General features: G+C 39.7%; 1 protein-coding gene across 1 annotated transcript; it reads right to left on the bottom strand.

Annotated features, from left to right (window-relative positions):
- Positions 1-15,277: 15,277 nt before the first annotated feature.
- On the bottom strand, positions 15,278-77,007 carry LOC308263226 (cadherin-6; the record flags this gene model as incomplete). The annotated part of the gene is made up of 11 exons (XM_080696139.1): positions 15,278-15,768; positions 21,520-21,771; positions 21,914-22,031; positions 23,097-23,218; positions 27,152-27,288; positions 33,019-33,272; positions 36,081-36,268; positions 39,319-39,486; positions 41,478-41,597; positions 44,534-44,828; positions 76,780-77,007. 11 exons carry the CDS (start codon positions 77,005-77,007, stop codon positions 15,278-15,280), a joined length of 2,373 nt encoding a protein of 790 aa, XP_080552265.1.
- Between the last annotated feature and the right edge of the window lie 54,781 nt (positions 77,008-131,788).

Genomic DNA, 131,788 nt, shown 5'->3' with positions numbered 1-131,788 from the left:
GAGATAATAGCCATTTCTGTCCTGCTCAGTCCCATTTGAGACAGGAATCATCCCTTTGTCCAGCATATCCACACTGCATATCCTACTTGCCTGTTAGTCAGTACCATCTCAAATATCAGATCAACTGTCATACTGCAGGGGTTGTGTTTGAGTAATCCCTATTTTACTTAATAATGGCACCAAAGCATGAATGTTTATTACAATTTGTATTAGTCTGCTTTTCTTTGCTATGACAAAACACATGAGAAAATCCACGTAGAATTGGAAAGATTTATTTTGGCTAATGGTTTTAGAGGTTTCAGTTTAAAGTCAGATAGCTTTGGGACTGATGTTTTGCTTATAAAACATCATAGTGCTGGGAGTGTGTGATATGTGGCAGAGGAGGCTACTCTCCTCATCTCATGGGAGGGAGGGAGAGAGAGAGAGAAAGAGAGAGAGAGAGAGAGAGAGAGAGAGAGAGAGAGAGAGAGAGAGAGAGAGAGAGAGAGAAAGAGAGAGAGAGAGAAAGAGAGAGAGAGAGAGAGAGAGAGAGAGAGAGAGAGAGAGAGAGAGAGAGAGAGAGAATTTCCAGGGAAAGACATAGTTCCCATAGCATGCCTTCAAAGACCTACTCTCTAACTAGGTCCCACTTCCTATGGTTTCTACCACCTCCCCCAAGTCCCTTCAGCTATAAATCCATCAATGGATCAATACATTGATGAGGCTAGGGCCCTTATGATTTAACTCCTCCAAAGCCCCACCTCTGATCACTGTTGCATTTGGGACCAAGCCATCAACATATGAACCCTTGGGGATACTCCAGATCCAAACTATAAATGAGTTATATTTTTAAAAATTGCCCTGCATTATTAGTAATTATTGCCATTAATTTCTTACTGTGCCTAATTTATACATTAAGCCATATCATAGGTATGTATGTAGGTAAAACATAGCATATGTAGAGTTGGGGACTAGTCATGGTTTCAGGTACTCATGGGAGTTCTTGGAACATATCCTTCATAGGTGAGGAGGGGGCTACTATATTTGGAACACTGAGATCCCCCAGCCTCTATCCCCTGTAAAGGTCTCTGAATCGGCAGTCAGGATTATACCCCAAGGGACAAGACTGAAGGAGTCCTCTCAGTGAAAGCCTACTAACTCAAAACAAAAGATTTGTGAATGACAACAATCGGATGCTCCCCTGAGACCATCAGGTTTCCTTGGTCACGCTGTGGGGAGGCCAGTTGGCTGACACTTAGGGCTGCAGATTAGCTTTTTGGTGCTTCATTGTGAGCTCTGAAGAGACAGTGAAGGATCATGTCACATTTGAGGAGGACTTCTAATATGGAGGACCAAGACAAAACCAAAGGAAGAGAGAGAGAGAGAGAGAGAGAGAGAGAGAGAGAGAGAGAGAGAGAGAGAGGGGTAAACAGGAGGAAGCAGAAGAAATGTTTTTAAAATATTTATGACATCAAAGAGAATGAAAGTCAAAGAAAATAAATTGCTTTATGTGGCTGAGAGGAATTTAAGAATCACGTCAGGCCGGGCGTGGTGGCGCACGCTTGTAATCCCTGCGCTTGGGAGGCGGAGACAGGAGGATTGTGCAGGCTCGAAGCCAGCCTCGCTGGCTTAAGAGACCCTGTTTCCAAATAAAAAATTAAAAAAATAGGTCTGGGAGTGTAGCCCAGAAGTAGAAGGGCTTCCAGGAACCCCAGTACAACCAAAAAAAAAAAAAAAAAAAAGAATCATGTCAGGAAGTTTGTGGCTAAGTAATGACAGGTATATAGAAGATTAAGCAATGTTTTAAAAGAAGAGGCCATTATTACTTTTAGGAAAAAAATAACTTGAACAAGAAAGGAAGTGGAGTTACAGTATGTCAGGTTCAACTATGAACAATATCTACATGGAGATAATGTAAACTCAGGAGACAGAACTATCAAGTGTTCTGAAGCTATATTGGAAAGATGGAGGGAAGAGAAGGTGTGTGTGTGTGTGTGTGTGTGTGTGTGTGTGTGTGTGTGTGTTGGGAGTGTTGTAGTAAATCTAAATATTTACTCTCATAGTGGGAAGCCAATAGATAATATTTATAACTGTAGAATCTGGTCATGGTGGCACATGCCTATAAGCTGAGGCAGGAGGATTGAAGGTTTGAGACCAGCCTCAGTAACCTAGAAAGACCCTGTTCCAAAAATAAAAAAATAAGAATAAAAAAGCTAGGGGTGTAGCTCAGAGATAGAATACCCCTAGGTCCCAGCTACAGTACCAAAACAAACAAACAAACAAACAAATAAAACAAAAAGCAAAAACTGTAAACCCAAGAGATAACATTCAGTTGAATCATCTAAAATTGCTGATATTTACTACTTTTTAACCTACAAAATTGTCATTTATGCCACTTAGAAATAAGGAAGAATATACTAGAAGAACTGTCTGGAAGAGTTGAATGAGATGGCTTCTGCTAACAGGGAATGAAGGTGAATTGAGATGTTTTTGCTATAGCAAAACATCAAATAGCTTTGGACAGCTATTTGACATTTAAAGCTACATACATACTTATAGGTAAACATTTAAGAAAAATTGAAATTAATAAATGAACAAGTGGCTAACTCTCACATCACCTGTACCATGAAGCGTGGCTAAGAGCGGCAACTGATCTCCCTGTACTCACTTCTCCTTTAAGGACTTTTACCTTTTAAAAAATGACTATTCGGAAGAGCTTACTTTGAAAAGACAAAAATAGTCTATTCTAATAGCTCATTTAGGACTTTAATTGGAAATTTGGTTGTGTCTTCCTCCAATTAAACTAATTGAAGAGGAGCCCTGATTGGGCCCAGGGAGCGGGGGGCGCTCCCCTGGTGAGGCTGAGAATCTCCGCTGACTCAAACGGACAGGAACTGAAGCTGGAATCTGAACAGGAAGGCTGGCGGGCTGACTCTGGGGGGAATTTCAGTTATTTACTTATTGACTGATACATGCAGGGAAAATAGCCAGAAAAATTCTTAAAGAAAAAAAAGAGGCAGGGGAATGGGGAAGCTTCACCTGAGGGTCTAAGTAAACAAACGGTGTATGGAGTACTTCTGGTGTTTTAATTGGAAACTGGCAATCTTCTCAAGAGAGGTAGAGGCAGGGAGAAGTTGTAAGGTGTAACACCTTTAGAACGTATCTCCCTCCTCATACCCACCAGAAGCTTTCTTGTTAGTCGAATGAATCCACTCACAGTTCCCCCAACATGTGTTTGCCTTCATCACCTCAAGAGCTTTGATTCTGTCTCAAACACAGGTATGCAAGAGTCCATGGGAACATGCTCGAGATGCAGGGTCCCAAATCCCAGGCTCACTTTCTCTGTGCTGTCTTTGAACACTTCAGGCACAAGACAGTATCCAGCCTACAAAAGCCTAAATTAAAAAAAGAACACTCAAAACACAAAAGAGAAATTGCAAAGATAAAATTAATGAAGGTCTAATGGTGTGCATAATTGTGATGCAAACTGTAACCTCACTAATGTTGTTAAGGTAAAGCATGGACACATTTTGATATGATTAATACAGAATAGGTGCAGCCTCTATAGTTGCAATGCCAAAGCCCTGTGGAGCACATCAAATAGCCCTGAATTTTTTTCTGTAGTTGGACCATGGAATTTGCGTTTCGGAGAAGCAGCCCGGAGGTTTCACTGCAGGTTCTAGCACTCCTTGATGCCCCTCCCTAACTTTTTCCCACTCTATAGCCATCATTTGAATCTTTTCACTTTGCCAAATTCTTTTTAAAGTAGATTTATGTCTTTGCATTCAAAGGGCACCCGAATGTCTGGATTGAACATGGTTATTGCTTTTACTACAAACTATTTGTTAAATATATTTTCAATTGTGATTCAATGTTTGTAGCTGGATTTTTTTTTTTTTGAAGTACTGGGGATGGAACCCAGGGGTATTCTGCCTCCAAGCTATACCTCCATCTCTATTTTTTATTCTTTATTTTGAAACGGGATCTCACTGAGTTGCAAAGAGCCTCGCTAAGTAGCTGAGGCTGTCCACGAACAGTGATCTTCCTGTCTCAGCCTCCCAAATGCTGGGATTACAAATGTGTGCCACCATGTCTGGCTTGTAGCTGGATTTTTTTATATAAATGTATTAATATCGGAAAATACTTTATTGTGTTCTTCTTGATTCATCTTTTAAAGATTTTTTTTGGTACTGGGTGTTGAACCCAGGGGCATTCTACCTACAAGTAACACCCCCAAGCCTTTTTCATTTTGTCAAACCAGGTCTTGCTATGTTGCTGAGACTGGCTTCAAACCGATGATCCTCCTGTCTCAGTCTCCCAAAGTACTGGAATTATAGGCATGGATCACCATGCCTGGGTCTCTTCTTGATTTATAATAAAGAAAAACTATATTTTACACATAATGTAGGTGCTGAAGTATTCATCACAGAGAAGGTGTTAAAAAATCAATGAAGACTGGGTCAAATTCTAATATACTATTTAACATTTTTTTTTTTTTTGGTGGTACTTGGGTTCTTGGAAACCCTTCTACCTCTGGGCTACACTCCCAGACCTATTTTATATTTTTGTTTGGAAACGGGGTCTCTTAAACTAGCAAGGCTGGCTTTGAACCTGCGCGATCCTCCTGTCTCTGCCTCCCAAGTGCGGGGATTACAAAGGTGTGCCACCACTCCCAGCTATTTAACATATTTAATATATATTTTTTATGGTACTGGAGATGGAACCCAGGGGCATTCTACCTCCACGCTATAACTCAAAACTATTTTTTATTCTTTATTTTGAAACAGGGTTTCACTGAGTTGCAAAGGGCCCGAGTAGTAGTGGAGGCTATCTTCTAACAGTGATCCTCCTGTCTCAGCCTCCCAAATGCTGGGGCTACGAACATGTGCCACCATGCCCAGCTAACAAATTTAATATTATAAATGTATATTGCTTATTACGTCTAGAGTGGTTAAGTACAAGAAAACACTGTCGTAAATTACCATTAAATTGGAAACAGAGGTTCTGAGATAACTTTCAGCTCTTTCTGAATCTCCACCGAGGCCATAAGTCAGAAAAGACTCAGGTGTCTTTCTTAAGCTTTTGATCCTAACCTTTTGAGATGGAGAAATAATGACAATAATATAAAAATTCTGATCAATAAACTTCTGTCTCTTCAATTTGTGTCCAGTGGGAGGACAGACGGAGAGTTAACACAGAGAATTACCATATTTTTTTTCCTGAAATCCATCTACTCCTCCTAGCCCCTTAGCAGATTAGCTGTAAGCTTTGACTATGCCTCACCTTCCTCCTAACTCCAAACTTTGAGATTATTGAGCCGCTTATGATTCAGTTGCAATAACAGTGAAGGCTGTAGAAAGAAACCCTAAATGACCAAAGTCATTGAGTTTCTGCTGATCATATCATAGGGATCAGGGTTCAAGATAGAAATTTTGTATTAGAGAAAAATAAGGAAAATGTAGTTCTTCTAGTTTGTGGTTAAGAATTTGTATCTTCTACTCTGCCACACCCACAGCCACTGAGCCGAGCAACTGGGTTATCTGGAGATGTCTTGGAGACCATACTTCTGAAGTAGAGGAATGGATTCAGTGGGTCCTGATGGTTGAAGCAAATGTCCTTTCTTCTTTCACAACTGAGCTAGTCAGCTTGCATCACTGTGACAAAATACCTGTGATAATCAGCCTAATAAGGGAGAAGATCTGTTTTGGCTAATGGTTTCCATCCCCATGATTGCCTGGCCCTCCCTATTGCTCTGGGCCTGTGGTGAGGCAGTGCCTCCTACACATGACAGAGGGTCCTGTTCACCTCAAGGCAGCCCAGAAGCAGAGAGAGGAAGGGGTTGTGGTCCCAACATCCCCTTCAGAGGTACACCTCCAAAGGTCTAAACTCCTTCTACTAGTCCCTTCTACTAAGTGCTTCGCCACCTCCCAATAGCACCATGGGAAGGAAACAAGGCTTTCACACATGGCCTTTGAGGGACATTCAGGACTGAAACTCAGCCCAGCATAATGGTGCATGCCTGTAATCCCAGTACTTTGGAAGCTGCCACAGGAGGTTCCCAGGTTCAAGGCCAGCCACAGCAACTTAGGAAGACCCTCAGCAACTTGACTCAAACCTGTTTCAAGACAATAAAATGAATAAAGGGGACAGAGGTATAGTTCTGAGGTCGAATGCTTGTGGGTTCAATCCCCGGTACATCCTCAGTAAACACACACACACACACACACACACACACACACACACACACACACACTGAAACCGTAACAATATCTTGTTTATCCACAGAATCGGAATTATCTAAGGAGAGTGGGACATCCTAATTTTCTTCTCTCTCTCTCCTCTTATAAGGCATTGTTCCCTCACAGGGGGATCAATCTAATGTTCCAAGGATCAATATTGTCAAGATTATTCTTATGCAAACAATTAGAGTTTTTGCAGTGTTGGGTGAAATTTGACGTTTCTTGGGGATACTATTTTCTTAGCAACACTGTTCCCATACATAATAAGAATCAGTAATTGGGGTTAATAGGCAGGATTTTGCTATTTAGGCATTTTTCCCCCCTCACAGAGCCTTGGGGTTTATCTCATGAAAAAGGATGTTTTAAAAGCTGTTAGCCTTCATCAGAGTCGGCTATCATCTGATTTTGTATAAATGAAAGAAAATCCTTTTTCTCCCAATAAATATTCATTCAAATGATGGGATTGGACATTCATGAAAAGGGGAAGATGGGGGCTCAGGGGCAGGATTGCAGAGCCTACATTAAAGGAAGTGGGTTTAATTAGATTTCCCCAGATGAGGACCCACAGGCAAATGACCCTACTTTCTTGGTTTGTGAAATAGGAATGATACAGCCTATTGGACAGAGATTTTGTGAGGGTTATATTAAGTGTCTATATATTAGTTATTTTAAAGTGCTGTATAGGAGTAAGGCATTATTATCAGGCAGCTAAGCAAAGTTAAAAGCTTTAATATAACCTATTCTTTATGGACTATGCAAAGACATTTTTTTAAACGAATGTGCACAGAAGACATGCTCACCTTTAAAAGTTAAGTTTTTGAGACTAAATGGTTCAGGAGGCAATAAAGATGATCTAATATGTCAAGGGAGACGTTTTAAAAAAGAAATAAGTATATTATAGAGAGGAGTAGGAGATGATCTGTTTCTGTTAAAGAGGCATATCAATTTATAGCATATTTGGAAAAGCACTGGATTCGGGAATATGAACCCTAGAAGAGCTCTCTGTAAAATCAGGGTGGAATTCAGTGCAAAATGTGTAGTCAGGCAAATGATGGCTAATAATGGGACATTAGACCATGACAGCCTTCGATGGAAGGGTGTGTACAGAACAGGTTGTGTATCTGTCTTGTTTACTCCTGTATCCCCATCACATTAGCTGATACCTCAGGGTAGGTTCTCAAATGGTTTTTGTAGAACAAATATAAAAGTTTAGGAAAATTAAGGAGATGTTCCAACCAAGTCAAACTTAATATTCAGTTGTGCAAGCAAGGTGATTCTTCATGCTGGCTGGTTCAGATTTATGAAATAAAAGATGTGAGGTAACTATAACAGCAGGTTGCGCCTTTTAGCTTCTTTAATTATTATAAACTTTTGACAGTTCTGAGACATGTATGTCTTCCCACATGTTGGTGGTGAGGAGTCAGCAAAACTTAGAATGAAAGAAAATATGTTTTTGACTAGAAAACTTAATCTCTTAGGCATGGGACAGCTATTTGGGGTAGTCCCCTGAAGGATTCTAAAGTTACTCCTAGGAGACCCATGAAAGAGTGTGGAAATTGATTAACAATGTCTGCAGTGGGCCTTGAAGTTAGAGATGGCGGGCAAGCACCTTTTAAAAGGTTTTCAACTTGAGATCAAGACTGAATTTGGAAATGACTTCCTATTCTCTTCTAATAACACCTTGTGATTATTATGAGTGGTTGCTCATCATGGTGACTGAAGTGTGGGGGATTTGGGAAGGACATTGCAAGACTGACAAGATTTGAAGTCTCAGGCGGCAGAGATTCCTAGTGCTTTGCATATACATGTGTGCTGGTCTCATTTCCCAACCTCTTCCTGGTGATTCTGGGGCCATGCAAGTGAGCTCCCTCTTTCAGGGTTACTTTGGAAGAAATGCTCCCCCAGTGGCACCAGCAAAAGAGAGAGAAAAGGCTAAAACCACTCTGCACTGAACCAAACATGAGAAATGAGGTTTATAGAGAGTCTGGATTTTGTCTCATGTGGCTACCAGGGTTCTTTAGTCCAATATGTTTTCATCATTCTGAGAGGAAGTGGTTTTGTCACAGTAGGGAAAGGGCTTTCCCTACCTGAATGTCTGCCTGCATTCTGCTTCCTGAACTGGGTCCTTGAGACGTCACCTAGCACTTTCCTCCCGTGTTACCATTAGGTCAGGGGAACTTCCCAGCATCTTGCAGATTCTGCTGGTTCCAGGCGTCAGGGGTGCCTCAGTCCTGGGGCTGGTTCAGCATTGGGAGCCGGTGGGGCAGAGTGGGGAGGGACTTGGCTCTAGACCATATCCTTTAAAATGTTTATTTCTAACAGCATTATTCCTTTCTGTTGGCTCCTATTTCTGATCAATTTAACTTCAAACCAAATGGCAAAATAAAAGCAAAAACTAAACAATACAAGCAAGCTTCTACGGTTTTTATGCCTTCTGAGATGGCATGACTTTTCTAGGGCTCGTCCCCTTCGGGGACCTCAGCTGAGACCAGCTACATTGCTTAAACATTTATCTCCTTTCTCTTTCCTTGCTATTTTTTAAAATTTCATTTCTCCTGTTATCTCAGTGCTACTAATTCCTAAATCTCCCCATAACCACTACCTGGACAGAAACAATTTCTTCATAATAACACCTATCTCAGTACCCCTCTTATGACATCCTCAAAGCATCTTGTATTGTGTACACCAATTATGAGCTCATCTTTTTCTCCTGGACCACAGGGTTCCAGTCTGTCTTTCTGTCCAATATTCCACAGCTCATAGCTAATAAATACAGAACAAATGAATAAATAAATAAATGAAAACTTCCTTTGTGAAGCTATGAATTCTCCCTGTTACAATAATTATGAAATGGCCTCTGTGGAGACAGGAGGCCGCTTTAAAAAGAACAAGCATATAAAATATTATAGCTCCGAATGTGCTACAAACATTTTATTTACTCATAGTATCAAAATGCTGGAAAAAATTTTATTCTTATTTCCCTCTGATCTGGCTTTTGCTTTTGTTGAATCAGAGATCCATAGACAATTGTTTCTTTGGGAGTAAAATAAAGAATGGCATTCTGGGAGGGGCAAAAATATAGGACTGTCTTTTTCTTTTTTATCTAAAGCAATTACCACGAGGATAAACAGCTTTCTTCTTAATACAGCAATACCATAAATAACAGTAGAAATATTAATGTTTGAGCAGTATAAAGTATGTAAGGGTGGTACTGATGTTATATATTACTGGCTGGGAGAAACAGTTATTTACAAGTTAATTATTATATCACACATCAGGTTTAGTCAGCTATCTTAAAGATTAAAATAGCATATCCCAAAAGATAAGGTGTATCAGCATGCACATGAAAAAAAATCCGTGATGACAAATCATAGTTTGAGAGAATCGGAAAAAAAAAAAAAACAAGTTAGAAAAAAAACCAAGTTTATTAAGGAATATCATATAAATAACTTGTTACAAAAATTGATTTGCAAAAGGCATATTTACTCTGTGAGAAATCACTTTTTAAATTGCATTCTTTTCAAATTTATAGGTCTAAGAAAACAAAACAACAAAAGAGGCCATCTCAGGGAGTATGTAGTTGTTATTTGACTACAACGGAAGGCCCGGCCACATGGAGCTGAAAGGTCATTGCTTCAACCCCATTCTTCTAATACAGAAAACTTTCCCATGTCAACTGTGAAGTTGTGAAAGTCTCCCCTACCTAGGAGTGAGGATGGATGCCAGACAGGGGTCGTTTTTATCAGCTATCCTCATTGCCAGAGACATGAAGGATACCGGGAAAACAACAAGAATGGAATACTTTACCCCATAAATCTTTAAGGGTGGCCTCAGCCTCATCTTATATTTGGGAGTATTTTTAATTAAATGTATTCGATACCCAAAAGCTTTTATTTTCTTGGTTTCAAAATCACAAATCACAGTTAGGAGAATGCTAGATTTCCCTAGGTTGGCATTACTGAAGACGCACGTAGCATTTACGATGGGGCTATGCTGATGTAGCTCAAGCTCAAAGCCATGAAAGCAACCACAAACAAAACAGTGCACTGAGTCTGAAGTGTTCTTGTGTTTCTTCCAAGCAGATTTGTTTTCTATTTGCTACACAGCATCCCCCTGGATGCCTAGTAATCCTATACATTTGATTCTTTAATAAACACTAAACTAATAGATCATAGAAAACTAAAAGCTTATAGAAGGTGCCTCCAGATATATTTACATACATAGCAGAGCCTCACAAGAAAGACCAGGATCTCATTACAGTGGAATGCTTTTTCCACAACGCTGGGCCCATGCCTCATTTGTCAAATTAACCCCATTTCAGGAGAAATTTGAGTTTGTGGTTCATGGGTTTTTAAAAAATGGAATTAAGCAACTTGTAAAAGCTCCTCCGAAATTAATCTAATAACCCAGTGGCTCTTCGGCTAAGTGCCTCAGTCCTGTCTGAAATATAGTGGTTAATAGCCTTTGTTTCCATCTGAACTCCTCTCTACACTTTCATCTGCTGGCTCTGTCGGGCTCATGTTCCCCCCAAATTAAAAAGTGAAAATGCACCATAAATAAGGTATCACAAAATGAGGAGTAGATTAAAGATTGTCTCAGCGATGCTTAAATTAAATCGATGATGCAGAGACCATAAACTTTTGGCTTTAAAAATGAGCTATTTCTTTATTAACTTTTAGCACGTGTGCAAGTCAATGTATTTGCTTTCAAAGAGGGTATCACTTTCCACATTAAATATGGTCGGGGTCTGGTATTTTTAGTAGAGAATTATCCCTTTAGAAAATTATTCCATAAAGATGCCAAAGGCAGATTCAAAAATGCTGCGACTGTACTACTCATTAAACTTTGAAGAAGACCATACTGTAATTCTGTATTCTCCAGAAAAGAAAGCTGCTTGTCAGAGCTGAGGAAATAGTTCATCTTCCTGAAGATTCACCAACCAAGTGTTAATCTTTCTGTTCTTATAATCTGATAAGGAGGGTTGGGTTGTAGTGTTAATTTAAACACAGCCGACTGCTTGGATTTTGGAGTCCCCTGCCACAGTGTCACAATTCAAAAAAGATTTCATCTAGATAAAACATAAAAATTAAAATTACACTAAAATGATCCTTTTCAGAGGATGCCTTTCAAAATAGTAGGGATCATGACTTTTGAGAGTGTTCTTCCAAAGTAATTACATCCCTTCAAAAAGAGTGACTCGGATAAAGGGATTCATTTGGTGGTTCTGTTCCTGGGGAAAATGAACTTAGCTGATAAGGGTGAGTAGCTGATTTAAATGTTCAGTTTTGCACCCGGGAAGCAACTCTGTTCTCTCCTTTCAACTGTGTACTTTTCATGGTCCTCAAGCACACAGAATCTAAGAATGCCCAGTTGGTAATTGACACATCATTATCCCCAAGGAAATACCCACTCCGGGACAAAACATTGGATGTAAGATATCGTGCAGCAATTCAGGGCAGCAAAAATATATGTACTTAGAAGTAAAGTAGTAGAAGCATTGCAGAGTTAATTTTGGATCCACACAACTTGGTTTCTTCTAAGATACAGATTCAATTTTTAAGAACTACTAGCACAACTTTTAGGAACTAGAAATGAAAACTAAGCCACATATTTTTATACTGTGTTAAAATGGAATCACCGACTTTGTTCCATCTGAAAATGGGATAATTTTATAGTTGAACCTTCCTTTCTGCACTCAAACTGTAAAACCAGAAAAGTTTTGAAAGAAATATAGATGTACTCTCCCCAGATTCCCTCTCCTCTCCATTGCTCCTTTCCCATCTGATTTACTTACTTATTTGGGGACAAATATTTTCAAGATTTTCCATGGAAAGTGGGTTCAAAATGAAAGGTCTTCACTTTGAAATTTAAGTCAATGGTTTGATGATTTAAAAATTTTAAAGAACATCTTAGTGGCATAAAGAAACTTTTCCTCTTGACTAGGGGTAAGAGAGTCAGAAAGTCTCCAATGCTCTTGAAACAACCCTTTACATAAAAGCAATCTGCTTTTGTTTAATGAATTTTAGTTTTTCAGTGATTTAAAACAAATATTGAAGTTCTACTACCCACTTCTTTCCACTTTTCCCAATCTTCCTCATCACCAATATCTAAAATCAGTACACAGGAAATGCAAAAATTGAGCGGAAAACGATTTTCTCTAGTAATCTTTCATGTTGACCCAGAACGTAGAACTTAAGAGAAATTTGCACACGGAGTGGTGTTTGAGCTGATATTTTGGTGGGAAGAAAGTGAGACCAGGCAGGAAAATGACAGAAACGTAGTCCCAATCATTTGAAAACGATAGAAATGTAGTTCTAACCATTTGTTTGATGTAGGGAGTCTTATGGGTCAATGTCACTTTGGCTCGATATTTACAGGACCATAGTACTAAATATTCAGCTCTAGGCTCAAAGTATCTTATTTCCAACAGGTTTACTACACCATTAGTGGTAAGCAATTAAACACTTATTTCAATATTTAGTCATGTTAACCATTCTTGGCAGGTTGCACCATCTTCAGGGTGGGAAATAACACCTGGCCGATTACAGCTCAGATGTCCCACTGTGGAACTGCTGATTTTCACTTAAAAGGAGAAGGTCAAATTTACCCCAAAACATTGGGAATTGCTAGTGTCAACCCTCAGAACTTCCCATTAACCCCAAAAGTTCAACAGGACCATATATGATGATATCTTTCTTTTTACAGAACTGTCTTGGTTCAATTTGTTCCATGACATGAAACACAAGGCTAGAACACTCTTACATTTTACAGTAAATTGTGTGAATAAGGTGCTGTTCTATTGCTATAAATAACTAGTTCTTATTAATTTTACTATGCTATCTTTTTCAACACTTACCTGTGACTATAGTACACACAGATTCATCACAGTGAGGCCCTCCTGTACCATTCTATTTGCATTCCTCTGTGTGTATGTGTGTGTACAGTGGGTATGTGTAGTTAATGTGTTTATCTGTGTGTGTACAAAGAATTAGAAAAAGAAAACCCCCAAAGCCAGAAATAGCCCAAGCAAGAAATACTTGTTAGTATACGGGGCGGTTCATTACAAAATAGGAAACCATTCAGGAAACACAAAGAATAATATGATTCTAAAAAAATTTCAGTCTAACTCAAATTTCACATTTCTCTTGTTTTAAAGGTATCACTTTTACTTTCTGGATTAATATACCTATTTGAAACTTAACAATAGCGTGTTCCCAAACAGAAGATACGTGCCAATATGCCATTATCACCAAATGAAAATGACACAAAGATTATCTGTAGAAAAATAAAACTAATTGAAATAAATTCCTAAGACTAACAAGTGAAGTCAGCAGATTTTCAAGTATATATATGTTATATATATACACACAGAGCCTATTTTTAAAGTTTTCAAACAAGGATGTTATCATGACAGTACTTTAGAAATTTCTGATGACTGTATGATATAACATTCTAATGATCAAAGCCATTAGAAGCCATATGAGATAAATGATTTGAACCTGCCAGAAGGATTAGTTCAGTTCAGTTGGGTCCCCTGGATAATAACTGACTAGGATGCTAATTGCATAATTAGAGAAATAATAGATTGGATGGAATTTACATTACTTTTCTGTCATAGTTTGAGACCAGTACTTTATCATTAATTCAAAGACAAGGGATGGCAGGGTTGCCATGGAAGCAAAGTTAAAATCAACGGGAAGATAGGAAGGCTTTTGAAAGCCAGCTATCATTATAATTACAATCTTAAACACTCTTGTCCAAGTTTTTTCTTTGTAAGGATCTTCCAAACATGGGAGATGAAGGTTTTCATCACAATCTAAAGGTTGGTCACTGATATCTACCATGTTGTTATAATTATATAGCTGTTTTTGGATGTGAAGGGCAGGGTGTCAGGTTCGACTGTAGCTGGCTCTAACCTCTCCCTTGAGCCCCAAGAGTGGGATTTGCATTTAATTTAATCTATCTTTACTAAGTCAAGTTAATTATGTAAGAAGATACATTGTCTCCAAACAATAAGAATTATTGTACTTTACACTGCTACTTTCAGGTATAGTAGAATAATACTGACAACAGCTACAGACAAGGAGTTAACATTTGTCCCATAAAAATCCTTTCAGGAACTTTTAAACAATCATACTTATCATTAGCCTACTGATAGAAGAATTTCAAGTGGTCTGTGATATATTTGGTGGCCAAAGCTTTCAAACATGCTAGATGTTTCCTTTGTGAATGTAATTTGCGATTTTCTCTTTCTCTTTACATGGTGTAATGGCAAATTTCTGCATATCTCACATGTAACAAATTATGAGCTAGTGGCAAGGAATGAAGCCTTTATTATGTTTTTTTGGTCATTGTTAACTTTCACTGTTACCATTTAATTTACTTCTATTCCTTAAGAGAAAGGAGAACTTTAAAACATGGACGGATTTGCTATTTCAAATAGTAGTTGGTGCCAGAAAAGGTTCTGAAGGCACAAACAGGATGGGCTGAATGTCATTTTAAATTCGTGGTGACGGAAACACACACCCTTACCTACCCTTGTGTGGATCATTATCTCCTTGTGAGCTGACACACCAGGAAAGACTTCCCAGTTGTTCTTTCCTTATTATTACTTTTTGTTTGAAGCTAAAACTATATATATTTTTTATCATTAAAGCACAATCCCTTATCCCATCCGCATGTGAAATGTACAGCTAGAGCAGTCAGTTGACCTGGGGCATTGGAGTGTGTGTAGTAAAACACCAGGCCAGTGGTAATAACGAGCATGTTCCAAAGTTGCCCTAAGAGAACAAGTGAAATCCTGCTGCTCGTCCTCTCCTCCAGCACGTGCCTGTTGGGCTGACGTGGTTAACTGGATGCACGAAAAAATAAAAATTCGCCTCTTGGAAGCTCATAAAAGTGTACTAGAAAAAAGTCTCTAACTGAATCCACATGGACTGCAGCCATTGGCTTTTGGACGGGTAGAACAGAGAACCCTTCACGGGATAGTGGATAAATAGAAAGGAAGAACCACTCCGCATATTTCAGCGTTGTATCAGAAAATGAAAAAAGGCAACAGATTAGGAGTCTTTGTCACTGTCCGCCCCTCCGTACATATCAGCCAGTTTTTTGAAGCGCGGACCCCAGTCACTAAGGTAATCATAGTCTTGGTCTCCATCTGTGGTCACCGACTCCAGAGAGCTCAGGGAATCGGCCACCGAGCCGGTGCCTTCATAGGCATAGGTGGCCAAGGAGTCGTACGGTGGAGCAGTGGGGTCCGTGTCGTTTTCCTTTAACCTTTGGTTAATGAAATCTCTGACATCGGTGTTGTCACGAGCTGTTGGAGTCCGTCTGGGTAGAAAAAGGGCTTCAGGCACGATGTCTCTACGCAATTTGTTATCCTCTATGGCTTCAGGATTCCTCAGGGTGCCGATATCAAAGGCCTGGGTGTCCTCCTCTCCACCTCCTTCATCGTTGTAACTGACAATGTTATCTCTGATGTCCTCTTTGGAAATGATCAAAGGCTCTTTTTTCCGCTGCCTTCTCAGGGCTGCAAACAGCACCACTGTCACTGGAAGCAGAAAAACAAAACGGAGAGGGAAGGGAACGTTAAGGTGCAGCCCAATTAACGTCAGGAAGAAACACTGTGCTCCAGCTCCGAGTTCTAAAAGTTCTCTAGAAAATGCCGAGTCGGCGTTTCCTTCTTTAAGGATGCATTTGCCTCCATCCCTAATCAGATCAGAACCCACAAAAGAGTGAATGGTTTGAAGGAAGGTAATAATTTAAGTAGAGGATAAAACACCATCGTATTCGCCAGTCATTCCTCTTTGGCTTTGAAATCACAAACTAGCTTCAAGGTAAGAAAAAATAAAAGAGCAATAATATAAAAAGCTCGGCCACGGTGAAAGTACCATCGTAGGAGTGCAAATTATGTCAAACACCTAAAATGCTCTGAAACTGGTTATAAGGACGAGGCTGGCACCTTTGGGGATGTGTTGAAAGTTTTGCATAACTTCACATCCAAAATAACTTTTGCGCTATGCCTGCCTCTGTTTTATCCCCCCCCCCCCCCAGAAAGGTGTAAACTTAGTTTAAAACCCAAAGTAGAGACGTGAATGTTTGCACACCTTCCCTGCATACAAAGAAATATTACTGAAGGTAATACCTGGAGAGACCCAGATTCAGAAAGCCAGTTTGGACCTCAAGATCAGTCCAGCGGAATGGGGCAGAGAGTAATACACATTTTGTATTATTTCTATTTGAGTCAAATAAAAATCAACACATTAAAATGAGAATTATTTTATTTTTCAAAGGTTTCAGTTCCATCAGTTTGTTATTCAGAATGTTTGTTCTTTTGAGTTTTTTCCTTCTAACCCAAATTAGAGGTAAAGAAAGAATTGTGTTTAAATAGCTCCTGATCTTTCTTCACAGCTGGCTGGGTAGAACAAAGCTGGCTACCTGTAGAGAGACACATCTATCTACAAATGGACCTAGGGGTGGGAAATAAAAATATAGCAATAGCTTACAGAGAAAATGGCCATCCAGGGCGGAAAATGCATTATTAACCTAGGTTTGTCCAGAGGAGTTTATTACAGGAAGTACTCATAATGTCTCTTTGCCATCTCACCCGTGACGTGGCCTGATTTTTACAAGCCATGAAAATTGATTTTTGCAACAATGGCTTTTTAGTGGGTAACTACCTCTACCTATATAATAATGGATGCCCACACACTCGTGCACCTGTATGTTATAATTTCATACACTAATAGTAATAACAAGAACTGGTTACCTACTGAGACCTTTCATTGTGTCCGATACTGTGCTAAGCGCTTCACCTACTGAATCCTGTTCAATTATCATAATAGCCCTACGAAGTAAGCACCGTCGTTTTAACCCTATTTACATACGAGGAAGTTGAGGCTTAGAGATGGCGCATGTACAAGCCATTCAATTCAGGTCTTTCAGGCTCAGAAAGTCCGTGTTCTTAGCTGCCATGCTTGAAGTGTATTTGAAGTATTGTCTATTTCCAAAGGAAATGCAATTTGCCATTTGTAGGCATGTGGTAGTATAACTGAATATATACTCTGTGGCTGCCAGAGGGTGTCCTTCTGCCTCCTGTGTTACATCAGCCCAGGCTATCTGTTCATTCTTTCTTTTTAATTTTTTTTTTTTTTTTTTTGCGATACTGGGGATGGAACCCAGGGGCATTGTACCTCTGAGCTACACCCCAGTTCTATTTTTTAATCTTTTCTAATTTTGAAACAGGGCCTTACTAAGTAGCTGAGGCTGTCTGAGAACCACCATCCTCCGGTCTCAGCCTCCCAAATGCTGGGATTACAAGCATGGGTCACCACGCCCGGCTTGTTCATTCTTTCAGCAGTGTTTATATAGTGTCTATTACATGTCAAGTGCAGTTCTAGGTGCTATCGATGAAAAAAAAAGTAGATGGATTAAAAAAACCCATTAGTTTAAACTAACCATTAAAGTAAATTTAGTTAAAACTCATAAAACGGAAAGATCAGCAGATCCAGGCTAGCTAAAATGGTTTGACCTTGTTTTCTCATCTGTAAAAGAGGAAAGGGTGTCGGGAAGGGTGGATGGAGACATAAAACAGTAAGTAAACTTGATTGAAGGCAATGATTAGAAGGTGATAAGAGCCATGTACACAAAGAAAAGTAGCGCAGGACGAGGAGGAAGGGAGCTTCTCTGTGTGTGCCAGGGCTCACCCCTGGTTTTGGGGGGGGAGGTTGCATCATTTAAGGAAAGACATGAAGGCGCCATACACGGAATGATGAGGCACAAAAGGATGCGCTCCAGGAAAGGCCCAGAGGTGGGTGTGTGCCTGCAGGTTGGAGGGACAGCCAGGAGACTCAGTGGCTGGACCAAAAGAAACCGAGGAGAGAAGCAGGGAAGGGCTATGTCTAAAGGGGTCTGGGAGGCTTCTGTGCACCTTTTCCGTGTGAGTGGGGCTTGGGTAGATGTAGAGATGTGCAGGGCTGTGGGCTCAGGGATGCCCATGATCTACCTTTTATGTTGGTTTCCGGTGTGACCGATGACATGGATTTGCAAAACAAGGCTGGAAGGACAGACTTCGTGATTAATAGAAACCAGCCGACTTTCCTCCCAGAGAATTCAACTCTGATGTATGCACGTTCTTTCAGTTATTCAAGGTAAGAGAGCAAGTGTTTATCATTTTCTAATTCTTCTCCAGCTTCAGGTACCTAGATCTTTTTTAGTCCAATGCACGTCACAGCCTAAGTCTTTTATAGCTAAAACTGTCCATATCTTTTTCCTACGAGCCCAAAGCATAGCTGAATAGAATTCCTTGAGTATAATTGTCTCAAAGGGAGATCTTTCTGAAAACCAAATTTGTATAAACTGAAAGTGTGATTTCTAAGCATGTGGGGCAAAACACACTAAAAAAGTAATACAGCTCTGAGGTTCCCTTACCAGGAACCGAAATTCCTTTTCTCCTACCATTTTGGGTCCAGAAGACAGCAGTAAAATTTGAGGTGGGGGCACTTGGGCAAATTTTACTCAATCTCATCATAAAACTAGAAGATCAGAAGACCTAGGGTGACTTATATGTTTGACCTTTCTAAGCTCCTTTTTATTTTTTATCCATAAAAGAGAAGGGATAACACAGTGCCCAGTGTTGTCATTAGGAGAGAGAGCCAACAAATGTGAAAGTTTGGCAAATTCTAAAGCTCCACAGAGACATTAGGTGCAATTGTTTTTTTTTATGTTTTTATTGTTCTATTTTAGTAAAATATCAGATGTCATAATCCATGTTCTTTCTTGGGCAGTGCTGGGGTTGAACCCAGGGCTGCCTGCAGATGACCCAAGCACTCTACCACTGAGCTACACCCCGGCCCTGATCCACTTCCTTCACTGCAGATTTTCTCTTACATCAATGTGGTTTTCCTTCTCTGGCAAACTCTCTGGTTTGCCTCCACTTTCTTGAACTGTTCCATATTGGTTTGGGCTCTTGATAGCCCAGAAATTACCCCGCATCCCAGAGGGTTACAAGGAAAGCAGGGTGCAGCATGGGAGTACCCTGCCTTGAGCGGAGAGACCTGGGATTGAAAACTTGGTTCTACCCTTTGATGCACGTGTGGCTTGGCCATGTGACTTCATTTGCTGGATCCTTGTCTTCATATTTAAGATGCAGATGAGTATATGCCAGGCGCTTCAGAGGAGTAAGGGAGAAACACATACGTGCTGTTTCTTGCATAGCATCGAGCTTAAAGTGGGGGCACTTCGGCAGATCTGCGCCCATCCCCTCATAAAAAAAGATTTGTAGATCTCAGTTAACTTAAATGGCCTGATGTTTCTAAGACCATTTTCTTATCTGTAAAAGGAGAAGGAAGAACACGACGCCTGGCAGCGTTGTCAGAAATTAGTGAAGGCTGAGTCCCGTTTTTCTCCTTTCTTTATAAGGTATAGAATTCCCAAGAGACTAACACCAGATGTGGAAGGCACTGAGGCCAATTAGGGATAATGAGGAGACAGTGAACCCATCGGAGGAAGGACATGAAAGGGTAACAGAAAGTAAGTAGTTAAAAGGGAGACGGTGGAGAAAAAATAGTAGATTGATGATGAGAGCTAGGAAGAATCCCCTTTAGCAGATGAGAGCTGGCTCTCCTTCCACAGACCACAGAAAGAATCTGTGTACTATTACACGAGTACAGTCCTGCCAGCCCAGGACTTCCAGGGAAAAAAAAGATTCATGTCCTACACTTCCAGTTTTATAGACTCACACCATTAGAAACACTATCTTTGCTCACTGTCAGTTTTAAATCATCTTATCTTAGTACTTTGCCCATATTTAGTCTACAAAAGGAAAAACCATTCTGAAGTTGAGTTTCAATTCTTCTGTTGTAATTAGTTACTTGGATTTGGAATGGGAAGCTCCTGGGTGGAAATCCCACAGCATAGTTTTCTTAGAGAAATCTAAGCCCTCTGTTACTCTTCTTGAAGTATTTGTCTTCTTTTTTTTGGGGGGGGGTGGTCCTGGGGATGGAACCCAGGGGCCTTCTACATCCGGGATATACTCCCAGACCTATTTTATATTTTATTTGGAAACAGGGTCTCTTAAACCAGCTGAGGCTGGCTTCGAACCTGAGCGATCCTCCTGTCTCAGCCTCCCAAGTGTGGGGATTACAAGCGGGCGCCACCACGCCCGCCTCTTTGTCTTCATTTTTTTTTTTTTTTTTTTTTTTTTTGGTGGTACTGAGGATGGAACCCTTTTACCTCCGGGCTACCCTCCCAGACCTATTTTATATTTTTATTTGGAAACAGGGTCTCTTAAGCCAGTGAGGCTGGCTTTGAACTTGCACGATCTTCCTGTCTCCGCCTCCCAAGCGTGGAGATTACAATCGTGCGCCACCATGACCGACAATCTTTGTCTTCCTTTTCAAAGGAGAGTTTTTTGTCCCCTGTGTAATCTAGCTTAAATCAATTTCTTACCTTTTATTTTTCATTGTATAGGCAAATTAAAAAATTCTTGCTTTAGTTTTTAGAAGGGCTACATTACTAATCAATTTCTTTAGTTCACAGTCAAGGATTTGTTGAAAAACGTGAGCTCAACTTTATGGCTTAATGAGTTGATTGGGGGTAAAATCTCACTTGAGTCATGGTTAGACCTTGATTTTCATTTTTATTACTTCATTTTTTTGGAGTCCCAGATTTGTTTCATTAATCACATTAGTTATTTATTACTGAGAATCTGAAAACAATAAGCATTAGGTATGAGATAATCAGAGAGCCATGCCAACAAGGTGGTCATCTAAGTGGGTAGATCAAAATCAATTTTCCAGGATAAAGAAATATTCACACTTTTATTTTTCCTGTATGAGAGAGAAAATGTTATCACACTCCTCTTTCCATTTTCCCATTGATCTTAAACTTCACCTTTGTAGCCAGGGCCTTCGCCATCTACTTCGTGCTGGGTGACTGTCACTCTTTAAAATTTTTTTGCCAAGTTAAATATTTAACAACAAATGAAATGAAAAGGGCATCTTTACAGTGCCCTCAAATCCCCTTGGGATTCATTTCCAGTCCGACACACAAGCTACTTCTTAGGTGGAAGGATTCCCTCGGGTAACAATGACATGGCACGTTTCACAACTGTTCATTCTCCAAAGCCATTTTCAAACAAAAACGCGTTCATGTTTGAACAACACAGATTCTCAGCGTATAGCTCTACTCACCTAGATTGGGCTGTATGCCTTAATGGGGGAGACGGAAAAATCTAGAGTGTCACAGTAACAGTGTGTGCCCCTCACCAAGGGGAGATAGGATGCAGGGAGAAGCAGTTTACCTAGTAGGATCACGATGCACAGAAGGATGGCTACCAGAGCCCCCGTGCTCAGCCCCGTGGGGTGGATGAGGGCCTCCGCGTGGCAGGACTGCATGTTCCCATGGTGGTCACATGCACAGACCCGGACAGTCACTGTCCCAGTGCTGGTTTGGACTGGGTAGTCGTTGTCTGAAATGACCACAGGCAGGAGATAGGTGCTCATCTCGTGTCTATTATAGCCACTTTTCCGAGTTAAGATGCCCGCCGTGTTGTCTGGAACCAAAAAAGCAAAGTGGTGAATGTACTGGCCCAGCCGCGATGGGAAGAGACAGGATGGATGTTGATGCAGAGGTACACACGGCTCCCGAGACAGAGGCAGGCAGGTGATTAGAGAAGGCAGCTTGAGCTCTTTTACCTTTGTTATCTCGAATGCTAAAGTTTGAGCCACTGGCTGCTTCAGGGGCCAAAGAAAAGGAGAACTGGTGTCCGCTGTAAGGGTCGTCCTTGTCAACGGCACGGAGAGTCTGAATCAGCTGAAATAAAAAACCCCACAGAGCTGCTAAAAAGTTTTGCAATGGCAAATGTTAGGGTTTTGCAGTAAATTGTGTGATTTTACAATTTTTCATTTTAATTAAAAATAATAGCCTTTTACAACTTTCAGTGAATCTAGTCTATTCAAAGAAATGGCAGGTTAGAAGGCCAGAGAGCAAGGGCTCATTCTGGGTGTGTGCGGGTTCTGTGTATTGTAGGGTTTTTAGCAGCCACCCTGGTTTCTACCCACTCGCTGCCTGTATCACCCTCCTAGTTGTGACAATAAGAAATGTCTCCAGACATTGCCAGATAACCCCAGGAAACAAAATTATCCTGGCTGAGAAACACTGCCGTAGAGTGAGACAATGCTACAGAAAACCACATTAACCTTAGCAACATCACAACCTCCCAAAATGGAAGCACTCTTTGGAGGGCCTACTTAGTACTGCAGCCTTGGTATGCACATAAGCTACCGACTTACAACATCTAAAAGAAAATTAGTACATAAGGCACAGTAAAATCAACATTCCACTTTCCCATGTACTTTAACAATGCCCTTCCCTTTGATGAACTATAACATATTTTTTTATGTTCCTGGCAGAAAAGATCTATTTCTGGTGGCAACAAATGGGTAAAATAGTAAAATGTTCATGGATTTGTCTTGCTTGTACAGATGGGCAATGTAAATAAGTAAAAGTATGAATTATAGGCAATTGTAAAATATGTCCCAGTTGTTACTTTCAAATACATATGGTAATTAAACTATCTGTTCACCAATAAAGATTTTTCCCCAATAATGAGGTAACTAATCTATTATAATGAAAACATAAGACTGATTTGGAATCAGCATCAGTCTTGGAGACTGATGAACTTCCAGTTCTTAAAAACTTTGTTCTCTTATGCAAGTTTAAACATTTGCCTTGGTTCCTATTTATGGTATTAATCGTCTTAGCATTCACTTCATAGATAATTCAAAAGTAGCCCTTAGCTCTGTGTATCATCCAAATTATTAGGAGATCTAAATTATTCCAATTTTCAATTTGAATGTACTTTCTTAGGAAACTCACCTGATCTGCCTTTGCTTTTTCACAGACAAAGGTTTCATAGAACTCAGCAAATTCTGGGGCGTTGTCGTTGACGTCTAGAACTCTAATATATAGAGGAACTCGGCTGCTTTGTTTGGGGTTATCTGCCACATATCAAAAAGAAAGAAATAGGCATTTATATGTTGGTCACGATCCCCTTTAGACTACATTCACTTTTTCTTTCTCTTTTGTAGCATTGGGGTTTGAACTCAGGAGCATTCTACCTCTGGGCTACCTCTCCCAGGCCTGTTTTATTTTATATTTTGAAACAAGGTCTTACAATGTTGCTGAGGGTCCCACTAATTTGCTGAGGCTGGCCTGGAACCTGAGATCTTTCTGTCTCATCTTCCCAGGTACTGAGATTACAGGCCTGTGCCACTTGCGTGGCTCACTCACTCTTTCATTTCACAGGTCACATGAGCACTGCGGGACGTAAGGCACCAGTGTGGCCACAGGAAAAAAGAATGGAAGGATTGTGGTTCGCAGACAGCCTCAGCTACTTAGTGAGGCCCTTCACAACTCAATGGGACCCTGTTTCAAAAATAAAAAGACAAAAAAATAGGGATGGGGGTTCAAAAATAAAAAGACAAAAAAATAGGGATGGGGGTATAACTCAGAGGTACAATGCCCCTGGGTTCCATACCTGGTACTGCAAAATAAATAAATAAATAAATAAATAAGCAAATAAATAAATAAATAAAAGAAGCAAGAAGAATGGATAGTTGGGTTCTTCTGGAGTTGGATACACCTAAGTAGAAATTCCTAATCATGTTGATATGAGACATCAGCATAATAAACCCCAAGGGAACACAAAATAGGGAAAGACATTTTAGAGGCAGATTTTCAAGGAAGCAGGCACATTGGAAAAATATGGATAAAAGAAAGACACGGAGAAATGGATGATCGCCAAGAAATCAAAACGTTGTTGTTGGCCTTAGTTTTTTAGTTTGAGCACGAAGTGTGTGATGTTGGCTTATTTAACACTGGCACGCTTCTGCAGTAGACATGGTTATGCCTCCAACCCCACTTTATAGATGAGGAGACGGAGGTGCAGAGAAGTTAAGTAACTTATCTGTGTTCACAGAGATACACAAGGAATTAAGCCTGGGTTCAAATTTGGGACTGTTGACTCCAAAGCCCAGGTTGTTCATCCAGGATAATGATAGTGCAGGGTCCATATTTGAAGAATTGAGATTAACTATTTTGGTTAATTGGAAGAGAAATTCCACGTGCAATAATCAGGAGCTGGAATCTCTTACCTCAGCTCTTTTTGTCCATTTCACTCACATGTCTATCTGTTTGTTCACTTTACAAATACTAATTTAGTATAAATACTGATAGTAATATTAGAGCATCTATTACCACATTCATGATGGCCATTGTTTGGGGTGCTGGGACACACCGGGAATGTGACAAAGACGCTTCCTTGAGATTTATTCTAATATGGGGCTAGACAAACTGAATATGTGGACTGTATAATGCATAAGGATATAAACCATTATGGAGGAACAAAATGGATAAGGAATGGAGAGAGATGGAGGTGCTGCTTTGAGCGGGGTGACCAGGGATGGCTTCTCTCATGAGTCACCATTTGCCAAGCAACGTGTCTGGAGAGAAAGATTAAGCCATGAGAATAATTCTGGCTCCCTAGGTGGAGGAACCAGCACATATGAAAGCCTTGTAATGGAAGAGAACTGTTTTTGTTTGTATTCTTTTGATACTGGGAATTGAACCCAGGGACATTCTACCTCAGAGCTATACCACCAGCCATTTCAGTTTTTGTTTTGAAAATGGAGTCTTGCCAAGTTGCTGAGGCTGGTCTCAGCCTGTGTTTCTCCTGTTTCAGCCTACCAAGTACTGAGATCACAGGCATGTGGCACCACGCTTGGCTCTGAGCTGACTTTAAATGAGCTCTTATTTTAAATGACATAGAGCTAAGAGGTTTTGACAGTTAAGATTCTCAAGATCTCTTGAATCTAAAATTTCACTCATCATTCTTTCAAAGTTAGAGTGGCCGAATATGAGTTTTGAAAAAGGCCTTATCTTAGGTACTAATAATTTTAAATATGTCATAGAAAGATAAATTCTAAGAGCAGATTTTTAAGGCATAGAACTTAAAATACTTATTAAATGACTACTTCAGTAAAAATAAAATGTTAATATTATATTTTAAAATACAACAATATTTTAAAAGAAGGTCCTTTTTGATGGGAAATAATTTTGTAATTTTAAAGTTTCAAAGGGTATGCTATTCTTGGTATCCATATCGGTTCCTTGGCATAAATTCTGAAAATCAAATCCCCACCAAATAAATGTCTAACAGGGCGTCCTTATCAGTAACAAAAAACAGGGTTTTGTTTTGCCCATATTGGTTATTTATTATTCCACCCAACAGCATTCAGCTACTTCAAATCTCATGAGTTATGTTGACAAAATGTAACTGTGACAAACCGTTTGATATGGAATATTTCAAATGAGACAACCAACTGAGATAAAAGTGTTTAGAATTTTTAAAACTAAAAAGGAGGCCGGGCATGGTGGCACACGCTTGTAATCCCTGCGCTTGGGAGGCGGAGACAGGAGGATCGTGCAGGTTCGAAGCCAGCCGCGCTGGCTTAAGAGACCCTGTTTCCAAATAAAATTATAAAAAAAATAGGTCTGGGAGTGTAGCCCGGAGGTACAAGGGCTTCCAGGAATCCCAGTACCACCAAAATAAGTAAATAAATAAATAAATAAATAAATAAATACTAAAAATGAGCTGTAACTTAGAAGGCTGTTTAAAATTTTTAAATGTTTATTATATTGTTTTAAATATTATACTCTGTCCACACATTGTGTTTACGAGTCACATTAATTTTTACTTAGCAAAATCATTTTATTTAAAGCTTTCTTTTGGCCCTATTTTCCCCTTGCCTTACACTTCATGGGAAGTACCATAAATTCACTCTAGCCATTGTGTATGTATTACTTGGTGGTTTTATTTTACTTACTTTGAAATACTGTGGAAAGTGATCATTTAATTAATTTATTTTTCTCTTGCTTCTATAAGAATTTTGAAATAGAAATCCCATAGAAAGCTAGAGAATAAATATCCAGGAGATAGAGATAGATTTCCTTTCTTCCCTCTGTCCCTCCTTCCCTTCCTTCCTGCTATAACACAGCTCCGTTTGTGTGTGTGTGTGTGTGTGTGTGTGTGTGTGTGTGTGTGTGTATGTGTGTATGTGCGTGTGTGTATGTGTATGCATATGTGTGTATGTGTGTATGTGTGTGTGTATATGTGTGTGTATGTGTGTATGTGTGTATATGTGCGTGTGTGTGTGTGTGTGTGTGTGTGTGTATGTATGTATGTATGTATTACTGGGTATTGAACCCAGGGGCATTCTGCCTCTGAGCTATACCCCAATCCTATTTTATTTTTATTTTTTAAATAGGGTCTCATTAAGTTGAGGAAGTCCTTGCTAAGTTGCTGAGGATGGCCTTGAACCTTCGATCCTCCTGTCTCAGCCTCCCAAGCACTAGAATTATAGGTGTACATCACCATGCTCAGCTTAATTTTTTTTTTTTTTTTTGAAACAGGGTCTTGCTAAATTGCTGAGGCTGGCTGTAATCCTGTGAACCTCCTGTCTTGTAAGTACTGGTATTACAGGTGTGCACAACCAGGCCTGGCTTATCTAAGAGATTTCCAAACAATGCCTACATTTTAAAATATGTGACCTCTTGTTTTCTGCCCCCTTACCTAATATCTGAGAGTTTATTTTTCAACTTTTTCTATATCTATACTCTTCTAATTTATAAGCATTTTGGAATCAAATCCAATGAGTACCAATTGCATCTTATTTGACAGGAAACTTCTTACTTTATTGTTTCTATACTGCAGACCTTCCTCAATTGCCTCTCCCTTTATGAATGAATCGATGCACGTTACTGCGAGCAGTTCCAGGGCTCACTCCAGCAGGAGTGTCAACATGTGGTCCACAGCCCTGGATGGACACTTGCTCCATCAATTGGGGACAGCGGCGGTACTAGGTTGGACTTACTAATCTCTGTTGCTATCACTGTAATGTTATGCCACAGTAGTGTTTCTCGGTCAAGAAGTTTCGATGTAAAGATGGAACCATTTCCCGAATCAATGTTGAAGATTCTGTCCATATCTGTGTGTCGGTCCACAGAATACCTGCAAATGTAGAATGAAATTTAGCTAAAGGCTTTTTCTGTATTTGCTATTCTCACATCATAAAACGATTCCCAGATCATCCATATTATTTTTTGACTTGTAGTACATCTTTAAATATCAAATATCTATAACTTAGCATTGATCAAAATATTTTGAGAAATTAGTTCTTTACAATTGAGGTAAGCTCACTAGACAGGTTATGGGATTTAAGAATCACTGCTACAGTTCCTTTTTAAAAATACATAATTTGAATCAAGTTTATATAGAAATAGTTACATTTTTTATTTTATTTTTTGTGGTATTGGGGGTGGAACCCAGGGACTTTGCTACCTCCGGGCTATACTCCCAGACCTATTTTTATACTTTATTTGGAAACAGAGTCTCACTAAGTTGCTGAGAGCCTCATTAAGTAGCTGAGGCTACATGAGTAATATGTGCATGTAATATGGCTTCGAACCTGTGCAATTCTCCTGTCTCAGCCTTCCAAGCTCTGGGATTACAAGCGTGCACAACCACGCCCAGCTTAGAAATGGTTATATATATATATATATAACCATGGATATATATATATATTATATATATATAATATATATATATATATATATTATATATATATATATATATATTTTTTTTTTTGGTGGTACTGGGGTTCCTGGAAGCCCTTCTTCCTCCGGGCTACACTCCCAGTCCTATTTTATATTTTTGAAACAGGGTCTCTTACGCCAGCACGGCTGGCTTCGAACCTGCGCGATCCTCCTGTCTCCGCCTCCCAAGCGCGGGGATTACAAGCGTGCCCACGCCCGGCTTAGAAATGGTTATATTTTTAACTCAAGTTTTTAGAACCTCAGAACTTTAATGGATATGTTCCGGTGCATATGTAGCATATTGGTTATTTTTCTATTATCCATTTCATTTTTAAAATTGTTTTGTTAAAAGGAGCAAAAGATGAATAATTTGGTCAAGATTAGCGAGGCAGGGGAGGGAGGTCAGAGATGAGACTGGGGAGGGCATTCAGAGTTCACACTGCAGAAGGATGGGTGGGCCACAGCGAGGAGTTGGAGTTTACTCTGAATGCAACATGAATCTACCAAAGGCTTCCAAGCAGTGCAGAGGGGAATGGTTGGACCCTGCTGTCACAAGCTGAAAGAAGAGGACTGAGAAATGGGTGGTAGGGAAGATTTTTTTAATGTTTTTTTTTTTGTTGCATTGTAGTCATACATCTTAATGGAGTACAATATGGTGGAGGCAAGCATGCACATATTACTCATGTAGCCCTTCCCGAATTCCCACCCCATTCCCTCCCCCTCCCTCCTTCTCATGTTTGGCTTAGTGATTGACTTTGATATGTTTGTGAATGTACATCATATATAGTAAGGGATTTCCCTCTTCCCCCTTCCCATCCCCTCAGTTAAGTAGGGAAGATCTTAAGTTCTGTTTTTGATACATTGAAGTTGAGTCTCTGAGGAAAGTCTAGGAGGCAATAATGCAGTCTGAAGGGCAAGATAAAGATCTGGACTGACATCGTGGATTTCTTATACAGCTGTTTAGGAAGAAACTTCCAGTGAAGGGTGAACAATTCTCAATACAGGATCCCTTATAGGACCAGTGGGAGAACAGAGACCCACAAGGACCAGATCAGGGTCTGGAACAGAGTGAGAATGTGGGAAAATTCAAGGAGAATTCATAGAAAGTAAAAGATGACCGAGAGTGATGTCTTCAAATCCCGAGGACAAAGTCTTCAACAATGAAATTAATGGAAGGCTAGTAGATTTTGAGAAATCTTATCTGTTTATAAATTTGTTAGAAGTATACATGTGTGCATGTATTTATATTACTAGTTTTCAGAACAGCCATGTAGAGGGGAGAAGTGTGTGCATGTGTATGTGTCAATGTGCAAGGGGGCTTTAAAGAGGAAACTCTGAAGAAAGTTGAAAGTTGGTATGTTAAGGCCCTTAGGAAACAAAAACTGCCCAGGTCAGCCGGATTCTCAAAACTTATGACAGGAGATTTAAAAATGTCATCTTAGTCGAAATACAATTAAGTGAATGACCTAATTAGTCAGAAACATGTAGGATTATTATGAATGTGCTGAGAAAAACTGTTACTAGTTTGCAATAGTATACTGTGTCCTAGATTCAATTTTAAGAAATCATTTTTGATTAAAATGTAAGTGGCGAGTTATAATAAACAATATATTTTATCTCAATAAAAGTAATTTTTTGTCATCTAGCTGTTGTCACATACAGTCATTGTAAGCCACTTAAATCTGATTTTAAAGAGAATTAATAAGATTTGCCATGGGTACATATATCAAGTTGGGTTGTAATTTTAGTTTCAGTGTATATAGACTAATATTTTTTATTATTAAGAGTTGAAACAGGTGAAAAAGTGATTGCTCTTTGCCATTTCTGTCATGAATCAACATTTATTAAGAATTTGGAAAACAGCATTGAACTTGATCACCTTTCTTCACTTTTAATTTGAGAATGATAAATATTTATAACACACAGTTAATTAGCAAAAAGGAAATCTTAATATTCATAGACTTTGTGAGACATTCAATAATTATCTATGAACATATTTTTTTTTCTCTGATGAAAAATGTCAAGCCTTAGAAGTGCTGCTGAGTGCCTTTATAAGCTGTTACGATTATATACAGCAGTAATCTTTTCTGTTCTTTGTCTCTTTGCCTCCTGCTATAGTTTTATATTTTACGAGTAATCATATCTTCCCATCAAGCCTTGAAATGAAGGATGAGCAGTTAGGAAGTTTTACTGAAGGCAGCTTGAAATTTGAAAGAGAGCTGGACGACTTAGGGAACACCAACCTTTGTATTACTTTTTCCCTAATTGGAAGATTAAAATAAAACTAATGGAAAACCTAAAATGCTTACACTGTTTGGGAAAGATGCTTGCACACAAAGCCTTATTTGCTTTTTGTTGTTTTCTTTTCCAAAGTAATTTCACTTTATACCAGGGATATTTACTATCCAGGAACATCAATTGCAAACGTCACTATAGGAAGCCCGGTAATCAATCCCCTTGGAACTGTAGCCCATCATCCTGGCAAGTAGCTGCTTTATTTCCCTCTACGACTCCATTGTATTGGTGACTAAATAATTTGTCCCCTAATATATCCTCAAGTCAGAAAGATCTGTGGGTTGGGAAGGAGATGTGTTTACATATGTATTTTTTATTGTAGGCACTTATAGTGACATGATTCTCTCATGAATATCAAAAGACGTTTTTGATCAAGTTACTGGGAAAAATGATTTTTTTGTAATTAAAGAATTAAATATGGTGTGACCGCATCATAATACAAGTGTTGGGGGAAGAATTATGTTAATTGTTTGTTCACCTAACATATTGCATTGCATCTCGCTGTTCAATATTTATGTCTAGTATAACCTAAAACTACGAATAGATGTGCTTTCATAATATAAGAATGAATTTTATCCTTTAAAAGGATCATTGGAACATGAAATTATATGGCAATGTATCTGTGTGTATTTCTAGCCTTAAATCTATATTTGTATATCAAATCCATATGTACCAAGGAAAGGCTGGCAGCAAAAAAAAAAAAAAAACAAAAAAACAAAAAAACTTTAAAATTAACTAACAGTCAACCCGGTCTGACAAGCTAACTACTTTCATAAAACATAAAATAATGCAGTGGATAAAATGGTATTTGGTATAAAAAGTAACATACACATAGAATTATGTAGGCTAAATTCCCAAAAGACATTAGCTCTTCAAATTAAAAACATGTTGATCTATCAAGAAGGTAAGCATAGCTCATATTTGTAAACTTCTAACATTAACACTTTTAAATTGGACTTGACACTGACTTGCTGAGATTTCTTTTTTTTTTTTCTGATGCAGTTAGAACAAACTCCAAGTGAGAGAGCAGTTGTGAAAGTACTTAAATTACTTTTGCCATGGCAGTCAGAGCCACCTGTCACTTTCCTTCCTAGTAATATTAAGTACTATTAAATACTATTAATACTATTAAGTACTATTAAGTACTTAGTAATATTGAGTGCAGATAGAGAAATACTTGATCCATGGAGCTCACAGTTGGCTACTCTGGGTTGATCGTAGTCCAATTCAAGGTGTCTTACAGGAATTCCAGTGGAATGGTAGAAATAGACAAGATTTCATTTGCCCAGTAATTTAAAATTACTCTCGCAAAACAAGCCAGGCATTTTGTGTTTTAGATGGAGGTGGTGGTGTCAGAAGGTTTTGCTGAGACAAAGTAAGCTCGATGGCTATAAAAAAGTTAGAAAATCACTGCCTTCTAGGCTCAAAAATTTTTTTTAATCTACAATAACATCCTTTTAAAAATGTCATTTTGAATTAGTAACTCTTCTATGCAAATCTTTCCAGTGACCTCTCACCTCAATCAGAATAAAATTAAGTTTTTACCATGGGCTGCAAAGCCTGGGAGAAGCCAGTGTGCTCACCGTGACCTGCCCACCCTCCCTGCCGGCTTTTGCCTGGCTTCTCCCTGCTCACTCACTCTCCTCTCGCTGCACAGGCCTCCTTGCTCCTCCTTCACCATGCCAACCTAGAGCTGCTCTCAACCTCGCTCTTGCCTCTACTGCTCCTGGGAATGGTCTTCCCAGGTATGTGGGTGTTCACTTCTCTAGTGCATTCAGAACTTTGCTGCACTGATTGCTTCAAGAAGGCCAAGCCTGACCAATGTAGTTAAAATGGTACCCCAGGTGGTCTTTGTCTCCATACTTTGCTTTATTTCACTGCTTCAAATTGATGTTCACGGGACACATTGCATATTTATCATTTGCTCTTTTTTGTCTATAAGCTCTCTGCAGCCAGGACTTGGTATAGCTCTCTGCTGTATTCCCTCATGCCTGGGACATGCCTGGCAGGTGGCAGGTGCCCTGATCAGAAAGTATTTGTGGATTCACTGGCAAGAGTACCTACAGTGTTTCAACTGACCTACCATGTATAAGGGGATTCACTTAGATGGGTATTCTGCATTAGCACTTTTCTCATTAGTCAACTCAGCTCCTGGCTGAAGGCTGCAAGTTGGTTGGCTTTCATAAGATTCCACAATACCCAAAGCATTAGTGGTCCCAAAGAGCAAAGAAGCTTTCTGGCAGCATGATTTACAACTCAGATTTCAGGAAAGTACTGAGAAAACAGAGCTTGCTTACACAGCATAAATTTGAATTCTGTTCTATTAATTTCCCCAGGATTTCACAGACATATAGTGTGAAACGGTCTTGTTTTTATTTACATCTGCAAAAGAAAAATTATGCATCCATATGGAGCATAATTCTGCTTCTAAGTGTTACATGATAGGTTTTTCCAGCATTTGAAATACAGGCTCCCAAGCCCAGTGCCTGGTTGGCTTGTTTCTCTATTCTACTCTTGACAAATCTTAAACCTTAGAAAAAATCTTAAGCCTTCCCCAAAGCCCCCAGACCATTCAGCTGTATTACCTCGTACGATCTCTATGCAAGCAGCATACTTCTTGCAGCTCATCTTACTGTTTTTTCTTTCTTTCAATTTTTGTGTATTTCAGGTTTATGCTGCTGCTAAAATAATGTTTATGCAGTGAGCGAGGAGAGGGAAAGGTGCTGTTTGGAGTAGTTTTCCAGGAAAGCACAACTGTCTAATTGGATAAAAAGGGATTCCTCTTTTTCTAACATGCAGGTGGATAAATTGACTGAGTCTTATGAAAGAGATGTCGCAGGAGTGTGCTTACTTGACGGGATTCCTGGCAGCATCTGGGTCTTGAGCTGTGACTGAGCCTATTGTTGTGTTTATTTGAGCATCTTCTCTTATTTGTAGGATGTAGGCCAGTTTGCTGAAGACAGGAGGCTCGTCGACGTCCTCCACCACGATTCTCACTGTGGCTGAATCTTTGAAGGGACCCAGGTAGAGAAACTGGGGCTCCACGTGGGGGTTGGAGGCTTCCACTTTGAGGGTGTATACTTTTTTCTTTTCAAAGTCCAAGAGCTGGCGGGGGGGGGGGGGGAGAAAGTGACATATTGAAAGCAGCCCAGCCAGGAAAAGCACAAACCATTTTCAGGGCAAATTTCTGATAAATGAATGTGATCATATTTTTTAGGGAAATCACTACGCATTAGTGTGATATTGGGCAGAGGCAGCAAATATAAGGTTTTTTTTCACCACATTCTAGACCACAAGGAGAGAAATTATAAAATCTACAAAGGATTTCAAATACCACACAACCTAGCTAAACTGTGGGGTAAAATCACACCCAGTGTTGCTGAAAAGTAGGTGCTGAAGCTGGGCACAGTGGTGCATTCCTGAAATCCCAGTACTTGGGAGGCCGAGACAGGAAGATTTCATATTCGGCCTCAGCAAATTAGCAAGACTCCCAGCAATTTAATGGGACCCTGTTTCAAAATAAAAAAATGTAAAGGGCTGGGGATGTAGCTCAGAGATAGAATGCCCCTGGGTTCAAACCCTACTACCACAAAAACAGTGGGCGCTGAGGTGTATCATACTGGGCAAGAAGAGAAAAGGGAGTTAGGAATCTGTGATAGCCTATCCTTCTTAAAAAAATATTCTTATATTTGAGTAAAGGGACAAGTTGATAATATGTAGTAGAATATCCAATGTTATATGTTCTCACATCTAGTTTCCATGGTACCTGCTGAGTGTTTAAAACTTGCCAATGGCTGAGCCCCACTCTGGTCTACTAAGCCAAAACACCTGGGGTGGACATGGTCCCCTAAACCTCTAAACACGTCCCAGACAATTCAAAAATGTAGCCAGAACTGAGAACCACATGTTGCCTTGTGATTCCCTCTTCCCCATTCAGATAAAACCTTTTTTTTACATGAGTTAATAAAATATTCCAAATGCTATCTTAATAAGGGCATTGGGCTAATTATTTACCAAAGAAGGGAATGCTCATTATTGTCAATGATCTTTAGGAAGAGTGTCTGCTTCTGGAGACACAGGAGACCCAAATGCTTATTGCTGACTTTTAGATGGTACTATGACAAGGCTCACTAGAAGCATAATTAATCAAGATGTTAGTGAATGTGATTTAGTTGGCTAGGCAAAATTTCAGTTCGAATCTGATAAGGCACCAAGAAAAATTAAAAAGGTTAATGCACACTAATGGGCTTCCTAATTACATTATGGTATAAAACATTGGTCTGAGTGTCACTTAAACATGTTTTATTGTGTTTCCAGATATTAGGACATGTTCTTAAGGGGAAAAGTTTTCTTGCTATTTGCATCCACTGTGCTTATATTTGCCAGCAAACATAACAGTGTGCTAAAAAAGGGAGAAGATATTTAGTACTATATATGATAAAAGTGAAATCATTAAAAATTAACCAAATTAACATTTTTGGCCTTGTAGCATACAGTTTATCAGTTTTTAACTTTTGTTATAATTTGGTATACTATACTGTGGTGCTAGACAATACTGGGGGTAAAATTGTGTATAAGTACATTGGTGAATAACAGAAATTCAGAACATAAAAGATTTGTCCAGGAAGTATCAGAAGTTACACATTCATTAAAGTAGTTAAAGAAATTGTAGTGTTGGGCATGGTGGCATACGCCTATAATCCCAGTAGGTGGGAGGCTGAAACAGGAAGATCACAGGTTTGAGGACAGCCTCTGCAAATTAATGAGGCCTTCGGTAACTTAGCAAGACCTTGTTTCAAAACAAAAATTAAAAAGGACTGGGTTACAACACAGTAGCTCAGAGGTAGAATGCCCCTGGATTCAACCTCCAGTACAAAAAAAAAGTTGCAGAAAACTTGTATTAATTAATTTGTGGTCTTTATATCTCCACTCTCTTTAATTCAGATAATCTTTTTTTTTTTTTTTTTTTTTCAGGTCTGGGGATGGAACACAGGGGCATTCTACCTCTGAGCTACATCCCTGGCCCTATTTTTTATTCTTTATTCTTAAACAGGGTGTCACTGAGTTGCAAAGGGCCTCACTAAGTAGCTGAGGCTGTCCATGAACTGCGATCTTCCTGTCTCAGCCTCCTGAATGCTGGGATTACAAGCGTGTGCCACCCCACCTGGCTTAATTCAGATAATCTTGGTCACTGTATGCGTTACTCTTTTCCTTCCCAGCATGTATCACAATTTGTAGTTACACATCCATTTATTCATTTGTTTGCCTCCTAATTTTTCTCCCCCTCTGGCCTGGAAGTTCCACAAGCGCTGAGACCATCTGTTGTAGGTGCTATTACCCCTCCAGCTCCCAGAACACTGCCTTGACCTATTTTCTTGTTTTTTTTTTTTAAATTGTTCATCATATTATTTATTTCACATACTTTTATCTATATCATTATTCATTTATATTTACTTAGAATATTCCTAATAAAATTTTATTGAAAGTGTGGGATTAAGTACTATAAAAATTATTTTGAACTCCCAAAAGCCAACCCAAGAGATCATAGAGAAATTAGAATTGGCATTTAAAAATAATTAGTAGTAAGCTGGGCATGGTGGTGCACGCTTGTAATCCCAGCCCTTGGGAGGCTGAGACAGGAGGATCGCACAGGTTCGGAGCCAGCCTCAGCTACTTAGTGAGGCTCTCGGCCACTTAGACCCTGTTTCCAAATAAAGTATAAAATAGGTCTGGGTGTATAGCCCGGAGGTAGAAAAGCCCCTGGGTTCCACCCTCAGTACCACAAAAACAAGAAACAAAAAAATTAGTAAAATAATAATCTAAAGAATTGTGTGAGATGTTAATTACCCCTGAAAGGAGAAACCAGAGAGGAGTAGTGTGTTCGTTTGTATGATGTTTGAGAAGCAGCGTTACCTTTTTGACAGTTATGATCCCTTCCTGGGTCTCCTGGTCGGTGATGACATCAAACATATCCTGTCCCTCGCCATCTGTGATGCTGTATTCAATTGCAGCATTTTCCCCCACATCAGCATCGCTGGCTCTAATCCTGCCAATCGGTGTACCCGGCGGGGAAGATTCAGGCGTTTTAAATTGATATGTACCTATTAAGCAGACAGATATGAGTCAAACACAGACTAAGAATACTCTATCATAATAAGCCATCCCTTCTTAACCCGGGAATACGTTCCAAGACCCTTAGTGGATGTCTGAAACTACAGATAGTACTGAACTCTAGATCCAGTAGACTATGTTTTTTTTCTACAGATACATACCAATGATAAAGCTTAATTTATATATTAGGCACAGTAAGAGATTAACAGTAATAATTAATAATAATAAGTAATAATTAGTAAAAGCTAGGGCACCTGTAACAATATACTATGGTAAAAGTTATTTGGAACTTATGAATCATTTATTAATTACTTCCAGAATATCCCACTTAATATTCTTTGGACTGTGGTCAATGGCGTGTAGGTGAAGCTGCAGAAAACAAGACCATAGGCGAGAAGAGACGGCTGTGACAACAAAACCTATTTTCTAACAGGCTTTTACGACATTACCGTGTTGGAGGCAGATTTGTGCTTTCTTTGCAATAATTAATGGTGTCCTATTCTCCATATATCTTCACTATCATGATTGCTAAGAATATCTCTTCTATTTCATGACTTGTCTCTTTGCAAATGGAGAGCACTTTTCTTGTCCTGTAAACAGGCTTCCAAGCTTAGGGTGTGATTGTGAGAATTATTTAGCTAAAAAAAGGGGCAGAAGGTTTTGAAGCTCCCTGTCAATGCACTCAAACAAAAAGAAGAAAGAACTTAGCTGGAACTGTGACTGGAAGCCAGTTACTAGATATTGTTCAAGAAAGTTCTCTCTTTTTAAAGAAAATTTTTCCTTTGGTACTGGGATTGATCCCAGGGATGCTCTACCTCTGAGATATACCCCCAGCCCTATTTTGTTTTTTATTTTGAAACAGAGTCTGGCTAAATTGTGGAAGGCCTTGCTCAGTTGCTGAGGCTGACCTTGAACCTGCTATCCTCCTGACTTAACCTTCCAAGCGATGAGATTACAGCAGTGCGTTGCCAAGCCCAGCTAAAAGAGTTCCTTCTGCTATGGCCAATACTACCTCAAGCTGAAACAAATTGCAGCCATTTGGAGAATATATCTAAGGAGCCATGCTTTTATCCCTATGTAGAGCTGGATCTAGTTACAGAGTTAGGACTAAAGGTAAGTACACTGAGTGATAAAGCTCTTAATTTTTTCTTTTGACTAACTCTTTTAAATTTTATTATATCTATACATAGATTTCTCCTATGCTTACGTTTCTATTACTAGTTCAAAACGTATATTTTGTGGATATTTTCCTTTTTTCTTCATTTTGCAAAATTAGTTTAAGAAACATCTGTTTCAGTTTAGATCTGTCAGGCCAGCATGTAATTAGAACTAAAAAATAAATAAATAAAAACAAAAATTTTTCTATTCTCATCCATTTACATTCTGCCAATCATTCATACAAATGATTTGAGAAAAACTGGACTGTGCCACCCACTAAAATTTAGGTCTTAATAATATGAATTCCCTAAGTATTGGGCTCATCCTTGGTAAGATGATAAAATGGGTCATTCCCCTTGTGTATTCCACTTCTCTCTTCAGGTTTTCCCTCCCTTTCTGTCTTCTCCCCTCCTTTGTTTTGTTTTGTGGCACTGGGAATGGAACCGAGGGGCACTTTACCTCCGAGCTATATTCCTAGCCCTATTTTTTATTCTTTATTTTGAAGCAGGGTCTCACTAAGTTGCAAAGGGCCTTGCTAAGTACCCGAGTCTGTCCGCAAACTGTGATCCTCCTGTCTCAGCCTCCCTATCTTGGGATTACAAGTGTGCGCCACCATGCCTAGCTCTATTTTTTATTCTTTAGTTTAAAACAAGGTTTCACTACATTGCAGAGGGCCTCACTAAATATCTGAGGTTGTCTTTGAACCTTGATTCTCCCATCTCAGCCTCCCAAATGCTGGGATTACAAGCCTGTGCCACCGCACCTGGCTATTTCCTCCTTTGCTTTGGCACATTGTCCAGTGATGAGTGATGGGCAGTGTGAGGAGAGAGGAGCATGGGTACATCTCCGTGGTACCATGATGCTGGTGAAGCCTAATGTATCCTTCCCAGATCCTAACATGATCCTCCATACGGATAAGGGGTTTTTCCAGCCTCTGTGGGGGAAAATTTAGGGCTCATAAAACTTTTCTTCTACCTCTTACCTCAGAAATGAGACAATTAGCTGTTCTGCTCTTACATTTTAGCTAACTCTGATTAAATACTTGAAAGCAAAAATAAAGAAAACGATTTTCTATCGATACATCTGAATCCGCATTCTAAAGGAAGTCCGTATATGTTGGCTATGTTTAAAAACTGCCTTGACAGAGTAAGTGGGTTTTCTACTTAGTGACTAAAAAAATTTTCTTAGGAAATCATGGTTAGAAAGGGATTTTGTTCCTGGAGAAAAATCGCATTAAAACCAGCTTCCACTTGGGTAGCGCCATGTGAACAAGTCTAGCATACCGCTTGACACAAGCTCAGTATTCGTGGGTGTTGTTTTTTTCTTTCTATCTAATCATGAGAGTTAATGATTTTATAGATGACTTCGGGTATCTCAATTAACCATAATGTAGAAAACTATTTATGATTACAAATGGATTAAGTACATAGTTACTTCCAGAGTTATATTTTTAGAAACAGGAAAATGATAAATCCTTTTCTCACAAAGCTTTGTGAGGATTTAAAAGAGATTACATGCCTGATTAAGTTCACAAAACACAAAGACAAGATTTTTTTCCCCCTAATAAATAGCAGCATGCTTGCATACAGATGTTCTACACAAGCAAATTTATGTCTCTGGTAGTCTTTTTAATATGGAAAAAGAAAACAGTGATCTGCTTTTACAACAGCCGTATCAGAACTCGCTCAGCTAATTACCAATGGCAGCACGTGAATGTTCACACTTCCTGTGCATAAGTGGTGTTGTCAACTCATTTTAATAAGAGTGCCAGTTCTTAGGAAGTCCACTACTTTTGACAATAATTACAATGGGAAAGAAATATATTTAAAGATAGAGTTTACAAAAGTGCACCGAAGAGACTTGTTCAATCAAATGTCCCTACTCTGGGGGAATCGAGGAGGATTGTCATTGACGTCAGTCAGGGTGATGTTCACCGTGGTCGTCCCAGATAATCCTCCCATCTGGCCGCCCATGTCCTTGGCTTGAATCACCACTTGGTACTGCTCTCTGTTTTCTCGATCCATGTTCAGCAAAGCTGTTTTGATGATACCTGTGCATGGGAAATTTAGGAGTGGAGAGGGATGCATTAAGAATGCTTTATGGAATCATTTATTTATGCAAACAAATGCAGACTGTCACCCACAATACGCAAGACACTGTGCAGATGCCACAGTGATATGAATGTGATTATATACGGCCTTTATACTGAAGGGTAGTACAACCACACAGGGAAGAGGGACATTTTTAAAAGCCTGCAATACAAGGAGAATAAATGGAAAATGAGCCATATCTTGCCACGGTATAGACTGTGAGTAGTATAAGCATCAAGTATCATGAGATGACACAGAAAAACATAAAGTGGCATGTGTGGTACAGGGTATGCTGTGGTAGCTGCTTGGTAAAAGACAGGTGTATTATAAGCAAATATCCTGGAACCCACTCTTGAGTTTCACATTAACGAATTGGCTAATTGCTCCTCAAATACATCCACCATGAAGAGTGTTTTGAGGTTTTCTAAACCACAGAATCATGCTGTTAAGAACACACAGCATCAGTCTCTCATACTGATCACCTCATATGACCCCAGAGAATTTAGGTTTTCATAGAGTGAACATTAGTTAAACTGGTCCCATCAATAACCAACATTGTAAAGTTAGGTTAAATTTATCTCTATTGTCAAATAATTATAAGATAATTAGTTGAAAGAACTTCTAAAAGTTTGCCTAATCTCTATATAGGGTTTATGCTTAAATTAACTTTCTTATAAAAATTATTGTAGAAGGCTTATAATCCTCTCCAGTTGCACATTCCTGTGCTTAAGAGCTAATGAAGCCGAAAATATCTTAAAAAAAAAAAAAAACTTTAACAAGAATACCTCAGGCAACAGGTCAATTTTATTTCTATAGTCTCGGATTTGTTTTTTGTTTTTTATTTTTTTGTCTTTGCTTCAAAGTACAGCTGCTTTCTGTTTTCCAAATAATAGCACTTCTCCCTTTAAATACAGGAGATCACCTTAACCTTTTGTCCTCTGTGTTGAACAGTTCTAATTTTCCATTCTCATTGTTTTTCCACTCAACATTTTCTTTCTCCTTGGGATTCTTTCCAAGTTCATCACACATTTTTAACACCTAGATTTTCAACCGAATGTAGTAACCTGGAAAGGTTCTGACTTCTACTAAAGATGGATGTGTGAAAGATGGATGAAAGAAAACCGATTTCTATTATGAGAGTAAATATACATGTTGAATTTAGTATTCAATACCAATGCTATTGTAGTAAAAGGCACATCATCATCAGACAACTTACTACTTTGCGGGGGAAAATACAGAAAAATGAGATGTTGGAAAGAGGATTCCATACAGCAACCCACTTTGATCAGGATGTATAAGGAGACTAGGAAATGATGTAAAAATACACAATGCAAAATCTCAGCAGCTTAACATTTTAGTTTTTGCTCATGTTCTGACAGGCAGGCAGGCAGGTCTGCCTATGTTGATGTTCAGCCATCCAGGCTGGAGACTCCGGCTCAACAATGGTTTGCATGATTCTGTTACAAGAGGAAGGGAATGTGGCAGATTGTGCACCAGCTGCTAAAGTTCTGCTTGGAAGTGACTCACGTCGCTGCCACATTTTATTTGCCAAAATCCATCACATGGATGTGGTCTAGCTTCGCAGCAGAGGAGGGGGATGCAACCTTACCACAGAAGTGGAAAAAGAAGAATCAGAATATCTGGAAACAGTCCTATCAGCTATTGGAAGGGGTTAGTCTTTTAGTTCTACCCCAAACTGGAAGAAAAATAGAGGACTGTATAATTCATGTGAACCTACCCTACATAAGCATGGTAGATGAAAGATTTATTGTCAGATTTCTTGATTAAAATCGGATGTTACGCTTAGAAATACACCATTAGTGTCTGGCAGATGAATACAAGAAAGTTCAATCATACTGATTGTTTTTTATTAAAAAAAAAAAGCTAGCTCAGCTGAGTGTGTCAATTAAAATTACAGATTGTAAAAGAGAAGACCAAAAGGAATGCTAACCTGTTTCTGATTCAACTGAAAAATAGGGCTGTCCCTGTAGAATACTGTAGACAACTTTAGCACTGTTTCCGTATGTTGGGTCATCAGCATCTGTTGCAGTGACTTGGACAACAAATGTGCCTGAAATGACAGAAACATACACTGAAAACAAGTAACAAAGTCAGGGTGTATTATGTTCCTACACACACACACACACACACACACACACACACACACACACACACACACACACCATGATCTTAGTTTTGTATGATGCTTTCATGGCAAAGAAGTGGAGAACTTCAATAGGATGCTAGGTTTAAAAAGCCTTGAATTCTTCTCTCCCAAGGGATATAATTGAAGTTAATAGCCACTGTAAAGATTAGATTCGAGAAGCCTGGGAATGATCATGACTTTGAGTGGAGCTGATTGCATCCCATCTCCAACAATGGGACTTGACTGGACTCCTGCTGTAGTGGGTCTTTCAAGGTATCCAGGATTGAACTGATCAGCATCCTGAACCACTTTGTCTACAGGAACTAGTTTAGGAGCTGTCTAATCAGGGGTCCTCTTGGGTTTGCTGGAAATTCTGTCTCTGATGCTCTTTCTTCTGGGTTGTAAGGTGCTGATGTGAAACCACAGAGGCAACAGGCCTTTGTGACCTTGGAGATGCCAGCCTGTGGGCAAAACCGGAAAGGATTGAAGACTATCAAGAAGCAACCAGAACCCGGATCACATCTGTCCAAAGCCCACTTGACTTTTGGACTGTAGTAATATGACTAATAACTATTTTTATTGTTTAAGCAACTTTGAGTTGGGTTTTCTATTCCTTGCCCTCCTAAATAATAAATTCATCTGATATTTCAAAAGGTTGAAGAAATTGAACCTTAACAAAGGTAGTTTAAATTAAAGAATTAGCAGAAAGGCAGAGCATAAATATCTGGAAGCTGTAATTCCAAAAGATGATAATAATTAAATATACAAAGAAATTGATTGCATTATAGATTGGCATTTCTATTTTAGAGCAAACAGACAATTAGTAACTTTCAAAGTATCCCTAACTGCTCTGGAATTCCATGTCCATTATAATGTCTATTCTTACATGTCCATTTCACTGGAGAGAAGATCCATAGATTTTATTTGATTCTCAGAGAACTCTGTGACTTCCAAGAAGGGTAAAATTCTGATTAATAACACTTTGTGGCTGGATTTTGGTATTCCTATTAGGCAAACAGTTATAATACTGCTTAAAATTCTCATATTCATGAAAAGGGCAGGAAAGTGACATTTGGGAATATTATAATTGTTAAATTGCTTTTGTAATATCTAGCCAATTTCACTTATTGAACCAATAGATTGGACAATGTTAGGATTGGATGCACTGGATGTATCATGCTGATGGTTGAGACCTGGCACCCACCCTTGTAACTTAGCAGGGGAGATAGCGAGAATGAGAGCATCATTATGATTTTAGAGGGAGAGCTAATACAACATTTGCATTCGTACAGAATTGATTGTTCATAAAATAAGATTATCTGTATGTTTTAAGTGCCTATTAGTTGCCAGATATTGTACTCTGGGCTCTGAACCTGTTTTCTTATTTAATCCTCATGATAACCCTTAGGAGTTGACATTTATTATTTATTTTTATAGATACAGAACTGGAGGATCAAACAAAAAAGGATCAGAGAAATCAAGTAATTTGCCCGAGGCTACACTGCTGGCTGTTAGGAATGATAGTTTCAAATTGAGGTCTGCTCAATTCCAGAGTTCATTTTTACCTCCCTGCTGTTGCTCCACTAACTTTACATAATTTCTTTAAGATGATTTTATATGCCATGATAGCTGCATGCTAATTTATAATAATAATGAGTATATAATGACCACATGGAGACTGGGGGAAAACAAAACCCTTTCTTCCCTTTCTCAGGATATGTTGCTGCCAGCCACCTCCAAATCTTTGTAACGACTGCTTATAATGGCTTCCAATGTGAGTGGCATCCCTGAGAGTTGTACAGTATATGAACTGCACATCTGGTTTCAGGTAAAAAGACAACCTTGCATTAATTATTCTCCCCTTTTCCATCTAGAGAAAACACACACACACACACACACACACACACACACACACACACACACGTTTTCATTTTTAAAGAATTTCAGTTGCCCTTTTTGCTTTAGTGGTAGCTTATGATTTTTCTAACAAACAGAGTGGCTTCTAGCAATGGGATGAGCTATTTCCTCAGGCCAAAAATTTAGATATTTTACAACCTATTTCAAGAATTGGATATTTTCCACATCATGTAATTTCAGCCCTTCTGAGGAGGACACAGTAAAAATTAGAATTTGTCGTTGTCTCCAGTGAATTATTTTCAAGAGTGACATGGGTAGGATTATTTCTTAATTTAAATCCTGTTTACCCTCTCCCAATTTAAGCAGATTAAATATACACAGATTAAACTTTAAATTGGTAGTGAAGTTGGGCATATAATATTAACTTACCCTATTTATGTCACAGAAGTCTATTTCTACCAAATGGTAAAAGATAGGCTCTTATCGACATATCACCTACATATTCTTTATGAGATTTTTAGAAAACATTTTCTTAGATTCCCCCACCCCCAAATGTACAGCTACTTAAAGCAACCATCACTATCATTTAGACCGAACTGTGAATCCAGTCTTTTGTTTTCCATTGGGGAGTTTTTTCCCTGAGGTGCAATGCTAATGTTGTCTAAGAGAAATAGAGAAGACTGTTGTCTGACAGCCCAAGAAACGAAGTGAGAGCTCAGGGTGAGAAAGTAGATGAGATGGTCTCTCCTTGTACCTCCTCCTGCCACTTATCCTTAGAAGAAATGCTGTTTTATTTTTTGAACAAAATCACCAGGTGAGACTAGAGTAATATTTTGTAACATAGGTGCACTTACCTAAAGAACATATATGGATTGTTTGGAAATGTAGTACTTTGGGAATTTAGCATCTAAATTCTTTCCACCCAGTCAACTGAGCTGAAAGGAGGCTTTGCTCAGCGGATGCACTAGAGACCCAGCTCTTAGTTGGAATCTCATCTCACTCACCGACGTCAGACATTTCGGGAACAGTGGCTGTGTACACCTCCTTGGTGAATATTGGCTCATTGTCGTTGATGTCATGGATCTTGATGATGAATTCAGACTCGGGCTCCACGGGTCTCCCAGTCCTTCTGTTGATAGCTTGGGCTCGCAGGATGTAAACAGGTTTTTCTTCCCTGTCCAGCCTTTTGGTGGCTTGAATGTCGCCTGTGTTTTCATTGATAATGAAGAGATCTCCTGCTCCATCTCCTGAAAGGATATATTTAAGTGATCCATCTCCTCTATCCTGGTCTGAATGTAACTAGTGTAGAAAAAAATTAAAAAAAGGAAAAGTCAAGCATGTGATCCTAAACTGTTTTTGTCTTTACAATGCATGCTACGTTAATTTTCATTCAGTCTTTTCTAAAAGGCATACAAGTGCCTATGTCCATTCCACCCGGAATGCTCTCAGTCTTCTCCAAGGCATACAGATGTTTTTCTTTTTACTATTTACATAACCTCATCATAGTAAATGGCATTCATTACGGAACATGATTCCTTATAATCATAGAATTTTCCAGAACTGAAACAGAGTTTGGGGGAAAATTAAGTCATCTTTCTTCTTATTTTGGATGCCTAGGGACATGTAGCCTGGCTGGAATGAAGCTATTTTCACTACAGCTTTCTGAGTCTACTAAGACACTCTTCCCCATCAGTATGCACACAAACATATGAAACAATATGATATGCTATTAAAAAAGGACTTTAGTGTTTGAATCAGAGAGACCTGGGTTCATTCTGCCTCTGGGTGATTTTTAGGGAAGTAGGTAATCTCCTTGGGTCTTTAGTGATAGAAACTATAATTCCATTTCTTGGGAATATATGATTTTTTTAATATAATTCCACTTAAAGCATTTGAAAGACATCTTATGTGCTGCCATGAACAAGACCTTAAAAACTATCATACTAGATAATTTACAAGGTCCCTGAGAATAGTAACACTTAGCCATCAGATTTAAGTGGAAAATAGGAAAGGGCCTTCTACTATACCAGCCAGCCTACTGTTGAGGTAGGCTGTCATGAGGTGGGGTTGCCTGCTCCAGAAGGTAATCAAACAGAGTCTCTGACCATACTCTGTCTGTGGAATGAGCAGGTTTAATTAATCGAATGCTGGAATATACCATGGAAGCCAAAGATGCTGATCCCAGCTGCCTAAGATGGTCCATGTTCTCTACCCCAGAGATCATTTCTCTGGCATTGAGTTCCTGTGGTTTCCTCAATTCTCTTTTTCTCACCCAGCAAAAGTTGAAGTCTTCAGATCCCCTGACACTCTTTGCACATTTTCAAAATATGCTTTTTGTTGAGGAGGATCATTTAAAGTCAGAGTCATGGGTCTTAGGCATACAGATGGGCTAACTGTAGTTGGAAGACTTTTAAGCTCTACCTTGTTTTAGCTTCATCTAAACAGAGGATCAATGCATGGCATAACAACCAGAGCAGCAGCAGTGGCCTGTAAACGGACTCTGTGTCCTCTTCTTTTTTTTTGGTACTGGGTATTGAACCCAGGGGCTCCACCTCTGAGCTACCCCTCCTCCTGTCCTACTGCCTCACCATTCTTATTTTTTATTTCGAAATAGGGTTTTTCTAAGTTTCTGAAGCTGGCCTCGAACCTGCAATCCTCCTGTCTCAGCCCCCAAGTACTGGTATTACAGGCACACATTATCACACCCAGACTTACTCTGTGTCCTCTTGATTAATACCATATGAGATGCTCAGAATAGTGTCCACAAACACAATGGAAAATGGGATCTCCAGGAACAAAAGGACTTAGAAAGTGATCTAACCAGCCTTCCTAAATGTATGTTCCACGGAGTACCACTTAACCCAAAATGAAGAGGGAAAGGGTCCTGTGGTCCAGGACATTTCGGGAATACTTCCGACTCTGCCTCTTTCTTGGAATCATCCATTATTAACATATTAAATAGCGGCTGTAAATGCCCACATTTTGAAACTGTACTGGCTTTGTTTCACCTAACTGTCCCTGATTTTGTATCAGACTCCTTTATGGATACGATACATCTCGAGATGCCCCATGAGTAGTTTTCCAAGAAAGATTCTTAGGGAAACATGAGCTTCTTAATCCATGAGCTACTTTAATCTGTGTAGAGTCAAGAAACCTGAGGTTCTGATTTATATAGACATATCCAAAATCATGCCCAACTCGTGTCGGAGTCAGAAGATTAAAATGTGAGGACAAGAAGAGGCCCTTTAGATTACTCAGTGCAACGTCCTCATTTTCGGAGCTTGAGAGACGGTGTCCAATGCTACATCGCTACAGCTAGTTAATCGCAGTTTGGAAAATGAGAATATTATTCATACAATTAGTAGCATTGAAAGCAATTTGGCAGAGATAATGGAAGATAAATGCGAAAGGGGAGGAAATTGCTTAGAAGAGAGACAAATGCAAGAAGAAGTGTAAAACAAGAGCACTTCGTGATTTGTTTAATGTGATATGCCAAGAGAACGTGGAAGTCATGATGGCACCCACAGAGCCACCGGGGAAAGTTTAGCTTGCCATTGTCACGTCCTAATGACTGCAGAGTGCTCTTAAAAAGCCATTTCATTAACTCATGAGTAAAGCAACCTACGTTGCTGCCCTTCAGATCCTGGCTCCAAGGCAGTCTCGGCCAGCCACCTGGTCCCACGCAGAGGGTGCCTTGCAAGGCCTAAATGTAGGTCAAATTCACCCTCTTTCCCTCACTGAGCGTAAGACCACAGCAGAGCCAATTAGCCTTCCCTAGCCGGGACCCTTATCAGTCAAGTGGGGACAATCGATCTGCATGACAAGGCTTTTGTGGAGATCTAATTAGTGGCCATATACCAAGACCATGCTAATTGCCCCGTAAACATGCAATAAAAGTGCGATATGTGTTTTATAAATTATAAAGCACCTTCTATATTAAAGATACAGTTACGATCATCAGCTGTTAGTCCATAACCGAAATGTTTGGCTCTTATTCTGACTTTGAGAACTTTGCTTTGCGGACTTTGGAAAATGTACTTTTGCAAACTCCCGGTATCTCTGAGGTCAAAATCCATTATGAAAAGCCAGTATTCTTCTACCTGGTGGCAACTTCTGTCTTTGCATGTGATTTATTGTATTCTGCATTCCACTAGATTATAGACTCTCCTTGGCCAGTTCTTTCATCATTTTCAATCCGTAATTGTCGCACACTTAGTAGGTGAATACCGCATCTGGTCCCAAGATTTATTCAGGTAAAAGTAATCAGAAACTTATTTTTAGCTGTCAGGAGAGACCATTTCAATGACTTATAGAACAAACACCCGAGACGATACAAAGGCGCAGAGGAGAGACCCAGAAAGGGTGCGCACCGGGATTGCACTGAAGATCACAATTCTGATTTATCAATATTTGAAAGCTAAGGGGGAAATGAATTTCCTCACTCAGGTGTTGTGTGATAATAAAACAATTTAACCTCCTCTTCTCCTTCTCCCTCAAAGTGCTTTATCTGGTCTGACCCAGGACACGCCAGGCTGCAGTAACCTCCACCGGCCTTGGTGTTTCCTCTTCTCCTTCCGCTGAACTTCCCTGGGGCCAGTTCTTTTCTCTAGTCTTGGGGAAAAGAGGAAGCAGAAGACAGCAGTGCCGGGTGACAGCGGAGGCGACAGGCAGACATTAGGGGTTTATTGAGCACTTAGATTTTAATTGGATTTTTGCTTTTGTGATGTCATTCATCACAGGCCACTGTAAAAGACAGAAGTTAAACAACAACAAATAAAAGGTTGTGGGCTGCCCGAGGCGTATTTTTACTAATTTCAGTTTAATGGGGCTGTTCTATTAAGTTTAATCATCTGGTTCACTTTTAACGATTCGCCATCAAGTAAAAATTATCCACTTCCCCAGAAAGTCGCAGCTCACCTGTGGCTTCCTACTGTATCTGTGCCAGTCTCCGCCAGAGGAGCTCTTGTTTCTGTTCTTCTGTTCAGTTTTTCTTTGCTTTTTAATTATAAACAAGCCAGGCGTGGTGGCGCACGCTTGTAATCCCAGTACTTGGGAGGCTGAGACAGGGGAATTGCACGGGTTCGAAGCCAGCCTCAGCTACTTAGTGAGGTTCTCAGCAACTTAGTGAGACCCTGTTTCCAAATAAAGTATAAAATAGGTCTGGGGGTATAGCCCGGAATTAGAAAACTCCTGGGTTACACAACCTAGTACCACACACACACACACACAAAAAAAAAAAAAATGAGGGGTTTGGGCAGATAAATACAAGAGTTTGTACTTGTTGGCCTGGCCCCATCGAGGTGTCACTAGGTAGCCACTGCATCTTTGTCTGCAGTGCTGCATGTGACAGGGACTTAGCAACCTTTCACCTGCTGCACACGCCAACTCCCAAGTGAATTTTGAATTAAATTCAAGGGTGTTACAGTAATTGTATAGGTTTTTAATGGTCTATGAAGCCAGCTAATGCTGCTCTATGACTCCTATTTCCCGTGTGTCACTGGGTCACTATCTGAGTCAGTGACCACATTGAGTCTCCAAAGATTATGCGTTGTTGAGACAGGACACAGCCTAAATGAAAGTTTACCCAGATGGCACACGTAGGTACCTGCAATAGCCAGAAAGGAGCTTAGCGGAGGATGTGTGTGATGTTAGGCTGAAATTAAACACTGAATCATGGCTCGTATGTTTACAGAGTATAGTGCAAACAGAATGTGGGCTTTTGAGAAGGTAATGGTTGTTATTTGAGATGACCTAGGACAATCAGAGGACAACTGTGGTAAAGAGAGGCTGTCTGTCTGGGACAGAGGAGAAGAAAAAGGAGTTAAAGAAGAAAGAGAATTTGGGTGTGGTGGCACACACCTGTAATCCTAGTACTTGGGAAGTTGAGACAAGAGGATTGAAGGGTGAAAGGAATTTAGCCTCAGCAACTAATGAGACCCTATTTCAAAGTAAAAAATAAAAGTAGGACTGAGTGTGTAGCTCAGAGGTAGAATATCTCTGTGTTCAATCCTCAGTACTTCAAAGACAGGAGAGAATGACAGAGAGAGAGAGAGAGAGAGAGAGAGAGAGAGAGAGAGAGAGAGAGGCTCTTTGTGCTAAGCAGGTTGAATTTTATTTGACCATTTTAAGTTAATCTTTTATTAGTGTATTAGAATTATACAGCATAGTGAGGTTCATAGTGATATATTCCTATATGCACACATTATAACTCGATCTGTTTCCCTCCATGAATACTATTTTAAGTTGGGGAATAAACCTGTGATCAGGTTATGCCAAATTAAAACTTAACTGAATTTGGTATGCATACAGATGTTTGTATGAATTCATACACCTCTACATATAATGCATTTATATATAATGCTAATAAGTATACTTAGTGATGTAAAGGCTAGAGAGGGCATGCTGGGTTGATTTTGTTAGGAAGAAAATATGTTATGTGCTTGAAATCCATGCCAGGGATTAGAAATTGATTTTGTTTTAGAGAGTATAGGATTCAGTAAACAAATATTTTTTAAATAAAATTTCATATTACATATTTTCCTATGTTGTATTTGAATGTTAATGATTTAGTATGAGCTAGCTAATTTATATCTGATGATTAGTCCACAAATGAAAGGGTTGAGGGCAGCATATTACTGTGGCAGGGCGCTAGCTATTCCCTAAACCATTTGTGTTACTATAACACAAAGTTCACAAACAGGTTGCTCTGACAATTAATAAAGTAATGTAAAGAAAATGCTTAATAGAGGGGCTGGGTCAGAGAAAACGTCCCACAAATTACCTTTATGTTCATAAACATGAAGTTTTCAGAAAGTAGATTCTGAGAGTGGACTCAGGTATGAATTTTCTGATTTCTAGAAATCATACAATTAATTAAATAATTTTATTCTTCATTCTACCCCCTAAAAGACAGTTTTTATAATAATGAACCTTGCCAGCTATTCCCTTTCTACCTGTCCCTTAAGTGTTAGTGTCCCTTAGGTTTGAATCCCAAACCCTTGCCTTTTATATTCACATTCAACACACCTTTCCGAAAGATCATCTACTTATTTTCATGTATTCAACTAATATCTATGTGCCTTCAATGCTCCAGTCTACATATAATGCCAGGGCATGCCATTTTCTTGAGATCCACAGTTAAGGATGTAGTTTCCTCCCAGACAATATCTTAGATTCTTTATACTCAGTGTATTCCAGTCGACCTCCTCACCTTCCCTATCAGAAATTACCCTCCTCTTGTGTGTCCTATCTCTGTAAGGGCCACCAGGGAGTCATCCTAAGTCATCCACTCTCTTCCCATTGCCACATTCATTAAGCCACCAATTTCTACCTCTTACAAATATCGTGTGTGTGTGTGTGTGTGTGTGTGTGTGTGTGTGTGTGGTATTGGGAATGAAACCCAGGGGTTTTCTATCTCCTTGCTACATTCCCAGACCTGTTTTTATATTTTATTTAGAAACAGAGTCTCACCAAAAGCCTCACTAAGTAGCGGAGGCTGGCTTTGAACCTGTGCGATCCTTCTTTCTTTCTCATTCTCCCAAGTACTGGGATGACAAGCATGTGCCACCATGCCCAGTTTCTTACGTGTATCTTGAGGTAGAATTATCAGGAATAATTTTGAATTCCACTAATTCTACCTCCTACATATGTCTTGACTCACCTTAATTTCTCCGTTTCCACTGATGCTAACCAGGTATGGGTCACCACCATTGCTCACCTGTCTCTTGGAAGGAGGCCTTCCAAACACATACACAGGCCTCCTTTCTGTTTTCCTCGGTTACTAGATCAACCTAACAGTAATACTTACTCTCAGCACTCTCTTTTAAGTAAATCCTTCTGTGTCTTCTCTTTGCTTTTAGGATAAAGCTCTTTCATGGAGTCTCCAAAGACCACCATGGTTTGGCTCCTCTTGAGCATTATCAGCCACCATGTTTCTTTTAACCCTCCTTGCCTAGCCACACTCTACTTCTTACAGTTTCTTGAAGCATTAGTTTCTTTTACATCTAGGTCCCCTTGCATGTGGTCCGCGTGGCATAAAGTCCTTTTAGCACCTTTACCTGGTTAATCTGACTAATATGCCAGGTCTGCTTAATCTTCATGTCCTCAAGAGAAGCCTTCCCTGTGCTGCTTGACTAAGTCAGATTCTCCTGTGCACTCTCAATTCATTTCTCACAGAGCCATCAGCACATTCTATTTTATTTTTTTTGGATGACTCATTTTACAGCTGCTTCCCTAGCTAGACCACAAGTTCAAAATGGAAGGCACCAAGCCTGTCTAGTTTACTTCTGTATTCTGAGCACCCAAGATATGGGCAGATTATAGAACCTCAATAATGAACCATAGCAGCAAATGAATGGATGAGTGTTGTAAAGATTAACTTGGATATCAATGGCCGGTGAAAGCTTCTGGAACATGGAAGACAATCAATAAAACTTGATGTCCTCCATCTCTCCTTTCTTGCTTGAATTTAGGGATAACCATGAATACCAAATAATTAAACTACGGAGAACATGGTAAGTAAAACTCTGGAGAACAGCGTGGAAGGAACTTGAAGATTGGATAAGATGAAATCAGGAAATTTGTGAGTTCTTTGATGGCTTAGGAAGACTCCTTGGAGGAGCTTAGATTACTGATGGGAGAAAAATGACTTTGCAACCAGATGAGCACATGGCATGGTTTCAAGACTCATTCCTGAGGTCGCTGAATAATTCAGCAATTACTATCAAACACTAGGTGCATGGTCTAATCTGAACAATCTGAGGGTGTAATTCAAACTATTGCCTGCCTCAGACCTGATAATTTTATTCAATAATCAATTAAACATCAGTAAAATAATAAAACAAGTATGTATGGGATTTATTGACAAAAATACTCCTAAGTACATTAGTTCATTGATCATTATAAATACATTGAGGGTTGGGTCAGAAGTCACCTGCTAATGGTCCAGTGACAAGGTTTTACTGAGCCCGATTTCAACTATCATTTGGTTGCAGAAACTAATAGAAGCACTCCATTTCACAGAAACACTGTTCCATTAGAAAATAATAATTTAACTGTCAACTAAGACCATTAAAAACATTTTTGGCCTTGAGAATTGTATACAGCAATGCATAAAAACATCTAATACCTGCCTTCTTTTTTATTTTTATTTTTATTTTTTACGATACTGGGGATGGAACACAGGGGTATTCTACCTTCAAGTTACATGCCCAGCTCTACTTATTATTCTTTATTTTGAAACAGAGTCTCACTGAGTGGCAAAGGGCCTCACTAAGTAGCTGAGGCTGTTCAAGAACTGCAATCCTCCTGTCTCAGCCTACCAAATGCTGGGATTACAAGTGTGTGCCACCATGCCTAGCTTAATACCTGTCTTTTATATTTTTATTTTTTGTACTTTTTTTTTTTGCAGTACCAGGGATGGAACCCAGGGGCATTCTACCTCCAAGCTACAGTTCAGCCCTGTTTTTTATTCTTTATTTTGAAACAGGGTCTTATTAAGTCGCAAAGGGCCTCGCTAAATAGCTCAGGCTGTGCTTGAACCATGATCCTCCTGCCTCAGCCTCCCAAATGCTGGGATTACAAACATGCACCACCATGCCTGGATATTTTTTATACTTTTATTGGTGCATCATAGTCTCACATAGCGAGAGTGACATCCATGCATCTTAGGCTTGGAAATATTGACTTATATATAAAAGATGCTGAATAAAAGCAGAAATCAGATACCTGAGTCCTGTTGTTAAGTATTAGTTAGGAACAGCAAGGTAAGTAAACTATGGAGAACAGCATGGAAGGAACTTGCAGATTGGATAAGATGAAATCAGGAAATTTGTGAGTTCTTTGATGGCTTAGGAAGACTCCTTGGAGGAGCTTAAATTACTGATGGGAGAAAAATGACTTTGCAACCGTATGAGCACATGGCATGATTTCAAGGCTCAGTGTGGGAGAAAATCAGGGAGGCCTTGAGTATGTGCCTGGGGTAATAAAAGCCATAAAGTCAGCAAAAATAGAAATGCTCCTTCCCTTGAGTTGCAGGGTCACATATTTCCTCACACCGCACTCAAATGTGCGAGGGAAGATGCTGCTTCTTTATTATTATATTTTTTATAGCTTATCCCGCAAGCCCTAGTCCCATTGAATATTAGGAACTCGATATAGGTTGAATATCGAGTCACAAATTTAGTGCAATACAATAAAGTCTGCCTGATTCAATAATACGGTTTCTTTAGATAACTCTTTCAGATAAAGCCCCAGTCTTTCTACTTTCCTTATCCTCCTGTGTGACACCTGAGCAGAAGGAGAGCATCCCATGTGGCTGATGTCTACGGGAAATTTGGAGACTTATATACCCAGGGGAAGTCCTTGTCTTACCCTCTGGCCCCTCAGTCTCTAGCTGATATATTTCATCCTTTGCTTTTCTCAGCGGCATCTGCAGTTTTGGAAGGTGGAATCATGACCTTGGCTCTGCAGGGCCCAAGGTCACTGACTCCATCCTGCCTCCCTCATCGGCATCACATACCCCTACCTGTAATCTGTGATCTGTGAGCTTACATTCAGTACTATGAACATTCATTAAAGACTCATGTGTACCAAAAAATGTTTTAAGTGTTGAGCTCCAAAGAGCTATCTAATTTGTTGTTTTTCAAGCCTATACACTACTGATGTTTGAGCTGGATCTGTTTGGGGGGAGCTGTCTTGCACATTATAGGATGTGTGGCAGCATCCCTGGTTCCTACCCACTAGGTACCAGTAGCACCTTCTCAACCAAAATGTCTCTATATGTTGCCATGCATTTTTGGGGGCCACAAAATTGAGAGTGCTTCTATCTATCTATCTATCTATCTGTCATCTACCATCATCTATCATCTACCTATCTATCCTTCCATTTTTCTTCTCAATGTAGACCAAATAATTTTCAAGTACACTTAAAGAATACCAAAAGGTATTTATTTGCAGAGATTCCACATAACCCACTCAATTCAATCTTTTCTTTTGTTAGATTTAATAACAACTGAAACAGACCTGGTGCGATGTGGAGGAGAAATTCTGAACAAAGTGCCAAAAGCAAAAGAATTTTACGTCTAAATGCAGGAGAGATTTATTAATTCCCTTGACATTTATCTTTTACACTCAATACCTTGAATTTAATGTCAAAAGTACCAGACTACTAAATGAACGGAACTTTATTACTACAATAGTTGTGGTAGGCAGAATAATGATTGCTCCCAAAGATGCCTGTGTCCTGTTTCCTAGAACCTGAGATTCTGTTAAGTTATGTGGCAAAGAACTTTGCGCACGTGGTTAAGATAAGGATGTTAAGTTGGAGACAGCATCCAGGTTATCCAGGTGAGGCCAAGGCAACCAATCACAGGGATCTTCATAGGGCAAAGACGTAGGGGAAGAGTTGGCACCACAAAGGAAATGTGATAATAAAAGCAGAGGTGGGGTGGGGAGAGTTTGGAGATGCTGTTCTGCTGTCTTTGAAGATGGACGAAGGGGCCACGGATCAAGGAATGCAGGTGCCTCTAGAAGCTGGAAAAGGCAAGGAAACAGATTTTCGCCTGGACCCTTGGGAAGCACACCTAGCAGACACTTTGATTTTAGTCCAATGAAGCACATTTCAGACTTCTGACTTCCAGCACTGAAAGGTGATAAATTTATATTGTGTTAAGCCACTAAATTTGTGGTAGCTTGTTACAGCAGCGGTAGAAAGCTAATTGAACGTATTGAAGTTCACTGGGCGCCAGGCACTGCAGGAATGCTTTCTGTGCCACACTACGTAGTCCTCACAAGGCCTCCAGGAGATTGCCTGTGCTTTCTTATTGTTTCAGATCAGGAAGCTGAGATTAGGGAGGTCACGTGATTGACTCAAAGTTAAGGGTGGGGCCAAGAATGCCCCAAGCCTGGCCTGACTCCAGAGTTTGTGCTGGTTCAGAGCATGTCGCCAGAGTGATCCTCCCCACAACGACTATGAACATTTCTGGATTCTTTGCATTTATTATATTAGACCCCAGGCTAAGTTATTTGTAAATTCATTGGCACAAATGATACAAACCGCAATAGATGTTATTGTTCATTTGGGATTTATCAATTAAACAAATGCCTTTTGGTTTATTAACTGCATGAAGTGATTTCCCAAAAAGGCCTTGTTTACTGCCTTCTGCTTGGCTTTTGAAGTCCAAGGTCCTTTTTGTCTTGGCAGACGATGACATTAGTCTCAGCTCCTGCTTAGTCTAACATTTTCATTTTCAAAAAGCCAGTGGTAAATCAAGCTAAGAGCCAGATTCTCTGTCAAAAACTGATTTATTAAAGCATTGTAACTCACCAGTTATAATCCTACTTTTTTTTGCCTTACAGTGTAATCTCTTCAGCCATTGCACACACGCATGCACATGCACACACGCAGTTGCACACACCCACTCGCACAAATGCCACTCCCCCACCCTCTCTTTCTCCTCTCTGACACATACGCCTTGAAGAAAAATATAAATAGATAAAATGTAGACATTTGAGTCATGATGATTCAAATTGAAGGCATTTTTTAAAAAATGTGTTTCTTAATAGCTAATGGATGTTTTCCAAAATGTGTTTTTCTTGAAAGGTAAAAATACATTTTGAATACTATATCCTTATATGTTGACTCTTACTTAGGACCTAAAAAGTCAAAGCTCTATCTTTGTGAAACAAGTAGTTTGCTGGAGGGAGGGACCGCTTCTTATTCAAATTCATAACTCTGAAGCATTCTGAATGTGCACAATAAATGATGATTAGATTGAATTCCATAACCCGCTCATATAGTCAAGGAAATAATGGTGAAACATTCTAGGGAAGAAGATTATGAGCTCATTTATGAGTTTTTTTCTTACTATGGAACCCGCTATAAGTTCTTTTTTTTTTTTTTTTTTTTTTTTTTTTTTTTCTTTTTTTTTTTTTTTAATTTTATTTTATTGGTGCACTGTAATCATACATCATAGTGGGATACAAACTTTTGTAGACATACATGCACACATCGCCCAGTCAGCCCCCACCCGATCCCCACCCCATTCTCTCCCCATCCCTCCCTCCCATGCTTGGCTTAGTGGTTGACATCTAGTATTATAGCAATTTATCCAAAATTAAAAATGATAATCTCACATAACAGTTTCATTTGTCTGATACCAAGCTTTTGATGACTTAAAGATAACATTTTAATATTTCTTTTTGCTTTCTTTCTTACCAGAGCATATTTTTTTTCTGTTTTTTTAGGTGAAACTATCATATATTTATTTTTCAGAAAAAAATCTATCCTGATATGGAATATGGACTCTAGATACCCAAAACAATCTCGAAGCAAAAACAAAGCTAGAAGATGTATATTTTCTGGTTTCAAACCATATAAAGCTACAATAATTAAAACAGTGTAGTACTGTTCTAAAGGCAGATATATAGACCATTGGAGTTAAATACAAGCCTAGAGCTAACTTCTTCCCTATATTGTCAAGTTATTTTTGACAAGGTTTCCACGAAGATTTGGTGGTGGAAATAATAATATTTTAACTAAATATTGTTGAAAAATAATAATTACATGAAAAAGAATAAAATTGGGCCCTTACCTAATCCCACATATAAGTATTAACTCAAACTAGATAAAAGACCTAAATATAAATCTTAAGACTATAAACTTTTAGGAGAAAATCTGGGTCATAAAACCTCACAACATTGAAATTAGCAGTGATTTCTTGGATATGATTTCAATGGCACAGGCAACAGAAGAATATACAAACTCCCTAAAAAATAAAAGAAAATATTGTATATCCAAAGACAATGTAAACAGAGTTAAAAGTTACTAATAGAATTGGATAAAATATTTCCAAATGCTATATCTGAAGGTATATTAATATTCCAACTAGAAATCCTAAAAATTAACAACAATAAAGGCAAACAATACAATTTAGAGATAGGTAAAAGACTAACTTAAATAATGAATCTCCACAGATAACCAATCTTAGTTGTCTGTTGGATGGAAACTCTTGTTTCTCTGGTTCTGGTGAGTGTTACCTATTTCTTCTTTGTAGTTAATCTCTTTGAGTATTTTCTCTAGCGCTGGTTTTGAAGACATAAATTCCTTCAGTTTCTGTTTGTCATGGAAGCTTCTTATTTCTCCATCTAATTTGATAGAAAGTTTTGCTGGATAGGAAATTTTTGGCTGGAAGTTGTTTTCTTTCAGAGTTTGGAATATGTTACTCCAAGCCCTTCTGGCTCTCATGACTTGGTTTGGGAAGTCTGGAGTGATTCTAATTGGTTTGCCTCTGAATGTCACTTGGCCCTTTGTTTTTGTTGCCTTTAAGATTCTCTGCTTGGCTTCCACATTGGTCATTTTGACAATTATATGGCGTGGGGATCCTCTTCTCGGATCCTGTCTAAAGGGAGTTCTATAAGTTTCCTGGATCTGTGTATCAACCTCTTGCTCTATATTTGGAAAATTTTCTGCTATTACTTCCTTGAAGAGATTGTTGATCCCTTTGGTATCACTTTCTTTTCCCTCCTCTATTCCAATTATTCTTAGGTTAGCTCTCTTAAGATGGGCCCATATTTCTTCAATGTCAGATTCCTGCTGTTGGATATCTTTTTCTAGATTAGAAACTATGCATTCATTTTTGGATTGCTCATCTTCTAAGAGCGAGATTCTGTTCTCCATGTGGTCTAATCGGTTGTTTGTGCTTTGAATTGAGGCCTTTACTTCATTAATTGCATCCTTTATCTCTTTTTGGCTCTCTCTGAGTTCTTTTCGAAGCACCTCTATTATTTCTACAGTTATTTTCCTGATTTGATCTTCTAGAAATCTCTGATTTTCTGTTTTATCAGGTTCTGATGTTGTGGGGTTGTGCACATTCATTACTTCAGTGTTATTCCTCTTTCCCATGATTTCGGAGGTTTGTGCCTTCTCTGGGTTCTTCCCTTGGGTCACTATGGCTTCACTTAAGGTGCTCTGGATCTCGAGTCTGTATTATCTCAGACCCTACTACTCCTTTACTGGGTTGTATCATAGAGTCTCCGACCCAGGGAGTCGATAGAGGCTGCTTTAAACTATGGGGGGTGCCAGGTTGCACGCTCTCCTATGGTGTGATATCTCTGCCACCACCACTCCCTCACTGGGTCAAGTCCCAGGAGGCACAATACTGGGATTTCTCCTCTGTGGCCCGCAATTTGACTCACTGTTCTTGAGTACGTAGATGTAGCTGTACTGGACTCGGTGAATTCACTGCTGCTGCCGCCGCCGGTGGCAATATGGCGCCTCTGCCACGCCCTCGGCCATGAGGCTGGCGTATTTTTTCTTCTCTGGTTTTGATTTTCACTCTGAATCCCTGCAGCGTGTGCTGAGCTCAGCCACTGGGAGCTTTAAATGCTGTCTGCGCTGAAAGATCCCGCCTGGCTGTTCCGCATCGGCTCACCTCGGCTTGCTGTAGCCGTCTGCTGAGTTCGCCGCTGCTGCCGGCGTCCTCGGGCGTGTGTGTCTCCTCTGTGGCCCTGCGCTCTGTTCTCAGTCCGCTTTCTCTCTGGAGCCTGGTGGTTTTTTTTGTTTTTCTGGTGATGGTGTTTTCTGGCTATGAAAGGCGCTCTTTTTGTGGTAATGGAGATTGGTTGTTAGCGGGACTCTTAAGCCCCGCTTTTCTCGGTCGCCATCTTCCCGGAAGTTTATAAGTTCTTAAATGATTTCAAAAGCGCCTTTATTTTTTCTTTAGGGGAACTAACTGAAATGATGAGGGAGGAGACATGGGTACCGTCCTGTGGTCATGCTGAGAAGTGCCCTCTCACAGTATTAGTACCAGGAACTCCAGTGCTGTTCTTATCCATCTCCGACTCCCAAGCATTTACCCTGAGTTTTATTTGTTTGCTATCTTCTTACTATTGTAATATGAAGAAAGATTGTTAGATTAAGCTCCATCAAAACCAGGTAGACTCCAGCTCAGCCTTGGTGTTCTGCCCGCTATAATCCTGTGTCCCCTGAACCCATCAGAGGAGGCTCTATTTCCTCTCATGCAAAAGGAACAAGGAATCGTATTTAACTAAAGGAGCAGTTATACGGATTGCTGGAGGAATGCTCAGGCATGGGAGAGCATTTGATAAACTCTAGAGCCCAGTAAGATGTGCAAAAATAGTATCATTGCTTTTTATCTTGCTACAATTTTTCTACAAGGAAACTCTGCTAAAAATAATCCAGGCTGGGTGTGTTGGCACACACCTGTTATCCCAATACTTGGGAGGCTAAAACAGGAGGATCACAGGTTCAAGACCAGCTTCAGCAACTTAAGGAGACTCTCTGCAACCTAGCAGAAACTGTTTCAAAACAAAAAGTAAAGAACCAGGGGTGTGTATCTCAGAGATAGAATGTCTTTGAATTCAATCTCCAGAACCACAGGAAAAAAAAAAATCCAGGCTGCTTTTCTCCTGTTGAGGATGATCTTTCTTATGTTTTCTGCGCTCTTCCCAGCCAGAGACTTCCCCTTCACGAGGTGTTACCTGCTGGTCTGCAATGCAGTAAACATCCTGACTGCCTCATTATCATGTTAGAACTCAAGGAAGCGATGTCTAGACTGCAGAAAAGAAGGTAGAGCTCAAGTACTGCCACTCGAGGGTGTCAAAGTCACTTAATTTTCTTGATTTGATTTTAAAACTCTTTTCCGTGAAGAGGCAGGTGGATAGGTAATCAAGATCACAGCTTTAATGCACGGCAAAAGCTCCCTTCTTTTTACATACTACTGTATTTGGGAGGATAGATAGAACATTCAAGGTAAAAATAGGATAAGAAAGTAGTGTTGTCTGATTCCTAAAGGGGAATTTAGCTTCCTGTAGGGTATTTATCCTCACTGTTCCCTGCCCCTCAAAGCCCCAGATTCCAAATCAACTAAGGAAGTAAGAAGAGCAGCTGTGTGTGTTATATAACAAAATAAAATAATCAAGCATGCTAAAGTTTTGAATAATTGCATTAAAATTTTTATTTGGTACTGGTGATTGGACCCAGGGGCATTCTACCTCCAAGTTACCTCCCAGCTCTATTTTATTTTTTATTTTGAAACAGGGTCTTACTAAGTTGCCGAGGTCTCAAAGTTGCTGAGCTGGCCTTAAATCTGCGATTCTTCTGTCTCAGTCTCCCAAGTATTGGGATTACAGGTGTGCAGCAGCCTGTCTGGCTGAATAACTGTATTTTAAAGCAGAATTTTCCTTGCAAGTTCTTGTTTATTTTTTCTCTTTTAAATTTTACTCGTAAGTAATACAAAGAGTTAAGATGAGATTATTTTCCAGAAATGATTCTTTTTCTTGTGAGAACTCTAAATATGTTGATTAGAAGATAAAGTTGATTAAAAAATAAAGAGGGAAATAGTCATTATATAGATTTATTTTTTGCCTCTATTATTGCATTTCTCTCTATAGCTGATTTTTTTGTGAGACACTGCAATCAACATTCTCAGGTCTAAATGATTATTTTTCTTGCTGAATATTTGAACTGTGCACAATGTAGCTTCTTAGTAATGTTAAGAAAAAGAAATTTTCTATTGGATTTTTATAATTTAGTTTCAAACTTTCTTCTCTGATGACCCTAAATATTGTCTGATTTTTATTTGCTCAAGTCCTAAAGGAAACTAATTTTATGGTATGGTATTATTATTTGTTATATATTTTCAATTTTATTTGTGTGTATAAATGTGTTGTCTTTAGTGTTTTCTTTTACAGTGAGGAAGGTTAAGTATTCCCTGATTGTATCATAAAATATTTATATCATTTTGATGCAAAATTTCCAGAGGTGTTTCCATGAAAGGACCTTCATAATAAACTTGATTTTTATGTTCACTATCTCATAAATACATCCGTGAGCTTTAAAGACTTTGGATTTTTAGCTATTAACTCAATTACACAACACACGATCAACGGTATGCATATCAAAGCATTATATCATAACTGGGAGGCATGGAGAAGTAACACTATAGTAATAATAGTTACTTACATTTTATATATTTTGGTGGTACTGGGGTTCCTGGAAGCCCTTCTATCTCCGGGTTACACTCCCAGACCTATCTTATATTTTATTTGGAAATGGGATCTCTTAAGCCAGAGAGGCTGGCTTTGAACCTGTGCGATCCTCCTGTCTCTGCCTCCCAAGCGCGGGGATTACAAGCGTGCGCCACCACGCCCGGCCTTAGATTTTATTTTATACTTGAAATTGGTAGGATCTTAAAAGTTCTTACCACACAAGCATATGGTAACTGTGTGAGGTGACTGATAGGTTACTCAGCTTAGATGTATCAAAACATCACACTGTGTACCTTAAGTGTGTATTGTTTATTTGTGAATTATACTTCCATAAAGCTGGGAAAAATTGGGAGGCAATTTTTAGATAACAAAGTGAATTTTTATCTTTCAGGGTCATCATAGCTTAATCCAAGCAATATTTGGCTGTCTCCAATATATAAAATCTGTGTTAGTCACTATCAAGGATATAAATATTGGTAAGACATATAGAGTTTTTCAATGTATACAAAAATATAAGTATTCAAGCCGGGTGTGGTGGTGCACGCTTGTAATCCCAGCATTCGGAAAGCTGAGACCGGAGGATCGCAGTTCGTGGACAGCCTCAGCTACTTAGTGAGACCCTGTTTCAAAATAAAGAATAAAAAATAGGGCAGGGGGTGTAGCTTGGAGATCGAATGCCCCTGGGTTCCATCCCCAGATCCTCCCTCCAAAACAAAAAACCCCCAAAGATATAAACATTCACAGGTTTAAATTCAATATTCAAGTAAGGCAGAAGGAGCATCCCTGTGACTGAATACAAAACACTATATTTAAGGTCAAAGTTCAACTTTAAATGAGGAATTAATTATTGTGTACTTAAGGTGAAAAATTCAGGATACCAAAATAATAAAATCAATGCTAATTTCTCCACAATAAAACTTTGGTTCAATAATGAGATAATGATATTAATTTTAACTTAACTATCATAACAAATCTAACTTAAAGCATCCTTAAAGCCCAAGGGCCAAGAGTCATTTTTTGAACAATTGGATGCCTTAACATTTATTGAGAAGTAGTAAGTCAATAACCAGACTGTAATGTTTCATGGCAATAGAAATAGCTGAAACCCTAAGTTGCAGTGTAAAGTGAAGACGTTTTGAAATGAAAAGATAAACAGCCCTACTAGGGAGAGGATCTATCCAAGCCACCAGAACCATCAGACAACATGAAGTGTAGTGAGCATGCCATTTTTGTTCTGGCTAAGAAAAGAGACACAACTGTACCTTTCCATTTGTACACTGCACTCAGAACTCAAAACTCCAGCTATTGTAGGACCCCAGTACCCCAGCCACCTCGGCATTCGGAACTTTCTGCCCCAGTGCCCCTGTTTGCAGGTACTGGGACTTGCCGTTACTAGGACTTTACCTCCCTGTGTTCCAGGAACTAGCTCCCCATCAACTGTTGTTAGAAGACAAAAGTAACAATTCAGGGACTTTCCACTCACCAGAATAACAGGACCTTGGTTACCACAAACTGTCATTAGAGCTAAAAAATGATATCTCTGGCCAAACCACCCAATCCTGAGACAGGTTAAAAATAAGAACCAATGATAATAAAACACCTAATGGTAACCGCGCCTCTGTAATTAAAGTGTATAAAAACTGCCCACATCTGTTGCTAAGGGTCGATTCCTCAACTTGAGAGGCGACCCCAGCGCTGGACATAATAAAACCTCTTGCAAATTGCATCGACTTCTGCCTGTGAGTGATTACTGGGAGGGTGCGTGCTTCCTGGGGGCCGACAGGTCCAACACTATCTGTGTATATTTCATGGTCTTAGCTTCCCGGCTACCATCTTCTGGTCAGAAGACTTGATTTCACAGGACAACTCTAGACACCAGTGTAATCATCCACATTTGCCTTCAGTTCTTTCTCCTCTTTGCTTTTCCCATTCTTGGAAGGCCCACTGCCTAGCAGGACATCTTCCCTACTTACATGGGACATCTTTTAAGTCCTTAGTAGTAAGGAGGATGTACCAGGCCCTCTTCTAACCCCCCTTATGTGTGTTATTTAATCATTACCCCAGTAATTTTGTTAATCCCCTTACATAATAGTTGAGATACAAAAAGGTTAAATGACTGGCCCAGTATTGGACAGGTAGTCAGCAATACAGTCAGGGCTCAAATATAGTCTATGTTACTAACTTACACTCTCCAGTGAATAATTGTTGAATGAACAAAATGCATTTTCTCTTTAAATCTGTGGAAAAACTGCCATAGACACGATAACTTCTCCAATTGCCTTTTAACTCCAATCTCTGTTCCCTCCAGTCATCACTAAATCCCACATCCAAAGTGATATTTCAAGCGTTTTTTGTTATGCCCCTTAAACTTCCCTCAAGTCCTCAGAAACACACACCCCCTCATCTAAAATATTTATTCATACATTTCACACATGTTCACATTTTAATCCTTTAAAATGCTTTCTTTTTTCCCTGTGCATATATATTCTCTGTGAAGTAAAAGTTGGAAGGAACTATAAATATTTTCCCTGTGGACAATTTCAGTATGTGGTTATTTTTCTTCTTATTCCAGGTCCATAATTTCAAATTTGATTCCTTACACTGGCCTTGGAAAATCTTTGTTACTTGTACTTATTTATCAGTAATGGCAATAAAAAATTTCTTTATTTTCTTATGGGGAATTCTGTATTTTCTTTTTGACCTCTTCTTCAATGCCAGATTGAATATGGGTTGGTGAAGGATACAGATACATTGGCCATTTGAAAACTGACAACATAAAGCCGGGTGTGGTGGTGCATGCTTGTAATCCCTGCGCTTGGGAGGCTGAGACAGGAGGATCGCACAGGTTTGAAGCCAGCCTCAGCTACTTAGTGAGGCTTTCAGCAACTTAGTGAGACCCTGTTTCCAAATAAAATATAAAAAAGGTCTGGTAGTATAGCCCGGAGGTAGAAAGCCTCTGGGTTCCACCCCCAGTACCACAAAAAAAAAAAAAAAAAGAAAACTGACAATATAAAATCCCATAGGAGGATGGAGTTTGCCACAGCAACCCACATCTACATAAAATGTCACCATCTTGAGATTCTAGTGGCATATGTACGTCTAAACATAATCTGCATTTGATGAAGGCTATCAAGAGATAAAACCTCACCAAAAGTCTGTTTTGTATTTTGCTTTTTGTTTTGGTAAAAGGTGTTTGGAGCATAAGAAAGGTCTCTTTTAATTCTGGCTAGAGAGGCAAGGATCGCCTAAAGTTCAATGTATAATTCTGGCTACAATATATCTTTGACTTTTCATATTAGTGGAAATGCAAAAACAAAAACAATGGTTTAAGAACTTATCAACAGTCGATTAGGAATATGTTAGGAATTTATTATTTGACTTTCCAAATAATAGTTATAATTATATAATAATTATAATTAGGAATTTGAGTTTGATAAGAAACATAAGCTAGGTCATTGGCATTGGTATATTCATATTTCCATGCAATGGGGAAGACCCTTACTATGGAAAAGATGAAAAACTTGGGCGCAAATCAAGTTTTTACATGGTTTATTAATAACAGCAACTAATAAATAAATGCCCACTAATACCTATAGGATAAATTCCAGGAGACTTGTTACAGTGAGCCCAGGGAGTCTCTATGACCTTCAGTGGTCTCTAGCGTGGTTTATCCTACGGTCATAAAACAGTTACATCAGAAGGAAAAGGGATCTGAATGCTTAACTCCCTTTTATTCTCCTTGATCCCTCCATTTTATTCAACAAATTGAATTCAAGCAGGAGGCTACAGGATTCCACCAGCAAAACTAAGTGGAAGTTGGAGGATTTGGAACTGGGTCTGTGTTTGGTTTTCTGTATTTCCCTGCGCACTCTGCAGCCTGGGCAGCCCCTAGGCTGATGACCGAGACCAGACACTCTGACTTCTCTGCTCTCCACCTGAGCTACCATGCATAGAGGGAGGTTTAAAAGTCAGAAAATTGCTGCTATACAGGACATTTTCTTAGCCTCAAATAGCAAATTGAGGCTTTTGTCATTAAGAATGCGAAGTCAGTTACTCCACAGTGGAAACAGAATGAGGATTACTGTCCGTCTGGGCAGCTGGGACCCTACTTCTTGAACCGTTTTGTTAAAAGTACATTCAGTGAGTGAGTAGGCACCCACTTTCTTTTAAATACACTAATCAGTTGAAATATAAAAATGTTAAATGGCTGAGCATTAAATTTAAATGATGAAGAAGAAAGATGTGCCCAAGGCAGTCGCCCTGATTCAGGGAGAGAAGATGATTGCAGGTCAGTGAACCAGAAAAGAAGTTTCCAGAAGGTTATAAAGGGAAAGAAAAGACTTTAAAAAAAATCACAATGACAAGGAGACAACTAATTGTATATCTAATTTTAAGATGCTCGCATAATGTAACCATTTTGAATATCATTGGTGTGTTCTGGAAGTTAAAATCAAGCAAAAGACAAAGGAATGTGTTTATTAAGAGGAACACAGTCATATTTGCATATTTCTTTAAAGGTAGTCTTTAAGAATGATTCTGTTTTGCTCTCCCTTTGGATTTCACACAGTAGGTTCTCAGTAGATAGTTTGGGTTTTGAGTAGGATGCAATTATTTAATGCTAAAGCATGTCCTGTGGTTTTTTCATTTGTGCTCAAAATAGCTCTATGAAGCAACAGATATACAGGAAAAAGGAAATAATAGAATAGTTTGTTGGTCAGGCAGTGGAGGGTCACTGCCAGATTCCCTGCAGTATGAGATCTTGGACTGAAATAGTTGACTTCTTTGAGCCTTGGTTTTCTCACGTGTAAAGCAAGTATATAAATAACACCCGTGCCTTAGGGTTGCTTGTAAGGCTCTGTCTTAGTCTGCTTTCTGTTGCTCTAATAGGATACCCGAGACTGGGTAACATAAAAGAGGTTTATTTGCCTTTCAGTTATGGAGTATGGCAAATCCAAGGGCATTGTGCCAGAGCATCTGCATGGCTTCTGGTGAGGGCCTCGTGCTGCTTCAAGCCAGAAAGTGGAAGGACAAGCAGGTGTGTGCAGATTAGAGAGGGAACCTAGGGGACTGGACCTTTTATAATACCTGCTTTTGCCATAATTAACCTACTTTAATGGGAATTACATTAATCCCTTTATGAGGGTGGAACCTGGTGACCCAAACACCTCATAAGGGCTCCACCACCTCTCTATACAATTACATTGGTGATTACATTTCAGCATGAGCACGGTGGGTACCGGCCTCCCCTGAACCACAGCAGGATCCGAGGAGGTGACGCGTCTGGAGCACTTAGTGCAGTGAAACCAAGTCCTGCTCAGCACATCTCAGCTACGAGGTTGTTTTAATTTGGCGCTGCTGTTTGAAGCATCAAGTGGCACTGGGATGTTCTGAACCGCCCACCAAATTAATGGCTGAGGTTTTACTTGTAAGCCCATGCTCTCGCCAGAAAAATTATAATATAGAAATAAAAGGAAGTGCTATTTTAACGACATTATCTTTTAAGTGATCTTCCAGAATGGATAAAATATTGCTTTATGTTTACTAAATTCAGACTGTGTAATTATAGGAACCAATAATTGCCCATCCCTAATTTTAAAGGTGTATACGGCTGACAACTTTTATTTTTATGGGCCGTTGAAACATTGCTGTCTAATTATCCCGAGAAGAGTAGCTTCCTTGAATTGGTGGGTATTAATTTTAAAGACTCAAGAGAAGGGCGTATTAGGAAGACCTATACATTAGAGTCTCAAATAGCACCTAAATGTTCATGATATTAAAAAGAAAAAACTTAGAAGAATACAGCCTATTAGATTTTGGAAAACCGCCCACACAAGAAACCATTGCCAATTTCCAGAAAGCTAAACCAGAAAATATCCATGAAAATATACTTTATCAAATTACATAAAACCAGATCTCCTAGTATGCTAAAATAAAAGCACCTCAACTACTTCTAACAGAGCATGCGTGATGTGTATGTTGTGTGGAGGAAGGAAGAACAACACGGAGGAGGATGGAGTGCCAGAGACTGCTGTGGGCTGTTTAGCAATAACCTGTGGATCTTTTCCCTGAAGTCAGGCCTAAATCTCAGACTTTAATATGTTTGTTTTTGTATTAATGAATGCCCACACCTTCAACATCTAATCATATCCATAGCTACCCGTGTTTTTCGTTTTGTGTGAAATATAACCTTATACCTATATACCAACTGTCATTAGGACATTGCTGGCTAGGTAGAGCCGGCTGGAGGGGCATGGGGACTTTTGAAGATGTGGAATTACAAAGCTTCCATTCTATTTTCTTCTATTAAGTGTACATAAGCCGGACATAACCCGACTGGATTTTGTTCACAATCGCGTACTTTTCCCTTTAGTCCTTGACAAATAAACATGCTCCTCTTGCTGTCTTTGGTATCTTCAGTGACACATGTATTCTCCTGGTAATGTGATTTCTAACTTTCTGACTCTTGGAGCCTCTTGCTTTCTCTCTTTTGACTTCTGCATCTCATTAGCTGGGAGGCCTTTGCTTTACCACAGTCCATTGTCCCTATGACTTACCCCAAGATAATCTGAACAATTAACTGGGAGGTCCTCCCTCTGTAGCCAACACCTGCTTTACTTTTTAAATTAAAAAAAACATTTTTTTTTTTGTGGCACTTGGGATTGAATGGAGAGTGTTCTACTTCCAAGCTAAATGGCCAGCCCTACTTTTTTTTTTTTTTATACAAGAGCTTGCTAAGTTGCTGAGGTTGGTCTCAAACCTGTGATCCTCCTGTCTCAGCCTTCCCTGCACTTGGTTACAGGCATGCACTACCATGCCCGGTCTGTTCCGTCTTTAAGATGGGGTTCAAGCATCACAGCATCCCCTAAAAAGTTCCAGTGAACCCAAAGCCCATTTTTCCTCTTCCCTTTTTATTTCCATAATACTCTGTGGATGCTCATTTTATCTCTGAACTTCTACATTTTGTTATTATGATTGGCAACAATATCCTCCTCGGATTGTGGTTCTTAATTTTGCAATATATTGGAATTATCAATACTTAATCAAAACCCCGCTAAATCAGAATCTCTGGGGAGATGAGACTCAGGGAAAATTTATTTATTTATTTATTTATTTATTTATTTATTTATTTATTTATTGTGATTCTGGGAATGGAACCCAGGGGTATTCTACCTCCGAGCTACACCCCCAGCCCTATTTTTTATTCTTTATTTTGAAACAGGGTCTCACTGAGTTGCAGAGGGCCTCACTGAATAGCTGAGGCTGTCCATGAACCATGATCCTCCTGTCTCAGCCTCCCAAATGCTGGGATTATAAGTGTGTGCCACCACACCCAGCTGCAAAGTATTTTTAAAAGCAGCATTTCTAGAATTTTAAGATATAAATAGTTTACCTGGGGATCTGGTAAAAACACTAATTCTGATTAAACAGGATCTGGGGTGGGGCCCAAGATAGTGTGTGTGTGTGTGTGTGTGTGTGTGTGTGTGTGTGTGTGCGCGCACGCGAGAGGGTGTTACTGGAGACTGAACCCAGGGGTGTTCTACCTCTGAGCAATATCCCTAGCCCTATTTTATTTTTTACTTTGAAATAGGGTCTTGCTAAATAGCTGAGGGCCTCATTAAGTTTCTGAGGCTGGCCTTGAACCTTGATCCTCTTGTCTCAGCCTCCCAAGTACTGAGATTACAGGCATGCACCACGAGCCTGGCAAGGATGTGCATTTCTAACAAGTCCTCAGGGATAACGTTCTGCTAAAGCAGCTCAAGTTGCTCCTGAATGGCTGTGCATTTTAGAAAAACAAATGCTATCTTCATCTGTATCTGTATTTATATTTCTATCCTCAGCCCACGAAATCTTCTCCGATGTGGGACTCCTTCTTCCTATCTGGTTACCTTTACCTGCCACAACCATGGTAGGTGAGCTGAAGTGTTGAGATTTTCTCCTAATCAGAATTTAGCCCGTCAAGAGTTCAGCTATAACTGGCCTTCCCCATTTCTCCTCTCAGTAAGCGCGATCTCCCCCACCTCTGCCTGTCCTTGATGTCTGCATCCACCTCGTTGACATCAAGCCCAGTGGAAGGCGGAGGAGCGCAGGGGAGCACGGAGGCGGGAGGCGGGGGTGGGGTGGGGAGGCTTCAATTTCTAAGTACCATCTTGCTAGTCACTTCATTCTTCCGCCAGCCCCTGCGTCTCCTGTGGCTCTTGTGACCTCAGTGATCCTCTCTTTCTTTCTCTGGTTTTTTACCTGGAAGTCTGTCCCATTCCCACAGGTCCACTGTTCCACCATAGTGGCTCTCCCTATGACTCACCCCGAGATAATCTGGACGAATCAACACAAATATAAGTAGCAATGTTTACGATGTGGAATGCTCTGCTTTGACTTTATGTACTATTTGCTCAACGGCATTACTTTTCCTCAGTTAACGCTTCTATCCTCCCGCCTACAGCTCCCAGCACTCTTCTTCGTTTTAGACAACTATATTAGGCTCTGAGTAATTTTAGTAGGGTTAATAGCACCATTAAAGAATTTTTTTTTTTTTTTAGCTTGGGATACCTTTGCATGACAACATAATTACACTCCCGTGGTTCCCAGAGTGTGCATGGAGGAAGCCTGGGATGCAGCAGAAAACACCCCTGGAAATACTTTAAAATTTCATGGGACACGTGACCAGGGTAGTTCCCCGTTTCTACAGCAGGTGGCGCTGTATTCCCTTTGTGATGGCACAAGGTTGATTTTTTTGTAGTGATTCAGAGGAAAGGTAGACATGGTGCGAGTCAGTGTAGACAAGGAAATGGAGTGGGGTGGAGGCATCAGATATGCCTGAAAATTTGTGCAGTGATCAATAGATGCACACATGCTGTTTGTAAGTAACTGGTTATTTGAGAGTGAAGTAAAGTATTATTTTTCTATCAATTTATAGGGATTATTTTTAAATGGTTATTAAGCTGTTAGAACAGAAGTACTTTTTAAGTTGTTTGAGCTTAATTATTTAATACATGGTACCATTAAGTATTTCTTTTAGCCCAAGGCCATTATGAAAAAGAGCTCTGTGAACTGAGAAAGTTTTAGAATTTTTGCTCTAATCTTTTATTTCCCTAAAAGTTTCTTGATGTGGTCGGATTAATCACATCAGGTATCTCTTTTATTCCAAGAAAATTAAAGGTGACCAACTTGTTGCCACAAATGAGGTACAAGCCCTTATTTCCTAAAATTTATTTTAATTTTTCTATTTTAAATTATGGTAAAAACAAGCTGGGCATAGTGGCACAAGCTTGTAATCCCAGTATTTGGGAGACTGAGACAGGAGGATGGAAGGTTCTCAACCAGCCTCAGCTACTTAGTGAGCCCCTTTGCCAATTTTGTGAGACCTTGTTTCAAAATAAACAATAAAAAATAGGGCTGGGGGTGTAGCTCGGAGATAGAATGCCCCTGGGTTCAATTCCCAGTACCGCAAAAAAAAAAAAAAAAAAAAAAAGTTATAGTAAAAACATTCTTTTAAAAATATGGGGGATTGAGACTTCCGGGAAAATGGCGACCGAGAAAAGCGGGGCTTAAGAGTCCCGCTAACAACCAATCTCCATTACCACAAAAAGAGCGCCTTTCATAGCCAGAAAACACCATCACCAGAAAAACAAAAAAAACCACCAGGCTCCAGAGAGAAAGCGGACTGAGAACAGAGCTCAGGGCCACAGAGGAGACACACGCGCCCGAGGACGCGGCAGCAGCGCCATACTGCCGGCGGCAGCGGCGAACTCAACGGACGGCTACAGCAAGCCAGGTGAGCCGATGCGGAACAGCCAGGCGGGATCTTTCGGCGCAGACAGCATTTAAAGCTCCCAGTGGCTGAGCTCAGCACACGCTGCAGGGATTCAGAGTGGAAATCAAAACCAGAGAAGAAAAAATACGCCAGCCTCATGGCCGAGGGCGTGGCAGAGGCGCCATATTGCCACCGGCGGCGGCAGCAGCAGTGATTTCACCGAGTCCAGTACAGCTACATCTGCGTACTCAAGAACAGTGAGTCAAATTGCGGGCCACAGAGGAGAAATCGCAGTATTGGGCCTCCTGGGACTTGACCCAGTGAGGGAGTGGTGGTGGCAGAGATATCACACCATAGGAGAACGTGCAACCTGGCACCCCCCATAGTTTAAAGCAGCCTCTATCGACTCCCTGGGTCGGAGACTCTGTGATACAACCCAGTAAAGGAGTAGTGGGGTCTGAGATAATACAGACTCGAGATCCAGAGCACCTTAAGTGAAGCCATAGTGACCCAAGGGAAGAACCCAGAGAAGGCACAAACCTCCGAAATCATGGGAAAGAGGAATAACAATGGAGTAATGAATGTGCACAACCCCACAACATCAGAACCTGATAAAACAGAAAATCAGAGATTTCTAGAAGATCAAATCAGGAAAATAACTGTAGAAATAATAGAGGTGCTTCGAAAAGAACTCAGAGAGAGTCAAAAAGAGATAAAGGATGCAATTAATGAAGTAAAGGCCTCAATTCAAAGCACAAACAACCGATTAGACCACATGGAGAACAGAATCTCGCTCTTAGAAGATGAGCAATCCAAAAATGAATGCATAGTTTCTAATCTAGAAAAAAATATCCAACAGCAGGAATCTGACATTGAAGAAATATGGGCCCATCTTAAGAGAGCTAACCTAAGAATAATTGGAATAGAGGAGGGAAAAGAAAGTGATACCAAAGGGATCAACAATCTCTTCAAGGAAGTAATAGCAGAAAATTTTCCAAATATAGAGCAAGAGGTTGATACACAGATCCAGGAAACTTATAGAACTCCTTTTAGACAGGATCGGAGAAGAGGATCCCCACGCCATATAATTGTCAAAATGACCAATGTGGAAGCCAAGCAGAGAATCTTAAAGGCAACAAAAACAAAGGGCCAACTGACATTCAGAGGCAAACCAATTAGAATCACTCCAGACTTCCCAAACCAAGTCATGAGAGCCAGAAGGGCTTGGAGTAACATATTCCAAACTCTGAAAGAAAACAACTTCCAGCCAAAAATTTCCTATCCAGCAAAACTTTCTATCAAATTAGATGGAGAAATAAGAAGCTTCCATGACAAACAGAAACTGAAGGAATTTATGTCTTCAAAACCAGCACTAGAGAAAATACTCAAAGAGATTAACTACAAAGAAGAAATAGGTAACACTCACCAGAACCAGAGAAACAAGAGTGTCCATCCAACAGACAACTAAGATTGGTTATCTGTGGAGATTCATTATTTATGTTAGTCTTTTACCTATCTCTAAGTTGTACTGTTTGCCTTTATTGTTGTTAATTTTTAGGATTTCTAGTTGGAATATTAATATACCTTCAGATATAGCATTTGGAAATATTTTATCCAATTCTATTAGTAACTTTTAACTCTGTTTACATTGTCTTTGGATATACAATATTTTCTTTTATTTTTTAGGGAGTTTGTATATTCTTCTGTTGCCTGTGCCATTGAAATCATATCCAAGAAATCACTGCCAATTTCAATGTTGTGAGGTTTTATGACCCAGATTTTCTCCTAAAAGTTTATAGTCTTAAGATTTATATTTAGGTCTTTTATCTATTTTGAGTTAATACTTGTATATGGGATTAGGTAAAGGTCCAATTTTATTCTTTTCCATGTAATTATTATTTTTCAACAATATTTAGTTAAAAGATTATTATTTCCACCACCAAATGTTCGTGGAAACCTTGTCAAAAATAACTTGACAATATAGGGAAGAATTTAGCTCTAGGCTTGTATTTAACTCCAATGGTCTATATATCTGCCTTTAGAACAGTACTACACTGTTTCAATTATTGTAGCTTTATATGGTTTGAAATCAGAAAATATATATCTGCTAGCTTTGTTCTTTTTCAAGATCGTTTTGGGTATCTAGAATTCATATTCCATATTAGGATAGATTTTTTTCTGAAAAATAAATATATAAATATATGATAGTTTCACCTAAAAAAACAAAAAAATATGCTCTAGTAAGAAAGAAAGCAAAAAGAAATATTGAAATGCTATCTTTAAATCATCAAACGCTTGGTATCAGACAAATGAAACTGTTATGTGAGATTATCATTTTTAATTTTGGATAAATTGCTATAATACTAGATGTCAACCACTAAGCCAAGCATGGGAAGGAGGGATGGGGAGAGAATGGGGTGGGGATCGGGTGGGGGCTGACTGGGCGATGTGTGCATGTATGTCTACAAAAGTTTGTATCCCACTATGATGTATGAATACAGTGCACCAATAAAATAAAATTAAAAAAAAAAAGAAATGAAAAAAAAAAGAAAAAAAAATATGGGGGATTGAGCCGGGCGTGGTGGCGCACGCTTGTAATCCCCGCGCTTGGGAGGCGAAGACAGGAGGATCGCGCTGGTTTGGAGCCAGCCTCGCTGGTTTAAGAGACCCTGTTTCCAAATAAAAATATAAAATAGGTCTGGGAGTGTAGCCCTGAGGTAGAAGGGCTTCCAGGAAGCCCAATACCACCAAAAAAAAAAGAAAAAAGAAAGAAAAAAATATGGGGGATTGAAATCATGGGTAGTTTACCTAACAACTCTATCCCCAGCCCCTTTTGGAAAATTTAAAGTTTTGAAACAGGGTGTCACAGCATTGTTGAGGCTCTTGCTAAATGCTGAGGCTGGTCTCCAATCTACCATCCTCTTGTCAGAGCCTCCCAAGTACCGGGGATTACAGGTATGCCCCACTGTGCCCGATACATTTGTCTATTGATATCACAAAACTTCAGAGATGGATTTGGGAAAAAATCTACATCGCCAGTTCAGGAACACCTTTTATACACACCTCACTTAGCAATGCTGACACCTATGACAACTTCAATTATTGCCCTTGACTTTTCCCCTCAGCGAATCCTTTCTCATGTGTTAGAACTTCAAGGAGGAGAGGAAGGGGCAATGGGGAAAGGCAGATGATGAGGAGGAAGGAGAATCTATCTAGATGCCAAGAACATATCCAAGTCCAGTGGGTCTGGTTGAAGCTGTGGTTGTGAAGAGATTTTGCCACTGTCCTTTCTATTTTTCACCCACTGAGCTTTGTTAATGAGCCCTTTTTACTTCTATGAAAATCAGTCTTGCACTCATGCATTGCACATAGATTTAACAGAGCACATTTAATGGACTATTTACCAACAAGAATAACTTCTTTATACACCTACTGTGTGTTAGGCACTAGTAACGGTCTCACTTAAACTACCCTGTAACTCTACTGGTAGGCCTTGGAGCATGCATTTTCTAGCTGAAGAAACTGAAGCCTGAAAGGTTAACAACCCTCCCTGCCAGGCATGGTGGCACAGGCCTGTAATCCCATACTTGGGAAGCTGAGGCAGGAGGATCACAGGTTCAAGGCCCATCTCAGCAACTTAGGGAGACTCTTAGCAACTTAGTGAGACCCTGTTTCAAAATAAAATATAAAATGGGGCTGGGGGTGTAGCTGGGAGGTAGAATGCCCCTGGGTTCAATCTCCAGTACCAAAAAGATCAAAACAACACCCCCCCACCCCCGTGCCCTGGGTCACGTAACTGGCCCTAGACAGCACAGCAATGCCTGTTTGGATCTGCTCGAGGCTCCAGCATGTGGCTTTTCCCCGTGGCAATTTTACCTCTCACAACTGTGATTGAAAACGGATTCTTAGGTGGTGTTATCCACTGGTGCTTCTAGTATCCTGACATATCTTGGACTTCATTCAAGAATCAGTGATATGACTGATAAAACGCGGCATTGCAATTTGAGATAAAAAGTAGAGAGGGAATAAAGCAGGGGAAGGGGTCAATCATTTTGACAAAGCACTTCTCAAAAATTTAATATTCTTTGCCAATAATGCTATTTGTGTTGTAAAAGGTGCTTCAAAGATTTTTTTTTAAAATAACCATCACCCTTTGAATGCAGCCCTATTCAAATTTCATACCAAATACTTGGCTTGATCCTTGGGAGATTTGTGGCGATGTCCGCCCCCTCCCCGAATACTCCCTATTGTACCTTATTCGACATTAATAATTCACTTCTCTGGAACACTGCCTGGCTACCTCAGCCTGAGCATGGTCGGCTTCCCTTCACTCATAATAGTAAATACTTAAAGAGAATATTTGCACACCGTTAATTCAGGGATATTTCATCATGGATTGAAGTGGGAGCATGCAGCCCCCGGAATCTGCTAAATTTATGTTATTTGCATGAGATCCTAATATAGGCATTTTCAAGTCATAGTTGGGAACGTAAACAAAGACATTTTGTTATCTTTTTTTTGTTTGTTTGACTGTTTCATTCTTGGTTTGTTTATGTAAGGGCTGCGAGGTGAAGGTTTTTCTTATCCGTTATCACCTTATGAAACGCAGAATTTAAACGTACAAACTCGTAGCCCAGAGCTTTTTTCCCCCAACTTTGCAGCATGCAGATATTCTGCACCAAGGAGTAGCTGCTGGTACAGTTTCCGTGACACTCCGATGACAGTGGGATCAGGCTCCTTCTCTGACTCAGCTGGGGAATCTGGAAAGGCCATAATAAGCCAGGCAGCCTCACTCTACTTTCTAGAGTCAATAAAACAGTCTGATGCTGTTTAGAAAGAGCACCTTTACATAACCACTTTTCTCTTTTGTCAAGCTTTCTACAATTAAATCATAGAATTTCAAATGCCTCCTTCTTGCCAATTATCTGAGAGAAGACCAGAGAGCAGCTACAGCCGCAGCAGCCACCAAATCTAACCCACAGTGCCAGGTTTCACGAACAAAAGGCTTCATTTGCTCAGAGAAGGGAGGGCGCCCTCAGTAGCAGAGTTACGAAATAGTTAATTTGAACCTGGCCAAAGGACTAGAGCTCAGAAAGTTTGCTTTCAGAATGAGAAAAAAGAACCTTCCTTTTTTTTTTTTAAACAGCATAATCGATCTATTCTTATTTTTAATGCATCCTACTTTATAGAATAGCTGGACCCCATTTTTCAAGCTAAAGTAAAAATTAAAGGATTTAGGATAATCCCATGCGGATGGTTGTAGGCGTTTCATTTTCCACCGCAGAATTTTTCTTTCTTTGTTACACTGCTTTTTGCCACAGTCTTCCCAAAAGTACTCAAGTGGAGAGAAAAAAAAAAAGTCTTACCAGATGAGCAACAATTTTTTTTTTTTTTACTATCCCAGGGACTACATTCTCCCCATCTATTTGTGAGAAGTAACTTCTTCAGGCTTTTAAACCAAGAATGGGAAAGCGCCCAAAGGAGTCCTACCTTGCCCACATACTGATAATCCGATCCCGTGTATTCTTCCAGGAGAAAAAATTGGTTCCACATCCAGCTCCTTTTCGAACGGTTCAGCTCATGCCTGCCGTTCCCAGAGAGCTCCAGGGCCCTCCTCTTGGCGGGGAAGCCACTAGTCCTCTTAGAGAGCGGCGTTGACAGAGTGGGGTAGGGCTGACCGACCCAGAAGAGCAGCAGGAAGTAGCGGTAAGTTCTCATGCTGGTGGCACCGCGGGGCCGGGCGAGTCCCCGCTCCTCGACGCGCCCCTTCACTGCGCCGGATCCACCCTCATTCCTCCTCTCTTCCTTGGCTCTCAGAGGATATCTGGAAAGAATAATAACATATCAAGCATTTTTAGAGACGCTTAAAATTCAGTGTTAGAGCAAATAGGCTGGAAAAAGAGGACAAAAAATTTGAATAGCAAAACAACAGATAAAAAGTTGGCTATCAATTTTGAAATGAGGAAAACGGTCTTTTAGATATATGCTAAGTGGAAGGCACGTGGCGGCGGCGGCAGGAAGCGGCTGTCTGCCTTCTCCTTTGCTCTCACTTAAAAATCCTATTTTAAGTAATAGCGTTGCTATAGGTCAACATGCCAGAATGGATTATTTCACTACTCTTTTACCTTGGAATATGTGGGCTGAGATCTGGTTAGAAGAAACGAGTTTGTGTTTCTGATTCTATTTGCATATTTATCCTCATGAACGAATCTAAGGCAAAGAATATCGCAGACAATTTAAATTCAATTGAAAGCGGATAATGTTGAAATTTTGCAAGGATGGGCTGAGCACCTGTGATGTGCCAGGCATGAGGCAAGGCGGAAGCTATTCTGCAGGCTCTTGGCTGCGGAGACGTGCTATGATGAACAGTCTGGGTCAAATAAGGTTGGAAAAGACCATACGCCTTCTTTTTAGAATACAGATTAGCATACTGAAGTTTCTGAAGCCATATATATAGTGTTGAACCTAGGGGCATTTTACCTCTGAGCTACAGCCCGAATTTTAAATTTTTATTTTGAAACAGGGTCTCATTAAATTGCTAGGTGTCTCTGTAAGTTGCTGAGGCTGGCCATGAACCTGTGATCCTCCTCTCTCAGTCCCCTAAAGTACTGGTATTACAGGCGTGCACCACCACGCCAGCTATAACCCTATATTTAATCCATCACTCTCCAAACTTAATCAGAAAACTCTTTCCTCATGAGACTTACTTATGCTATAGGGTGGCTCAGTTAACCTACGGAATTTAACAACCTATGGTATTTAATAGCCTGTAAGAATTAAAGTTGGGTGCGGTGGTGCCCGCTTGTAATCCCAGTCCTTGGAAGGCTGAGACAGGAGGATCACAGGTTCATGGCCAGCCCCAGCTACTTAGTGAGGCCCTTCATAACTTAGTAAGACACTGTTTCAAAATAAAGAATAAATAATAGGGCTGTAGGACTGGGGATGTAGCTTCAATCGCCAGTTTTGAAAAAAAAAATTAAACCATCCATTCTGTTCATATTTCTTTAGGAATTCTTAAGATTTTCATCACATGTATCAGAAGCCATTAAGCACAAATATTAAAATTGGCCCAACGGGCTCTATGTAATTTTCTCTGGCCCATTAAACATGTCTTGGAACCACAGCAAGGACCATGGGTGGCAAGATTTTCAGAGAAGTCAGATGTTATACATGTGGGCAATGAATTTACAACCTGCCATTTCAAAGCTTGGAGCCAGCCTGCTTGGCAAAGATGTTCTGCCTTGGTTTACCAGCTTATGCTTTAAGTAGGCTAGGCATGTAGCGCCTTCCTAAACTTTTCCACATTTCTTAAATTAAAGGAAAAACGCTAATGAACTACTTCCTTATCTTACTATTTGATTCAAGTTTATTTTCTAAAAAAAAACAAAAAACCCTAAGAACAATAAGAACTAGAAGGAGGTGATTTGTAATGAACACATAAAAGTAGTTGGAATGGTATGTTCACTCTCAACCACACAAGTAAAGAAACAGGTTTTCTTTATTCTTTCTCTAGATAAGAAAAGATTGGTTCACTTGATTCCTATTATCCGACCCATAAATGTATATGTAACCGTCCTTTAAAATTTTTTTTATACCCCCAGTAATGAGTAATTATAACCACCTAGCAAGTGGCTTAGTGAAGGCTTTCTGTTGGATGGTAAGTGCAATATTTCATGGTCTTCAGCATTTTAAAACCTTCATTCCATTATTATGCATCTTCTTGACAGCAGGCTGGGAAAGTTGAAAATTCCACAGGTGAGTAAATGAGGCCTGTGACAATTAGTGATGCTGGAAAGATGCCAGGCAACAGCACACTTGTCGTTACGTGGCCTTGGTACAGGTGTGGAATGACTGATCATCAATTAGGGGCGATGATTCTTCTCCCTCCTCGTGGGTGCTGGGTAGAGGGGACTGAGAGGGCATATGGAGAAAAGGCCTCAGCAGACATCGATTTGTTTTTAGAAGTAGAGATTACATGAAAGGGGGTTCAGGGAAAAAATTACATTTTTCTTAATTTCCCGCATTCTCTATTATTTGCAAAGACAAATCCTGGAGTGAAGAATGGCACATCGGCTGCCGAACCTTGTGTGCCCCGCAGTGCTGGCAGGAAAGAGGGATGCAGAGAATGGAGGTGTCAGCTGCTTAAAAGGCTGACTCCTAAAGGCCATTTGAAAGAAAAATCGATCCCTGTGGGTGTTGTATGCAAACTCCACAAGCTGTTGCCAGTTGAATATTAAATATTAGTTCTTTTTAATATCGCAGATACCAAAATGTCAAGCATTTCATTTTTAGCTTAGTTGGTAATGAGCTTTTAAAGTGATGCAAATTTAAGCAGTGTTTCTACGTATGCTATAACATCGAGTTTTGCTATAATCCAGTTCTTCTTGTATCAGTTTGACAGGGTGAGGCCTTGTTAAAACCTCAATATGCAAAACGGAATACTGTGATCCACTCATTTCTGATATTAGCTTTTTAAAAGGATAGATTTGCGTGTGCTATTCCATGACTTAAAAACAACCACGAAGCCGGGCGTGGTGGCGCACGCTTGTAATCCCAGCATTCGGGAGTCTGAGACAGGAGGATTGCTATTGGAGGAGGACAGCCTCAGCTACTTAGTGAGGTCCTTTGCAACTCAGTGAGACCCTTTTCCAAAATAAAGAATACAAAATAAAGCCGGGGGTGTCGCTCAGATGTAAAATGCCCCCGAGTTTCATCCCTAGTACCCCCCAAAAAAACCATTAAACTGTTGAACATATAACTTAGCAATCTCATTTAATGCTTCTTAGTAGGTAGGATTGCATGGTGGTTAAGCTCCATGGAGTCAGAGTGCCTGGGTTTAAATCTAAGCTCTTCAATTTAGTCTCTATGAAATTGGGAAAAAGCAATCTCACTCCACCTCAGTTTCTTCTGTAAATGATGATAATTGTAGTATCTACCTCACGGTGTTATAAGGATTTAGAAGGGATATTACCCACAAAGCACTCAGAACAGTGCCTGGTGCTTGGAAAAGTATTGGTACGTAGTGCTTATTATTTCATTATGATGACTATTATTATTTTTCTTATTGCAAGTAGAGACTCCATCTATAACACATTGCAAGAGTCTGCAGACCACAGCTGAGTTCTCTCTTAGGCCTAAATGCTTATTTATTGTTCAGAAAATATCTCCAAACAAGTCAAAATTCTTTTTGAATTAAAGAGTAGAAGCACTTGAAAATCAGAATAAATTCATTTGCTAATTGTTTTCCTTTGTGTGAACTTCAATCCAATGCTTAATGGTAGTAATACAGATACAGAAACAGAAAAGGCAGAGATACCCAGTTTCTGTCATCACGGCCTTCATGAAGGAGAAGAACATGGCAAAAAGGGGAATTCACTAGAGGACCAACCCGTTCATAGAATCTCTCATTTTCTCTTTCCATTTATTATGTTAGAATTTTAAAAAATCATCTTTATTCAGATGAAGAAAAATCAGAACTAGCTCAACTTAGTCATTTTGCATTTGTACAAATGCTGGTAATTAACATGCTGACCTGATTCGCCTGGTATATCAGATAAGAATTTAATATAACTCAATGAATGGTATATATATTTTAGATTTCACTTAATCTAAAACATGAAGTGAAAAGAAAATGAATATACTTTAAGCATAAGACTTTAAAATTTTGTGTTTTGTTTTGTACTGGGGATTGAACCCAAAAACTTTCTACCTCTGAGCTACAACCCTAGTCCTATTTATTTTTATTCTGAAACAGGGTCTTTCTAAGTTTCTGAGGGTTTTGCTAAGTTGCTGAGGCTGGCATTGAATTTACAGTCCTCCTGTCTCAGTTTTCCAAATACCTGGACTACAGGTGTGAACCACGATGCCCAGTTTAAGCATTTCTTTTAATGCGAGACCCCTCCCTTAAAAAAGTCCCCAAAAATCTCCAGACAAAAAATTAGGATTCAAGGTGCTGAATGGCACCATTTCGAGGAATGTGGGAAACTGTTGACTTCTGATTGGTCAAAATGTAGAAGGAATCCAGGCAAGCAGTAATCAGATGGGGTGGCTCATTGTAGATGCCTGAAAGTAAACTGGAGGGACAACCAAATGAACATGCATAGACACTGAATTTTAAAATAAGCTGGGCATGGTGGTGCATGCCTGTAATACCAGTACTTGGAGGCTGAAACAGGTGGATGGCAGGTTCAAGACCAGACTCAGCAACTTAGTGAGACCCAGCAAACTAGTGAAATTCTGTTTTAAAAAAAAATAAATAAAAAGGCCTAAGGCCATAATTAGAGGTAGAATGCCCCTGGGTTCACTCTCCAGTACATAAATAAATAAATAAATAAATAAATAAATAAATGGACATGGTAATTCAATTGGGGAAAAACCAGAAATTTAGATAGTGGGAAGGGGAAAAGCAAGGAAAGTGAATATACTATTTTGTTCTCCTCATTCCTCCTTTGCATTCTCTCTTGGCATTAAAAGCAAATCAGTTAGAAACATAAACAACTCTATAAAAACTCAAATTCAACTGCCGAATTACAGTCTAATAATAGACTAGCAAGTCTATGTCTCTACTGTTCATTTTCTTTTTTTGTTGAGATCTGTTTTTTTTTTTTTGCGGAGAGTTTCCTATTTATTATAGACAGTCACTTGTATGCTCTGAAATTTGATATGCAGATATGGTTGATCTAGAGAGATAGTTGGAATCTTGGCAGAAGCCTTATTTTAGAGATATGTAGAAGCTTATTAAGATGTTTATGGATAGCAGGGCAAGGCTCATATGACATTGTTATTGCATGCTTTGAAAATTCACTTGCCTGGCAGCCAGTGTGCATGTAGACTTACTCTCCAAGAGAGTACTTACTCAAGTCCGCGTTTTATTCAATGTATTTCATTTAGAAGGAGCTTGAACCTCATTAATCCAGCTTCTACCAATTTAGAATATGTGATAATTCAGGCAGAAGCCGGACTGATGTTTTTCTTTAATTAGCAAAACCTTTTCCCCTGGATTATTGGAAGTTAAGAGTATAAAAATATTTCACAGGATATATAGAATCAGAAGACAAACTACAATGTGTCTCTTCCAGTCCCCTAGAGTACTTTGAAATCACCTTTCGTTCACAAATAATTAATATGCTAATTGGAAAATTTCTCCATTGATTGAGTTGCTTCTCCAGTGACTTATGTTTGATAACAGTTTGGATGACTTGACTCTATTATCTGGTTTTGAGGTACTGATTCCATTACACTATTTACAGGCAAACAAATAAGTAAATATTAGACATATTTGAAAGCAATATAATTATGTTAAAGTTTTAGAATTCAGACTTGGCATACATTTGTTCTAGTGTTCTTGATTAATTCTAATGAGAGCAGTGTTAGTATAATGTTATCTAGGATTCCAAATTAAACTGAGGATACTTGTTCTTTGGTATGCAGAGCCTCAACTTTGGCATTGAAATCACAGTAAGCATTCAGTAAAGCTGTTATTAATATACTTCTACTGCTGTCCACAATCAAAGAGTGTTTTAAAATCTATTATGAAATTGTTTTTTCCAGTGAATGGTGGTGCTCGTAGAGACTATAGCATAGTGCTCTGCCTGACGCCGCCCACCTACCCACCCACTCACAGAAAACATTTCTATAAATACCGTGTGCACTTAAGTCATCCTGACCCATTGAATAATTTCCCTGTAGTCATCATAACTCATAGGCTAGAACTTTTTTTAGCATATGGATCATAAATCCCATGTTAACTTTTTGTACATTTTCTTGTGTTATATAACTAATGAAGTAGAAGATAGCTGGTTATTAATGACTGCTTACCATTTCTCCTGACCCTGTTACACTCAACCCTGAGCCTGAAGTTCTCTACTCACACTCTTCATGCAATGAAGATGAGGCTCATGTTCACTACATTAAAATCTAGCAAATTAAACAAACAGAAGAGTATATAGGGATTAGTTAAACCAAGTGAAGCCAAAGGGAAATACACCTTCTTACAAGGAAGTCTTTAAAAATATATATGTTATTGAATCTAAGAGTGGTATAGCCAATTAAATTCCCTCAAAACAATTTGCTGATTAACCAAGAACCTTTATTTTAAACTGTTCAACTTCTGCTTTATATAAGAATGTGTCTATAGGACATGGTGGCTCTTCTAGAAGCGGTGACATAAGGATAGAACCAGTTTTAAAATTTTGGTAGGGATTTCACATGAAGTCTTCATTTCTAAGCCTCCGTTTCATTTTTCTGTAAATGTCAAAGTCACTGTTGAGTAAAATTGGTTCCGTTTCGGGTGTGTAATGAACTCCACTGAAATGTGTCAAACAGCTTTGGCACCTCTCACCATGTAGCATTTCTCTTGTGCCAATGAATCATTATGGCAACAGCCATCAACTGATGCCTGATTTTTTTGTCAATGTTTATATTTGTGGATAATATGCCAATCTGTTTGCAAACGGATGCATTTCCAGATGAAGCCATTTCAACAGTATTACCCTCGTTCTAAAATCATATTCCACACATTAGATTAATGAAGATAAAATCAAATGTGTTACAGCACATAAAACAGGGTTTTATATGTAGTTGAGGCTCAACGACTATTTGGTTTGAAATGCTCACATAGGAAAAAACAAACAACTTTGAATCAGAGGGTAAAGACAAAGTTTTTTGTTCCACATGGAGGGAAAAGTCCAAACTATTTTGTCCTGAGAGGAAGTGTCAGAATGTGGTTAATACTGGACTCTAGATGCCACATATCTGGGTTAAACCATCAGACTTGCCCAACAGTAGCAGAACAAAGAGAGGGTTGATTTGCCTTGATTTCCTTACTTGTGGAATGGGATGAGATTACTAGTGCCCATTTCAAAGGATGGCTGTGAAGGTAAAGTTAATGAACTCATGTGAGGTCTTAGGTATCACATTAAGACTGCCACTTCAATTGTCGAAGAATGTCATAGCAGAGGATACGAGAAGGTCATCCTAAGACCTTATTTTGCCTCTTAGGCATGCTTTGTTTTGCCTTTTACAATTGAGAAACAGAAACTAGCTGCTAATTTTCAGACATCAGTAAATCCCCATTTCTGGATTAACTTGAAACCTCAGAAATTCTGGTGGCTCTAGACAGGGGTGCTGCCTCGATGCAGTGTGGGACGCTCAGCTTGCCCCATCTCCGCTGGTCCTCATTGTGCCCCCGGGCATTTACCATCTCACTTCCACTGAGATTTTCTTAGATGTGCTTGTATCTTTCTTTCTTTCTTTCTTTCTTTCTTTCTTTCTTTCTTTCTTTCTTTCTTTCTTTCTTTCTTTCTTTCTTTTTTTTTTTGCATCTTGCCTGACTCTTGAGGGCCTCTGAGCTTGTGAACTCTGTCTTTCCCCAAAAGATTTATTCATATGAACAGAGGAGGAGAGAAAGCATTTTATACTTTTAATTAGCTATTCACGGTATGAATTTTAAACATTTCTGCAGCAGACTGTATGTTTAGGTTGCAGAAATGTATGAAAGACTTGGTTTCACATTACTCTCTGCTTATATATTAGGTTTTCTGGCAGCTACATTAATTCATTTAGATACATAGCCATTTAGAACAATGAAGCCTAAGCAAGACTGGGAGATGTCAAATCCCACTGACCAATTAGCACAAATGATGCCAAAATTTCAATGAGTTTGCTTACCTTTAAAAAAATTTTTTTTAGTACTAGAGATAAAAGCCAGGGACATTCAACCTCCAAGCTATACCCCTGGTCCTTTTTATCTTTTATTTTAAAACAGGGTCTCTCTAGTTGCTGAGGCTGGCCTTGAACCCACCATCCTCCTGTCTCAGCTCCCTGTTTACTGGGATTACAAGTGTGTACCACCACGCCTGGCAGCTTGCTTATCTTTTAAGGCTCAGTGACAAGGCTGTCTGGGAGTGTTACCTGGAGGTATGGGTCAGCAGGAGACGAAGGAATCTTCGTGGATAAAGGGAATTCAAAACAGATTCAACCTTAAGAAACTGCAAATGGAGTCACAATGTTGAGTTTACCATGAAGTAGTTGTATAGTTGGCACATTACAGATGATTTTTAAAGGCTTGGTTTTGTATGTAGGGTTATGAGTTGTGGAGATGTTTTATTTGTATTTGCTGATACAAGTCAAAGTGTTTCATCAATTACTTGTGAAAAAGACTTTTATCACTCTGTAATAATACTGGCTAACCACTGCTGTGTTCTGTCCATGGACACATGCTAGACACCATGCTACACACTCAACAAAGGGGCTTCCATTAGGTTCTCACAACTGTCCCTTGAGGTAGATAATATTCTTTTCATTTCTTCACTTGGGAAACTGAGGCTTAGAGTGCTCATAGAACTTGTTCAAAGACACACAATATGTACATAATGAGCCTAGACCCCGAGGCATCCAGCTAGCATGACCTCACTCTGAACCATACACAGGAGTCCCAGGCCAGGCTGCTGCCCACAGATAGGTGCTTGATGTAGCTGTGACCTCAGAACTGAGTCTTTCTGAGTCTCCTAAAAATGACACCAGCATTGGCCCCCAAGGAGTAAAAATGGTGGTCACAGCGCTGATAAGCTAGAAAAGAACAGCAAATAATTGTTTTCTCTGAGCCAGTTAATGAGAGATATGCTCTACAAACAGGTCAATCTCACAGTGATGCTCTGACATGGAGACCATGTCTGTCTGTCTTTCTCTCTCTCTCTCTCTCTCTCTCTCTCTCTCTCTCTCTCTCTCTCTGTTTCTTTTTTGGTTCTGGAAGTTCAACCTAGAGGATCATTGAACTTCGGGGCATTCTACCTCTGAACTACACTCTCAGCCCTATTTGTATTTTGTATTTGAAAGAGGATTTTACTAAGTTGCAGAGGGCCTCAGTAAGTTGCAGGGGCCTCGTTAAGTTGCAACCCTGAGGCATTCTACCTCTGAGCTCTTTTTTATTTTTTATATTGAAACAGGGTCTTTCTAAGTTGCTGAAGCTGGCCTTGAAACTTTGATCCTCATGTCTCAGCCTCCCAAGTACTGGTGCCACCAGGCCCACCTGGGGACCATGTTCTTATCCTTTATTTAGGGAGGAGAAGTATAGGCTCAGAGGAACTGGAGACTTTTCCCAGTGCTATAGAGCTAGTGAGTGGCAGAAATTGGATGAAACCCAACAAATCTAGAGGCTCCTTCTCAACCATAACACCCACTATCTCATTTGTATTTTTGCTCTTAGAAACAGGTTTCATTTACTTTCAGACAAATTTTAAACAAATATATCATCAGGAAATCCCCAGCAAATTGAAAAGAGGAAACAAGATGTGCTGGAGTGTCCACATTAGTGGGAAAGAAAAACCAAAGGCTCAGAGAGAGTGGCTGCATCAGGTGCATGGAGGAATTAGAGACAGAATGGAGCGAGTCAAGAGCCGGCCTCGGGAGAGTGACCGAGGCCTGGTGCATAGGAAGGCCAGATGAACACTGGTGAATTAGGTGAATAAATGTGAGGGTAAATGTAAGTGTGGCTAAAATGCAGGACTTAATGATGATGCAACTAGTAACAGCAAGAATAAATCTGAGCACTTCACTGCACTTGAGCGAACACGGCACCCAATATATAGATATATGAAAAGTCCAAGCCGGGCGTGGTGGCGCATGCTTGTAATCCCCGCGCTTGGGAGGCAGAGACAGGAGGATCGCGCAGGTTCGAAGCCAGCCGCGCGCGCTGGCTTAGGAGACCCTGTTTCCAAAAATGAAAATGGAAAAATAGGTCTGGGAGTGTAGCCCGGAGGTAGAAGGGCTTCCAGGAACCCCAGTACCACACACACAAAAAAAAGTCCATGTTCTTTTAAATATTTGGCTTGAGAAGACATGGATGTGTAAAATAAATATTAAAAAATTACTGTCAAAATTGTTATAGTGGTACTTAGATGAGCTAGGTCTTTCTCTCTCTCTCTCTCTCTCTCTCTCTCTCTCTCTCTCTCTCTCTCATCACACAATCTTTTGTTTGCCAAATATTAAGTTAGGACTGATGTGCTAATAAGATGGGATAGAAAGCTGAGCATGGTGGTGAATGCTTGTAATCCCAGTACTTGGGAGGCTGAGATAGAAGGATCTACCAGCTGCTTAGGCCCTCCACAACGCAGTGAAAGGTTGTAGCTCTGAGGGAGAATGCCTCTGGGTTCAATCTCCAGTGTCACTCACACACACACGCACACACACACACACACACACACACACGGATGGGATAGAAGAAATAAAAAGTAGAAATGAAACATAAAGGAAAGAGAAATAAATAATTTTTATTTTTTTTGCAGGTCTGGGAATTGAACCCAGTGGCATTCGCCCTCCAAGCTACACCCCGTCCTATTTTTTAAATTCTTTATTTAGAAACAGGGTCTCACTAAGTTGCGGAGGGCCTCACTAAGTAGCTGAGGCTGTCTGCAAACCGCGATCCTCTGGCCTTAGCCTCCCGAATGCTGGGATAACAAGTGTGAACCAACACATCCGGCAAGAAATGAAATTTCAACTGAGAATTTTCGTATACTTTTCTAGGTCTATCACTCCCTAAGCCAGCCTCCCCCCCAGGTCTACCACTCCCCATTTCCCAGGAAATCTGTAAATCTTTTTAGTACACTTTAATCGGTGCATTATAGCTATCCATCTTGGTGAAGTTCAAAGAGATACAAACTCTTACGCATACCGCAATTGCTGTGTTTCCCGCCGGAGAAAATTTGTAAAGCTTGAGGTTAACCTCAGACTCACTCACTTATAATAATTACCTTGAGAATTGCTAATTAACCCTCCCAGTAAACAGTTTAAACAAGAGAGATGCTGTATCTTAAGAAACCTGTACTAGCAGACTTCCCAGTGTTTTGCGTACAGACAAGGTGGCGGGGACCACATCAAGGATCGGGAAGACGACTGGGCCGCCAGGAACCATCCTGTGATCACAGAGCTGACGTCATCCTTACATATGTCTCCATACCCGTCCTTCAGGTTTCCTTTAAAAGAAAAGCCAGGAACTCTCAAAATGTGCCTCTCGCTCTGGAGATGGCCTATATTTTCTCTTAAATGTGTATTCCTTGCTTTCCTCAATAAAATCAGCTCCTCTTTTGACATGTTGTTGGAATTCTTTTCTATCACACATGTCAAGGACCTTGTTGGTCCTGTGTCAAATTGCCTCGTCTATCCAAGAACTCCTCAGACCCTCTTCCAGAGATAGCTTTTCTCCTATGACACTAATACCCAGAGATAGAATAGCACCATGGACAGGACACACACAGCAGCCAGGTGACCTCTTTTATCCCATCGTCAGTGTCAGGGTCCCAGGTAGCAGCTACGGGATGCTGCCAAGTGGCTTGATACCACAGGCTTCCACTTCCTCATCTTTAAAGCAAGAGTAGTAAAGTTTCAGGGTCTTTGTGACAGTGCCTGATAAACAGCACCCCCTTTCTCTTTCAAACTTCCAAAGAAATTAAGAAGTAAAGGAATGTTAGAGGGAGACCAAAATATCACCGTTATTACTTAAAACAAAATGAAACAAAAACAAAAACAAAAACCAAGCCAGGTTAGAAAGGTATCCTTGTGTAAAAAACAAGTGAGCTTGCTAAGTAAACCACAGAATTAGGCAAGCCCCACGGAATTGGGGTTACACTTGAGGTTTCTTTTGTTTTTCTTTTTTTTTTTTTAAACAAATGTTAAAGTCATTTCTACTTCTTGAGTACAGGCTCTCATTCTCCAGCTCAAAACCAGAGGGAATGACTTCTTGCTCCCATCCCTGACCCGCTTACCACGGAAGGTCGAAGAAGGTGATCAGGGGGAATCTTTTAAAATCTCCACTAATTAAAAAAGATCATTAGAGACATCAATGGTCCTGAGAACCAGTAAGAACCCCTTATTATTTGCTGACAATCCTTGCATTTAAAGCTTTGCTGTTCAGAGTTGTTTACAACATCACTAAAAGGAAAAAAGATGAATAATTTAAAGATGGGGAATTTAAAGGTTCCCTAAAAATATCTTTCACATCAGGTCAATCGATGCATTACAACCCAAATGAATCCTTTTCCATCTTGCTTTACTTTTCCCATTACACACACACACACACACACACACACACGTAAGTGCAAAAAGTGATAATGATCTAGATATTTTTATATGCATCAGACATTTGCCTGTTAGCACCGAAAAGCTGCTATGGCTATTCTCACTCAAAAGGATAGCAGTTAGTTATTTACGGAATTGTAGGGGAGAAATAGTCAAACTCCGCTTGCTGTTTGGATATCTTTGTTCACTCAATGTGTTTTATGTAACACTTTATTTGCAGAAGATTCAAACCTTAAATCAGACACTTCTCAGAATAACTTGGTGTAATAACTTAGAAGAAATATGCTTTAATAAGTGATGTATAGCCACTTAATGGGGCACTGGAACATTGAAGGATTTCTTTCTTGAAACTAACTAAAGGGGCTTGCAAAAGTAGAGACACCTTAACTAATTCAGGCTAATGTTAACTGACCATCAAATTAAACTCACAGGAGACAGGAAGACAATGTGCTTGAATGGGACGTGGTATCAATTTTGATTGCCTTCATTTAAAAAACTTTAATTAGAACCTCTGTTTACTTGAGTCAAATTGCGCATAAAATATCACGCAAAACATTTTAAAAGAGAATTTTAATTATACCACTAAAGAAATGCCCTTGTTCAATGTTTACTAAACACTTGCCAGCACAAGTTAATTAATATGTGCTTAAATCAGGAAAAGAAGAAGAAGGGAAACAACAAAGAGAATCACAGTCGTCTTTTGTCAAGTTTTGCTGCAGTCGTCAGAGAAGTTCAATTTCTCATTTAACGACGGCGCTGTCACAGTGCACATATGTAATTACAAACAATGGGACACCAGAACATAATGGAGGCCAGTGGAGCGCTCTTTCCCACTGGAAGCTGTTGTTCCAAATAACTACTCATTGTAGCTCGCTGATCTGCAGCCGTCAAATCAAGTGCTTTTCAGTTTCCTTCATCTATTCATTTATAGTCCATGGTACAATATCAGAGTGTTCACATATTGCTTTTTTAATAGGCCAGTAATATAGCTTTTTAATTATTTAAAACCACAGAAAATATGTTTATTTCAGAGTCTTACTGGTGCGATGTAATCATACATCATACTGAGATTCGAAGTGATATGAACACGCATGCACACATCACCTGGTATATTTCCACACCACTACTGTCCCTTTCTACCTTCCCATACATGTTAGTGGGATTGGTAGTAAAACCTTCTCATATGGCCATAACCTTATTTTAACTGTTCCCTTCCTCAATCCTCATTTTCTTCCTCACCCATAAAATATTTTATAAAAAGAAAAAGAGTTTATGTGTAGGGAGAGAAAAATTTAATGACATTGAATCTTTGGTTCTAATTTTAATATGTCACCCACTTTTCAAGTTTATCCTTTTTGATTCCCTACTTTCCTCATCTACTAATGTAAACCACGATGACTTGTGTTAGTTGAGACTGATATTGGGAAATATTTAATGATCTACAAAAAAAAAGACAAAACAGAATGAAACGAATATTTTATTCTGTGATATGCCCTGTTAATTCAGTAACTTTAAGTCGGAAGAAAGTAATTGAAATCTTTTGGAGAAAAAAAATGTGAATGCTCTAAGTTGTCATTATCATTATAAAGAAAATTATTCCCCTGAACAGCATCATACAAATTTACCTTTTCTGTTTTTAAAGAGCAGACTATTTTTTTTAACATCGACTTGCTAAGACATCCTATAATCTTTTTTTCCTGAAATCTATTCCAAAATTAACAATTTAATTCTGCAAAACAAAACAAAATTCCCAAACCTTCATGTGCCCTGCTTTGGTTTGTTTCCACACTGTTGAATTTCATCACCAAATTTTCAGTCCTACAAGTCTGGCAGAACATGTGTGGGGGCAGAGGAAGGGGAGTTACATGGACGAAAGTCTACTCTAATTGGGATAGTTGTTACATTTTTCCTAAGACTCCATTGTTTTGTGAGAAAAATTAAGTATGGTACAGTGCTATAGACTAAATGTCTGTAAGCAAAATTCATAAACAAAACCAAATCCCCAGTGCAATGGTATTTGGAATCTAGGTCTCTGGTAGAGATCTCGTGAACAGGGATAGTGGTTTTATAAAGAAACTCCAGAGAAAGCCCTTCTCTACTTTTTCCCCATGAAAAGATAATTCACTGCAGACCAGGGAGCTAGCCCTTACCAGACAACACACCTTCCTGTGCTTTGGTCTTGGGAGTCCAGTCTGTAGAACTTGGAGATAAGAAAAAAATTCTGTGTTTATAAGCCACCTGTGTATGGTATTTTCATTATAGCAGCCCAAGCAAATCAAGGTATGCAGTATGTAAAACACTTAACACATTGCCACATAAGCAAGAAATAAATATCATCCCAAACAGCTTTTGATATTATTGCCTACCAAGAATTGTGTGAAAATAGCAAATACAGCAACCTACTGTCTTTGAGCCAGTTAATAACAGTAAAAAACATAAGCCAAAGTATCACAAAAGGCAGCCTCCATAAAAGGCAAAACAAAAAACTTCCTTCTCTTATGTGTCATTTTTCTTAAAAAATAAAAAACTTCATACCTTAAAAAAGGCATGATTTGGTATTTAAGCATGCCATTGGCTTGCTCTTATTAATTTAACCTGGCAGGGAAATAGAATTTCCTAATGTATTTTTTTCTTATAAAACTAGAACCTGAAGTGCCAGCATATTTGCACACCTACCAATTATGAAATGAGTTTCCTGAATATAAAAAACTAAGCCAAAATATAATTTAGCCCTATAAGCTACTATCAAACTCAGCTATAGTTCTACATGGAGTATCCAAGATTATTATTTGATTAGCAAGTGTTTAATAGACTCTAATGCAGCTGGGTTTTCCCCCCCATAACACAGTAAAAGTTTCTGTAAAATGAACATTTTTTTCCTGATTAAGAAAATATATGCACACATATCCACCACACATGGTTCACCTTAAAAGCGTCTTTGAAAGTCAAATGCTAGCCGGGCGTGGTGGTGCATGCTTGTAATCCCTGCGCTTGGGAGGCTGAGACAAAAGGATCAAAGCCAGCCTCAGCTATTTAGGGAGGCTCTCAGCCACGTATTGAGACCCTGTTTCCAAATAAAATATAAAATAGGTCTGGGAGTATAGCCCGGAGGTAGAAAGCCTCTGGGTTCTACCAAAAAAAAAAAAAAGTCAAATGCTTCTTACATTCTGAGTTTATAAGATGTCATGTCTCTGCCATTAATGTAGAATTTCTTTCATATGGTTGTAAAGAAAGATCAGGTATCCATGCTTATAACTACCTCATTTTCCTTAGCCACAGCAAAAAATTTCAATTAATTGAATCATAGCCAACCACAAATAATGCCAGAAGTGCAATACTTGGTGTTCCAGGTCATGGGCAACCATTAATTAAGATGCAACGGCTCAGCATTAAAGGCCTCTCATACAGGCTTTTGTCCCAGAATTTTTTTTTTTTTAATTTTGATGGATATGGACTAAAGTATCTAGAAAATACTGCCTCAGCTATTTGGAAATGAGAAAATTAGGTACAACCTTTATTTTGCTTGACCTGGAATTTTTTGATGAAGTTCTGAAGTGTCATTTTTAAAAGTGAAAAGATTACTTACTTCAGGATTTTTACTTCTATTTTTCTTTAAAAAACTTGACGTATAATTTACTTGCAATAAAGAGGGCTACTTCATGGATAAATAGGCTTTGATATGCAACGATGCTAGCAGTGTGAGAAGATACACATTCACGTCCTTTGTTCAGTAGATTGGATCATTAGTTTTTCTGTCGTTCTCTCACATTTCTCTTCGTTTCAGTGTTTGAGGGGAAAATCATATAAGAAAGCTACGCAGCGTTATGAATAAGCTCATGAAATCAATCCTTGGGTGGATAGATGGTGAAGGAAGCTTCTGTTCCCCTTCCCAAACTTCTCACTGAGCCCGGATGAAAGTTCCCCATCATGAACGCACAGAACAAGGAAGGATGGCATCCCCTATTTCCTCTCCAGCCACTTGCCTTTGGGTTTGCCTCTCAAACCTGCCAGAGGAGACAGAAGGACCCACGTGTCCTCCTCGGCTTCTTTTCCTCACCTTGGTTTGGTTCCTGTCTGTGCACGGTCCAGTCCCGGGAGGCGCCGGCTGCAGGGAGGAGGCGACACTTGCCCTGAAAATGCTTTTGTTCTTCAGGATCCAGTGATGGTGTCCATGGCCAGGGCCCCCTGGGGCCTCCAGGGACAATGTGGGGCCTGGAAATAATCGTTTAGGCCACGAAGAGAGGACAGAAGTTCAGCGCTGTGGTGGGACAGAGGCAAGATGCTCTCCTGGGTTTTCTTTTCTTTTTTCTTTTCTTTTCTTTTCTTTTCTTTTCTTTTCTTTTCTTTTCTTTTCTTTTCTTTTTTTTGTGTGGTATTGGAGGTGGAACCCAGAGGCTTTCTACTCCAGGCTCTACTCCCAGACCTATTTTATATTTGATTTGGAAACAGGATCTCACTAAGTTGCAGAGGGCCTCACTAAGTAGCTGAGGCTGTCCGTGAACCACGATCCTCAGGCTTCAGCCTCCCGCATGCTGGGATTACAAGCGTGCGCCACCACGCCTGGCTCTCCTGGGTTTTCTAAGGAGTTGCTGTAGCTTCTTGCCTTAGTTTGGTTCCTGAACACCTTGTGTTCTTTGTTCTTCCTCCTGTGTATCACACTGATTCTGTATCCAAAAGAAGGAGGTCAGGGTGAGTTGCACACCCCGAAAGCCTGTGCTTTGTAGCAGAGCCTGGCACGTTCTTCCCTTTCAGATGGAGGAGGGCCCCTCTCCATTTTCTCTTCTTGTGACTTTTCCTGGGCCTCTGTGGCTGGCAGCCTGGCATTCCTGCAGCGGCTGCTGCTCCAGGCGAGTCTGGGCATGTGCGGGCCGCAAGAAGGCCCCTTCTCTCGTTGTCCATTGAACCTTCCCACCTTGCAGCCCCTCTGGCCACCACTGCCAAGGTGCTCTGTGTTTTGATGGTCTGGCCCCTGCAACTGTTGCTTGGGATGACCTGGTGGAGGCTGAGTCGTGTGTTTTGAGGGCAGAACTGCTAGACCAGGATACATGATGTCCTTGCCTTCCCGTCATCATCATTGGTATGAGGGTAGGAAAGGAGCCTGAGCATGTGAAAGCCCCGCTCCTGGACTGCTACTATTGGTACATGATGCTAAGTGTCAGAGGGGCATGAGGGGCTCTCTTCTTGGCACAGCCTGAGGTGGCTGGAGCATCATGGCTCCTGGTTCTAGCTCATGCATCCCTCAGAGGGATCCCAATGACGGTGGCCACTGAAAGAACTGGAGGGAAGGAGGCCAAGGGAGCTGCTTGGTGCAGTGCACTGAGTACTTTGCTTGAGCTGCACAGGCACACGAGGACTCTGACTTGGTCCTTCTGCCAGGGAATTCATAGCTCTGCCTCTGGCCCAGGAACCGGGCTCTTCTTTTTGAAACCATATCTGAATTCTTGATTGTGGAAGATTTGTTTGGACAGTGCCTCCCTGGTAGCAATTACAGGGGACTGCTTCTTCTCAGAGGCTTAAATGAAGACAATGGTTTGTAATAAAATGATGAGGATCCACTTCCATCTGCCTTCGTGGGTAAATTTCCTGGAGTCCAAGGCTGGGGTGGTTCCTGCTGCTCGTGTTGCTGTTCTCCTGAGGAGCATCCCAACCTCGGTCAATGCTGCCGGAGGATCTCTGGTTTTGAAACCAAATCTGCGTCCTAACTTCCAGAATGCTGATTTCTTTGGCATTCTGGTTTTTCTTAAACAGCGCAGGGTCCATCTGGCTTAGGTTCACAACCCCCGCCCCCTTCATCAGGAGTCTTTGGGGGCTGAGTCACTCGATGCGCTGCTCAGGTTCCTAGCAGGAAGAACCACCTGGCTTCCACAGAAGGCTGGCTAAGAGGGGAGCTCTCAGGAGCACGGGGCTCTCAGGTCTGCCCATCTCCTAAATACCCCCCCCCCCCCAGATTAGCTCTTTTTAATTATTTAAGACCTTGAAGAACTCACGGGAAAAGCTGAGCTTTAGGTTGTGGTACAGATGCTACCAGGAGTTTTGTATCTCTCATAACATTTTTTTTCCAGATACCTTGATTCCAGGTGCCCTAGTTCTGACATCTGGAAACCTCTGGACTCTGTTCTGTCCACACACCCACTGCCATGGACGCCAGGTTACTGAGAAAACACAGCCCCTTCGTCCATGCACACTTTGTATGCGCTCTTCATCTTCTCCCCCAATTCTTTTTGTTTTTATCATTGAGTCAGTTGGATGATGCCAGTGGAGTCACACAAGAGTAAAAGTTATGCTGGTGGATCGTCCATGGGGTCAAGCCCCAGATGACAACACAAGGCACTGCCTTCTGAGCAGAGGATGGCCAATCTACGCATGTAGCAAAGCCGCATCAGCTGATAAAACCCAAAGGGCAGACAACTGGACATCCTCCTTTACCAGAAATTAACCTTTTGTTTTCAAATTTATTTATTTAAACCAACAAATAAAGTTATATGCATTTACAATGTATAACACTGTGTTCTGAAGTGCATGATAAATATATACATTGTGAAATGGTTAAGTCTAGCTAAATGGCATATAAATAACCTTACATAGTTACCATTTTTGTGTTGAAATGACTTTTTATTTTTAGCCGAATTCCACTTTCTAGTCTTTATTTAAGGAAACACTAATTCAATGGCTTCCCATTGAGAGGATGAGAGGATGAGAGAGAGAGAGAGAGAGAGAGAGAGAGAGAGAGAGAGAGAGAGAGCAAGATCTCTTAGAAATGGTTAAAACACCACTGTGGAGATCAGTATGGAGGTTCCTTAGAAGATTAGAAAAGCAACCACCATATGGCCCAGTTATATCACTCCTTGGTATCTTTCTAAAAGAACTAGAAGCAGACTACTTTAGCAATACATGCGCACCCATGTTTATAGCAGCACAGTCCACAATAGCCACGTTTGGAAGCAACCTAGATGCCGTGAATGGATAAAGAAAATGTGGTGCCTATACCCAATAGAGTTTAGCCATAAAGAAGAACAAAATTATGTCATCTGCAGAAAAATGCATGGAACTACAGAATTCAGGCTGAGTGAAATCAGCCAGACTCATGAAGTCAAGGGTTGAATATTTATTCTCATATGTGGAAGCTAGTGAAAGAAAGAGTCGGGGGAGGGAGGAATAAGGGAAAGCATTCTTATGAAAATGAGGAGAGAGACCAGTAGAGTAGGGGAGGGAGACTGGGGAGAGGAAAGGGAGGTGTGAGGAAGGAAACCAAGTGATGCTACGTGCATATATAAACATATAAGCATAAAATTCCACTATTATGCATAATTTTAATATACCAATAAAAATGAATGCAAAACTCGTTGAGGTCACTAAGCATAACATTTGTAAACTGTGATGTATCTCATTTAGACATTTCCCCCACATTATTGCCTTAGGGCCGAGAGCAATTATTTCCCAGAGACAGTCTTTCATAATATCTAGGCGTTTTGGCAATAGAGTATGCGTGCGTGTTATGTTTTGATTGGGGGAGAGTTCTGGAATGTAGATATTTCTTCATGTTGCTTTATGGTGGTTGAGTTCAAACAAGAATTCTGAGAAAGAGATCAGTCTGACTTGTTAGTCTCCAATTTATCATCCACCTATAGAAGACTTAATGATATGTTAACCTGGAGCCTCAAGAATAATTACCATCTAAAATAAGTCCTTAAAGTAGAGATGAAAAGAAACATATAAAGGGAAGGCTGTCATGAAATAGCAATTGCACAAGCAGGGCAACTTTCATCGTGTTGAGCAAGTACTTCACTATGGGATGCTTTTTTAAATTAAGGTGCCTAGTAAGTTGGTTGAAAATAAAATATGTATGATTAACCGGAAATACCTTGGCCCAGAATAGATGGAAATGAGAGGAAAGGGGACAGAGAGGTGTTTTTCCCCCCCAAAGTCATTACCAGCTTTAGTTCACAGAAAAGTTATTTCAAATGCTTGCTTTGAAATACTGCTTTGAGGTCTGCTTTTAATTTGAACAGTTAAATATCGTATTCATGCCAAAAAATCCTTTTTCTTGTTTTAATATCATTAGGAAGAAAGCTTTCTTGGCCAGAGTGAATAGTGTAATTGCTTAAAAGAAGAAATATATAACACACATATTTAATAAAAGCCTTTAAAACAATTTCCTTATGTTGGCTAGGCACCTTAGTTTATACGATAGGCTTTTAGTTTTTAAAACCAAATGACACTGAGTCATATGGAACAAATCTCTAGAATAAGATTTTAGCAAATAAATAACCTCTCATAGCTCTTTGTTTTTGAGTCTTTTCTGGTTGTGCCTGTTTGGGCTGTAGAGTAACTTTATAGGGGCTCTTTATTTTGCTAATACAATTAGAGTAAGCCACACTCTATATAAACCTGGAAAACTGCTAAGAACAAGATAGGGGTCAATATAAAATTTTGGTCACAAATCTGATAATGTAAGTGCTTTAAAATTTGCTGTCTTCTAATGCTTCCACCAATAGGAAAATATTTGTTTTCATTTAAAGCAAAATAAAAACTTCTCTAAATAGTGTGAAACTCCACTTTTTATAGCTCAACAGATTGCTTCCCACATGCGTGGCATTTCCTACTGCTTATAACTAAAAAGAAATGACTTTGGACTTAATCTGGTGGATGAGTGATTGTAGCTGCATTCGTCCCATGAGACACCAAGACACCTGCCACAGTATTCCTGGCTGTATTCTTGTCCAAGCAATCACCCTCAGTCAGTGTGAGGGGAGGAAACCTACCTGACCCTGGATAGAAGCAGGTGGCAACATCCCATTAAGAGAATGCCTTGTAGCCAGCGAGATACAGATTCAAATGTTTACTTGTGTGGCTTTAAACATGCTATTTAACTTTCGAAAGTTTTACCTGTTTCACTTGTACACAGAGAATGACCATATCTGAGCGCTATGGTTTTAACGTGGAGACACAATGCTGAAGTGTGTAAGAGGAGCAGATGCACAGTAGCTCAGACTAGGTCAAGGTTTGGTGAAATGATAGCTTTTGATCATTGGGGAATTTTGATTTTACAGTCATCAGTTCACTTAAACTTTTCTGCAAAGATGTCTTGGGTAAAGACACCTGGGAGGTCTAAGGGCAGAACCCGAAATGTGAAATTTAAAAAGTCTTTTAGTTAGCCAGACGTGGTGGCATAGGCTTGTAATCCCAGTACTTGGGAGGCTGAGACAGGAGGATCGTGGGTTCACAGCCAGCCTCAGCTACTTAGTGAGGCCCTCTGAAACTTTGCTTGGATTAGGTCACATTTCTTATAAAAAAAAAAGTTCATGACAAAGAATGACCGTGATTTGTATCAGCTCTCAACTTTCTGCCATAATGATATGTTAAACAATTATTCACCTTAGAAGTAAAAATCCCATAGCTTGTCTTGTACCCAGAGGAGATTGCACAGATACCATGGGGCTTGTTAACATTTCATCCTGCACAAAGCCCAGTAAAGTGGATAGGAGAGAGGGAGAGAGGGAGAGGGAGGGAAGGAGAGAGAGAGAGAGAGAGAGAGAGAGAGCGACAGAGGGAGGAAGAATAAGGACAAACACTGTCATGGTCTATTTATAATTTTAGCAGAGAAAGGAATTGAAATAAAAATGCAAAATTATCTCCCACTGTCAAAATTGTATTCAGTGAAAGTAATATTGATTTGTTTATCTCATCTTCCTTAATTCGTAGATAGGCTACCACCTCAATTCAATAGACTGTGTTGTACATGCAGCCACCAAATCTCTACACCCTCTGTGACTCTCTCCTGCACAGCTGGGGCTCGCTTCCTGCAAGGGTCTGCACTGGGAAAGGGATGAGGCTCTTCCCTCTCCCTCAGATTCTGGCCTCTAAACTCTGTTTTCTGTCCCATTTCAGTGTTAAAGTTGTGATGGATGGGGCGCATCTCCATGTTTCCTGAGCCTGGCAAGTTGTTCAAGCTGATGCTTGTTCAAGCTGAGGCATGTGATCAGGATGGGATTTTCATCCTCAGAGGTCCTCAGAGGTCCCCTAGGGATGTTCCTCTTCTCCTACATTCCTGTGCCCCAGGCTTCTGTCCAAGAGCAGCTTCTACAGAACCCAGGTGCTTGTAGGCTGTCTCTGCTGGGCCCTCCTGACCCTTCCTGGTAGCCCCATTGTTCAGAGCTTGAGATGACCTCATGCCAATCCTTTCCTGCATTGTCCACATCTGAGACATACACATCTGTTTGCTGACAAACTCTGGCTGATCCCAGCAAGGCAGAGGACCCTGATACTGTCACCTACATGATGTGTTCGCCCCTCCCTTAGACCTCAGACTACAGACTGCTTGTCTCCAGCCTGAGTTGGGAGCCATCAACACCACCCCGCCCTCTACCTCTCAATGTCCCAAACACATTTCATAGTTCCTGGCATGGTTCCACAGAGACTCTCAATATTGAAGTCTCTAGTTATTCAGGCACAGGATTGAAGGTAGCAGTCCCTCTTACAAAGAGGTGGTGGTGCTGGGTGGCCACAAAGGAGCCTTCCAAATGGACAGCCTCAGCTACTTAGTGAGGCCCTCCGCAACTCAGTGAGACCCTGTTTCAAAATAAAGAATAAAAAATAGGGCTGGGGGTGTAACTAGGAGGTAGAATGCTCCTGGGGTCCATCCCAGTACTGCAAACAAAACAAAACAAAACAAACCCAAAGGGACTTCTTCACTAATTTCATCTCAGAATCCTCACTCTGACACCTTTTTTCCTTTGTTCTGCTTGCAAATTCTGCACACAATAAGAATTGATTATATACCCTTGTCCACATTATTTCATTCACTCAGTTTCAGCTGAATTAGGGAGAGTCTTCAACCCTGTTGTATACAAATCTGGATTTATTGGGCTAGGAAGAATAACGAACATCTTCATAATAAATAAAGCTAAACAAACACAGAAAATGCCAGCTAAAGTAAGTCACCGCACCGTTTAACTTCTCCGGGCAGGTCAGATAGCACTTAGAGTTCGATTTGACCGTAAAAACTACTTGGCACGAAATCGGTCTGAAATTGTCATAAAAAGAAACGAACTTTAAAACTGTATCAAATTCATATCCTGAGATTTCCTTTCCAGGTGATATTTATAGGTTTGCTGCCCAATCTATAAGAGAGATTGGAAAGCAAACACTTCCTGTGATATCCTTGACTATGTTGAACAGGGAGGGGGTAAAATGCACGTTTGCTTTAAAGACATCTGCAGCAGAGAGCTCCCTGTTGGAGCATGAACTGTACTCACCTCTGGGATCCAACAGGTTTAGATGTGCCTGGCAGCCTCTTGGGGTGAGCCTGCCCAGAGTGTCTGAACATGAGACAGACACCCCGATGCTTCCCAGGAGAGGAAAGTCCTCAGGGGAGAAGTGTCAAGCAGGCGAGCTTGAACAAGGAATGAAGCCTGAGCCATCACACAGGGAAGGACAATTCAAGCACAGTGTGATGCTGCCATTTGGATTTGTCCTCCTGGGACTCATATGTGAGTCCTAGGGAGCAGGAGGCTGCAAGAAGAAACTGCGGAGCTATTTTCACTAAAATCTCAGAGACACGGACAATTCAGATAACCTGAATCCCTGAAAGCCTGTTAGCTCCCTGGGCCTCCCTGGTTGGCAAAGGCAAGCCTTCGCCCTCGGTGGGCTGAGACGATGCAGCCTAGCTCCATGGTGGTCCTGACCCCAATCAGGATAGTTAGCTTGCAAGGGCTGTGATTCCTGGTGTCCTCACCTTACCATTCTTCATTACCTCTAAATCTGTATCTAGTAGCAGACCCCAGCAGGCTCCATGGGGCCAATTACAAAGTAAGACCTAGAAGTCTCTTATACCAAAAGAATTGTAAGATTTTAAGGAATATGCATGAGAATGAATTCTAAGGGTGTTATATCAGGTAGAGAGAAACATGATTTAATTTTATTTATATATTTAATTACTTATTGTGGTGCTGGAAATTGAATCCAGGGCTGTTCTATTGCTGAGCTACACCCCCAGACCTATTTTTTTTTTTTTTTTGGTGGTACTGGGGTTACTGGAAGCCCTTCTACCTCCGGGCTACACTCCCAGACCTATTTTATATTTTTGAAACAGGGTCTCTTACGCCAGCGCGGCTGGCCTCGAACCTGCGCGATCCTCCTGTCTCCGCCTCCCAAGCGCGGGGATTACAAGCGTGTGCCACCACGCCCGGCGACCTATTTTATTTTTTATTTTTTGGGGTGCTGGGAATTGAACTCAGGGGCATTCTACCTCTGAGCTACACCCCTAGCCCAATTTTTTATTCTTTATTTTGAAACAGCATCTCACTAAGTTAAGGAGGGCCTCACTAAGTAGATGAGGTGGTCCAAGGACTGCAATACTTCTATCTCAGCCTCCCAAGTACTGGGATTACAAGCATGTGCCACCATGCCTGGCTTTTATTTTTTATTTTGAAACAAGGTCTCATTGAGTTGTCCAGAGCCTCACTAAGTTGCCCAGGGTGGCCTCAAACCTGCGATCCACCTGCTTCAGCCTCCCAAGTATGGAGAGTATGGGTGCTTCTGCTTCTGGCAAGGAGCACAACTTTTTTTAAATATTTTTTTAAATTTATTTTTATTGGTGCATTGTAATCATACATCACATTGGAATACAAGACTTGAGAGGATATACAAGCACACATCATCCAATTAGCCCTCATCCAGCCCCCATCCCATTCCCTCCCCCTCCCTCGATCCCATGCTTGTTTGGTGATTAACTTTGATACATATGTTTATGTACCTCCTGCTTTTTAAAGAGGCTCCATCCTCCCCTATTTCATACCCTCTGATTGGTCACCTTAACTGCTTCACTATAGGGCCCTTTCTATAGCTCGACCACTTCCTATTGCCCCTTTCCTGCTAGTTATTGCTGATTAGGGGAAGCATCTGGTTTTAATTTTCTGTGATATTTCTCTGTGCATGCCGCGTTGCAAATACCGATCCCACTCTTGACAGCCCCATTTGTGGCCTGGCTACCCGGTGGACTGATCCAGACCTCGCTGGCTCAAGCAGCGGGCTTGCCTCATGGGAGGCCCCGATTCTGGTCTCGCTGGCCCCGACACTGGCCTAACCCCTCAGCTGGCTCCAATCCTGGCCTCGGAGGCCCAGCACCAGCCTTCCTCACTGCAGGCTCCGATGCTAGTCGATGGCCCCGGCCAAGGAGCACAATTTTAGATGGGACATGTATAGTCATCAGATATGCTTGTTCCCTTGATTTGGTTGGTTGACTCAACACTGGCCTTGAGAATGTCCCAGGCTGAATTAAGTTGTGAGGATAGAGATTCATTGGTATAACACAGTGGAAGGAAACCAAAGACCTATAAGGAGAGGGAGCTGAAGTGCCCTTATCTTTTGTGACTTTTCATCTGTCTTAATGAGTTAGCCTTCATTTCTCAGCCCCCAACTGCGCAGGGGAACACTCCCTTCTTTAATATTTTGAGAAGACATACCAGCATCTTTGCAAAACGATGAAGAATTGTTCTCTGTAGGCTGCTGATGAATATGGAGCTGCTGCCATGGAGATGGACTTCCTGGTTGCCATAGAAACTACATGTGGCAAGGGGAGGAAGGCAAAGTGGGTGTGGCCTCATAGCAGGTACCCCAGCCAGAGTGATAATCCAAGAGGAGTCATCCCAGAAATCTCTGATGGTGGGTCATGGATCATGGAGATCCTAGAACTGAAATAGATGGGCTACTAAGGCCCTTCTTGATCTGTAGAGCTGAAAATCTCTACACATAGCACACAGAGTCACCACATATAGAGACAAAGCCACTGAACAAATTCCAAGATTTGAGATAGGTTCTAAACTTAGCACACTTGAAAAAGAGGAAGTTTAGTACCTTTGATATCAGCCCCTTAGTAGACCCAAGCTTTCCCCAAGGACTTCTGTGTATAAGGAAGGGGAGAGTCCTACATTCTTTACATTTTTTAGTAGTAGCATATCTCTGAGACTCCACTGGCTTCCTCTTGGTCCTTCCATTACAATGCTTATATCCCAAGGTTCAGGGAACCAATAGAGTGTATATTGAGTAATTGAGTTGATCTGGGGCCATGCACACTGGCTCTGAGCTGAGGATGGTCCTGGAGCCCAGATACAACTGTGCTACACTGGTTAGAATGGAGATTTCTGAGACTAAAGGAAAAAATGAAATTTTGAGTCAAGTATGACTCTTACTGGCTCCAATAGGCCAATCCATTGGTCTGGGAACATCCACTGGGGCTGTTTTCTCAATGGGAGTGGTAAACTGAAGTCACTTTAGAAACTGATTAGGATTATGGAGCCTTCATTGCCTGAGCCTTCATTGCCTGAGACCTGGACAATGTGCTACAGCTTAAGTAGAGAATGAATTGGAGAGTCATGTCCAAATATAATATTTGTTGTCTTCTAAACCTAAAGAAATTATATAAGGAGGACCAAGAGGACACTTGATTGTGGGTCAGTTATATCAGATCTCTTCCTTCTTAGAATAGACTCTACTCCTAAATACAGATTTTCCTACTCTGCACACCATGATTTTGCCACTACAACCATCCATGAACTTACATGGAAAGATTTATTATAGTGAGTCTCCAACATTGCTTCTGAACAAGGAAAAAAGCAAAGCAGTAGGTGGATGCCCATGGGATTCTCTGATGTCTACCAGGTTACCATTAACCTAGAGCTGCTAGCCTTAAGCAAGAATAGATAAGCCTATTGAGAACCCAGATATAACAAAAGTTGAGAGAGAAGATGGGGGAGTTGGATTACTATCCTGCAGGATGCTCTGATCTAGTCAATAACATAGTGTGAGATTTCTCCATAAATAGAATTCATTGGGTAGAGTGACAGTTCTCCTCATTACATCTAAGTCTCACTTGTAAAACTTTATTCTTCACTCCCACAGATTTGGGCTTTGCTAAGATCTTATGATGCAAAGGAAAATTGCTTCTACCAGGGAATATCGCAATGGGCCCATTTCATTGACTGCTGAGATTGCTATGTGGTTATTAGGTTTTGTGTACCACTGGTCAATGGGGAAAAATGTCCCCGTGTTGTGGAGTAATTCATCATGATTAACAACAGGAAATAAGGTTCATGGCCAAGGAGTTCTGGGACCCTCTCAAATGACACCTAGTATTGCCACATACTCGTGGTAAAAGGTATGAACAAGTGCAACAACTACAAGAGGATGCCTGAAGCACATTTCCTTTGTCCTCTTGGGCACGTGCTAGTCTACAATTCCCATACTGCTTTGCAGCAAGGTGTGGTCATGTGACAAATATCTGTCAAGAGGATATGAGGAAAGCTTTATATGCTACTTCTAGGGCTGTTGTCTAAAATCCTCCCAACCTCTTCACTCTCTTTCCACTGAGGCTGATACTAATATCCTCAGGAAGGCAGAAGGTGAGACAGAAGAACCTGGGGTTTCTGAGAGTCACATCATCTGAACAATGGCATCTTCTTTGAGTTTTACTTAAAAGAAAATGTCTTTTGGGTTAGATCACTTTAATTTTCAGGTATATCTGTTACACTAGCTCACATTATTCCCAACTAACTGAAAACCCCTTCAGAGGATTATCAAGTCAATGAAGGACTTCGGAGTGGCGCATGGCCACAGTCATCCAAGAGGGGTGCTTTGTGGATGAGGGGTGCCAAATGGCTGGAGATCACAAGAATACTGCATCCAAACACAAGGGATGGAAGAAGTTGAGCTGGAATGGACCACTCATCTTAGGAAACTGCACAGGTGGGTAGCTCTGAGAGATGCCTGAAAACCCACAGCTGCTTCATATTTGAGACACAGAATTGATGGGCAGGGAAGGTGCCCAAGGGACACCATGACCAGGAGGGCAAGCTGTCTTCATCTCTACTCCTCCTCTCTGAACTTGGTGATGAGGAGTAAGAACTAGAAGACTGCGGGAAGGGAGAGGAAGAGAAATAACCTCTCCAATCTTCATCTTCATTATCATCATCATCATCATCATGATCATCATCCATATCTTTGGGGATCCAGATTGGTTGAGACAAGGAATTGTAAGAGTTTCAGATTGGATATGACATTGGAACTTTTGGTTAAACAGGACTAGGCTGGACTACAAAAATAACAAAGCAAGCAAGAGATTAAGGAATTTGTCCAAAATGTCATCTATTGGGTGAGAAAGAGAGACTCGAGAGAGCATAAAAGAATATAGCAACTGAAGGAAGAGAAAAGCATTTCCTACTGTTCAACTCTGTTATACACAATGTAGGGTGACAATATTGCCATGCTCCCTTTTATCTGCTTTTCACTCTGTGTTGCCAGATAAGCATGGAGCATAATTGGAATGAAGCCTGGCATTATGTTTTCTAACTGTAGGAAAAAATGAATTCATATTAGTAAATAAAAATTGCTATTTCTTCCTGGCAGTTGGTGGATTGTCTGAGAAAAGTGAGATTTTCACAAGAGGGCGGTCTGCTTGGTGGAGCTGCGACTCGTGGGGTATTAAGTGATGGTGTCATCTACTCAGCACCATATTTCCTGCTCCAAGAATGACCTCAGTGAATTGTTTTCTATAACACATTATCTTTAAGTGACGGTCAAGGTGCTTCAGCATGCTAGCTGTCCTCACAGCTCTACATGGGTCAGTTCTTTTGGTGAGAGGCAGTTTCTTCCTCCTCTTTCCTCCTCCCCAAATCAAGAAAAAAAAATAACATTGGGTTCTCCCAAAGTATGTTCCAGAGGGCTTCAGTCCTGTGGGAGAATTACAGATATTAAAGACGAAAACAATCACTATGGTCAAGTAACTTGGGTAAATCTGTATTAAATGAAGGGGAATCCTTTTTTCTTTACAAGTCTTCTCAAAGCCTTTCATATACTAAAGTGTGTGGCAGAAGCCATGCCAGTGATACAGAGAACAGAATATTAAAGATCTTCAAGTCCAGGGACTTTCTTTTACCCCAGATTGTCTTGGAGGATTGAGTGTTCATCAGTCTGTACTTTGAGGCCTGCTGGTCCAATTCATTCCCCCTTTGCAGAAAAATTCACAGGTAATGAATTGATATAAATAAAAAGGGAGACAGTGAAATCCTATCCATTTATCTATAAGACCATTTGAAGAATTGTCTGTGTTAAAATGATGTGCTTTTTTCCCCTGGACTAGAGAGAGGAGCCAGACCATCTCTTGATAAAGCAGAGGCTGGTAAAACTGGAATGAGTGTTTCATCCAGTGCCAAAGAGCTGTGGATTCCTCTGTGACTCTTCTAATACATAACCTTTGTGCAAGCGAGTTTTAAAATGAATACTGTGCCTCGGCCTCGTCACGTTCTCCATTTTTCACCCATGTGCCACCTTTAAACTGCCCGTGAGGATAAGAGAAACCACGCTCACAAGTCACATATTTTGTTCTAATCGGGGCAAAGCCTAAATTCACCTTCCTTTTAAAGCTGGTTTTATTAACCATTCATTTATAAATATGTGTTTCTCTACACTTCGAGGAGTGATTCTTTAAACCATTTCACATCTTTATATCAGTGCTTCCTAATGAGCTAAATATTTTTTAAAAGCTTCTGGACATAAATGGAGAAATAATCTCCCACCGAAATAGTATAGACTAGAAATATAGATTTGGTAATAATCTAAAGTATCTGAGCAATAACTAAGCCACTTCTCATTATTTAGAAGATAAGTGTGAACTTGGAGCCAAGAAATCTACTTTCTATTTCTTCGGTGTTCCTAATAAGTTCTGTGGCCCTTGGCAAATGTAACTTCTCTTGTCCTCAGTTTCTTCAACTGTAAAATAAGTGGGCTAGAGATGATCTCCTCTAGGGACCTTTTGAGCTATAAAATTCTATGATACTCATACTATTTCTTTTATTATTTCCACATTTAGCAGATTTCAATATGTATCTATCACTGCAATGCCCTGCAGAGAACAGTTATGATTCCCAGAACCACACATCCATGGTATGCTGAAATAGATGACCTAACTGGCAATATCCTACCCCATCATTTTATAAAGGATGAATAGGCACTGTTTTTTCTAGCTATTGGTCAAAATTGTATCTGAGCCTTTGCCTACTTAAGTGTGTCATTTTCCCCAAAACCTATATAGAGAAGCAAATACATGATCCAAAACGCAGACTAGCTTTTCACTTCTGAAAATCCTATGATGCAATTAAGAACAAGATTAAGAAAAAGCTGATCAGCAAGGAACAGAGAAGAGGCAGAAATTTCTGGAGCCGTGTCCTCCACGTGCCGTGGCCATTAGCTATTTATGTCTGGTGAGAACCGAAGATGCTGCTAGCCTACTCTGAGATGTGCACAGAATACACACTGGGTTCTAAAGTCTTGGTGCAAAAAAAGAAAAGGCGTGAACTTCCTCATTCATAATTTTAAACATACCAGTTGCATGTTGAAACAATATGTTGGCTATGTTAGGTTAAATAAAATATATTATTAAATGAATCTGATTTCTTTTTACCTTTTAAAATATGGCTACTGGAAAATTTGAGATACTTATGGCTGATTATATTTATAGTGGACAGTACTGATCCAAGGGGTCTGTGATGCTAATTACAGTAGAAAGTGCATCAGGAGCTGGGTGCTGTGGGGGCACATTTGTAATCCCAGTACTTGGGAGGCTGAGACGGGAGATTAGCAGGTTCACAGGCAGCCTCAGCAACACTGTGAGATCCTGTTTCAAAATAAGAAGTAAAATAGGGCTGGAGGTGTTGTTCAGAGGTAGAATGCCTCTGGGTTCAACCCTCAGCACACATACACAGAAGAGTGTTCTAGGTTGTCAACACTGTTCTAATTTACTTCCTTTGAAACAATGATTGATAGAAGCAGTTCTTAACTTTTATTTATTTACTTATTTTAATTTTTGTGGTACTGGGGATTGAACTCAGGGGAGTTCTACATCTGAGCTCTTTTTATTTTTTAAACAATTGAAACAGGGTTTCAATAGGTTGCTGAGGCTGGCAGCAAACCTGCGGTACTTCTGTCTTAGCTCCCAAGAACTGGGATTACTAGTGTGAGCCACCACGCCCAGCTAGCTCCTAAAATTTAAATAGGCTGTGCTCAGCCAGGTGTGGTGGCGCACACTTGCAATCTCAGTACCTGGGAGGATGAGACAAGAGGATCACAGGTTTGCGGCCAGCCTCAGTTACTTAGAGAGGAACTCTGAAACTCAGTGAGACCCTGTTTCAAAATAAAGAATAAAAAAAATAGGATTAGGGGTATAGCTCATAGGTATAATGCCCCTGGATTCCATCCCTAGAACTGCAAAAAACAAATAAAAAATAAAAAAAATAAGCTCTGCTCTACTTTTTATATTATTGTTCTATCAATTAGAATAATTTTCTATCATTGAAACAATATGAATAATAGGAACATTTTATATTGAATAGTTATAGAAGTCTGGTTAGTTTCTCAGTTTAGCTCTAAAGCTTATTGAGCTTTTAATGCACCTAAATTATCACATATAAGTAATGAAAATGTTATAAAACAGTACTGTTGAAATGTTAGTAACTTAACAAAACAAAATAAAATAATGTTTTTGATTGTTTGTTTTGATTATGTGTACTTGGATCAATTGAGTTTTAACCAAGGGACAACTACAAGTAGCCGGAAACTGTCAATGTGGTTCTTCAGAGGACTCTGGGGTTATTTTCACAGGCTTAAATTATTTCACTATATCTACTTAAAACTTGTGGTTTTCAACCTCTTTAAGACATACATAATTCACTATCTTCTTTTTTTTTTTTGCGGGTCTGAGGATGGAACCCAGGGGTATTTGACCTCCGAGCTACACCCCCTGCCCTATTTTTTATTCTTTATTTTGAGACAGGGTCTCATTAAATTTTAGGGAGCCTCACTGAGTAGCTGAGGCTGTTCGCGAACCGAGATCCTCCAGTTTCAGCCTCCCAAATGCTGGGATTACAAGCATGCGCCACCACACCCGGCTTACTATCTTTTTATATATTGTTATGATTTTAGTAACTGCTTTGAATGATAGTAAAATCAAAATTAAATATGAGAGAGAGAGAGAGAGAGAGAGAGAGAGAGAGAGAGAGAAGGAGAGAAATATCTTTCTATCTTTCTATCTACTTGCAAGGGGATGGCTAAACCAAAAGGCTTGGGGAAGTAGAATGGCTTTGGGTGAGAGGGTCTGAACAGAGTGTGAGTGGAGGCCTCTTCTGTGCCCAGCCTTTCTTTCTTTGGAGTAGTATCTGCAGTGGATGTATTTCATTTCTCAACCAGAGAGCATAGGTCATTATTCTCAAGCTGCAGAACAATTCTCCTATTTAACTATATTTTCAGAATTCTTAAAAGGCGCACTAGAACTTGACTCAATTATCATTGGTTGCTACTGTCTGATAGTCATATTCCAGACTGAAAAGTCCTTAAGTGTAAAGTATCATAGGAAAATGTAAAAATAAAAATATCAACATGTTTCTCATTTAAAAAGAAATCACACGCATGCTGAGCATGTTGGCACGTGCCTGTAATCCTAGTACTTGGAAGGTTGAGACAGGAGGATTTTAGGTTTGAGGCCAGCTTCAGGAACGTAGTGAGACCCTATTTACAAATAAAAATTAAAATAGGGTTGGGGTGTTGCTCAGAGGTAGAACACCCCTGGGTTCAATCTCCAGTACACACACACACAGGAAGGAATAAAAAGCAAAAATCAAACACGAGATTATCAGGATGAAAAAAGTTTTAGGTGGTCCTAACGTCAATGTGTACCTTTTCTTTTTTTCCTTTTAAATTTTTATTGAGGGAAAGAACCTAAAGAAGAGAAAGGCATTAACATTTATTGGGCATCTTCTATGCACCAGTTTTAGTTATTATAGAAGGGGCTACTTAACTATTGCAATAATTCTATCGAAGAGTAGACACAATGATCTTCATTGACCAATGTGGAAACCAAGACTTCAGGGTTTCCAAGAATTTGAATAAATGGCCCACCTTTACACTGAGGGACAGAATGGCATTTGGGATCTTCTGACTAAGAGATCTACTCTGCCTTCTTGCTTCTGCTCGGTTTTCCAGAAAGAAAAAAATAGGAGAGAAAGAATATAGGAAAGAAGAATTGAGGATATGAAACCTGTAATGTTGAACTCAAGTTGGGAGTCGCAAAGGGAGGCAAAATCCAGCAAAGGAGTGTGAGACCAGGCACTTTTAAAGAAATATTGGGGTGGGGGAAAGAAGATCAAATCCATCTCCTTACCTCTGTCTCAAAACTGAAAATTTTTTGCCGGGCGTGGTGGCGCATGCTTGTAATCCCCGCGCTTGGGAGGCGGAGACAGGAGGATCACACAGGTTCGAAGCCAGCCGTGCTGGCCTAAGAGACTCTGTTTCCAAATGAAAAGTATAAAATAGTTCTGGGAGTATAGCCCGGAGGTAGAAGGGCTTCTGGGAACCCCAGTACCACCACCAAAAACAACAACAACAACAACAACAAACCCTGATATGGGTAAAATTGCTAGGGGCCAAACTACCAAAAATGCTGAGTTCAAGGTTGAAGACAAAATACAGAAAGAGGTTCAGATTTATCACCTTTTGTGAGCAATTACCCCTCACATAAGAAGGAGACTGGAATCTCTCTGACTCCAGTCTGCCCTGACCCTGACGTGAGTCGTGCATAGTATGATCTCTCTGGACAATAAATCAAGAACTCTCGGGTAATGTGGTTGGAATTGCTGGTAGCATATGGGAAATCATGAGGCTCTCACCATCTGCTGACATCTCCATCCATCTGGGAGCTCAGATCTGCGCAGGTTGCATGGTATCCTTGAGATTCTACTGAGAGCTCCTTTAGGCCTTGTGACAACATAGATCCTCTGGTGCCTGGTTCATTCTTTTCCAAACATCATATCTCCAATTGATAACCACTTATTAAACATTATTCCTTCTGATTGCCTGTCTTGTTCAGCTGCCTTAAATCCTCTCTGGAACAAGGCAAGATTTTAAATAAACAAACTGAGTTCATTCATTCTTAAACAAACTCTCTTGCCAAAAAGCTATTTTTTTTTCCCTGCGCGTTCAAAAATATAGGATGGCTAAAATGGCAATGTATTCTTAAATGTACAAATCTATGTGGGTTTCCTTCCAAAATGAGATAAATTTTCCTCTTTACCATCTTATCAGCAGGATTCCACAGTAGTCCCCAAGCATCAGAAATCATATCAAATAAGGCAGTAAGTGTGATGAAAGACAGTTAGAGGAGAGATGGTGCATTGGGACCCCCTTCTTCATTCAGAGCTTGGGCACAAATATTGAAGTTAAATCCCTGCACAGGGGACCAGATTCTCAAATTCTGCTGATTACAGCACACACATTCATAGCACATTCAAGTTCAGATCGAAGACTAAAGGACACTTAGAGATGGGGACAGGGATCTCTCCTAAGCAGAATCTTTCTCTTTTTTAAATCCCTGCTAGTGTTTTGGTAGATTAAATGTAGCAGTACCAAGCTGGGTGTGGTGGCGCGTTTTTGTAATCCTAACATTTTGGAGGCTGAGACTGGAGGATTGTTGTTTGCAGGCAACCTCACTATTTAGTGAGGCCCTTTGCAACTCAGTGAGACCCTGTTTTAAAAATAAAGATTAAATAAAAAAAAAATAGGGTTGAGGATGTTGCTTGGAGGTAGAATGCCCCTGGGTTCCATTCCCAGTAATGAAGAAGAAGAAGAAAAAAAAAAAAGTAGTAGTACCAGCCAAAGACCTTGGCGTGAGTTTAAGGGTTTTTGAGGCAGGAAAGAGCTGATGGTGATACAGGCTTCTGGAATTTGCCACATGACCCCCCTGGGAACAGCGGTGCATCTCTGAGAACCAGGTAGAGCACACACAAATTGGCCTCCTGTTTCCTGTCACTTGCATTCACACTGTGTTCCCATCACTTCTTAATTAGGGGTATATCTTATGATACTTCAATGGGTCATTACAAACTATAACTGAAATAAAGTTGAGTGTTTTGTTTCAGTGAAAGACACCTTGATTGAGGTGGTTATTAGTTAATGATAAACTACAATAAGGATAATTGGTAGGAGCGCTATTATTATTTAGTGATGTCTTCAAATTTTTCCATCAAGTTCCCTGTGATTAAACAAAATGACTTATAGTTAGCCAGCTGAACAGAGAATGTAAAAATCATTTGCCAAAGTATAAAATTGCTATTTATAGTTAAATCATTAATAAAAATCTATACCTCATAATAAAGTGTTACCTATTTGCAGACATCTGTCTGGTTCTTTCTGAAAAATCTTACAAATGTTTCCTACAGTTAAAAAATGAATGGCAAAGAAAGAGTTAGTCTCTAGCAACTAAAAGCAAACAAAATTAAAAATACCAATCATGTTAGTATAAACAATAGGCATAAATTAATACAAATACGGTAACTAATATCTCAAAATGCTCGCAATTCCCTTCTGATCAAAGGAATTAAAAAACTGTAAAACAATTATTTTGTAATAAATTCCATAATTTTATTAATTAATATTCTAGAATATGACTAAGATATTGCTTCCTGCTTATTTACAGTATATTCAGTTTTTGACCTTTTCTTTCAAGTTTAAAAACCAGAAAATGTGGCTGGAAATGAGATTGTCTTTCATTTGTTCCCTGAAAACAAGAAATTATTCATTTGGTTTTCATTGCTATAAATAAATTACTCATTTGGGGCTTGTTTCTCTAAAATGAAGGGTTTATGCAGTCATTCATGCATAAAAATTGATATTTCCCCTACTTAGTTTGGTAGCTGCTTGCAGAGAAATTGGATGAGTAGTTAGTTTTCACTTTCATTACAGAAAACTGGAGATAGAAGGTAGAGAGAAGAGTGGCAATCAAAGGGAGAAAAACTCTAAATGCGCGGTGACGATGGACGTCAGCACGACTGCTGACTTTTAAAGGAAATCGCAGGACACTAACTATTTTTTAGCAAATGTACGGGCACAGAGAAGCCTCTCAAATCACAAAAGAGCCCTTCTGTTGTTGGCTCTGAGATAAGGTATTGGCTAAAAAAGTGGAATCTTCTAACTTTGGGCTTGAGACAATGGAATGCAAAGAAAAAAGAAAAAAGAGAAAGAATGCAATATTATAAACATATCTCTAAACCTTAAAAAAAAAGAGACTATATAGTAGTAAGAGCTTGGATTGAATGGGTGATTAGCAAACTCCCTTCTGCTCCCTGGCAACCCTAAACTGGTTTCTGATACTTGCCATCTAGTATCTCAAAATCTAAAATGGGTTGAAACAATCAATTAATTGATGATACTGCAGTGCAAAAATGAGTAGGTTTTTGCATTGTGTACCTATGGATGATTGAGTACTTGGTTACAGTATGCTTTGAGTTCCTAGGCTCTTAGAATAAGAATATAATTTTTAAGCAGTTCTAATACATAGAATATAATGTGTGTATGTGTATTTGCAAATCTATGTGCATATATGAATTTATGTATATGTGTGAATATATGTTTTGTGTATATATATATTATTATATATATTTTGTTACACACATAATTTAGACTAATTGTCATTATAGTTATAGAGATCTTAGAAGGACAGCTTGGATCCTAGACAAGAAGGTAGACCTAACTTTATAAACTCTGACTACATATATAGGGTAAAAAGGAGTCACAGAAGAAGTAGAGCAAAAGAGTAGAAGGGAAAAAATGTTGATATGCAGTGCTTTACAGTGAGACCAGTGATGGGTGAAGCTGTGAGTCCCTATTCACTCTCCCTCTCCCTTCCCTGGTGGTCTATAGGCCTCTGGATGGAAGGCATTAGGAAAATAGGTATCTGGAAGACCAGAGTAACTCAGGAAGATATAAACTAGTTTGAGAAACTTTTTTGCTGTTGTTCCTTTGTGCATACCTTTCCATTACCACTTTGTACTAGATTTGCTAAAGCTATGAAATAATTAGCTCAACATTTGTGATATGACTCTGAAGTCATGAAAGTCCATTAATAAAAACCCCAAATGGCCTTTTTCAATTTTATTTCAGTCTATAGAAATTTCCAATTCTTCTTTTCTGGGAACTATTTTTTTTTTTTTTTTACTATTTTAGTATAATTTTGCATGTATTTAAAAGTCTAGGACTTCTGGGAAGATGGCGACTGAGGGAAGCAGCACATACTAGTCCTGACACCCGATCTCCATTGCCTCAAAAACAGCATTCTACAAAGCCAGAAAATACTATTAGTAGAGGAATAAAAATGATAGATACAAGAGACAGGTTAAAAGAAGTTCAGAAGACTGATCAGAGAGCAGAAAAGAAACCCATCCATCTTGTAGCACTGGGCACCACAGTGGTGCCATCTTGCCTCACAGCACCCAACTCCAGAAAAAACCAAGGACCTGAAGTGAGCAGCTGCAGACCATCAGAGTTGTAAGCCATCAGTTCTTCCTGTGCAAACACTGGCTATAACTTCCTGCAGTGGAGGCCGAGCTCACCACGCCCTCCAGGGATGCAGAGTGGAGATCAACACCAGAAAAGAAACACACCTGCCTTGTAGCTGAGGGTGCTGTGGCAGTGCCATCTTGCCTCACTGCACTCAAATCTGGGGATGATTGTCGCGTCCCTAAGGCTCTGACCTGCAGAGCCCTGGGAAACAACACACAAACGCCGAGTCTGCTGATGATACTTCTTCTTCTTTAATGCTCTCCTTCAATGCGCACAGCAGGCAAATATTTATCAGTCTCATAACTCCTCCCTCATCACTCCACCAATCCCAAGCTTCCCACAGCTAGGGCATGCACATTTCTAACCCTCTCATAGGCGGGCTGGTGGTAGCACGAGGCGCTGCATCACTGATCATCCGTAGGGCGCCTGATAGGGCTCACTGTGCAGGCTCAGGGCACCGCCAGCCTCTGTGAGCCTCGTGACTTGGCAACATGCCTAGGCGCCATCTTGAGCCACCGCCCCATCCCAGTCTAGTCGAGCGGGCCCCGACAGATGATCAGGAAAACATCCAAGGACCTGAAGTAAGCAGCTGCAGATCGCAGATCATTGGAATTGTAAGTCATCAGTTCTTCCTGTGCAAACACCTGCTACAACTTGCAGCCCTGGTGGCGGCCAAGCCTACCACATTCTCCAGAGATCCAGACTGGCATGCCCCAAAACTGTAAGTGAAGCTGCAGTCCCAGCAGGAGAATGCCCAATGTGGCGCCCCTAGGGATTGCATAGCCGTGATAAATGCCCTGGGTCTGTGACTTAAGTGTTCAACCCAGTGAAGGAGGGGGTAGAATCTACAACTAGTGGCAGTGGCGGCTGAGCTTACCACGCCCTCCAGAGATCCAGAGCTGCGCTCAATAACACCATAAGTGAAGTCATGGTTCCTGCAGGAGAATGCTCAATGTGGCACTCCCAGGGACTCGTGCAGTGGCAAAACATTCCCTGGGTCTGAGACTGCGGTTCAACCTGGAGAAGGTGGGGATAGTCGGCTGTTGGTCATAGCAGAGGCTCAGGCAGACTCAGGCTATGGCCAGTGGAAAGTGTGGGGGAGACCTACAATTAACAATAGACCCAACTAGTAGGATCTTTGGGGTCACCACAGACCTGGGGAGAAGTCAGACAAGTCTATCCCTAGCTGTGGAGAACAGAAACTCTTAAACTGAGTTTGCTCTCAGAGGCATATGCCACCTGCAGAGGCAGGGAGAGACCAAGGCTCCAAATCTGTGGAAAGTGTGGAAGGCAATCTGCACTTAACACTAGATCCAGTGCCATTGAAAGCAACCATCTGCATAGACTAAGACTCAGAGAACCAGGCTTATAGTAGAAAAGGTGCCAGTGGTCATACTCAGTATCAGCACAGAGAGAGACTTTGGAGGTCCTGTCTGCTGAATAGTCATTTATTTGTAGAGTTGCATTAATTTGTCATTAGGGTTGTTGTTGTTTTGTGTGTGTGTGTGTGTGTGTGTGTGTGTGTGTGTAAGTGTGTATGCCTGTTTTTTTTTGTGTGTGTGTGGTACTGGGGTGGAACCCAGAGGCTTTCTACTTCCAGGCTATACTCCCAACCCATTTTATATTTTATTTGGAAACAGGGTCTCACTAAGTTGCTGAGAGCCTCACTAAGTAGCTGAGGCTGGCTTCGAACCTACGCGATCCTCTTGTCTCAGCCTCCCAAGCGCGGGGATTACAAGCGTGCACCACCACGCCCGGCTTGTATGCCTATTTTTTTACCCTTTTCCTAAACCCTTTCCCAAGTTTCTTCCCTTGTACATACCTACTCTCTTCTATCCCTTTTCTGTTTTTTTCTATCTTCTTTTTTCTTCCTTGTATTAAATCCACTTCATATCACTATAACAGAAACTCTGCATTGGTTACTATATTACTACTACATTTTCACTATCTCTAATCTCTAGTATATACTACCTTACAAAACTCATACTCTCATTCTATTTGATCCTACCTGAGGCTTTACCTTATTCTTCCATTTACGGTGTCACTTTCCTCCTCACTCAACCTTTGTTGTTGAATACAATACAACTTGGATATACCAGCTGACACATAGAGGCTGAGAAAAATCTATTAAAAGCAACAGATACAAACCTCTGAATCATGAGAAGGAGGAATAACAAGTAAGCAATGAGCTCCCACAGCACCTCAATAACAGAACCTGAGAATACATAATTGCGAAGATCTCCAGAAGGTCAAATCAGGAATATGGCTATAGAAATAATACAGGACTTCTGAAAAGAATTTAGAGAGATTCTGAAGAAATAAAGGATGCAATCATTGAAGCAAAGACATCAATTCAAACCATAAACAGTTGATTAGACCACATGGAGAATAGAATCTCGCTTCTAGAAGATGATCACTCCAAAAATGAATGCATAGCATATAACTTAGAAAAAACAATTAGCATGAATTGGACATTGAAGAAATATGGGCCGATTCAACATAATACTCATTAAATTACCAAGATCATTCCTCACAAACATAGAAAAATTGGTCTTTAAATTTATTTGGAACAACAAAAACCCCAGAATAGTCAAAGTAATTCTCAGCAACAAAAACCATGCAGGAGGAATCACAATACCTGACTTTAAACTATACTACAAGGCCATAGTAATATAAACAGCATGGTACTGGCACAAAAACAGATACATAGACCATTGGAGCAGAATAGAAGATTCAAAAACAAATTCACATACTTACAGACAATTGATTTTTGACAAAGGGACCATAAACATACACTGGAAACAAACAGTTCAACAAACAATGTTGGCAAAACTGGTTAACAATATGCAGAAAAATGCAAATAAATCCCACTTTCTCACCCTGCACAAGAGTCAATTCAAGATGGATCAAAGACTTGGAAATTAGACCAGAGACCTTGAGGCTCCTTGAATATAGCATAGGTCCAACACTGCAACACATAGGCACAGATAAAATCTTTCTCAACAAGACCCCAAAGGCACAAGAAACTAGAAGGCAAATCAACATGTGGGATTGCATGAAACTGAGGACTTCTTTACAGCAAAGGAAACTATCGAGACCCTCAATTGAGAGCCAACAGAATGGGAGCAGATTTTTGCTAACTACTCATCCAATAGAGGACTAATATCTAGAATATACAGAGAACTCAAGAAACTCAGCACTAAGAAAACAAATAACTCAATTAAAAAAATGGGCAAGTGATTTAAATAGAAACTCCACAAAGGAAGAAATTCAAATGGTCAATAAATGCATGAAAAAATGCTCAACATCATTGGCAATCAGAGAGATGTAAATCAAAACTACCCTGAAATTTCACCTAACTCTAACTAGAATGGCAATCATTCAAAACACAAACAACAACAAATGCTGGTAAGGATGTGGAGAAGTAGAAACTCTAAAACATTGTTGGGATTGCAAATTAGTGCAACCACTTTGGGAAACAGTATTGAGGATCCTCAGAAGAATGGGAACAAATCTACCAATTGATCCAGCAATACCACTTCTGGGTATCTACCCAAAAGATAGGAAGCTAAACTACCAAACTAATGCATGCGTATCTATGTTCATAGCTACACAATTCACCATAGCCAAACTATGGAGCCAGCCAAGATGTCCATCAACAGATGAGTGGATTACAAAACTGTGGGATATGTACACAATGGAATTGTACTCAGCCATAAAGAAGAACACAATTATGTCATTTACAGGGAAATAGATGGATCTGGAGGACATATTGCTAAGTGAGATTAGTCAGTCACAAAAAATAAGAAATTGGATTCTCTCCCTAATATGTGGAAGTTAGGGAGAAATGGGTCATAGGAGAAACTCTATATGAAGAAGGAGATTCTATAGATGGGCAAATAAGGCGACCTGAGGTGATGGGAGGGGGGAAGAGGGAAATTCTCTAATGCACATGATGTACTTTAACAAATATATCAAAGTCAATTACTAAGCCAAGCATGAGAAGGAGGGAGGAGGAGGGAATGGGGCAGGAATTGGGTAAGGGCTAAATTGGTGATGTGTCCATGTATGTCTCTACCATCTTGTATTCATTAAGATATATGACTACAATGCACCAATAAAAAATTAAAAAATAAAAGTCTGATGTACCACAAATTCTTGTTATATCTTTGGACAAGAGTAATATATTGATAAAGAATAGAAATGGACCCTTAAATATAATGATTGTTATTATAGTTAAAATATAATATAAAACTTTTAAGAACATACTTTAAGGAGAATAGCATTATAAGAAAGAAATTCTGCCAGGGTGGTGGCACATGCTTATAATCCCCGCGCTTGGGAGGTAGAGACAGGAGGATTGTGCAGGTTCGAAGCCAGCCTCGCTGGCTTGAGACCCTGTTTCCAAATAAAAAAAATATATAAAAATAGGTCTGGGAGTGTAGTCCAGAGGTAGAAGGGCTTCCAGGAGCCCCAATACCACAAAAAAAGGAAATTCTGACTATCATCACAATTTTTCTTTCCAAAAGTCATCAATAACCAATAATTTGATTATTGATCAAATTATTAATATCAGTAATATTAGTAATCCAATAGTTTACAGAGAGTTCTTTTTTGAGTTCCTATTATGTCCAAAATCTTGGTCTTAGAATCTGTCCATTCCTGGACAGATACATCCTGCTTCTCGGAGATTTCGTCTTGGAAGAAGAGACTATAACTGAGTGAAAAATAGATAGGTCATATATTTTTGGGTCACTGATAAGGTTCATGCAGACAAAATAGACAAGGTAAAGGGATACTAAGTAGCAGAGAGGGAGGTTGTGAATGCTGTGTATAATGTCAAAGAGGACTTCTCTATGAAGATACTGGTATCACAGCAGTGTACCAGTCAGCAGATAACCTGGCAGAAGCTTATAGTAGAGAAAGAGCAAGTGCCATAGCCACAGAAGAAACAAAGTTCTGATGATCTCAAGATCAGAGTAACCATAGTAGAGAGCTAAGTGAGATGACTCTTAACTACCCTGGGTAATGAGAAGTAATAGTGAGAAAATGTGATGTGTATAGTTTGTTGGTTAAAGTGTTTGCAACTTAACATTTCTTCTCTTTCAGTTTTTACATCTTAAAAGATTATTTTTGCTCAAAGAATACAAAATAGGGCTGGGGTGTAGCTTAGAGGTTGAATGGCTCTGGGTTTAATCCCTAGACCCACACACAAAAAAATAAAACCAAACAAAAAAACACAATAGAAATGACAAGCATCTCGATAGAAGTGTGATTAATAAACTTGCAAACTAAATCTAAAAAGATTATTTTGTATAAAATATGCTCCTTAATATATCTTCCCTCTGTATGCGCCTATCTGTATGTGTGAACATGGGTTATATGTATGTTATGTATGTATGTATGTTATGTCTATGTATGTGAATATATATGCATGTGTGCATGTGTATATATACGTATATGTGTGTTGGTATACTCAGTTGTCACTTGCATTGTAAGAAAGAGCATGGCGCAGTGAACTTTGGACTGCCTGGATTTGCATCCTGACTATTCCAAATTTCTGCTCTGTGACGTTTGGAAGATTATTTAATATCTTTGTGCCTTACTTTCCTCATCTGTAAGAAACTAAGGAGTATTGAAGTGCCTACTTTGGAGCACTCTGATGACAATGAAATGATTAATATGTGTGGAGTATGTGTTAGAACAGTGTGGCATAGAGCGCAGGATTATATAAGTACTGCCATTACAATTTTTCAGCAAGTAGCCTTTTTCTATCTAAGTGGATAGAATATATTATTCAAATTTGCATTCTGACAAGCAAAAACAATTATCATAAAGCCTGCCTTGATATTTTTCATTGGCCACTCATTTTTTAAGCAAGTTTTTGTGAATTTTCATTTCATTTTGGAATATTTCTAGTTTGAAGAGGAAACCTCTTCCTCTTCTAAATTGGGACAATTGGACGTTTCTGTCCATAGTGGGTGCAGCCAAAAACGTTTCTAGAGGCTCAAGGACTCATTAAAATGTACGTCCACTTGAGGGAGCTCTAAGATTTTTCCTGAACACTGGTCTTAGTCTCTGTCCAGTCCTGGCACAGGCATGGAGACTGGGCTTGGGTCACATAAATTGTGGAAGAAAAAATTTAGATGTTCAGAATAAAAGTTTGAAGGGGGAGTGTGGGATGGTAAAAGTAATAATGATTTTACTGTTTTCCAGTTATGTATTTAATTGAGGGGAACAGAAACACTTTTTTGAGAACTTCAAACAGCTCAGCTGGAAACATGGGAATTAGCATAAAGTGAAATATTTATGGGAGCTTAATACTGTTTAAGACTCATTTTCTCCTTGCCTTAAGACAAGAAGTCAAATTAGCCATTTCTAATTAAAGAGTTAGAAACAAAGTAGTGGGAGACCAGAAGTAGAAGCTAAATGGTATCATCTAAGTTGTAAAGTGTGAAAAAGTCATTTGATTTAGAGGTCAAGTGTGGGAAGAGACAAAAGATCCCCATGAACCAGAGAAACAAATCAGAGTGATCGTGAGGGCAATCAGGGTGGGCTTACTAATTCCTTCTGAAACAAGTAATTTTTTTTCCCTCTAAGAGCAGTGTTCTAAAGGTAGACATGGGAATATCCCTCAATGTCTTCATGTTAGTGGCTGAACTAGTAAAGAAGCAACCATACCTCATTCAAAACGAGCTGGAATTGCTTTATGAACGATCCATGGAAATTCTGCTAAAGATACTGAAAAAAGGGAAGAAATTCCCAAGGGCCAATGAAGAAACAATCCTGGAAGTTCTCGGCTATTCTTCATCTCCTTCTTTCTTGGATGGAGAAACTACATAGATGCACAACGATTCGTCTAAAATATCAATCGTATGCACATATTTTAATTTTAATTGCATCATGAGTGATCAGTTAAAGAGTTTGAACATTTGGACCCTAAATCATTATAGGCTGAGTCATCTAAAGATGAAAATAAGGCAATTGGAGGCTGCCATCCTGAAGAAAAGGAAACGATTACATTTGAATCTACTGTCAACGAATGAGAACTATAATTAAAATACAATCATGTGATTAAAAGAAAATTAAAAAGAGCATATTGCACTTTTTGCATATTCTTCATATGCCTACATCTTAAGTTTTAAAGAGTTTGTCTTAACATGGCTTTCGGCATTTTGCACAAAGATTCATGCTAATCTGTTCATTGATAGTTCATGAAATTTACTATAATTGTTCATTAATTAACACATAGCATTTTTAACTTTATGAGTAATATTACTTTATTATGGATAATAATACTGTATTATTATGCTTCTTTTAAATGCATCTCCAATTTCTCTTTAGAACTATTTTGATTTTAACTGAGTTGATTTGTCGTTCTACTTGAGAACAGAATTGGGATTATATTGCCGATGGTTGATGGTTTTTTAATCACAGGTTTATTTTGTTTTAAAGAAATATCATGAGGAGAGAGATCAGTAAACTAGTGGAAGAGTCCTGGGGAAGGGAGGTGAGAAGGAAGGAGAAAATGGAGGATTAAGAAAGAAAAACAGTTCAAATAATGCTATGTCCATATATGAAGGTATCATTACCAACCTCACTAACATGTAGCGGGAGGGAGGAGCGGGAGCAGGATGCAGAAGGGGACACACCAAGGGATGTGTTCATGTCTGTATCACTTTGAACTTCAGCGTGACGTATAATTGCAATGCATCAATAAAAGCATAAAAATTCATTTCCACTGCTTTTTCATGGAGGATTGGTTTCTTTTTGCTTTCCCTATAAATTTCTTCCTTTGTTTTCACTTGGTATATTACTTTATGGACTTAAACACCTTCAGTTACTTAACAAAGAAAAAGGAAGTTATACCCATAGAGGAAGCCCAGTGCTTTTGAATTCTGTTAATAAATAAGTTGAGCGTGCATTTTAATGGTGTTTAGCATAGAGAGTTTAATACATACTCACAGAAGCTGTCTGTCTGGCAAGTGGGTGAAAATATGCCAGGCTTCTTTTTGAAAAATGTTCTGTCGGTGATGGATACACAGACAAGCCTGTGTAAGTCTGTTTACCCTGTGTCCATCATCCCTTCATGAGCTCTCGTCTTGGGAGAAGTCATCGACTGGACAGGGAAGACTTTTCTCCCATATGTGTTAAGCTGATTTTTTAATTTTAGACTAAGCAACACCCTGATGAGAACCTGGAGGAATAGAAAGGCTCCGGCTCCTTAACTACTCCTTCTAAATTAGGACTTCAGGGCTCTGTCTGAGCCAAAGAGAAAGCAAAATTTCTTTGATTGGGCTATTCCGCAGAGGGTAGGATCACTGCTATCAGGATATTGTTGCAAAGACAAGCCCCAGTGGCAGAGGAAATAGTATCATCCAATTAAACACCAATACAGCATTCAAAGGCTATGGAAGATGGGATTTAATTATGAAACTGAGGACACTACTCAGTCATAGTTGTCATGCCAGGCTCCAGCTCACTGGCCTGTTCATCATCAGCCAAGAGAATGAAGAGGAGGGTAACTTCCATCCCGAGGGCAAAAAGCCTCTGGCCAGATTTACCCTGATGCTTAACAACCCCAATTCAGACCATGGACAACAAACACAAATAGAGACTTCTTCCTACGTTCTGTGCTATTCCGTACTGGGAAATATTTATTCAGTTACTATGATTGCAGACAACTGAGTTTCTCTTCATCATCATTAATTCTTTCAGTAAGAAATCTTTAGGTGAGACGCTAGAGTTTCTTGCATTGGCACACGTGTTTTCAGAGTTCTTTTTGCATAAAAAATTAACCATACTTATTGGTTTAGCCAATAATATCGGGGGAACTAGAGACCTATAAAAGCTTCCAAATTGGCACCAGACATACAGTTGTAACAGCCAAGCTGCCTTAACAACTTGTTACAAATGCCTAACAACTCCGGAGAGAAAATATTTTCCTGAGCCTACAGTTCTCATCCTGTTTGCATTTCTGCAAACTTCAGAGAGATAATGGGCAATATGCTTCATTTCCTATATACCAACCTGTTTTGGCCAAAGAGGTAATTTCTAACTGGTGTAGTGACCAGACGGGGTGACAGGAGCCTGGTATATTAACTAGAAAAACAGGAGTTGGAGTCAAAACCCTTGGTTTGCAGTTTGTTCCTTCTTTATCACTTAAGTCTCTTTACCTGGGTTAGACTCAATTTTTGGAGAGTGAGTGGAGCTCAGTGGCTGTTGTAGCTGGTAATCTTGAAAATACCATGCAATCACTAACTAGTTTTAGGTGACATTGGAGCTGTACCATCAGAGTAGGGATTGAACAGACCTTCATTCACACCTGCTAAGGGTCTGTCCTTATGATAGTGGTTTGCATTTTTCAATGCCCTAAAGGAGAGGCACTATTTTCTCTGTGTCACAGGAGATAAAACAATTATGGAGAGATAAAATAACAACTATTTTTTCCCCCAGCCCCAGTAAATTGTCTTTTTTTTTCCCCCACCAGGAATGCTGTTGAGCTTGAGGAAGATTTGGAAAAATGGGTGGTGGTCCTGTCTTCCTTTCTTTGTTTGCTTAAGTTTCAGAAGGGGTGTAAAGTAGGGCAGGGTGAGAAATCAGCTAGGTAGAGGAGACTGTGCACTTTGAATCTGGAGGAGCCCTGGATGGTGTTGTCCTTTCTGTTTTTGGTGCTGGGGGTGGAACCCAGGGCCCTGTGCACATGCTGAGCACATGCTCTACCTCTGAGCTGCACCCTCATCCCCAGCTTCCCCAAGGGCCCCGTTTGAGGCCCGGGTCTGCCCCTGCAGTAGCATGCTGTGCAGGGGGTAGGGAGGAGAGCAGTTTCCAGGCCTTGCACTTGCAGGGTCTGAACAGCCTCCCCATTTCCTTAGGAAAATCATCAGCTTGCATTTCTTCCTGTTTGATTCTGAGAGGCATAAAATACTCCAAAATCCTCAATTAGTTTCACAGAGTGATTTGATTGCATAATAATAAGGATTGTGGGATTTCATGGTCTCATCTTTCTTTTCCAAATGCCTAATTTTTCACAACATATTTGCGGTCCTCCACAGTTTCTGAGAATAACAAAGATAATGAATGTGTGTACCCAATTTGTGAAAGCATTTAATCAAGAGGAAGATGAACCAAGCACTTTCCTTTAGTTGGCAGGAGAGAGGGGAGCACACTGTGCCAACAGCAAGAAGGGACTAGAAGTGAGAGGGAGAAGGGCACCGGGCCCTAACTTGAAGTGGGACACAGTCGAGTGGCACAATCTTTCTGTGCCCGAGTTTCTTCTTCCAGAAAGCACAGTGCTGGTGAGAAGAGATGATCATTCGTATCCCATCCCATCAATATTTCCTTTTTATAAACAGTTTATGAGATACTGGAGTGCATTTTTCCCATATGGAATAAGAGCATTTCAAACTCTCCGATCTAATGGGATACTCAATTAAATCTAAGCTGACGTAGTAAGTGCTTGACTTTATTTCAGGAAAACCCCTATTTTAGCGCAGTAAAGGATTAGGGTGGAACTGGAGCTCCACATTTCTCTTGCTAATTATATCTGGCGTATGTTGTACAGAATCTGTACTTGGGACGAGAATCCTGGTTCATCTACTTCTTAGCTATGTAATTTTAGGAAAGACATTTAACCTTTGTACTACTCAGGGAAAATAGGACCTCCCAAGCAGTATCCGTGCGAACACTTAATATGTAACATAGTTTGATAGTGTATGGCTAGAATGGGCTCCCATGCTGCACCTATGGCAATAAAAATAATGTTATCAAGCCCAAAGGATACATGACTTTATACCCTGGGACACTCTGAGAGATGATGTAAGCTCTCTGCCTTTATGCAGTCTTTCTTATAAACACGAAGCCCAGAGTCCTTTATGCATCAAACAGAGCAGTTAGAGCAGACATCAAGCCATATAAAGGCATGATTGCCAGAAAAATATTTCATTGGACAACTCCTTAAGCAGCATTTCATGACCTTGGTAATACTAACTTTTGGGCCAGATACTTCTTCATTGTGGGCTGGTCTGTACATTGTAGGACGGTTAGCAGTGTCCCTGGCTTCTACCCAATAGATATCAGCAGCACCTCCCAGTTGTAACAGCCCCAGATGCCTCAAGATACTGCTGAATGTTCCCAGCTGGGCTGGGGGAAATCACCCCTCGTTGGGAACCACTGTCTTACAATTATGAGTTATACAATGCAGAGGAATAGAATAAAATACAAATATTGTGAGACGAGTTGTTATGTTCATGAAGACTAAAAATGATAGAGCAGATGAGTTTGCCTCCGGAAACTTGGAATTTCTCTCTAGTGATCCTTGTGATGTTAGATGATTTATTTAACCTTTTTTCATAAAATGGGGATAAAAATGGCACATGTCACATGGGGTCTCTGTGAAGATGACGTGAGATAATTCCATGCCATCGGACCCACAGAAGTACTTAATAAATGTCAATGATTGTTCCTTCATCATTGCTTATCATGACGACCACCACCATCAATATCTCACCAAGAGATCTTTCTCGAGGCACTAGTTCAGTGTTCCTCAATAAATAGTATAGTTTTAAAATGATAATTATTTGGGTAAATACATTTTTTTACTCCTTTATAGGATTTCAAACTTCAGCCTTCCAAATGAAAGTCTCATCATAGTATCCATTCTCTTTTCTTTTGACACTTTCATTCATTAGTAATGATTATATTGGACACAGTTAAATATGCATTTCATCCAGTGATGCCCACAGGGAACTCAATGCAACTCGCATCACCAAAACCAAAATGTAATGTTAATGGAAATTAACAAAAGACAAATCATCCCATAGCACATTAATTAGTTTTTTAAGAATTAAATCACCAGGAGCTGTACATTCTACAAATAATTACAAAAAAGAATAAAATAAGAATCTCATTAAACTATTTAAACAAAGTACTGGATTTATAAAACTCCTAAGTTCCACATTAGAGAGCACAAGTATGTTTCCCAGAAGGAGGGATAATGTTACAAAGCTTCCATTTTTCTGAAATCCTAATTTTATTAGCTGCAAAGTAATTAATTTTTGTGACAACAAATTCTTCAAGGAGAAATAAATACTAAGCCAAAGCAATGTGAGCAAAGCAGTTAAAGAAAGAGAGATGAAAATATATCAAGCAGATCTTAAGTGCAATGTTTATCCTTTGCTATGAAGCTATGTCCTTAAAATCAGCTTCATTTTCAGAAAGATTCCTAAACAAATCTCCGCTACTCAAAAGATAAAGGTGGCTTCGGTGAACGTGCAGGTAAGTCAACTGGGAAAGAAAATGGGAGCTTTAATTTTTGGTACTAAAAGACAATGTATAGGTTGAGAGAGTGAAATGGTGGCTAACAAATAAACTTTCTGTGTGTCTGTGTGTGCACATATATGTGCATGCGTGCGTGCGTGCGTGCGTGCGTGCGTGCGTGCGTGCGTGTGAGAGAGAGAGAGAGAGAGAGAGAGAGAGAGAGAGAGAGAGAGAGTTGGTTTTGTAGAAGGTTGAAAAAATTCACCATCTCAACAAAAATAAGGACTTTGCAAGAAAATACAACAATCTAAAGATCATAGTATTAATTAGAATAATATGTAAAATAATAAAAGCAGCAGATGACCTAAAAGTTGTACTGAATTGGCTTAATTTCAGTTTTGCCCTTTGCAACTTATGAATCATGGCTATGTGGAACTACACAGATTTAGATTTAGGTTACAAAATAATTATTGACTAATTTGTTCACTTTAAGCAAATTTCTTACCTTCTCTGATTCTCAATTTTATCATCTGTATAACAAACCTATCTATTCATATAAATATACAATATTTACATCTTGTAAATATTGAGAGGTTTAAGTGAGATAAAATGTACTAAAGTTTTAGCATTGATCTTGGCACCCAGGAGGTGATTCTGATTGTATTGACATCTGATTCATCAAAAGAAAACACTTTCATGTTAAGCTCAATGCAATGCATTTTTTTGGAAAGTTTTTTCTAATTAAAAAGCTTTCTGGGTCAGGCGTGGTGGCGCACGCTTGTAATCCCCGCGCTTGGGAGGCGGAGACAGGAGGATCGTGCAGTTTCAAAGCCATCTGCGCTGGCTCAAGAGACCCTGTTTCCAAATATAAAAAAATATAAAAATAAGCCTAGGAGTGTAGCCCGGAAGTAGAAGGGCTTCCAGGAACCCCAGTTCCACCAAAAACAAACAAACAAACAAAACTTTTTATAGCATTATCCCAGGCAAAATAAAAATGCATAAAATTTGATGTGTGTGACAAACAGAAAAATAAGAGACTTCACATACTTATATCTAACACGTGATTTCTGATTTATATGCAGGAATAACTTTCACATCTATATCAATAATTTTTATAAGATAGCAAGATTACATTCTTAGAGTATAGAAAAATTGATATTGAAGAGTGTTCACCTGACTGTCAGAATTGCTCATTGTATATCATGTATTCAAAGCTATATATTTCCAATATTAAAACATCTCTAGAGGTAGTGAATATTTTCATCCAAAAAAAGTCAAGTTACTTAAGTCATTTTAAGATTTATTTAAGGGGTTTAATAGAGAATCTGGTTTGGGAAGTCTTTCTTATTCTTAAAACTGCCATGGATAAAGGTATTTCATCATTTAAAAAAAAATGCTACTGGTAAAAGGAAGGCAAACTAAGATACGCCAAGAGCTTACTGTATGAGATAAAGCATTCTTGATGGTTTTATATATGGTTTCTCGCATAATGCATGTACCAAATCTAGCAGTTTTGATTCATATTTTTATAGATGAAAAAAATTGAAGTTTAAAAAACTTCAGGAACTATCTGTCTTAAAAGTTCACAACTACAACTTGGCCAACTTGGAATTTTCACAGTTTCATGTGTTGCTTCTTGTAATTCAAGGTCACCCATTACATCATGCCTTCTTTCTTTCTTTCTGTAACAATTTTCCCTGTAATATTTCAAATAACCTCTACACCGGTTAACATATTTCAATCTTATTTCATGTCGTTCATTAGAGGATGGTATGCATTCTATTTGATGATGTTGCATAAATGACGACTAAAAGAAATGTCGTGTAAGGTGGCACTCATCATTAAATGAATGCGCACAGTCACCAAGTTCTATCACGATTCTGTTAAGTTTTCTGATTCCTTCCAGTTCTCCATGAGTCATCCATCTCTGATGACAGTCTTTTTTCAGTTACATTTAATAAAACGTTAAATAAAGGCCAGTAAGAAAAATCCTCAAATAAGGGTAAAATCGTCATCAACGAGATAAGAAATTTTTTTAATAATCTGGAGAAGAGTTTCCTACTTGATTTCAAGAGACTATACCTTGAAGCCGTTAGTCATTAATTCTATGAGGATAGAATTAAAGTTGATTTCAGGTGGGAATTTTGGTCCTGGAGCTGAGGGCAAGACCAAATAAAAGGTTTTCGACCTTGACTCATGAAGCCAACACTTTTGGTATGCACAGAAAATAACTATTGATCCTATATCCAATCAGAAGTGCTAACTCTCTACAGGGTTCTTGTAGTGCACCAGCAGGCTTGACTAGTGTGTGAGGAGTGACCAGGGACAAACCAAGTGGCCAGAGTTGACAAAGGACTTTGTCAAGGTGCAGCCAGATGGAGCCTGCACAATGGACAACGAGGCCATCTATCAAAATGTATTCTGCTCAAGAGATTCAATTCACGTGACAAACCACATGGTGTCTGATGAAACGTCTCCCCCTGTACATTTGGTGTCTTGGACAAGGTGAAATTCAGGCAAAACAGTGTAAGATACAGAAGATGGTGAAGGAGGATGTCCCATAGCAAAAGCCCCTTTGGGTCTTAAAATCGAACCCAGCACTTTCTTCCCTTCAGTCTTGACCCATGCTGCCTTTCTCCCAGCACTCTCTGTCTTTATCTTCCACCTCCATTGCTCTTCTTGGCTCTCTCCTTTTCATCCTTAAGGCTATGGAATAAAATATTGCTTCACAGAAGCCTCTCATGATCTCCCTATCAGAGAATATGTTCTCTCAGTTATTCTCTTTTTTTTTTATACCCAGGTTCCTCTCCTTCATAACACATATCACAATTTTAAAATGACAAACCTACTTATTGATTTATTTACCTGTCCTTTCTCTTCTTCTTTCACTAGACCTTAAACTTCTCAAGGGCAGCCACTATATTTATTTTATTCCCCAGTGTACACTCATCTGGCTCAGTCCCTGGGATTTATTTGATTCTTCGTAATGAAAGAAATGAACAGATGAATGAATAAATAAAGAAGAGAATCTGCTCTTCCTCGCTTTAACCACCTGCCAACTCAAGTACCAACTTGAAGAATTAATAGTATGAGGCCATACAAGATTCACAGAGTGTGCTATAATGTGCTTGTGAAGTTAAAATATTTCAAACATCCTTTAAATGAACATAGCATAAGTACTGGAGCTGGTCCTACGTTCTCACATTTAAACAGTCAGCATTTTGCATTGATTTTGGAAATATTGACAATTATATCATCAATTAAAAAGGAAACTGGTTAGCAGGTAGAACCTTTGAAGCTATTGAAAGTAGGTTTGCAGGTGGACAAGACCCTTTGGAGCTTTCCAATCGGGAAGATTTGCCATGAGAAAATACAAAGATTGTTTTTACTTGTGATGGTTTACAAAGAAAGAATAAGGTTCTAACTCTGATTTAATCAGCGGTTTATCAGACTAAATTATGCAAAGAAGAAAGATTTAAGACAATTTTAGTATATGTTTGAGTTTTTCTATTCAAGACTTAAGTAGTAAATTATTTGTGGAAATTAACAGGGGCACTAAAGCTTTTTATGTGCTATTTAACTGTTTTTTTATTTTATTGCATGCATTATAGATTTAGAATAACTGTCTGGACTAAACAAATTCTGGTGCCTAATTAATAGTGTTCAGGCACTTATTTGAACATTAACAAACATGTTTTTCCAACTAACTTGTTTTTTCATTTATGTGAATACTACTTTTTGAATATTATATCCTGGGCTTTGTTCTAGGTTTGAAGAACCAACAGGGAACCACATTGAACAAGTCTTTTCCTTCTTGGAACTTAGAATCCATCAGGGGTAAACAGACAATGTACAAGTAAACAAATGAATGAGAATTTTAGGATGAGAGTGATAGGTGGAGTATATGGGGGGAGTTCTGTGAGCTAAGACATGACTGATAAAAAGTAGGCATCTTTATGCTGACCCTGGAAGGGAAATTTCAGAGACAGGGAATAGCAAAAGCAAAGGTGTTACAATGAGAGAAGTTTGGAATTTCTGGGAGAGAAATTTTGGAATGTCTAGGGCACAATGGTCCAGGCTCTCCAAAGAAATAGAATGAGCAGGATGTATGTGTGTGTGTATCTCTATATAAAATTAACTTATAAATATACAGAGATACTTAAGAAATTTATAAATATATGTATAAATATGTGTACATATGTACACATACTATATATGCATATATAAACCATGTGATGCTGTATTCCTCGCTGAATTCAGCATCACAATATCTGGTTCTGTATCTGAACCAGACCTCATTAAGCTGCTCAGAGTTCTGAACTAACAAAATCATACATACTTCATATATGTAAATATCATATAAAATCACTTTATATATGTATGTGTATATAGAGAGATATGAGGTATGTGTGTGTATATATATGTGTGTGTATATATATACATATATATATGTAGGTATAGGTGTGCGTGTGTGCGTGTGTGTGTGTGTGGAGAGAGAGAGAGAGAGAGAGAGAGAGAGAGAGAGAGAGGGATAGGTATTTTAAAGAATTAGATTACACAAAAAACTGAAGGGGTAGGCAGGTAGGATAGAAACTCAAAATTGTTGCAGTTCAAATTCAATCTGTCTGCTGGCAGACTTCCTTATTGCTGTGTGTATGTGTATGTGTGTGTTCTACTTTGTGTCTTCAGCAGATTAGAGAAGGCCCACCCATATTGTAGAAGATAATCTGCTTGACTCAAAATCCACCAATTTTAATATCAATCTCATCTCCAAATCAGTTTCACAGAGACA

The sequence above is a fragment of the Muscardinus avellanarius genome (genome assembly GCF_963383645.1).
Source record: "Muscardinus avellanarius genome assembly, chromosome: 1".
NCBI lineage: Eukaryota > Metazoa > Chordata > Mammalia > Rodentia > Gliridae > Muscardinus > Muscardinus avellanarius.
This window is presented reverse-complemented; position numbering and strand designations above follow the sequence as displayed.